General features: G+C 50.1%; 2 protein-coding genes across 4 annotated transcripts; one reads left to right on the top strand and one right to left on the bottom strand.

The window, feature by feature from the left end:
• Positions 1-1,923: 1,923 nt before the first annotated feature.
• LOC149854565 (tyrosine-protein phosphatase non-receptor type 11-like) lies at positions 1,924-79,330 on the top strand. 2 transcript variants are annotated; one of them, XM_090024270.1, is made up of 16 exons: positions 1,924-2,011; positions 46,482-46,604; positions 63,023-63,217; positions 66,217-66,409; positions 66,574-66,693; positions 67,365-67,478; positions 67,805-67,901; positions 68,457-68,536; positions 69,364-69,519; positions 71,533-71,664; positions 72,438-72,592; positions 73,060-73,127; positions 73,925-74,076; positions 74,526-74,626; positions 76,911-77,031; positions 77,783-79,330. In XM_090024270.1, the coding sequence occupies exons 1-15, from the start codon at positions 1,998-2,000 to the stop codon at positions 76,993-76,995; spliced, it is 1,785 nt and encodes a 594-aa protein (XP_089880396.1). In that variant the 5' UTR covers positions 1,924-1,997; the 3' UTR covers positions 76,996-77,031; positions 77,783-79,330. The 2 variants fall into 2 exon arrangements, with proteins under 2 accessions (XP_089880396.1, XP_089880397.1); XM_090024271.1 differs by lacking the exon at positions 1,924-2,011 and adding an exon at positions 23,430-23,607.
• Positions 79,331-80,716: 1,386 nt separating this feature from the next.
• RNF223 (ring finger protein 223) lies at positions 80,717-86,568 on the bottom strand. 2 transcript variants are annotated; one of them, XM_090023856.1, is made up of 3 exons: positions 86,401-86,568; positions 83,274-83,375; positions 80,717-82,873 (listed from the first exon to the last, which is right to left on the bottom strand). In XM_090023856.1, the coding sequence occupies exons 2-3, from the start codon at positions 83,323-83,325 to the stop codon at positions 82,053-82,055; spliced, it is 873 nt and encodes a 290-aa protein (XP_089879982.1). In that variant the 5' UTR covers positions 83,326-83,375; positions 86,401-86,568; the 3' UTR covers positions 80,717-82,052. The 2 variants fall into 2 exon arrangements, with proteins under 2 accessions (XP_089879982.1, XP_089879983.1); XM_090023857.1 differs by lacking the exon at positions 83,274-83,375.
• Positions 86,569-114,410: the final 27,842 nt, after the last annotated feature.

Genomic DNA, 114,410 nt, shown 5'->3' with positions numbered 1-114,410 from the left:
CCAGGTTTTCTCTGGGCTCACAAGATCTTGCAAGCAGCCCCAGTGAAGTCAGGAGTGAGCCCAGAGGCAACTGTGAGGACATGTCGGGTGTCCTACGGGCAGAGGGAACAGGGTTATAAGAAGAGCCATGGGTATCCTGTGTGTATAGCTGAGCGGGCAGGGTTTGTCTCCCACCCTGAGTAGCAGATCAGCTCATTATCCTCGTGCCTGCTCCGTGATGCCTCAAGACAAGGAGGACAATTGGATGGAAATCAATGGACGCAGCCCCTTCTAGTGAAGCTCGTCACCTCCTCATTTTATTCATGGGACGTGTGGCTGGCCAAGAGGCTCGTTTTCTGCACACTTGGTGCTGACATCCCACGGTGACCTGACACCAGGTTAGGCACTGATTTCACAGTGTCGCCTGAATATCTGACATGGGCTCTGCCTGAGGGAGTGTATTTACTTGCAAGTGCGGTACGGGGCAAGCCTCCGCCTCTGGAAAGCACCCAGCACCCATTGGGAGGAGGGCAGAGCATTTCCTGCTGAGCATGGGGGGTTATAGATGTACATGGATGTGTGTCTACACACACACACACACACTCTTCCAAATATGTATTCACACATTTATACATCCGTATATCCATATATATCAATATTAATGTATATACACACACATCTGCGTGTGTGTGTATGTGTATCCATACATATATATATCCACATATACATATATTCATATGTGTGTATATATATTTGATATCCATACACGTATATATCCACTCAAATATATATCCATATGTGCACAAGTGTGTATGTATACACACACACGTTTTATTTATATAGCTAGATAAATAGATCCATCTATATACACACATACATACACACACATCTATGTATATATATTTACGTACACATATTGCACACAAACACATATATATATATCTCTGTGTGTGCTTGAGTATGTATGTATATATACATACACACGTTATAGGTAGATAGATATACGCGCACACACACACATATATATACACACCTTATAGGTAGATAGATATATACACACACACACTATACACACACGTTATAGGTGGATAGATAGACACACACACACATATATACACACACACGTTATAGGTAGATAGATATATACACACACACACTACACACACACACACTCATATACACACACACGTTATAGATAGATAGATATACACACATACACACACACACACGTTATAGGTAGATAGATATACACACATACACACTACACACACACACACACACATATATATATATACACACACACGTTATAGGTAGATAGATATATACACACACACACTATACACACACGTTATAGGTGGATAGACACACACACACACACATATATACACACACACACGTTATAGGTAGATAGATATATACACACACACACTCATATACACACACACGTTATAGGTAGATAGATATATACACATACACACACACGTTATAGGTAGATAGATATACACACATACACACTACACACACACACACATATATATACACACACACACGTTATAGGTAGATAGATGTACACACACACACACACACATATACATACACATGTTATAGGTAGGTAGATACACACCCCCACCTTCCTACGCTCCCTAAGCCCCGCCCCCCCCAGGGGCCCCGTCCCTTTAAAAGCGCCCGCACCCCTCCCGCTCCGTTGCCGGGCGGGGCCAGTTGCCGGGCGCGGAGGGGGCGGGGATTCCCCGCGCTGTGACGGGGGGGGTTTCCCCGGCAGACACGTGGGTTCGGGCTCCAGCTGGCGGAGCCGGGCCCGACCGCTAAGGCTCGACCAATGCGCGGCCCGGAGGAGCCGGTGGGGGCGCGCCCTGCCCACACATGGCAAGCGTGGGCGGGGCCTAGCCGCCGGGGGCTCCACCCCCTCGGCCAGCCTGGGCAGCGCAGCACCCCTGCCCCGGGCTGCGGCAAAGCTCCCGCCGCGCCCGCTGCTGCGCCCGCCCGCCCGCCCGGCCATGACGTCCCGCAGGTGAGCGCTGCCTGCCCCGGCCCCTGCCCCTGCCCCGGCCCCGGCCCCCGCGTGCGCCCGCCGGCTCGGGGCGATCGCGGCTTCCAGCTCGCCCTGCCCGCCGCCCGGGCGGGGATGGAGGAAGCGGGAAGTGCCGAGCTGCGTGTCGCTGTCAGCCCCCGGGTGGGAAGGCGGCAGAAAACGAAGTTATTGTTCGGCGCTCAGGCTCGGAGCTGTGCTGGGGCAGAGGGCTGGTCTGTTTCCTCTCTTCAGGCTTTGATCCTGAATTGTTGTTGGGGGGGGGGGGGTTCCTGTCCGGACAAGAACAGAAGCGGGCAGGGGAGAGCGGAGTCCGGGGCGTGTGCCGCGCTCTCCCTCGGCCAAAGCTGCTGAAGCGAGGGGGCTTCCAAACGCACCAAACCCGGTGTGAGCGCCCGTCTGCCGCGCTTCCCCGCTCCTTCCGCCTCGCCCTCGCTTCAGAGGCGCACAGCTGCTCGGGGCTGGAAGGGACCTGACGGATCATCGGGTCCGGCCCCTGCGGCTAAAGCCCGGTCCAAAGGCCCGTGCCCACGAACGAATATCGGGGGGCTTGGCGGCTGCTCCAGAACTAAGGCCGCACTATGATTTTTCTTCTAAGGCTCAGCGTAGGATAAATGAGCAGCCGGGATGCGGCGCGTTGCGCGCGGAGTTGTCACAGTCCGCGGTACTTTCCTCCTTCCTGAAATGTAAGCGGCAGCCAGACACCGCATGACTTCCTGAAAGATTTTGGCCTGAAATTCAGGCCAGCCCAATGCCGGTCCCCAACTTCAGCCCTCACTCTGCCAGTCCGGTCCAGGCAGGCGCCCCGCTCGCTTCACGGCAGCTGGGCCCTTTAGCTTATGTCACCCAGGCTTGAAAGGGGACCAAAATTGGCCTCTCATTCCTCTGTGCCGGAGACTTTTCAAGCTTGCTTGAACCGGCTTTATGTGCCAAATACGCACGCCGAGATGGCGAAGGATTTCCTCTGGAGCAGACGGCGAGCCTTTGAAACCCGAACACCTGCCCAGGTTGCCTGTAGGCCCACAAAGATGCCTCTAAAACCCTCAAGTGGCTGCTTCCTCTGCTACTCGTTCTTGTTTGTCAGCAAGCTTCCTGTCCGGGATTCCTCTGAAAGCCACTTGAAAACCTTTCCTAGGACAGGGACTGTCTGTGTCCTGTGTTTTTGTACCGAGCCTTTCACAGCGCGGCCACATGAACGGGGGCTCTTACTCCCTACCTGCCTAGAAATAGCGTCTCAGGGCTCGGGCGACTGCTGAAACAATCTGTATTCCCTCAGCTCCCGGTATTTCTTGTGTAATATTCAAGTGCTCATTCCCAGCATGGCCTCTTAACTCAGGGCATTTCAATACAGAAGGGTTGAAGTCTGTTGCTAGGAAGTGGCGGAGAGGGAGGTGCAGAAAGTTTATGATCCAGAGTGTAACGGGGGGGGGGGAGAAAAAGAATGAAGGACGCGAAATCGGGACTCGTGATAGAGGTGATCTCTTTTATTAGACTAACTAGGCTTTTTGCAACAACAACAAAAGTCTTTCTTGGAAAGCTTTTCAGGCACCAGCTTCCTTCTTCAGGCACAGGGGGAAGAGATTGTAAAAGTTCTCCTAGGTGGAAATGAAAGTTCGTGTTTCGTAGCAGAGTTCAAGGTCTCCTGTTTGGAACAGCTCGTTGGAAGGAAGGCCGTGGCAATTAAGTGTCCCGTTTGGTTACTGGGATAAAGGCTGCAGCCGTGTTGGTCTAGAAAACAAAAGCAGTCAGTGTGGTAGAGGTGGTATCTTGCATTAGACCAACGAGGCTGGTTGGTTACTGGGCACATCTGCTGACAGTGCAGCAGGGTCCGGACTCGTGGCTTGGATCATTTGATGGAGCATCTGATCCATCGTCTGTGGATCCCGCTGGCCGGGTCTGTGGCGGGCACTCTTCTCCGTGCCTGATCCGTGAAGGGCGTAGTTCTGTTGCATCCTCCGGCTCTGAAGTGCACGGCGTGCAGAGATTGTCCCGCATGTTCGGCTCTGGTTGAATCCTGCTGGAGCAGCTCAGACGGTGGCTGTCCCAGCTGCTTAGGCGCGCTGGGTGGTTCGCGACACGTGCACAAATGCATGGGCAGGAGGGACAAGAGCAGCCCGAAGATTTCTGCCTCTCCTGCACCCCCAGCATTGTAACTGCTCTCTTCTTCGTTAGCATTTCTGGCTTGCATGGCAGCCCATGGAAGTAATTCTTTGAATTCAAAGTATGGCCCTGCAGAGCGTTCCCAAGCAAAGGCAAGGCGGAGGCAGGTGCTGCTGGGCTGTAGGGGCTGCTGCGAGGGGGCACGGTGGGGGCCAGGGTTGGCTCCTTAGTGAAGCGATGCTCTGATGGCTTCTGCCCAGGCTGAGATACAGTTGTGTTTGCTGATATTCCTCTTCAAGTGCCACCACTGTGGCTATATATACCCTCTGCATCAAAATGATTGTGATGAGGATGAGCGCCAGCTGCGGCCTTTGCGAGCGAACACGGTCATGGGTATAACCACGGGGGTCATTGTTTTGTGTGCGAGGGCTGGGCATCACCTGAAGGCTTTCCTCTCTGCCTCGAACACGCCAAATCCCCTGACTTTAACTTCAACGGGCACATGCACAGTGGAGCAGTGCCCTGCTTGAAGCTCTGAGCTCACCGCATTGTGCTGCTGTTGCTTTCAGCGTAGGGGGAATATCCTGCGTTCGCCGAAGCTGCTTTCAGAAGCAGAGAGGAGAACTGCCAGAGCCGTTTGCATCACTGCTGCAGGAAGAGGTTTCAGTGCCAGGCCCGGCATAGGCTATTTTCAGCCATTTCCACCTCGGTGCTTGAGATAGAAATCCTCGGTGTGGGGTAGGCCATGCAACTTGGATGGCACAAGATGTGAGCTGACACTTCACTGTCTTTCTTACGTAGGGCAAATCTGCCTCTTAGTACTAAAGCAGGCCAGCCGAGAAGCCAGTCAGCCCCCCACCTTGGGTTATTAATGCTCACGTGGAGCACAAACAAGACAGCAAGTGCTTTGCCCTGAGGAGTTGGCAGCTGCAAATTGAGCATATCACATAAGAGAAGCTACAGGGGGCTGAGCTGATTCTTCAGAGAACCTTGTTACACAAGTTCAAGGCCAGATCCTACTTGTGCAGTCCTCACGGTCCTGTTGGTCTCAGTGGGCGTGTCTACACATGATGCTTTAATGTGCATTAACCTAAGTTAATGTGCATTAAGGGCACACCATCTACATTAATGCACATTAAACAATGGCAAATTTAGGTGTGGATAATTAGACATGCAGACACATTAAAGCACATTAATGCTGTGTGTGTCAATTGACTTGAGACTAACTTTAGTCCCAAGTCAGTCCAAACATAGCGTTAATGCGTTTCAACTCCTGCACATGTAGACGCCTGCCTAAACCTGCTTAATGAGTGTTAAGTTAATGCGCATTAAATTTAGGCCTGCTTAAATGCATGTGTAGACACACCCAGTGAGACTGTGATCGTGGCCTAAGGCAAAAAGGTTCCATCTTGTTGGTTGAATGATCCTCAAGCATGAGATGGACACCGAGCTGTGGCACGTGACACAATTCCTGTGCTTGCTATTACGTGTATGTGTGGGGATCTGTAATCAGTAGGGAAATCTCTTGTGTTAAGGTCTGTATTATCCTGGGAAGACACCTCCACGTGTTAAATCCACTCTCCACCTCCTTTTTAAAGGGAAAGGCAGGGAGGGGAGAGGCAAATTATTATATTATTAATAAATTAACAATAAATAATAAATATAAGTAATATTATAATATAGTAATTATTATATTCTGTTATTATTATAATAGCATATCATGACCATTTATTATCGTGCATAGGATTTATATTTTTACTTAATCAAATAAAAGCATTCCCACTGCACACCTTCCCCCTGGGGAGAGGAGAGATGCTCAGCAGGTGACAGATGCTCACAGCCTTGCTCTCTGCTCTTCAGGAAGGCCTGCTGTGTTGCAGTGCTCCTGGCTGAATCAGGGGTCTGGACAGAGCACTGAGCATATGTCTGACCTGGGTGGGACTCACAGCTCCGTTGCAGGGGGAAAACATGGGTATCTGCTATCTGACATCCTTACTGTCCACGGGGTGCGAGCGCTGGAAAAGCCCCCTCCCCCCGCAAGACCAGGCGGAGCACGGTTCTGCTGGAACAGCCTGGCTGGCTTGCCGAGAGGGCAGGAGTCTAAGAATAACTCTCCCGGTCGGGCGAGATTAAAGGTCTCTTGCTGCGGTGCAGAGCTCCGCAGATCAATCCTGCATCCCAGCCCCTGACAGATCACCCCCAGACCCCCAGAGTGCTTTGTGGTCTGCTTCTGGAAAGGAGATGCCTGGCACCTGCTGCTCAGCATTTTGCTGGCTCCTACAGGACCTAGTAAATTCTCTTATGTGCTGGGCAAGGCTTTTACTGCCATCAGCCATTCCCCAAGGCTGTGTGAGGGAGGAAGAAAGCAAGGTCTGGTGGAAATTAGTCTTGGAACAAATACAACCGAGCCCGTTTCGGATGTTGTTTCTGTTGATGAAATCTCCAGCAAGGAGGAATTAGGCTGACATGAGCTCTGAACTGGGCCTTGGTGGGTGGCTTTGAACTGGAGGACTCGGCCCCACTGTTGATTGCAGATGACTCAGGGCTGCGCTCCTGGTTGTTCTTGTACCTCTGGGAAGGCAGATCCAAGTAGGGTAGCACGACTTGGAGCTTTTTGGGGTCTTCCAAATCCAGACCTAATCTGCAGTTTAAGCCTTTGTCCAGGGAAAAAAAGTAGGGTAGCCTCCTCCTGTGTGTGTGTAGCTATTGAACCTTTCCTTTTCCACCCTGAGGGCATGTTATTGCTAAAACTGTGCTGTCAACTCAAAGCCTTTAATGGCTTCTGCATGCATTATACAGTGGCAGCAATTGCGTGCAATCAACACCATGCATTCGTCCTTCTAATATCGCTGTCTCTAAGGGGTCTGTGCAGATGTGGCTTCACGTCTAGCTTTGGGGATCCTGGCTGGCTCCTCCCCAGCAAATGCAAAATAAAACAGCAGCATTTATTCCAACATTATACTGTGAACTTATCTTCTGCCAGAGGGAGCGAGTTAAACTTACAGCCTGGCAAACTTTGGGAAGTAGTTCCCAACAACTTAGGGGTGAATGATTTGTGCTCAGTTGGGAAGTTCCCTTTCATTATTTCAGCAAGGCCAAGTGTTCATCCCACGTTAGCCCGTGACAATGGAGAAGTGGAGGGCTGTGCTTCTAACCCCTCCTTGTACCCGCCAACTTGGAGGCAGTTACAGAGTTAATGACTTCAGTTCTTCTTACAACTCCTGGACAAATATTGCTGATCAAATCCGGTGAACCTCTTCATGCTAAATATGGAAAGGGACCTTCAAAGCGAGCAGGTATTTTTAAAGAGATGTGGGATGGGATTTTGAGAGACTCCTGTTTGAATTGGAAACATAATCTGGTCTGAAAATCTCTCTCTGAGTTTGTCTTTGCTTGTGCATTGTTGGTATTGAGGATTTTAGGGGACTTGTTCTGGTCATAGACTATATAAATTCCCCAAACAAGGACCACCTTCCCCCTCCTCAACACACTGATCTTCTGCATATCCAGCTGCCAGCAGTGATGCAGGAGGCTTAGCTTGAAGCCGAGTTTCTCACCCCATTGGTCACGACCCAAAAGTGGGTCATGAGGGTGTACAACAGGGTCTTCAACAAACTTTAAAAATGGGTTCTCCTTTGAAAGACAAAAACGTAGGAAACTGTGGGTTTCTGGTTGCAGGCACAGTTTCAGTCTGCGAGGAGCTGCTTGGGGGCCCCCCGTGCCTAAGCCTCCCTGCCCCATACACTGGGGGCAGTGGGTTGGGATTGGCCATCCATGTTCACAAATGGGTCCTGGTACAAAAAAGGTTGAGAACCGCTGGCCGAAAGGACTTCATAGGGACTGGCCTTTAACAGTGTGGATGGATCACTCCATTTTTGTGGCTGGACTAGCTTCGTGCCTCCAGTACCGAAGGGCCAAGGTCAAACATCAAACAAATGTTTTCAATTCAAATAAAAATAAAGGAGAATGTGTTGGCCTCTTACTGGAGCTTGCTCTGGCCAGAACTACGTAGTACGGACACTGCCGGCTCTGGAAAAGCTCAAGGAGAAAGCTCTCGCACCTTGGGGAAACCTCAGAAGGAACAGGCAAGAGGTGTAATCGAGTCGAGAATCTCACTCTGGAGCATGCCGAGTTTCTGCCTTTATTGGGGACTGAACAGAAACCCTGGGTGCAAACAACACGGCACTTTTGGGGTCTTCCAAATCCAGACCTAGTCTGCAGCGCAAGCCTTTGTCCAGAGAAAAGAAGTGACCCTTTCATTTTGAGGTGAAAGTTAGGTCCAGTTCTTAGCTTATCCAAGACTTGTCATCCATCGGCGTACTAGCAAGGGTCCTTTTAAGGCTACTTTTCATCTATTTTTGAAGGGGACTCCAATATTACTTCAGCTCCCCAGTGTAAGGTGGGGATAGGTTTACTTAAGCCAGTAGATCTGTTTGGACCCCTTCCTCCGTGTCCCTTCCACAAGGTGGTACATTAAAGCGCACAACATGTTGGGAGGCAGCTTTATTGTGGTCCGAGCTGTTCAAACAGCAAAACGGATCCGTTGCACATGCCTCGAGTTTTCCTCGTGAAACTTCCTTACTGGCTTGTTAACCATGACACAACATTGTTTTAACAGGAAACATCATGCCCCTCAAAACCCCTCCCTCCTAAGTATGATGGAACCGGCGTCCTGGGCTCCCCAGTTCCCTTTCCAGAGAGCACACACGTTTCCTGTACTGAATCTAGCTGTAAATATTAACCTTAGGTATTTGCAGTATCTGCTTGCTTTGGCAGCTGGGGGTAATTTCTGGACTAGCTAAAAGGAAGAAACAAAAAGGGAAAACTTAATGTGTTTGGCCTCTCTGATACTCATTAACAGTATTGCGGACCGAACTTGGGAAAGTGTTCACTGCAACCCATATGACATGGAAAGTCCCTGCAGTCTGGGAATGACTGATCCCCCATGGTGCTTGTCTCTCTGTGCTCCCACTCCAGGACCGGATGGTGCAAGAGGCGAATAGTTTGGTAAAAGGTCAGAGGTCAGCCCTATTTTCCTTTTTGCAGGCAGGGGCTTCAACACCACGTCATCTTTGGAACTGAATTAAGCTGAGCTGCACAAAGGTATCCTTAGCATGCAGTAAAAATGGACATGTGGGGGGGGGGGGGTGGGGGACAGTGCAAAAGAGGCACTGCTTTTGAAACAGCATCCTAGCTTGTTTCGTAGTGGCTTCCTTGAGCAGGCCCTGGGAGAGCTTCCCAGTGAAAGGCTGTACCGCTGCTCCATGAAAACCCAGAGCTGGAGTGAGGGTTGCTCCAAGCTCTCCGAAGCCTAAGCCGACCAGGCTCTTACAGGTGAGCGGTGAAGGGTTTGAATGAAAGTCAGTGGAAGGAAAGGAATAGCTGCCTGGAGAGGACGGCGGATCCGGCTTGCCAGCTTCTCTGCTCAAGTGTGGTGGTTTCGCCTCTGGGGCTGTGCGAGCTGCTCCTGCCCCTGTGCAACTGCTCCAGACAGGAGGTTGGTATCTGGAGGTCCCTTCCAGCTCTACTTCGCTCTGATTTCTGTGACCTGGCAGAGCTGCATCCCGTTTCGTGGGCTGGCAGGTGAATGTCTCGCTTGCAGTGCCACCAGAAGAGCTGTGGGTGCAAAGAAGAAGTCGGTAGTCCCCATCCGTCCATCCCCTGGCACATCCCAAGCTGCGTTCGCTTCCCTTTGCAGCCCAGGAAGACCCCAGCTCCCCTCCTCCTCCCAGCGAGATGAACATAGTCTCATTTCTAGGACCCGTTCTTCAAGCGCTGCAGAGGAAGTCCACTGGATGTTGCTTTTTGGCCTCTAAGGAAGCAGCAGAGGTGCTGAGAGAGGGACAGAAAGATCCAAACCTCCCCCACGAAATGACAAAAAATGCCGAGAGCGGCAGGTATGCAACCTGTCCTCCCTGCCTGGGTCTGTGACGGAGCTGCCCTCCGGCTAGCGAACCCAAGTTGAGGACACGGCTCCGGGAGCTGCCGGCCATCGTGTGTTGTGATGTGGAGCGTGCAGGGGTCTCTCCCACCCGCCCGGTGTTTAGCAGCCTGCTTCTTCCTCTCCTAAGAAGGGTTGGGGTGGTGGGGACTGGTACCCCGCAAAGCAGAGAGCATTAGTAGAGCATTAGGGCCGGCATCAGCGGCCAGCGGCGTCCCCGAGACTTGCAGCGTGACCTCGGCAGGTCTCTTTTCTCCTGGTGTGGGTTGAAATGGTGTTGGCATTTCCCTCCCTCGCATATAGATGGGGACTGAGCATCACAGAAACACCGGAGGGAAACCCTCTGCTCGTTTGGCCTTCTCCAAGCTGCAACGAGGCCCTCAAAATGGACCTAAACAGATGTCCTACGTTCATTTGGCCCAACTCTTCCTGATGGCTCACAAAACATTTTCGTTGCGCTTGGTCTGACACCAAGACTCCTTCCCTGCCCTGAGGGACTGGCAGCCTAAATAATAGCTACCTGGGATCTAAAAATAGGTCCCCACCCTCCCGGAGGAGTAGGGAGAAGTGCTGGACTGTCCCAGGCATGAATCAGAAATCTGCATCCTCCTTCCAGGGGTTGAACAGGGTCCTGGAGCTGCCGTGGCTCCGGCTGCCTTGGGGCGGGGAAGGGCAGAGGAACCGCGCTCCTGCAGCTCAATTGTGTGTTTCAGGAAACGTGCGTAGGACGGGACCCGAGCAGATCACGGTGCCGGGCTGTTTGCAGGCTTCCTGCATGCGTCTGAAGGGAAGAAGGAAATTCGTCTTCTTAAACCAAGCTGGAAATCAGGAACTGGGCGTTTCCTGTATATATGCAATCCTCCACCCCGCAGCAGCTCAGACTGCTGCTTGTGTCAGCAGTCATCCCCTCTGCTCACAGGGACCGAAGGACATATATGGAAGAGATGTCCACTTATGGTCTCCCCCTGCTTTTCCTCATCTCATTTCCAGTCTGGTGAAAAAAGCAAAGAAATCTGCCCAAACAGTTAAGCTGTTTCACAGATCCGCTGGGTGGGTCTTGGGGGTGTACAGAGCTAGTTCTGTCCTTGCTAGAGACAAGACAAGACACCGCCCCCCCCCGGCGTGGATGGCAGGAACCAGAGAAAATGTTAGCAAGCTGGATGCTACAGTAAAAAGGACTTTGGGAGGGAGTGTGGGGGGAGGCTCAGCGATTTGCTTAATATTACTGGCAAAACTCAGGATTTTGCTGCAAGGGAGAATCAGGCCTGATATGTAGAGAATTTTCCCGGGTCGCAGCTGACAGCTTTTGGTCATTCTTTGACCATTCCCTTGCTTAAGGGGCAGCAAAAATGTGCCAGTTCTTGTACCATTCTGAAATCAGGGTCTGCACCAACCTGATTTCAAACTTCAGATTTTGCACCGACCTCTCGCTTTCCAGTGTTGCAGCAGATGCAAAACCCCCCAAATGTTGCCTCTTTCTTGCCCTCCCCCCCTACCTACTGCAAGGCCCAGTCTCTTTTCTATCCTGTGGTGCAGCCACAAGTGCAGCAGGTGAGATGGGCAGCTGGGAGACCGTATCAGCCACGGCCCAGTCTGTGGGGAGTAGAGCTTCTTCAGCTGATTCATCTCCTTCAAAACTGATGGAAGAGCCAAGGGCAGATTTAATCTGCAGTCTTGCTTTGCTGTTTGTGGGGTTCCTGTCCATAAATGGGGGCACCGGAGAAATACCCATATCCCCTCTCCCCACCGTCTTTTATTATTTTATGCACTACAGTGATCATCAGGCAACTTGCATTTGCGTGCTATCTGTTCTCTCTCACTTCCACTGTTTCTCTAACATTTCAAGGACTGCATGGTGGAAGGAATCAGATCCCACTGAGACTTTTAGCACCTAAGTTCCTCCCTGGTCTACCTTGCATCATTTGCTTCATGGCTCCCCACCTCTTGGCCCCAGGTTTGTGTTGCAAAACAAGAGCCAGGTGACGTGTCTCTGCTTCTCTGACCTGGTAGTAGTCATTAGCCTGCACCCTGGGTAGGAGAATCTCCTTGGCCACCCCCCACCATAGTTTCACCTGTCTTGTGATGGGACCAGCAGACAGCCTGATAAATGGAGCGACTGGGAGAGGTCACTTGGTTCAACAGTCGCCCCTGGCAGCTGCGCCGTGTCCTCAGTTGAAATGCTGTGTTGCAACTCCTGCCAGGCGAGTGCTGCCGGGTGAATCACAACAGCAATCCCTGCCATTTCCCCAGCTTCAGCCCTGTTGTGGCAGGGAGGGATTACGCCAATCTCCCTTTGTTGCAGCATTTCTCGATGGCGAAAGCCGCCCCGGGGAGGGCGGGGAGGTCCAGTGGTGTTTTCTAGCCCGGCTGTCAGGGTCCTGATATAACTATGCTGGGAGGCCCCATCTCAGAGTAAGCATCTGCTCCAAAGTTTCCTGTGTGGGAGGTGCTGGCTGGGGTTCAGTTCCCCATCCTGCTGCTCATGCGTTTCCTCCTCCCCAAGGACAAAAAAAAAGAAAAGCCCTGAAGCACATGCCCATGTGACTGCTGGCTGACTTGGAGAGGACGGTCGTGTGCCCGTGAGATCCAGGCTTTGGGGAAGGAAGTGTGTCGAACCCGCAAACAGTCTCAACGTGTCTGGGTGGAAGGAGGCAGGGGCGGCAGCCCTTGAGCTGCCCCAGGATCTTGGTCTTTTAATGCTTCCCGGGCATTGGGGCACGTCCCTTTCACAGGTTTCGAGGTGGCAGGGCCAGGACCCTGTTTCTCCTACTCCGCATTACAGAGGGTAGGACCGACGTGCCCTACTTGTGGTCGTGATGCCATTCAGTAGAGAGCAGTAGCTAGCCCTCAGCTGGAGGGCAACGAGTTGCATTTAGCCCAGTGCCCCAAAGTGGCCATGGAAAGACCTGCCAGCCCAGATGCACGTTGAATTGGTCATCATTTCCCATGATGGGGGTGGTGGGAGGTAATGCCCAGCTTGCCTCTTCCTGAAATGGGTGGGTACCGTCACTTTTGCTTTCCTGTCTATATACCCCACGCCTGTCTGATGTGGCCCGCGTCTTGTCCAAGCAGCGGGCAGCCAGGCGGGGGGTTTTCAAGTCTCCACTCCCACCTGCCCCCGGGGGTTATCGTGTCACGGGGGCATCTCGGATTGTGGGCCCGGCTGATTTCAGGCACGGGAGCGGGTGAGGAGGAGACCGGTGAGCTTGCCTGCCTTTCTCGCTCTGGGACCCTGCAGCAGCGGGTGCGGCTCCGCTATCTCGCTGGGCTAGGCTGCGTGCTCTCCCTCTTTTCCACCCAGATAATCCCTCAGCAGCAATCTTCCGGAGTGACTTTGCTCTAGCTGGGGGAGATAAGGGATGGCTTTGATTACAGCGGTTTGCAGGAAAGCCCCTTTTAATCCCACCCTTTTTCTTTGACCCAGTTAGACAAGAGCCTGCTCTGGCAGCCCACGTAACAAGAGACGGAGATGGTTGTTCACCCTCAGCCTGTTGCTATTCTGCAGCTATTAAAACCGGACTGGCGTGACTCAAATTAGCTTGCCTGCTAAGCTCATGCGGGCTTTACATAAGTCTGCACTTAAAAAAAAATTCAGGCTCCCTATAGCCAGCACCGGATCAAGCTAGATAGATATTTAAGTGGAGGGGGGAAAAAAAGATGTCTCCTACCCCCTCCCTTCCAGAAGCTGTGTTCAGTGGCTGCTAAACAAGTAACCTGCCTCGCTGCTAAAATAAAGTATGTGCATAGGGGAGCAGCTGCCTAGAAGCCGTGGCCTGAACTTCTCCATCATCAGCAGGGTGGAGGGAGACGTGTCCTTCCACTGCAGCATGGCACGGCCCGGGAAAGTGCCTGATCCCATATGCAGTGGAGCAGTCTGGGGTGACCTGCTCTCGGTCTCTCTTGTTGAAGCTGACCCCGCATTGGACATTTATTTTATCCCAAAACTGAGAGCTCTCTAGCTTTGCACTCAGCTCACCAGGGAAATGGCCACGCAGCTCCCAATTCCCCACTCTACTGAGTTTTGAAATATGCTTTACAAAGCGGCACAGCTCCAACGGGAGAGCCCGAGGGGAGACCTGCTGCAGAATACGTCAATGCGGCTAATGATTTCCATGGGCGTTATGCTAATCAAAGGGTCAGGGTGCTTTTCGGGACCAGAAACAGTTTGTAGCATCGGGGTCTTTTGGCCAAGAGCCCGGTTCTGTGTCTTCTCCCCAGAGCTCTGAGCTGAGATGGCATCGCTTCCTTTTGAAATATTGCCGGAGCAATGATGGCTTGCCTCTGTGCCCCACAGCTGGCATGAAAAGCTATGCAAAAAATCAAGACAATGCTGCCTTGTGAGCGGACTGAGACGTGGGCTCATTCGGGATATTCGTCAAATGGCGGAGGAAAGGGGCAGACAAGAGCGTTCCTGGACCGGTCCTGTCCTCGGGCTTTTATCACTTCTCGGAGGGGGTGAAAGAACCAAGAAAATATATTTAATTTCAAAACAAAACACAAATCCTCCCCACCCCACTGCCGAGCAGGGCCCATGCCATGTAGGCACGAGCTGTTTCTGTCCTGGTCCCTTCCCCCACTGCCCCAAAATGTTTCCCTCAAGTTCTTCCCTAAGAAGTATAACCAGCCGCCGGCGACTGATTAAATCCTAAATTTAGCTGTGGCATTTTTTTTTTCTCTCTCCACTCCTTCATGTTACGTCTAGGTAAAAAATAACCCTGGCATCTCTTCAAAGGGGACACGGGCCTGTTATGGGCTATATTTTGCCTTGTCACCCTGCCCGGGTCCAAAATAAGCCTGTCGTTTAATTAGCTTGTAGTGTTATATAATCCTGAAAGTCAAACTCGGGCCCGGCAGAAGTGCACGTGACCGTGTGGTCTCTGGACAGCGGTGTGTCAGGGGACAGGGCAGTCGGAGGGTGGGCTGTCCTCGGCTCCCGTTGTGTTTCATGCCAAGGGGGAGGGAGCTTGGGACGAAGCGAATGTGCCACTGCCTAGTGCCACCTGTCCGGTCCCTGGATGCGGGTACTGCTGCATCCTTCAGCCGTAATCTGCCCTCCTCCCCTCTCTTTCAGACTTTGAAGCGTGGCTGTGAGACGAGGGGCTGTTTCGGAGCAGCTCCTCCATGCCTTCTGCCTCCTTTCCTTGCATGCACTGACTTTCCCTGAGCAATGCAAACGTTTCCTCCTGTTTCGCTGGGTGGCCCTGCAGGACAGTGGGCAGGATTTCCTTCTCTCTTCCACACAGTCCCCAAAACAGGCACTTCGAGTCCCGCCTGTGAGCAAATAGCTTAGTCTGATTATTTCAGAGCGCTGGCTGAGCTCACTGGGTGCATGGAGATCACCTCTTGCTCACCAGTTGGAGCCAGGTGAGGACAGGCGCTGAAGTATTGCCCCCCCGGTGGGACTGTAAGCTGCTCAGTCACTACACATGCTGCTTTTTCATGTTTCAAATCCCTCCCGGATGCCTGAGATTCCCTATCTTTAAAGAAGGCTCCCCATGGGGCTCCTACACGGCTGCCCCAGCTGCAGCTCCTCGGATGCTTGTCTTCACGACCGCCCCGTTCATTTGATGTAGAAGAAGTCCTTTAGCATGCGAGCTATGCCGTCAGCGCCGCGTTCCTGTTCTGCCCAGAGCGACGTGATGCTCTGGCTGTGCCGTCGCCTGCCCGCCGACCGCTGCGGTGTTTTGATAAAGAGGAGAGCAGGTTTGTTTCGGTCTTTTCTTTTTCCTTGCCAGGAGGAATAAGCAGCTCTTGCTGAAGAAGCTTTGTATGACTTCATGACGGAAGGAAAAATGCAGGACTGACAACCCAAGAGAGAAAGTACTTCGCGTGGTCCACAGAATAGGACAGTCCTGTTGCTCCCAGCTGACTAAACAGTGCTGGCCCAAAGGGGCTACCATTGCATGGCGAGAAGTCAGTTGATCTCCATAGTCCAAGCCAGCCCCGTGGCCTGCACGATGAAGTCGAGTCTCCGGTTGCCCATTTGGCGAAGTGCTCATCCCTCACCCAGGCCCCTTGGAGGAGCACAAAAAAGCCTTAGAGTGGCCCTCGGTATCCGCCAAGACATAATCAACTCTCTTAGGCAAGTGTCTCTCTGTCTCAAAGGTTTGGCAGCAGCCAGTAGGACCTGATCACGTTAATGGTGATGGAGAAGGACCAGGAAGACCGAGAGCCTCCAAGATGGAGAAGGTGGAAGGGGATAATGTAAATGGTAGGAATCACCATGTCAACAAGGCTCAGAGACAGGCGACAGCTCTGCAAGCATATGTCTTGTAAGGCCTCCTTCGGCAACCTCTAGCGTAGGGGTGGCCAACCCATGGCACTCTTGATCCCCTTTCCGGAGGACGCGTTGACCTCCATCTTCCTCTTAGAAACCCTGAGCGTGAGTGAAGTTCTGCCAGGTCTCTGCCCGGGCTCACTAGAAAGCAAGCGGCCAGCATTTTGCACGCGTCAAAAGCTGCTGCCTTATGTCTCTTCGATACAGAGGAGCTCCGTATGGACACTTCAACCAAGTTTACAACTTTCTAACCACCAGATGGAGCAAAGGAACTTTAAAATGATGGCTCCCCAGCATTTTGGCCACAGGCCTCCCAAGAGAGGCCAATTCTCAGCCACCACACATGAGTCTGAGCCATGCGTGCGTCAGCTCAACCTCAGTTCCTGTAAGACACTGTGTCGCTCCTCCCATCTCTCTCCTGTCCCGCCGAGGTTCAGTGCTCCTAATTTCTCTTTGCGAGCTGGGTGCTGAGGGGCAGTGCTGAAGGGGGCGGCAGACTGGGTGCAGTCGGGTGGGCAGTAGACATGCCTATTGTGGGTTTCCCATATGCACATCAGTAAGTCACTGCTGTTCCTGCCTGAGCCTTGTTGCATGTCTTTGGCCAAAAGTTTGCTCTGACTGGGGCACGTGATGATTTTGGAGGGATAAGGAATGACACCCTTGTTAATTAAGCTGAGCCAGCCAATGTCCTTTCACTCATGCCCCGGGACGCTGTCATCCCAGCTCTGCTGAACAGGAGGGTAGAGCGCCTGTTGCCATTACAGCTAAAAGCAGCAAAGCTCTTAGCACTCCTGTACTATCTGAGTCATGTTCAGAAGAAATAGGCCAGACCCTAGTGTTTCCAGGCGTGTTTGGAAACCCCTTGCACCGGCAGAACTGGGCTGGACATGTGATGAGAATAGCTTTTTAGGTTTTTTTAATGGTATTGTAGTCATTCTGGTCTCGTTGATAGCCAGGGAATGCAGAGAATTAAATAAGGCGATGCAGGAGACAAACACATTTCACAGATCGCGAAGGTTTTCTGTATGTGCCATGTGGGGTCTGGCTATTGACACTTTTAAACCAGCCCTTCTTTGCTTCAGTTTGAAACAACCTGGGAAGTGCACCCAGGGCAGGTGAATGGGGTTAGGCAAGGATAAAAGGTGGTGCTGGTGCTCTGATCCTGTTGTGCTGGCCTAAAAGAGCAGGTCTCTTGCTATTTGGAAATGTTTTGCAGCTGGAGCTGAATAATCTCTGGTATAAAGAGGGGCAGGCACCTGGGAAGAAACAAAAGCAGCCGGTTTCCTAGCAGTGCCACTGCCTGCCTCTTTGGTTCACTCCGTCCCTTGTGTCGCGGGGCGTTTCGACTGCTCCCCACTCACTTGGACCGAAATAATACAGGGCCCTTTTGATTCGGTGCATCCAGATCCGTGCGAATGACCTTAGTCCAGGTTTGCCTGAAAACCGGTCCTGACACAGGCTGTGTGAGCAGCCCGGGGGAAGTTTGGCTCACGTAGTGGGCTCTGCGGGACTGTCCTTGCTGTCCTTCCTCTTTCCATGGGCTGGGCTGGGAGTACAGAAGTTCAGTTTGGATAGCGCTCCTATCTCTCAGGGAGACACACAGCAGTTTCCTCTGCTCCTCCCCAGGCAGCTTAAGCAAATATTTACAACAGAAGAAAGTTTGCGCCTTGGTTGCTGCAGGCTTGCTTGGCTCGAGTTGGAAGGTTTCTGGCATGTGCCACAGGAGGAAGAACATTTTCCACGCCAAGCCGTACAGAACCTTTCCTCTACCTTTTATGTGTGCATGTGGTTTTGGCTGGCTTGCATTACTTTTCTGCAAGCCGCAGCCTCGGATTTTGCAATTCATCTAAAGGAATTAAATGCCTACATCCTATGGAAAGTCTATAGCAAATGGGTGGTGAAAGTCCTTTGACAAAATCTCACCTTTAAAAAGTAAATGTGTGATGATTACATCTTGCAAGAGCTATTCTGTAATTAGGTTTGGAGCAAAGTTTCTAACCCACCCCCTTTATTGGTTTACCCACTAAAATCCACAGACAAAAGGCTTTTTGCCTACAAATCGATAGGGTCAATCCAGGACAGAAGTAGATACTTTCCCCCCCCCCACTAAAAACAGTTTGAATTCAACAGGGTGGAGGGATCCTGAATTATAAGCTGCTCATAAAAGTTTGAAAAGTCTTTAGACACGTCTTTACCTGCTTCACAATGTGTAGAAACAAAGAAAGGGAGAGGACTTAAATTTTCTCGACTCCTCTAGCTGGGACTGAATTGCTTACAAGTGAAAGTTGGAAAACCGTTCAGGGTTCAAATGGGAATATCGGACTAGCACATTGCCTCCTGCGAGATTAAAATACAACTGAGGTTTTCCTTTTAGGAAGGTCTCTAGCTCCTTGTTTTGTACAGATAAAATTGGTACTAGTTTGTCTATCAGAGGACCAGCCCAAGTCTGCGGAAGAAACCTGTCCAGGGTCTGGGAGCCATTATATAAACCTCACCACTTTTTCCATCTTTCCCCACCCCCCCGGCCTTTGTATATAAAGTCCTGGAGCATAACATACATATAGCATTACAGAAAACTCCTATGTATCTTGCCCCTGGGGACTGGATGGGGGAGAGAAGAGGACACTAACACATGCCAGGTGCTTGTTCTCTTGAAGGATTTAGCACGGAAAAGCACTCATACCTTGTGCGGATGGATGCAATATGGGACCCAGACAAGCATGAAACACAATAGCTTTGCTGCTGAAACAGCAGCTAAACTTTCATGAGTGATTTTATCAGCCAGACTGCTTTATAAACAAAGATGCCTTAAGAAATGGTGGCAGCACGGCTGGATGTTTCCTCCGGGATTTGTTAGACAAGAGAACTTGAAATAATTAAAATGGCTGGATTTCTCTGTTGAATGGGGAGCGGGTGGCAGACACTTTCTCACTCTGCTGGTCTCTCACGTACTCTGAAAACTTCACCAGCTCCCTCCTACGGGACTCCTGCTTGCTGCATGAGGGAGCTGCCAGAAAGCACAAGACCAAGAAGAGGGACGCAGAGAGGGTTCATGGTAGGTCCTAGAAGACGTCACACTGGGTCTAGGAGACGCATGCCAAAGGGATGCATCCTCTGCAATGCAGGGTACCTGGGAGGCCAGTGCATCTGTGGGTGCACAGCAAGGGTTGTTTGGATGACTTTCATAATTAAAAATATTTAGGTTGTACATTTAGATGATAATTGAGGACTTGCTGGCTTAATCCAGGCTGTTTTTGCTGTGTGTGTATGGTGCTTGTGAATGCATGAGTTCATAGAGATCAGGGAGTAGGAAAATGCAGTGCGCTTTTCAGACCAAGGTGTAACCTACTTTTTCCCCTTCTAGTATCACCACAGCTATAATATCTTTTAGATCTACTATCTCTGACCATTAATTGGTAGCTGTGTTCAGGTTCGCCCACACACAGAGCACAAAGCCGAGAGGACAAGTGCTTGAGTGTTAAGTAGGAAATGAATGTGTATTTTAAAGCACTGGGTTGCACGGAAATGGGAGTAAACAAAGGAAAGTTCTGTGTGGGGCATCAAGTTGCTGATGCTGTTCATCACTGGAGACCCTATTTAGCGACTGCCGTGGCAGATGTGGCCTGCTCTGTTTTACTGTACTCAGCTTTGAAAGCATGCTGGAGAAGGAAGATGGGGTATGTTTTGCTTTCTATATCTAAAGTCTTAGCTTGGTGGTGGCCTGCCTGCTGTTAGTTTGGAGGCTGCAGTGCCCATCTTGGTAGAAAACCTTAATCTCGCATCTATGTCCTCAGAGTACAAGTGAAGCTAAAATGGGAGCACCCAGTAGCATCCTACAGAGAAGAACTAGCTCTAGTCTCTGAAGAGGAGAGTGCCCCTTTCTTTGTACACACCAATATCTGGGGAAGCAGGACCTTAAAGCTATGCACGTATATATATGCATGCTCTTCTTGAAGCAGCTGGTCCTGGCTGCTCTCAGAAGCCACGCACTGGACTACATGGTCACAAATTTGATTCAGCCTGTGGTCCTACTGTAGCATTGCCAACTCTTTGTGGTTCATATCAAACCCCAGATATCTTGTGACATATTTCACAGCTCCAGTGCCTGGACTCCAGTGATGCCATGAGAATCTCAGCTCCTGTGTCTACAATAGACATTTCTTATCAGTGAAAGAGAATATCTTGAACATGTGTTTCTGAAATGCTAATAGACCAATATAAAGCCCCTATTTTGCCCCCAATCTTGTGATTTTATGTTAAGCCAATTTCATGATTTTTTTTCTGGTGGGGACCTCAGTCATGGGCTTGGAACTGTTGAGGCTGATCTTTTGCTAATGGATCCTCTACGGAGGTATCAGCGACATGAGACAAGAAGCCCGAAGGTCTCATTAGAAGTTGGCTGAGAGTGCATGCCAGCAACTGGTCGTTTTGAACTACAAATAATATCGGGGGGTCTCTACGATCATTCCCGCAGCCCAAGCAACAAATAACCACAGTGCAAGGCTGATGCGTCACTCATGGCCTACAGAAAACCTGGTGGCTTCAGAGGGGCTTCACTGGAGCATGGATCACTGCAGACTTTGTGTCCTTTCTGCACAATTTAGAGTTTAAAAATGACTCATTTGAGCTGCTTGGTGAATGCAAGGGCTTGTCTCAAGGGTGGGGGGGAGATACTGCAAAACAAGCTAGGGTGTGAATTTAAAGTGCTATAGCCAGTCTATACTAGGTCCCCATGTGGATGCTCTTATTTTGCACTGAGCGCCTTTGTGTGGTTTGGGCTTAGTCAAAGTGGATGATGCTAAACCACACAAAGGTACTACTAGAGCATGCGTGCACCAGGGGGCTGTGCACAATAGTTTTTGTGCCAAATACCTTTTCTGGACTCTTTTCTGTAGGCAAAGCATGGAGGGAAAATTGGGACAGCCAGCTGCCAAGAAAGGGCCCTAACTCATAAGGAGTAACAGGCCCCAGTCTGATTTTACTTACAAGGGTGTGAATTGAGGGGAGCTCCACGGGGTTAATTATTACACCAGTTTAGCAGGAGAATGGCATCCATTGTTCATGACTGGGCAGCAAAGCCATTTTGGAGACAGCAAATTGGCACATAACTGCCCAGAGCCCCTAGCTTGGAGGGGAGGGGAGACAGGCACTAGACTTAGGTCATATCTGCAGAGTAGCTGTGCAAGTTATCCTGCATGCAGCTGGGGGGGGAGGGCCTATGCTTTAGTCCCTGCATGGGGCCCCCCGAAGGGACATTGGCTCTGCCAAACAGACATAGTGCCTGGGTGTGGAATAGATAAGCTGCGTGCATGCAAGTCTGCAGCGATGGGGAGCAGGGACTGCACATCTGGCGGTACAAATTCCCAGTGTTTCCTGACCTGTTCTGCGCCCTTGCACCACCGCGCTAGTGCTGCACACCCAGAGAGTCCCGAACTTCTCACGCGGACACTTTGGAAAGGCTGCAGGTCTTGCCTGACTCCCGAATGTGCTGAATGCAGGCTTCCATGATGCGCTGCCAGGAAGAAATAGAGCTGCTTGAGAGCTCTTTGTTGCTGAATGAGGAGGTGATGAGGCTCAGGAGGTTGCAAAGGCAGGTGGCGTTTGGGGTTTAGGCGCATGGTAGATATTGCCTAACACGGACATCTCCTGGCAGCCGGCCGAATTGGAAAGCTCCCAGACTGTGGTCGCTGAGCTGGTCACCCTGGCAAACGCGTCTTCTTGCTGGGCTTGCCAACTGTTTGGTCAGGTTCCCTGAGGGGGCTAAATAGGAGTCACCACCTCCCTCTCTGCTTTGGCTGGCTTGTGTCCTGCTCGCCCGGTCCACGTTGGACAAGCCTTGCGGGCACCCAGGTTACAGCTCTGCCAAATGCCCTGAGAAGAAGTGCGTGCCTGGGCTATGGCAGGAGATGTTTTAAATCTGTCTGGTGGCAGAAAGGGTGAAGTAACCTGCCTGGTGGCATCTAAATCGCTTACAGAGTGGACCCTGGCCATGTTGACCCTTTCAGGCAAGTCCTGTATAGTTTAGCAGAGATGGACCTGTTGGGCTTTTGTATAGCAGTTGCTCTGTCCATGGTAGACCCGGGGCCCAGCGTGCAGAGGCTATAGAAACATGGACTGAGACAGGAACGTGGACTAGCAGGGACAGTCCTCTTCCTGACAAGCTTTCAGTATAAAGCTAGACCAGACCAAGGGACAGTTTATTACAGGTGGAGGGACTGGCTGAGTCACAGTGGACCTAAAAGGGCCAGATTTGTAGAGGAAACAATGGAAGGAAGCCCACCGGCTGTGCTCATATATCTATCTTAAACAGTGACATCAGGAGACATGCCTGAGGTCACAAAGGGAGTCTGTGGCATAGGCAGGAACTGACCGCAGGTTTTCAGAACAATTTCACTACAGGACCCTATATCCTTTGGCCTCCCTTCCCCAAAAATGACTGGAGCCCCTCGAACAGAGTCTCCATTACGTTCTGCGTGCCCTTTTCCCAGGATGGAGAGGATACAGTAAGACATTTCACCAGGCTCCAGAAAGTCCCTAGACTGTGTTTGACCCAGAGACCACTCTTTCCATGTCCTTCAGCCAGACCAGTGATTCTCAACCAGGGTGCTGCGGCAAGGTTGGCACCGTTAGGTGTGCACACACAATCCGCAAGGTGACCCCAAATGGAAATCCCATTAGTGTTAAAAGCATTCTGACCTGTTGTGGGCTTTGTGAGTTCCTTGCAGCAGAAAAATTGCTCTATTTTTTTTTTTTCATAGTCAAAAAAAGAGTGAAAACTAAGAGCGGGCCGTTTTTGAGAGGGCGCTTGAGCCGAACAAGGTTGAGAACCACTGAACTCGACAGACGAATGTCATGTGCCGTGTGTGGCATTTTTATCCCCTCCCCGTCCCCCTTCTAAACATTGAATTCACAGCTGCTGGCTCTGCACCGATAAGAGAGTGAGATGACTTCCTTTTTTCTCTCCACCCCCACTCCCTTCCAGAATAAGCTGGGCTGTGTATTTTGGTAAATAGCCACAGCAGTCACTCCTTCACGCAAAACTTTCCGGGCTCCGCCACCTGGGGCAAACCTTGTCAAGGATGCTGGCAACAGAAGCGCATCTAGCTGGCAGCCAACCCTCCTCTAAAGCCTAGCCTGAGCCAGCCCCATCTCCTGTATCCTGCGAGCCTTCCTCCTTTCTGAACTGCCCTGTGGTTTCTGTGGACTAACGACTCTCTTCATATTTTACCGGGGTTGACAAGCCTTGACCGCTATGGTGAGGTAGGAGAACTGCATCTAATTTTCTGTTCTTAAATGGAGAAGATAGTTTTGAGTCAGAGCAAAGGAAAAAAGAGTAGCGCATACAAAGCCTGGGTTGTTTAGGTCTTAAAAAACTTCCACCTACAAGCATGGATCATGTCTTCCTATAGACATGGACAGCGCCTAGCTCACCGTGGGCACTGCTGCCCCACAAATAATAGTGTCCATGAGGTGCGTGTTCTTGTCTTTCTGGAGGCAGAAGTCTTCTTCAGTGGAAAAGTTTTGTGCCGACACTGTTTTACTAACACGATCAGTGCTGCACATAGCATTAGAGAAGTGGCCCCTGCCCGGAGGCACTTGCTGTGTGTGTGATGTATGGTGCCATAGTTCATATTACTTCGCAGCGATCTTACATTTATTGCTACTTGGCTTCGATCTCCCAGCTGCGTCTGTGCATGTGCATGGTTGTGCGAGTGAGAGAGAACTGCGCCGCGTCTGGGGGGGGCGGACCGGGCAAGAATTGGAGTGCCACAACTGAGCCTGCTAAAAGCAACCGGCTCGTTGCAAAATTCAGCCACGCAGACACAGTCCTTTGCTTCAGAACAAGACATCGAACGTGCTGAGGTTTTCCTCCAGACCTGCTGGCCTCCCCAGGAGTGTGGGCAGGGACATAACTCACTTTAAAGCTCCAGACTGGGAAAATAGCCGGAGCCCCTTGTGCAAGCGAGTTACAGTCCATGCCACCCAGCTAATGCTCAAAGGTTTTCTCTCTCATTAACATGTCTTGCCATCCTGTGAAAATCACTTGGCTCTGGCTCCTGGCTTCCCTCCTGGATCCTTGCCTCTGCCCTTGCTTTGTTCTGCTCCATCAGATCATGGAAAAGGGGCAAAACGCATGATTTTCAGCTCTGCGAGGGCACTTGTCACTCAGGCAACAGCTGAGCGGCTTTCATAACTGGCTGGCAATATATTTGTAATGTCCCAACTGTCTGCCAGGTGGGCCCGCAATTTAATTACCACTTTCTTAATGGGAACAAGAACATCTGTAATATACAAGGTAGTAAATCTCCCTAAATTGATGGAGATTAAATGAAGCCTCTTCTATTAGTCTCCGAGGGGCTCTTTGTTGTGTAGTTCCCGCCCAAGCTTGAGGTTAAAATGCAGCCCCCATTAGATATACGAGGTTTGCTTTGTGCTGCGTGGGTAGTGCTATACTAGGAGGGGAATGCCGATCAGAATTCAGGCTTTCTTCGACCAGTAATTCTGGGGGGGGGGGAAAAAATTGCACACAGGAGGAAGCTAGCTGCTAAGTCATTCCCTTGATTTTTCAAATGGGAGCTGATATGTCCAAAGCCATCTAAGACATGGGTCAGCAACCTACGGGCCATGGAAGAGGGAGGCAGTGAGGAGCATCACCCCTGCCACCCCACAGCTGGGATGGGGGCATGCGGTGGCAGTCAGGTCCTAGTGCCGGCCTGGTCTTGGGCTTGCGTTGGGTCCTGGCAACTCACCAGCACTGATGATTGCTGGGTTAGGACACTTAGATATGCTCTCATTCATTTTAAATGAAGGCAGGTCTAAATGCTCCAGCTGTGGTGATTCTACTGCTAACGCAGGTGGAGAGGAATACAACAGCGTCTCTCATGCTTTGACCAGGCTAAAGCAGATCCTCTTTTCCACTGAGAAAGGACTTGGTGGAGGATCATGCAAAGCTCATGCCCTTTTCCTGTGAGTTGCCTTGTGCTAAGTTTCTTTTCCCATGTCCGGATGTGATTTTTCTTTGATGGCTCATCTTAACTGGCTTTATGAAACTATGAAACTATGAAACTATTGCCTAGTTAAAGCCCGCCCTTGAGGCCAGCAAGAGGTGTCCCTAGCATCATGGCCACCACAACCTCTCCAGTACAGGAGTGTGTATTTTAAGAGCAGGCTTCACTGTGATCTCACACAGGGCAGTAAAACCTTTATTCTCATAGTTTCTGTCTCAGACACAGGCATAACCTGAGAGCAGGTGCAAGACAAGTGCAGAAGTGGGTTCTTTGATGCCTTTTTCTACTTGCAAATAAATCTATAAATAGACATGGGCCTCATCCTCCATTTAGGCACTTATCTGTTTGTCTTGTCTATCAGCTGGACTGTACCTATGCTATGGTGGTATATTAGATGATACAGCAACACGAGACAGCCAAGTGTTGTAGATGGAGGCACTGACCCACAGTGTCTCGCTCAGCTACATACAAAGTATGAACGTGAGCATGGGACGCAGGCGTTTGAGTACTACCTTGACCACTGGGCCAGCCTTCCCCTTGTAACCAGCTTATAATCCCTCCAGCACTCTGGGGACACAGCAGTGGGCAAGAGCCCAAAGATACCGTGAGATGCGTAAGATGGGATTGAATCTATGCATCAGCACAAAAAAAGGGAGGTTTTAAATAGAGGCATATTTGGAGCAAGCTGCCTGGCATTTATAACAACTTAATAAGGCGGAGTGTCATATTTTTTATAGGGGAGATCAAACCCACCCGGAGCTCTTTGGGGTGCATGCCATAAAACCCCGGAAAGATTTGCTTGTGCGGCTGTCCGACACTGGTGTTGCTCCTGGAAACTACCCGCAGTTGTCTGGATGGCTCATGCCTGTGGGCCAGCAGTTGTGTGCACGCAGCATGTGAGGATCTGAATGGTCCTTTCCACAGGGCCAGGGGAAATGGCTCAGGTAGCAGTGAGTGCTCCAGCTGTGCCTCATCCCTCACTCGATATCATTCACCCACCGACTTCAGCGCCGCTCCAAGCTCTCCACAGGCCCCTTTTTCAGAGCGAGGTGATAATAGTATGAAAGGCACCCAGCTGAGTCCTCTGTTTCTCTCTGGAAGGAGCAGAACAGGTGGTGCCTCACTGATGTTGCTCTGCAGTGACCCAAATGAGACATCCCCGGGGGAAAAGAATAATCTCGGTCTTCATGGTCTGTCGGCCAGTCCCCTCAGGGAAGACCCCGCATGCTTACCAATTCACGCCACGCCACGTGGAGGATTGCCCTATGGGAGCTGTGCTCTTGTTTGCTGCTTTTCCTCTTCCCCCTCCACCTGAAAACATACTTTCTGCTGAATCTGAGTCCTCAAGATCCTTCCCCTGTTGCATGGTATCAGACTTGCTACACCTGTGCCAGCTGAAGACTAAGGGCCAGATTCCTGGCTGGTGCAGATGACTTCAGCAGACTGATGCCAGTTGCTGCCAGCTGAAAAGTTGGCTCTAAATTTCTACCCTCAGATGGCCTTTAAATGAGGAGGAACCACACTGGGGCGAGGCACAGGTGGGGTGTTTCAGACAAGCAGGCTAGCTGGCTGACCCCGAGGTTGTAGGACTTTACCAAATTCAAGGTGAACCTCTTATTTCTTCACACCCACGTGGACTGCAAGTATCCAGCTGCTGTGACCTAGTGTGGCCCAAACCACCAGAGTCCAGGCTTGCATTCAGGCTCAAGCTTTCCACTTTTAGGAGCCACTCTGGTGTGCTCATGAGTGCCTAGCTGAGCTGCTGAACCCAGTTTCAGGTGGCAATTTGCTTAATCAAATGTGCCTGTCAGTGGAAACACCGAATCTATTTTTAGTGTTTCAGATGGGGGGTGAAACTTCAGTGAGAGCTTTACATGAAGCCACGACTTTTTGCACACCAGGTCTCACACGCCAGGACATGAAGGCACTTTCCTCCAGATGCTTGTCTGAATGAACGCATGCTGATTGAGGACAGGGCAATGGGAAATGTGTGTGATGGTATACTGAAGTCCCACATTTGAGCTCCTTCTTTGGATCTGAGATGCTTCTGCAATGGTGCTGTTTAGAGAAAATGTGACTTATTTTCCTCCATCCTTTCCCCTATTGTAATGCAGTCACTGGTTTGAATTTGCTCCCCCTACCAGACGCATCCATTGTCCTCTGGCAATGGAAACAGAAGTCCCAAAGGCGAGTCGGAGGCCTCCCCAGTAGCAGCGGCTGCACTTGGGGAGATGACATCAATAGAAAGGAGAGCAAAAGCTTGCCAAGCTGCTGCAAGATGCTGCACACGCACCGCCTTACCCCCAAAACACACCCAATGGAAGCTGGTGACATCTGAAACCAAGTGGTCAAGATTAACACCTCCAGGTGTGTCCACAACCAATTTCCTGTTAACAGATAACAATCATATGGAGGTCTGATTCAAAATAGTGTAGTCAAAGCTCACCCTCCGGTGCCAGGAGGCTGGAGCGAGAGCTCGAAAGGAACATTTGCCAGCAAACCCTGTGCCTGCCAGAGTCGCATGCATCCCCTGCAAGAGCTGCTGGTGGGAAGCTAGCGAGAAACGCACCCTGATCTTTCCATTGTGTGTTTGGACATAGTGGGTCTCAGCGTTTCCCCCACATAGTGACCGTGACAATTGCGTTTCTGGTACAAATTGATCCGACGGTGAGAAGCACGTGTCAACGTAGGCAGAAGGCGCTACGATGGGAGCCCTTTAGTGTCTCAGAGCAAAGAAGGTGGCCCTTAATATTTTATTTCAAGGATAAGACATAGCTTTGCCTGCTTTCGGAGGGCCTGACCGGTCTCCTTTTCTCTTCTGTCCTGCCCAGTCTGTCTAGAAGGAAGCAGATCCCCACACCTTGGCATTTTCAGAGTGGCAGCTGCGTGATGCCAAATAGGGCAATGCTGACCAGCTGCTGGGTTGGCCATTGTGGTCCACTTCACTGGTAGTTGGCCATGGCAACACACACATGCACATATGTCTCTTCATAGCTGCTCTGCCTGTTCCTAACAGGAAGGCTGCAGCTGGCCAGGCACGTGTTGTTAACATCACACCCGTTACTTGCCACGTTAGCAGCAGCGTCTGCTTTGCTAGCTATCTCACGGGGTCAGCAATCAAAGCTCTGCGATCCCACTGCGACTGGCCCAGCCCGAGATCCTAGTCCTGTCTTAAGTGTCTAGATTGAAGGCTCAATAAACCAGGCTTCAGGGCATTTGTCTGGAGTAGGCAGTGAGGAGGAAGGCTTAGTCCTGGCCAGAAGTGACCCTCTAGCCTCTTTTCCCCTGTGATCCTGCACTCTGTCTACAAGCCATTAGGGTTTCACAGTCTGATGGTGACTGATGTATTATCCCTCGATAACAGTGCCCCGATACAAAAAGGATGGATGCTCTTCTAACAGATGTATGTTGGATCCTGTCCATCAGGGAGGCCGTGGAAAGCCCAGCACTGGGTTATGGGGGGGATAGTCTGGGTGGGGAAGGGGCGCACTGGGGGCTGGATCAACAGCTGCCTGTGTCCAGCCAAAGGGGGGCGATGAGCATGCAGGGACATGCCAGTGCTGGTCCTCTGCTCCTCTACCTGCCAGTCTCTGTTTTCACTTCCGCCTCCTCCACATTTGTGCACACAGCTCGCCTTATTTCTGTGCACAACGCGTGCCAGCCCCGGCACATCCATGCATCTTTCAGCACCAGGCTGTTTGCTGCTTGTCCCTTTTTTTACCTGCTTCCCTTTTAGGCCGCTGCCTGGCTTCTATCTGGAGGCTGGGAGACCAAGTTGAAAGCATCTTCCCACGCATCTGTGGTGGTGGGAGGGGGTGGAGGGAAGTGCCCGTGATATGGTACTTGGTTTGGGGCATGCACGCAGGTACTAGTAGGAAAATAATTCTACCTAGTTTCCAAAGAGCAGTGTGATGCTTTTTTCTTTAGTTTTAAATAGGGTCTTGCCCACATTGGGCTTGTAAGTAGATTCGTGTTACAGGGGCTTGGGAAAACAGTGTCACCTCTGAGCCTTCTGCTTAGAAGATCCTATTTCTTCCCCTAGTGCTTCAGAAATACTGAGCTTGCCCTGTCCCAGCTCGAGTCAGTGGGGTTTAGAGCCACTCATGTTGGGGAAGCAAAGTGAGATGAGCTCTGACCCAACAAAGGATTTGAGCCTATGCTGAAATGCATGACTTTGATTAGGCTGCTTGCCTACTTGAACTCCTTGCTGACCTGGGGCATAGGCAGGAGCAGGTAAAACTGCCTTTGCTTTTCCACAACAACATGAATAAAGCACATGGGGCAAGATGCAGCAGTGGTTGCGATCCTATCCCTGACTTGGGGATTGCGGGTATCAGGGTACATAGCCAGGGGCAGCTGGGGGAAAAGGTTTGTAGAAGTCCATGGTGAACGACTTGTTCGGGGAGTTGGTTGACCACAGTGCGTATGTGACCAGTTGAATCCAGAGTTAAAACAGCAAGACGTGATAACGAAACAGGTGGGTAGAGGTGAGGAGGAAGAGCATGCTTGTCTAAAATAGGGGCCTGAATGAGTGAGCATGTCCCTGCAGTTTTGGTGTGGATTAAAATGCGAGCGGTGCAGTGGAACTACCTGCAGCCCCTTGAGGCTGCAGCCAAGATTGAGATCCCTTTCGTACTAGGTCCTGTTCAGACCTGCTGCTCCTGCTCCCAGCATCTCACCATCTCATTAAACTACACAGAATGGGAGATTGGAAGCGTTAAGACTGCCATTTTCTAGATCTAGAGGAGGAACTGAGCACGGAGGTGACAACTTGCTCAGCGAGAGAGCCAGAGACCAAACTCAGTCCTCAAGTCCCAGCTTGGGGGCCTCAACCAGAAGGTCTCTCTCGTTTCCTTCCTCCTGCCCTTGTTAATCAGGTCAGTGCAATGGGCTTCAGGCGCTTTCGTGCTCTAGCCTCTCAGCCCTTAACAGGAGAGTTGAATTAATTTCATGATATGGACACAAGAGAAACTAGACTCTTCCCCCTTCCTGTTTACCCCCATCACAAAGTCATCAGATGTCTGGAGGTCGACATAAGGGTAAAAGCAGGGACCTTCCTCCGAAAACTACATCCCAATCTGTGCTCCCAGGAGAACAGGTGGCAGCCATCCTATGCAGTGCATTGAAGTCCGAGCGCGCTTTGCCCAGGGAGGACATGTTCTTGCAGCGTCTCCCCTGCCCTCCCGCGCTTGCTTCTCCATATTCTATTTTTGATCTGATGACCTGGTTAATAATCATCATCTCGGATTTCCCCAGGGAGATAATAGGTGGCCATGTGATGGGATTCTGGCTCCTCACTTCATAGGTCATTGCCTCTTTAGGGAACGAACACAGCATGCAGTTATTTCACATGGTCACGTTCTGCTGAGTGGCAATGGAGCAGAGTCCCTTTCCAACAAGTGGGGTAGAGACCAGGACAAAGTTGGCTGTTAGGTCTCCTCTGTGCCAAACGCTTGGGTCTCCAAGCCTGGCATCCTCATCCAGCTCGAAACCTTTGTGTTCTTCTTCTGTTCAGTCTTGGTAGAAAATAGGCCTATTTTCCAGAGGTCGCTTGGCCTGCTGGCTGATGGAGCAATGAAAGGCACCAGTGCTAATCCTGCTCTGTGACCTGGGAAAGTTGCTTTACCTTTTCGCTCTTCTGCCTTGGCCGGTCTGGCAAAATCTTTGCAGCAGGAAACGTATTTTGTGATACGTCTTTCCAGCTCCTAAGCATGGAAGAAGGAGTCCAGTTCTCTCGGTGGCTTCTGGTCTTTACTCCAACGCAACTAATAATGGCTGGAACGCCTCTTTTTACAACAGCTTCTACATAGATGGACCTCATTGAATTTGGGAGTGTCTGCAGGTGGCATTATGGGGTCAGACTCGGTGATCTAGTAGGTCTCTTCTGACCATAGAAAGCTTTGAATTATATAGGAGCAGAGCCTTAAATTGTACCAGAGAATAATATAGATGTGATGAGAGCAGTTGCATGTTCCTATCCCTTTTCCTAAATGGGAACATTATTGGTAGAGTTGAGTGCTGTTTGTAGTGCTGTATTTACACAGTGTAGTAGCTACATCTCGGTAATCGCATTTGCTGTCGCCAACTGGCTTCGGCAATGGGTGAAATATTCACAGCTTAGTTTAAAGTAAACACGCGGACTGTGTTTGCATTTTGCTTCATGGTAGTATGATTGCTCCAGTTTCCAAGGGACAGGGAGGGGAAAAACCCTGCACAATCTTGCTGTGGGGGGGGGTGTTTTGTTTTGGGGGGTTTTTTTTTTTTAAACCCTTTGAAAATAACACTGTGAAAGCATGCCCCCCCAGCAGCTGGTAGGCTTGTGTCTTTCTGATGCATAGAGTTTGGTTCCCAGAACTTAATCTGGATTGCAATCTGCTTCCATAACAAACGAGGGCAAAACTGTTACAGACTTGGGTGCAGAACACCAGAAATTCTGGGGCGAAATGAAATAGTGGTGACATTTTAAATACAGGCTAGAGGCATAGAGAGCTCTTTCAGTGCCTGGGGCAGATGGTGGGGGGGTGAGGAAGTGGTGGGGAGGGGGTATTACACTGACCACCGGAGAGCAGGAGGGGGAGCGGGGTCTTACCTGCCGCGGCTCTCCTCATTTGGGCAGTAGCTGCTACTGCAGTGGCTGTTGCTGTAGGAGCCCAAGCTTGGGCTGCTGTAGCTGAGGGATAGGCATCCCTCCCCCATTTCCCAGGCACGGGGCTGTGCTTCCCAAGGCAAACCTTCCACGGTGAGGCGTCATTCTACCTCCCGTCTCCCACAGATGCTGCACTTCCCAGGGAGGGGGGTGGCTGGGTGCATGGGCAACAAGAAAGAGAGAGGCAGACTGGACACAGGCACAACTCGAGCAAAGCCCATATTAGTGAATAGGTGCAGAGCCTTGAAAGTGTGAATGGGAAATGGGCCAAATTCTTGGTTTAAAAATCAGCAGGTTACATCCACTGAGAAGCCCCTTAAGCCTATATACCTAGGGGGCTGTGGAAAAATGACCTTGCTCCTGTGTGGATATGGGGAACAGCTTCTTGGCTGCTTTCTGCCACTGCTCTTGTTTGTAGCCATTCCTCTCTCTTCCTGCTGCATCGGCTCTCAAAAGGTCACCCGTTCCCCCCTGCTGATTTTTGGAGACATCTGTTCTCAGCAAGAGGCGACTTGCTCGGGCCCAGACACGCTGGGTTCTGCTGAGCAAATGGTTCAGGAGGCGGGCCGGAGTTTGGATTTGATGGTAGGCAGCCAGGAAATCCTATTTTAAAACCTTAGTCCCTTCATCTCCTTGAATCGAGCCATTCTGCCTTAAACTTCTTTTTTTTCCCCCGTCAATGCCCCTTATCGGAGAGAACACTATTTCTGAAAATCTATATCTGAATTCCACAGCCTTCTAGTTTCAGCCAGAAACATGTGGGCGGTGAACACTTCTCTCTAAAATACGTTCTCTATGAATATACCTACAGAGAAATACTCTGCTACTGTACTTGGCTGTAGCAGAGGCTGCCAACTTCTGTACAATACAGACCTGCTTTAGAACGGTCTCTCCCTCATTTGTGCGCTTCGGACAAAGTATAGCCTGAGCCTTTGTAAACTGTAATAATAAGCAGAGATGGAGACTGGTTATGATTAGTGCAGAAAAGAAAGGCTTGATTTTTGCCGGTCCCCTTTTGTGGCCAACTTGGATCCTGCTACACATTCCAATTAAAGCCAGATGCAAACCAGTTTTCGAGTTCTTAGACATTTTCAAGCACTAACTTTGTAGCTGGTCAGCTCTTTTTCTAGCTTGAGAGTCATTTTTGTGGTGTGATAATTACTTTGCACATGTGGCCAGTCATAATTTATTGTGCGGTTAGCCAGTTAATTGTATGTAATAATCTATGTAACGGGCAGCGGGGGCCTTACAGTTCTGTTGAAGTGGGTGTAGTGCAGTAATAGCTCTGCACAGGTGTACATAGCTGTACAAGATGCAGTGTGGGAGGCAAAATGAGCTCAAGATGTTCCCGGAGCACGTGGGGAACTATCGTCCCATCTGAAGCTCACTGGAGGACAGTAGAAAGAAGTGCATTGATGTTAGTGGATTTGAACTTTAAAGGTCAGTTGCAATGGTCCAATTTCAGGTGGCAAAATTTGCAGGGGAGAAACACTCCAACACTAAATTGCATGGAGTGGGGAAAGAACAGGCTATAAGGACTGAGCCTGGTAAGTAAGGCGCACATCTTGAAAGATAAAGTCAATTGCTAGGGACTGAAAGAAAAAAAGCTGTGCAAATGGAGTTCTTACAGCTGCAACGTTTGAGCCTTGGCCAAAGCGTTCGGAGCAGGAGATCCTCTAGCGTTGCTTTTGGGAAATTAGGAGCACATTCAGGCATCCAAGTGAAGAAAAACAGCAGAGGCTGGGAAGAGGCTAGGGATACGGGAGGATACCGCAGCCTGATTTCTAGTGAAAAATGTCTAAGTAAAGAGAGTGTAGAACTATCTGGGGCAAAGATTTTAAAAAAACCCAGAAATTTATTACATTCAGTCAAGTTCGAGAGATCTCATGTAGCCTGAGCAGTGGTTTGCAGCTTCACTAACCATGAGGCTGCAGTGGGGTGATGCCTGTCTGAGTGATTCCTATATCACATCTTCGATGGTGCTACAGGGCCAGCGAACAAAGACCAAATGACTTGACCCACCTTGATCAGTATTGCCTGGTCCCCCCTCCCCTGCCCAGTTCCTACAGGCCTGACATACAAAAGTTGCTTACGAAGCCTGATGACTTCAAAGAGAATAACTATAGCGTGCTGGACGGGGGAACGTGGGATTTGGAACCAGGACTCTTGGGTTTTCTTTTTCTTGCTCTGCCACCGACTCGCTGTCGCTCTGAGCAAGACCCTTGCTGACTTAAGCTAGGAGGATAAGCTTTGTGTCACCCGATTTTTAAGCGTCCACATTTGCAGCAGGGTCAACCCAGAGTTGATCTTCCATTGGCTGGTGGGGGAGACCAAATTTAACCCAGTCAGTCCTTCCTTACAGGCAGTTCAGTCTTCCACATGGTATCTCTTGAAGCCCTTCTCTGTCCAGCCACTGCTGCCTCTACTTATATCTGGATGCATCTTCATGTGTGCCTGACTGTACGCTTGTTACCGCACAGTCATTTAGTATGGTACCAAAATGACTGTGCAGTAACAGTCATGGCTGCACAGACCTGGCACCACACAGGTCATTGCCCACCCTACTGTGCAGTACCAGTGGCGTCACGGTTCGTGCCCACCGGTGCTACGTTGCCATAGTGTCTTGTGTAGATGCACCCTCCATGTGGGAGTTGTTTTGTCTGGCACATTGCCCTCGGTTTGACATTTCTTTTTTAGCGGCATTTTTGACGGTACCCTGGGAGAGCACCTGTAGAGAGAAAGCAAGAGGCTGGTTTCTTTTCTAGCTGACATACAGGGGTTTTGAAAGAGTCCTGGCACCGTGTTTACAACTTTGCCCACCCAATACCAGCTGAGCCAAATGTGTTGGGGGTAGCTGAGGAATATGGCTGCCTTGCTTTACACACCCCATTTCACCCCTTATTTTTCAAAGGGCCTAAAGGAATAGACTTTCCTGGGCCCTTTGAAAATCCTAGCTGCAATTTTTTTTGTCTGGATTATGGAACAGGGCTGACAAGAGGTGGGCAAGGACAGCACTTAAAGGAACTGACCCACTGCTGGCACCAGGTCATCGGGACACACTGTCGAGGTACCAGGGTGACCAGCGTGATGCAGAGAGACCAGAAGGCTGCACCTAGCAAAAGGTGACGTTTCCCTCTGGAAGCACAAAAGGAGAGCGCATTGCTCAGCAGCTAGAGTACTGGGTCATAGGAGACCCTGGACCAGGGGTTGGCAACATTTTAGGACAGAGTGCCAGAAACACCCGCACGCTCAGCTTGTAAGAAGTTGGTGTGCCAGGAGCGGGTGGCAGGGGAGCTGCGAGGGGCCCAATCCTTGTTGTGGCAGCGCAGCCCTGGCCCCTTCCTTGCCGTCCACCCCAAGGCGCACATGCCAAGCAAAATGCCTTCGCGTGCCACACTCTGGCACCTGTGCCCGGGGTTGCCTACCCCTGCCCTAGACTGACCCTTGACAAGTCACTTCACCTTCCTGGGTCTCCGTTGCCCTCTCCCACCTTCTCCAGGATGAAGCTGGCATTACTGGCCCCATTGCAAAGCACTTTGAGGGCTACTGGTGAGCCATAGGCAGGTGCTTTCCTGAAGCAGATGGTCAGTGGGCCGCACTCAAGGCAAGCAAGGAAACGTGGTTTAGATGTTAACTGGAATCGTGTAACATTTAACAGTCCTGAGTCTTGTTTTGTAATACAGGGGTTTTTTTTTAAACCTGGCTTATCCCACTCATCCAATTGGCCGCTTCATGGGAAGCCACTCTCAATCCATGACATACGGAGGATCTAAGCAGGGTTTAATTCAGCTGTCTTGACCATATATAGCTGAGAAAAGGAGGGAGGAGAGCACTCACAATGAGATGTCTTGCCTGGGAGTGACTCATGGTCCAACTCTGATCAGTATTTCTCAGGGGGGAGTCCCTCTCTAGACACACACACACATGCTAGAAGCAGTTAACTTCAACCTGAATGGAAAGTAGCTGAACAAGATTAACAGACCTTGTCACTGGGTATCAATGGAAAGTCTGCTGCTGGCGGGGGTGTGTGTGTGGGGGGGGGGGTAGTCAGCCAGTGGAAAGATGTACACGCGCAGGTGCTGATAGCAGCACTAGGTAGAATAGCAGTTGTGATGTGAAATGGTTATACAGCATCATATCAAGTTCCCAGGGGCAGCTACTGCAGGGGAAGATGCAAGAATTTCTTTAAATGGGTATACCTAGTATAGCAACTCAGTTTGATCCTCATTAACAAGAGGCTGGATCTTGCCGCCTTTTATAAACCCTTAATGTTTTATTTTTAAATACAAACACTCCTCTTCTGGGTCTTGTTCTGTTCCTGGCCTCAGTGGCCTCCTGGGACTGAGGATTCAGGGGCAGCCTGTACATTGTGTAAGAAGCCTGGCCGGACTTGGAGAACAAGTGTAATCAGAGACCGAGAAGGGCATTAAGAGGAGCCCTGGTGCAGTGCAAATAAATAACGAATCCTGTTAGTTGCTGTGTAGGACACTTTACTTGGAGGGAACTTGCAACGTCGTCTGCCTTTTTCTAACACGGCTTATAAAGCCACATGGAAAAAGGGAATTGAGCCTTCAAGTCGGAGCCACAGGAACGAGGTTCAAGGGTCCTGGGTGCCATCCCAGGCTATTCTGACTCCCACCAAAGCACTTCAGCTCTGGACCTCAATTTGCCTCTCTCCACAATAGAAGAGGGGTTTTCCACCACTCTTTGTCCTTTGAAATGCATGCCATAAAATGCTGGATCCTTGTACCCCACGGATTCCAGCGTTTAAGAACTACATTTGGACGGTGAATTTGCAACAGGGAATTGCAAAGCCAAATAAATAAAAACATTAGCCTTTCTTGCAGGTTAGGCCTCAGAAGACAGACATGCTGGGATCTGTATGAGCCTATATGCCTTTACATACATCAGCCCCTTTCTGCCGCCTGTTGAAGGACTCAGAGACTGACCGCGGGGCTGTATAAGGTTGTCACATGTGCTAAACACCTGGACTGCCACACCATACATTTTCCTGCTCCGTCTAGCACTCATAGGAGCAGTAAGCTGGCGATGTTGGGATCTCTCTTTGCGTGCCGTCCATTCTGCTCTGTGCAAAGGTAGATGGCACAGGTTAAAAAGGCTAGTGTGTCCTGTCACTGCCAGCAAATAGGCCAGGAGCAGGGTGTCTGCAAAGAGGCTCTGCCCATTGTAAGACATTTTTAAAAGCTGTTTCTCCGAGCTCCAGTCCTACCAAGATAAAAGCGCATGCTGTGAATAGCTCTGTTGACTTCAATGCAGAATGGGGTCTTCAATACTGAATTTCTTGCTTCTTCATATACCCCTTAGAGAAACAGCCTACCTCAGAGTAAGCACCTGTGCTTGTGCAAACAGGCCAGGTTTTTACTTCGCAAAAATGCTGCATTTGCTTTGGGACGGGTCTCCTTTGTGCTGGTGAGGACACTTCGGTACAACAGCTGGGAGTTTTAAAGGAGCCTGAGGAAGTGAGGCACCTAAATCCTATTAGAATTAAACCGAAGATAGGATACGTGTGCTGTCCAGCCTCACGGAAAGGACCATTGTACATACATGGGAGCTGACCTCCCTTGTGAAAAACTCCTATTAAATATAGAGAGATTAAATAAACAGGGCTGTATAGAAACGGCTGTTTATAGGAGCCCCGTGGATTATAACCCCGAACTGTATCTTTGCAGCACAGCTCTGCGCGCCGGCATAAAAATTTAATAGAAATGTTACTTTTATGCATTTCTTTATGCAAAAGAAAAAAAAAGTCTTATTGGATAGTAAATGCTATGCAATGGAATAGTTAGCTGTCTTGATGCTAATTGCTTTGGGGAAATGAAAATATTTACCCGTATGTAAAATTAACTAGTTTTGCTGGGCATATTTATTTCACACAATCCCTGAAGGCTAAGCTTGATGTTATTATTCTCCTGATGGGATTTTAATTGAACCAGGCTGGAAAGAACAAAAGATGCTGACTTGTCTTTATCAGGCCTAGGAAACCTTCTATGCAGGCACATGTATATAGAATAGCTGATTATCATATTAATACATAAACACTAGTAGTATACCTGCAGCACTTGCTATACAGCAAAAAAAAACAAACAAACCAAACCTCTGGCTGCTAAATATGCCTCTAATATCATAAAACAAATGGGTGACTTCTCATGACTGTCTTTATTGGAGGCCCATCTTCTATGCAGAGGCTAGGCAGTGACAGTCCTGGAGTTTTGTGTTTCCTGCCTTTCCCGACTGTGCTCTTGATGCTGCACGCTTTCCCCTTGCAACTCAGCAGCTTTCGCAGGCAAGGAAGTTACTGGCAACGTGTGATCGGGCAGGCGTCTGTGGGTATGAGTGTCATCGTTTTCCCATCGAGAGCTGACTTGTAGGCTGTGCTGACCGAAGATCAATTGTGCTCTTACACAAGGGAGGGAGAAAAATCTACTAATAGAGGAAGTTAACAGTGAGGCAGTGTCTGCTTCTTTGCAAATTTTAAGAGATGTGGGGTGCCCCTAGATCCCATTCATGGTCCACAGAGGGTACTTAGGCCTTTCTGGGGGTCTTGAGCATCTCACAGTAAGCAGCCCCATCAGGCTGGCTTTCCTTCTGGATCTCCCACCTAGGGCTGCCAACCTCCTGGATGGGGTCTACTAGAATCGGCATCCATCTCCCAGTGACTATTGAAATAGTTCAGGAGATGGATATTGTGAATGGGTTGAATAGTGCAATGAATGACATTGTGTCATGGTGGGGGGAAAAAAAAATCTCCTGGAATAGCTTCAGTCAGAGTTGGCAACCCTGGTCCTGGCCAGTGTGGGGTATGAGGGCACACATCGCCTGCAGCGACTGTTCTGGTGCTATATGCACAGCCCCTGGCACGCTCCGGCTCTCAAAACCAAGGCAAGAGACAGCCCTTTGCTGGCTCTGAATTTCACACGTTCACGTGGAAATGAAAATATGGGGAGAGGAGGATTTAAAATTCCCTTCTCGCGGAAAACCAGCCTCTTTGGGGATTCCAGCTCTCACTCCCGCGCCCAACCCAAATTTCAATAAAATCCTGCATTCTCGGGAGTGACTTGCAGGAGCCCTACACGGCCTCCAAACCTCTGCAAGGCCAGAAAGGCTTGATACGTTTTCACACGTTGCAGGGCTCAACATCAAAACGTCTCTCTCACGTGTTTCAGGTAGGGCGCACAGTTCGTCCTTGGCGGTGGACGTGCATAGCGGCGGGGCCTTTGGGGACTCGGCCTCTGAGCTTTAAGAAACATCAGCACGGGTGGAAGGAGTCCGTGCGACAGTTATCAATCGTTTGCTTTGCAACTGGGATTGCCAGGCAGTTTCCTTCCCGTTCCCTTTCCAGATGCCTCCTGCTCCCCCACCTTGGCTTCGCGGCAGACCTTGCCCGTTGCTATCCCCGCTTTGTTGGGTGTAAATGACTTGGTTCTCATCTTCCTTACTTCAGTAGCATCCAGCCTCAGTATGGGGTGAGCTCCAAGCTTTAAAAAAAAAAATCAATTTGCACCTTTACAGGTAACTGTGAAACCTTACGCTCATAAAATTCCTTGTGCAGAGGAACCAAGTACCAGGCCTACATCCCACGTGAGCCCCTGGTATAGGGCTGAAACAGGGCGCAGGCTTATGGGGACTTCTGCGTACAGGTGTGACGTTACCTGGGATCGGACTGGCACCGTGCTTTTTCTCCTCCATCCCTTACCATTAAAGGCAGTTTTTAGCTTGCAATCTCGGCTCCCATACACGCAGCCTAACAGACCAAGGATTCATTGAAGATTGAGCATGTGTGTGTACGTGGCAGAGTACCCCCCACGCCAACACATTCGGTTGACCTGTTTCCCTTTTGAGAAAGGTGTACATTTCTCTCTCTCTCTTTTTTCTCCCTCTTTTTTCCCTGCAAGCCCAGGTTTTAAACGTTGTGCTGTCCTTTTGCTAGGGTTGGTGGAAAAAATCCTACCCTCGGCATCTCAGGATGAGGGGAAAAATGCTTTCTGAGCTGTGGGGAAAAGGTAAAACTGGGAAGGCCGTCATCTGGGGTACTCCACTGTCACCTTCTCCCCCAGGACACTTCACCGGGTCTCTTGACGGTGGGAAACTTCAGATATTTAGTGCTGGCAAAAGCAGAGGCAACTCCAGAGACGTCAGTGGGACTACACTGATTTAAGAGACTTTTAATGGGGAGCAGAAGCTCCGTATGGCCTCATACATGGGGGTGGAGGAGGTGTGAGGTTGGAAAGCTAGGCCTTCTGGCTAAGGGCCTCAGCCTCCTTCAAGGTCATGGGAGGCCCCCTCTTTATTTTTAATTCTTTGCTCACGTCGGTCCAAAAAAATAAATCCTGATTTTAACAAAAATCGGGCAAAAAATGATCTACATTTTGGGGCTTTTTTTGAATTAAAAAAAAAAAATGCTGTTTTTCATCCGTCCCTGCTCCTCCACCGCCCCCGCCGACATGCGAGCCAGTTTACATTGTTCAGCACAACATCTCTTCCGTGCTCGAGGGAGGGAAATGGGGGTTTTGCAGCGTTTTGTTGACATTTGGTTTCGTTTTCCAAAGCTTGGGTTGAAAGTGTTGGCAGCTGCTGGGCCAGCGGCGGCAACAGCTAACCTCACCCAACCACTTTTCCTCCCGGGTGGCTGATCCGTATCCACACCAGTTCCTGGGGCCCTCGTGTAGACGAGGACGAGCTGCTGTTTGTAACTGAACTAACTGCGGTTCCGAGGACGTACCGTTTCCCTCTGCTCGCGATGAGGTCCGAGCCAAGGACGGGATCACCTCTGCCACCCCCCCCAGCGGGAAGGGCTCGTTTTCAGTACCATAATGCAGCTAATGGACCGGCCTTATTTGAGCGAACGCTGTTTTTAATGTGATACCGAGGTCTTTTTTTTTATTCTACTGTCCAGTTGGCAGGCGGCAGCCTCCTCTGGGCCACGCTCGGGCATAGGCTGCTACGTGCCTTGCAGCTGCCGCGGGCTGGGCTTAAATGAGGAGCATAGGAAGGGAAAAAGGCTGTTTAAAAGGGGAGCCTAGGTGTTTGTCCGTGCAGAAGAGCAAGCAAAAAGGCTGACGCGGCCGGAGGAGCTCAGCGAGGTTGCCTCGAGGGGAAAGTGGTTGTGCCTATATCATATTCATTGCTTCGCGTCCACAAGGCTGTTAGTCATCCCAGGTTTTCACAAAGGCCTTTCTGGCATTCTTGTGGTTATCAGGCCTTTATTTCTCATTTTGAATAGGCTGAGGGCTGGGGTATTACTCAGCCTGGCTTTCAGCTGAAACAGAGACGGTCTCTCGCCACGTTTGCTCAGTGGCGCTGTGCCGGTTCCCATCCAGTCTGAATCACGCAGCCTGTCCTCCCCTCCAGAAAGGGACCAAGCAACATCCTTTGGTGGACCGCCCGCGTCTGGCGCGTGTGCTGTCTTCTTGTTTCCCGGCTTTACGCATTTCCTCGAGTAGCTCCTGAGAGGCACCTGAGGCTTGAAGGGCGGATATATAAAACTTTTTTTTTTTAATTTAAATTCTATTTCGTTTTTAAGTGAACCGTGGAGGAAATCTTCATTTCCTCATAGAAAAATCAAGTCCTGCCTCAAGTAGATTTCCGCTTCGCATAAACGCCTTTAAATTGGCTAGATCTCTCTCTTGGTTTGTTTGTGCAAATTAATTCTCCTGGGCTAAGTTTCACAGAACGAGGGAACGATTTAATAATTGCACCAACGCACCACTTTCAAATGAAACACACCGTTTACACAAGGGCGCTCCTGCAATGGTTAGAGGAGCAATGGTCTCGTATTGTTCTTGCCTTTCCAAAATATGGCAAGACTGTTTATAAAACCTGTGCGTGTTCGTGTGCACGCGTGAGTGTCTTCCAGAGGGCTGAATCAAAACCTGAGGTTCAAATATACCACAGAGTGTTTTTTATTCCTCACATCCAAATCTGCATAGCCCATGCATCACATTTAGGGCTGTTTTATACTACTTGTTAGTAGCACAGCATTACTGGTTGGGGGTGTGAATTTTTTTTTTTCTCTTCGACAAACTTATGCCAGTAAAAGCCCCAGAGTACAATACAGCAATAGTAATATAAAGATCCCGTATGATGACGTGGCTTGTTTTAAATTCAGGAAACAAAAAAGCAGCAAAAGCACTTCCAGACTGATTATAATTCAAGTGAAGGTTGCTACTTTAAGCATGAGTGTATGGTTAAAGCAGCCACACTTTCCAAAATAGAAAACGTCTTGCCATACACAAAATATAGGCATCTTCTGTGGTACTCACAAATAAAGAAGCCGGGGTTGGTTTGGGTTTTTTTGTCGATAATTTTGTTTTTGAAACTGAACTAATATAGAGGGAAAAAAATACCATGGGACTTGACCTTTGGTGCAAAACAGTCATGGCTAGCTTTGGCCTTAGTCACTGTAACTTTTCAAGAAGAGAAATAATTTGTGGAATGGATGGAAAGCGCAGTCAAAAAGGGCGTTGCTTCTGAGCAGGGCCAAAGTTACTCCAGAAGTCGCTTCCGGTTTGGGGGCATTGGCCCTCTTGTACCAAGTCCGACCATGAAACTAGATGGGATGGGGCTTGATGGCTGTGGCTTCATTTGTTTGAGCTCTGTGAAAGATTTGGGCTGGAGCATGTGCTTGGAGCTCAATGGGCAAGTCCTTAGGTTTCTGCACAGCTGCTCCAATAGTGTACGGCTGAGGGCCCGCCTGGCAAAAGCTCTCTGTTCAGGAAATGGAGCTACCGATCGGAGATAAACTCCCTCTTGAAGTCATGCTTTTCATGCTGCGAACCTGCCTTCAGTTCCTCGGCTCAGAAGCAGGGCTTATCCCAAGGCTATTCTCAGCAAATCGCCCCTCCTGCACACAAGTCTTTAGAAGATGAAACGAGCCGAGAGGTTCTTTTTTCCCCGTCTCCCCGTGCCGGGGTGGGGGAGTTGTAGCTTGTGAACTGTGGGAGAAACCTGCTAATGCTTGGAAGAGATTTTTTTTCTACTGCCAAATTTAGAAATTGGCCTTTCCTGCCTTCTCTGTTTATGAGGACCACCTAGGTTTTCCCCTCGGCTCGGCGTATGTGTGCTTCATGTTAGCTAAACAACAGGCGCACCGGCGGTGCATGCCTGCATTGATTGAATCTGGTCCAAGCAGCAGGAGCGACCACAAAAAGGAGCTTTGGTGGCATCTTGCTACAGCTGAGCATAACCGAAGAGCAAAGGGGACATGCTTGAAACTCCATCCTTCTTGTTACCCCTTACGGGGGCAGCTCCCATTGTGGAGTGAACTACCCCAAAATTGTTGGTGATGCCCTTGGAGAAGCTCCTATGTTCCTTTGGAGGTCTGCCCCAAACCTAAGGCAGAGCTGCTAAGCAAAGGTTGAGGCACGAATGAGTGAAAATGGACCTGTCCTTTAGCTACTTTCTTCCAAAGTCCTCGTAACAGTCATGAGGTCCCACACCCAATCCATCATATACTGAGTCATTAACAGTGTGACAAGCCCTCTTCCCACCATGTTCTCAGGCCAAGCACCAGAGCATTTAAGTGCAAAGCCCCCCAGTGCCTTTGCCATTAAGAACAACCTTAAAGCCACCCTGGCTTCCAGCACTGAAAAATGCAGTTGCAGCTAAAATGCTGCATCCAGAAATTATTATTAAAGGTTAGCGAAGGGCTATATAGACTTGTATTGTGTGTGCATGTGCATTTTAAGTGATACAGGCATATGTCCTCGATGCAGAATATGCCACACAATGCATCAATTCTGGGACCTGGATTTAACCCAGCCAAGTTTGAGAGGAGGTTCCTGCAGGAGGGGTATATCAGGCCCACTGTAAGGATTTGGAGACCTGAGTAACCTGCCATATGTTTGCCTAGATAGAAAATTAAAAAAAAAAAAAAAAAAAGCCATACAGCTTCACCCCGTCTTTATTGCTGTTATGGTCTCCGTTAAAACATTACCCATGACATTTAGCAACTGTGCCTTGTCCCCAAGCTCCATTAAACTCCATTAGAGCCGTTCTTTCCTCTGGCTGCAGCAATTTTACAGAGCACTTTAAGTACACGGCTCCCACACTCTATCATAGCGGTATAATCACCAAAGGGGTGTCACTCCGTGGTCTCAGAAGTCGGAGGCTCTACAACGTGCAGCTCCTCGTCTCCAGGCGACCTCCCCGTGCTATTCTCAAGGCGCGCTCTTTTGGCTTAGACACAGGGAAACGTTCATCATTGGAGCATTTCACCGAGAAGGGAAAAAGATCCCTGACCGAGAAGCAAAACACCACCTTTCTCAGTCTTGTCTATTTAAATCTGTGAGGTGCATGTGCACATGCACATAACACACCAGCCTAAGGCCAAGTCAGTCCGGTCCCTCAATTTCTCCCCGCTTCTGCAAAACAGAGACAATTTACTACTTCCCGGAAGGCTTGGGTAGTTCATCTCCATTATAAAACACCTCTGCGCAGGGAGCTAGCCTGGAGTATCCCAAGACCCGCTTTTCATTTGGAGACCCTGATTTCACTTTGATTTGAAAATGTGGCGCTGCCTTTTGGACTCACTTTGTCTAGCGTGGTGTTATGGCCGGTTCCACACCAACGACATCTCGTACAAAGCCATTCTTTATCTTTGCAAGGGGACCCTAAGTGACTGCAATTTTATCTTTTGTGGTCTCCATTGCCTCGCTGGATACAGCTTTGCATTGTTATGCAGTTGGCTGGAGCTTAGGAGAGGTGCAGCGAATGCTGTTCCAGTAGCTGACTTGCTTGAGGGTTTCTTTTGAATAGGATTTAAAGGTGTGGCGTGAGGCAGCCTTGGTTAGCATGGCCCAGCTAGCAGCCTCTAATAAACCTCTAGATTTCCTAAAGTGACTTGTGATGTTGCTTCTACTTTTTTAGCCTCGCAACTCAAGACCTCTTAAAGGGGCCCACATTTCAGAGGGCAGATGCGATTTCCAGTAAAACAAGTTCTTGTGCTATGCCAAGTTGCAACCCCTACAAATCAGTCGGGCCTGGAAAATCATGGCCTTTAACCCTATACGCATGCATTGGGTACTGCTCTGGGGAAGCACCGGTATCTTGTGATTGCATTGAGACCTTTTGATAATGACTGATACCACAAGGACTAGGGCGAGAGGGTGGTGTGATGACACTTAGAAGCCAGAGATTGCATGAAAATATGCTGAATCATGAGGAAATATTTTCCTCTTGGTATATGGGGAAATGTCTCTCCTATGCCCTTCCACAAGCACTTCCTGTAAAGTACAGAAGCTACCGTCAGGAGCCCCGAGAAGCACGGTTTCCCTTTTCTGTTTTGTCGCTTTCTCTGTTTTCCCCAGAAATCCACCTGCTGGAGAGGCTCTGCTTTAGACATGAGTCTAAGCATATTTTTAAGCATCGCTTGTGGGATGGCTCCCATTCCCACCAGGGAAGGAACAGGGGTGCCCCAAGATCTATAAAGGCTTCTTCACCAGAGCACAGAGAGGGACCTTGCAGTGCATACTTGCCGATGGGTTGCCCTTTAAAAATCCCCGTCTACCCCACTGGCCCAGTAAGCTGCTGGCCAGGCCCCATGCCCCCCCTGCTCTGGCAGCAGACTCCAGGTAACAAGGCTGGCCTCCTCTCTCCAGCCATTAGAGCTCTGGCTGCAGAATGGGCATGGGGAAAGCAGACGGCCCCGTCCTTGCCTTCTTGCTGGGGTGCTTTGACAATCAGACGGCGCAAGAAGATTTGTGCTTTTGCTATTTTGGTTTCTTTTTGCTGCTTTTCCATCCCAAGAGACGCCCACACCAGCCCTTAAATGAATACCACAAGCACAGACGCATCTGGTATTGGGCCAAATTGATTTAAGGTGGCAGACTGTTCCCAGGGATAATGTTAGCTTGATGGGTGACTGCTTGCCTAGGGTCCCCCCCGTGATAAATCTGTCATGGCTGGAGCCTGAGCATTACTTTTTCCCAGACATTTATGCTTCCTGAGGAAAAGAAGACGTCCTGTTTCCCTAGAGCCGAGAACTTACAGGAACGTGGGCTGATGGGGAAAAAGAATAATTGTCGCTGGGCAAGTGGCACTGACAGGTCATTGAAATCCAGGTGCTGCTGATGGTGTATAATTGCATAGAGCAAGATCGTGTGCATCTGTCTATGTGTTTGTAGAGAGGGAACATCTCCCCCTCTCCTGCATCTCCAGTCATGGAAGCCCTTTGACTCGTGTCCTTTAGCTTCCCACTGATTATGCAGAGAGATAAGGAAGTGTGTCAATCTCCAACTTCCGCCCACGTCGTTCTGCAACACTCCTGACACACAGCCTCTCAAGTAGCATGCGATACTTTCTGTTCTTCCCTTTTGAGGCTGTTGTGAGGGAGGTGGTGGTGGGAATTGCAGTGGTAGGATTCTGCCTAAATGGATGGGTAAAGGCCACAGAGGGATAGGTCTCAGTCTGCAATGAGAGAGCACATTGCATGCTCCTTTTCACACTCCATGTTTTTGTTGCAGGTGGTTTCATCCCAACATCAATGGACTAGAGGCAGAGAAGCTGCTTCTGACCAGGGGAGTCCATGGGAGCTTTCTGGCCCGGCCCAGTAAGAGCAATCCAGGTGACTTCACACTCTCCGTCAGGTAAGGGATGAGCTGCATAGTTTCATAGTTTCATAGTAGCTAGAGTCGGAAGGGACCTAGGTAGATCATTTAGTCCGACCCCCTGCCTTAGCAGGAAAGAGCACCGGGGTCAGATGACCCCGGCAAGGTGCTCATCTAACTTCCTTTTAAAAATCCCCAGGCTAGGAGCCTGCACCACTTCCCCTGGAAGCTGGTTCCAGGCCCTAGCCACCCTGACTGTGAAGTAGCGCCTCCTAATATCTAATCTAAACTTACCCTCCGCCAGCTTGTGACCGTTATTCCTGGTCACTCCTGGCAGCGCACGGGGGAACAGGGACTCCCCCAATACCTGCTGATCCCCCCTGACCAGTTTGTAGCAGGCCACAAGGTCCCCCTTAGCCTTCTCTTGTGGAGGCTAAACAGGTTCAGGTCCCGTAGCCTATCCTCATAAGGCCTGCCCTGCTGACCCCTGATCATACGAGTGGCCCTCCTCTGAACTCTTTCCATATTGTCCACGTCCCTCTTGAAGTGCGGCGCCCAGAACTGGACGCAGTACTCCAGCTGCGGCCTGACCAGTGCCGCATAGAGGGGGAGGATCACCTCCCTGGACCTGCTCGAGATGCATCTGTGGATGCATGACAGGGTACGATTGGCCTTCTTGACTGCCTCCCCACACTGTCGGCCCATGTTCATCGTGGAGTCAATGACGACTCCAAGATCCTTTTCCGTCTCCGTGCTGGCAAGAGGGGAGTTCCCCAACCTGTAAGTGTGGTGCCGGTTCTTCCTCCCCATGTGCAACACCTTGCACTTATCAGTGTTAAACCCCATCCTATTCTCATCCGCCCACCGTTGCAACCTGTCAAGGTCAGCTTGTAGCCTATTGCACCCTTCTAGTGCACCCACATCCCCCCACATCTTAGTGTCATCAGCAAACTTGAACAGGGTGCTTTCTACCCCCTCATCCAAGTCACTGATGAAGATATTGAACAGTGCGGGCCCGAGGACCAAGCCCTGCAGAACCCCACTGCCCACGTCCTTCCAGGTCGAGAAGAACCCATCCACTACCACCCTCTGGGTGCGGCCCTCCAACCAGTTGGCGACCCATTTGACCGTGTGGGCATCGACACCACAGTCTCCCAGCTTTTTGATGAGGACAGGGTGAGAGACAGTGTCGAAAGCCTTCCGGAAGTCCAAAAAGACTACATCCACAGCAACCCCTGCGTCTAATGATTTGGTGACCTGATCGTAAAAGGCCACCAGGTTGGTCTGACAAGACCTGCCACTGATAAACCCATGTTGGTTGCCCCTGAGCATGCATTCCCCCGCAAGGCCCTCCTGGATGTGTGCCAGGATAATTTTTTCAAAGAGCTTACCCGGGATTGAGGTCAGACTAACTGGCCTGTAATTTCCCGGGTCCTCTTTTTTTCCCTTTTTGAAGATAGGGACCACATTGGCCCTCTTCCAGTCCTCCGGCACCTCGCCAGAGCACCACGAGTGCTCATAGAGCCGCGCCAGGGGTCCCGCAATGACCTCGGCCAGTTCCTGCAGAACCCTAGGGTGAAGATCGTCCGGACCAGCGGACTTGAACACGTCCAGCCTCTCCAGAAGTACCCTAACTAACTCCTCGCTAACCCTTGGCCCAGGCGTGTCTCTCTCGGGGCCCGAGGGGGGCCCAGCAGGGAGGTGGCTGAACTGGTCCCTACTTAGGAAGACAGAGGCAAAGAAATCGTTAAATATGTTAGCTTTGTCATCTGGCGTGATGACTAAGTTGCCCATCGTGTCCTGCAGGGGCCCCACATTACCCGGGACCCTCTTTTTACCCCCTATGTATTTGAAGAAGGACTTCTTATTGTCCTTAATCCGGGAAGCTAGTCCTATCTCCAACTCTGCCTTGGCCCTCCTGACTGCCCCCCTACATCCTCGGGCGACTATAACATAGTCCTTCTTGGCGATGACCCCATCTCTCCATTGGGTATATGCCTCCCTTTTAGCAAGGAGACATTCCCGGATGCTCTTAGTGAGCCATGGGGGTTTATGTGCCCTCCTGCTCCCTTTGACCCTTGTTGGGATTACCTCCCTTTGGGCATGGAGGATCGTCTCCTTAAGGAGCAACCACTCACCTTCGACATCTGATTCCCTTCCCCTCTGGGTCCTCAGCGCTTCCCCAACGATCCTCCTTAGCTTGTTGAAGTCAGCCCTCCTAAAGTCTAGGGCTGTTGCCTTGCTGCAGCCCTTTGCCACCTTACGCTGGATGGTGAATTCCAGCAAGCGATGATCACTGTCTCCCAGGTGGCCCATCACCCGCAGCCCCCTCACCAGGTCATCACCCGTGGCCAGCACTAGGTCCAACAAGGCGTCTCCCCTGGTGGGACGGCGAGGTTTGTATAATAGAGAACAGAGGTTGCAAGTGAGCACTCTTGCAAGCCCTTGGTCTAAGCACACAATCCCTGATGCACAGATGCACACAAACTTGGGGGCTGTAGATGACTAGATCCAAAGGTTACTGGGAGTCTTGTAGTCTTTGAGTTGGGCCCTCTGCGTGCACGATCCCCAGTGTGGGGATCTATGCTGATGGTGCACACACCTAGCCTGGACATCTGCAAGGTTATCAAGCCCCAATTGCATATGCTTCAGTATGTAAATGCCAGAGGCGGCAGGTAAGCATGGAGCCCAAATGTCTAAACTGGTTCACACGCTGGCAGGACTTTATCATGCTAGGATAATAGACCGGGCTTTGAAATAAGACCATAATAATATGGCGATGTCTGCTTTGCATGGAAGTGACAAATCCAAAGGCAACCTCCATTCAGTAATTTGATTGCCTACCTATTATATGGGGTAGGGGCTGCCTCTACCTTAAAGGTGGCCACATCTCAGTACAGCTACACCTGCAGAACCTGTGAAGTGCTTTGCAGTCCTCTGGGATCAAAGCCATTAAAGATGCCCCATTAGGATGGCCAGTTTTCAAACAGGGTCTTCCAGGAAACAACAGATCAGATTCTCCCTTGTGTAGCTGCACTGAATCAAGAGAGAGCACAGAGATGCAAAGAATAAATTTGACCTACTGAGCTCGTGAAGTGGAAGGGCAAGGCAGCATGTTCTGCGTGGGAGTTTTCCCTCTTATGGTGGCATACGCTCCTGGCGCCTTATAGACACGCAACCCAATGTCTCTGCCCCCAGGCATTTTTAATACAAGGCCTTTCGAAGGTTGTTATTGCAGTTAGATGAGGCTGGTTTCTCTGTAATAACTGTTTATTTGAGGAGCTGTAATCCATTTGCAAGGTATTACCCAAGGCCCTTTGTTTAGAGCAACCTCATGCAACTAGGTCTAGGTTGAAATTTTTCTGAGTATTATTACGTTACAGGGTGTGAGCATGTGAAGGACAGAATTCGACTTCCCTTCTCACCTCTCCCCCCGACGCCCTGACTTTTGGTAGCAGTTTGCAGGCCATAGCATCATGCTGGAACATTTCCAGTGAGAATTTTCTCCTTTGCTGCAGACCTAACCCCTCCGAAAACCCTCTGTTTGCTTTTACACTTCACTGTTTCCCCTATGAGGGCTCCAGCATATCTACAAAGGTTAATGAGTTTCCTAGCCAGATCAAAACAGGTGGGTGGTGGGGGGTCTCTCTTTGCATTTGCTTTGAGGGGTAAAAAAACATGCAGCACTTGTTACCTCTGACTTCTTTAACTGCACAAAAACGCGGTGCAAAGGGGAGGTGCGGGGGGGCCGACTTGGAAAGGAAAAAAGCTAAATTTTCCTGTGTATTTGCTAGGTAGGGAGTTTCAGGATCCGACTTGAACGACTCACTAATAATTTTTGCCATCAGAAGCTGTTGCGAGTTAACGAGAGAGACAGGAAGTGTTGTCTAATTAGAATGGAAAATATAGTTAGTCACACATGGCTGCCTTGAGCAAGCCGATGATAGGGACAGCATAAATGTAAAGCTGGGGTTTGTAGTTGTGCCTGCTCAGTGCCTCTTTTTCTCGTAATTTTGTGACTCAGTTTGTTGTCTGCTTTTCAAGCGAGGCACTAACTGGCTTTACTTACAGTCAGACTTGGGATACAAGCAGGCGGCGAGCACATCTGTACACACAATGCAATGCTGTGTAGCAATACCCACACCAGGGTGGGGACTGGAAGCAGAACAGCCATGTTAATTTAACCCAGAGAAGCAGGATAAATTATAGCCCAGGAGGAGTATCATGCTAACGCAGGTATACTGTTGTACTCCTGCCGTGTGCTGTGTGGCCAGATACTCGCTTCTCCAGGGCTCCTGTACACAGCTCTGCCCACCGCCTCCATCCTTATCTCCTGTACAGCAGCTGCTGCAATAGAACAGTTATATCCTCAGCGGCTTGCCCCAAAATAGCCACGGCTGGCCCAGTCTGCCTTGATCCTTTACAGAGACAGCCGTACCCCTCGCTGGCTTGTAGAGGTGTGTGTGTGGGCAGAGGGATGGACAGATGGTTTGGGATTTCAGTCTTCCAGGACCGCTTTCCTTTGGAGGAAGACCCTGGGCTTGAAGATATGTTGCATGCATGAGGAGCAGGTGCTTTTTCACTGTTTGGTCTAGGAAAAAGGGACCGTCACTCTGCTTGCAGAGTGCCTCACATCCCAGGCTCCCATCCCAGATGATGGGGCCAACTCTGCGCCCCACTCCAGTATAAAAGTATTTAATAATAACAGTACTGCCTGTGGGGGTAAGTCCACCCCCATGCCCCTCGCCCATAGCCGGACCTGTCACTGAGAGGTGCCCGTTAAGCACACGGCTCATGGTTCTTGCCTCGACATCTTTGTATTTTAGATCTGTACCACCACAACCCACTGACACTTTTGTTTTTTCATTCACTGGAAAGTCTGACCCAGGCTCTAGCACAAAGCACTAACTTCTAAGCAAGCAAAAGACATGACTGTATTTCCAGGAAAGTGACTCTAAGATTGTGCGTTCTATTTAAAACAAGGCCTCGTGCTGGAGGGAGCAGAATCTTAAGACGTGGAAACAAATATTTTTTTTTTCCTATTATTTTACCTTTGCTCCCTTCTATTGTTTTTCTTGCTGCCTCCCAGCACTAGCTGACAGCAGGCAAAAATTGCTAAGAGTTGCCTAGTAAGCTTGACGTGTGACACAACACAAATTCTCTCTCAACTTCCCTGCTTCTGGAAAGCAGATGCCGAACCTGCACCCCACTCCGTGGCCCATTGACAACGATGACACCCAAATGGGCAGCAATGGGCTTTTGAAGCGGATGCCCCGGAGCGTAACCGCGTGGAAAGGGTGCCTTTCCGTCGTGTGAAATGAATCCCAGCCCATTGTGCGCACGTATGCACGCGTGCTCACTCCATCACCCCTGGCTGGATTGCATCCTGGCAAGTGACCTTTCTGCCAGGCGCCGAAGAGCTCCGTGCTGCTTCAAAAACAAGCATTTTGCAGAGGAAACGCCTAACCCATCCTTTAAAGAACAAAGTGGAGTCAAAATGTCAGGAACAGAAAGCACCTTTTGGGAAAGCAACCCACAGCCTCTCCCCCCTGCCTTTGGCTTCTCCCAGAATAGCTGGAAAGATGGGATGTGGGCTGAAGAGGAAAGCATTAGACGTAGCTCTGACCAACTGGACCACACACCAAGTGACCCATGTGTTGGTGGATCTCCAAATAAGTCCCCTGAGAGATGCTAGGAGCTGTTTTGCAGAGTCTAAAGATGCTGCTTCTGTGTGCAAACCCCTTGTCCCTCCCCACCCCACATGTTTTAAATGAGTTGGCCTTTACCATTGGGCTGTACAGAGTTCACTTTGGAGTTGGTCTCAAGAGGAAAGGATAGGCTGTGCGGAGGAGAGATGATATTATTGTGAGAAATGAAGCAATGCCTTTTTTTTTTTCTACTTGCATTTACTTGGCAGCTCCTGCCACTTCTGAGCGAGTCAAGTGACTCCTTTCCAAATCAGTAAACACTTTCATACTCCATCTCCAATCTTCCACAGTTCCTTCCTTTCCTCCTTCCCCTCTGCCCCCTCTTCATGGTTTCACAGCTGGTCGGAACAACATTTTGCCCCTCCTGGGATCTCGCAAGCCCGTTTCATTCGGCTGTCAAAGCAGTTGGAGTTTTCTCGAGAGCGATGTTTCCGAGCGGGGTTCGTGCTTCAGTATTAGAGGCCTTATTTAGACGCATCGATTGTTCCCATCTCATCCTATGTGCCCTTTATTAAGATCCGCGTATTAATGCATTACATCAGCTCGCTAACAATTTGGGGCAGAAAGGAAATGGGCCTGGCAGCATCAGCTGAAGAAGCGATGCTGTAACGAAGGGAGAGAGAAAAGCCCCCCACAACTCATGAGCTATCCCCATTCTGGTTCTCTACGGTGCTGAGCACAACAGGGTCCTGCTCTCCATCAGGGGATATAGGTTTTGCCAGAGTAACGAGGGCTGCCAAGGGGTCAGTTAGTACCGAAAACTGCTTGATCAGGAACTGGCTCACGTGCAACTTCTGGTTCTCTTCCCAGGGAATTGGCAATCTTTTGTTTTATTTAAAGAAGACATACACCATCCAGTAGAAATGAAGGTGCCTGGGACCTATTGTTACCTGGACTTTAATGGGCTGGGAAAACTGAGTGCGTCTAGAAGGACAAGGCTGGAAAACGTTCTGGGTGGCAGGATGGTGACAGTGGAGATAACGAAGTCAGCCATCGCCTCGGTGATGCACGCCGCATTCATTTGCATATTGCAGTTTGATAGGAACCAGTTCCAAAAATATTGCAAAGTTCACCCCATTTTCTCTCTAGGCTTAGTCACAACTCGCTTTTTTTGTTGGTCTTTTTCAGTCTGCTCAAAGGACGTGAGGCTAGTTGCATTATTGATCCGCAGCTCGGTTAGTGGTTCTTAACAGAGCCGACCTCTAATAAAGAGGATGCTGTGATGACAAGAAAGGTTAATTGGAAGAAGCGGGCTAGACAGAGGCAAGAAGTGGGTACTCTGCTGTGTTAGGCCTTCTCTGATACCACGTAGGAGCTGGAGTGCGTGTCTGCTCTGTGCTTACGGCTTTGTGAAGCATCCAAATATTTAGACTCACCTCCGAGAGTAGCGAGCATCCGCTTCCAGATCCAGCCTCTTCTGTGTAAATAATTTGAAGTAGGGGAAACTATATGTTGAAAGTTTCCTAAGATGCCATTGGCCTTGGGCTGTACAGTCATACAAATGCCAAAACAGTTAAAACCATCTAATAGAGCCACTATTATCTTGGTAAATGGGTCACTTTTTTTTTATGAGGCCAGATCTTATCTTAGCTGGCTGGAGGCAACACAAAATGCTTCTGAGTATTAAATCTTGTTCAAGTGGTGCTCTCTCCTATAACATTGTCTCCGTTAACACTTCTGTAGAAAGTTCTTATTGTTATCTGTACATGGGGGGTGTGGGGTGTGGGGGGTGTGTGTGTTTGTGTATGTGTGTGTGTGTGTTCACTTGGTTTGGGCTTTTCTTTCCCTTGTTTTTAGCAAAATGTTCTCTGTAAAAATACTGCCCATCTGATACTTGGGGGAAATCTAGAACCACAGGACTCCAAATTCAATATAATACCCACAGAGCAAATCACACATTACGAATCAGACCCTTCTGGATAAGATGCTGTTTGTATGAGATGTAGGTGTGCGGAGGAAAGAAATGTCTGGGAAGAGAAGTTTTGGAAAAGCTGTATTTGTTCTTGTGTTTTATTATAAGAGCACAAAAAGAGGTCGGATCTCGGGCTCAATCAGGCTGTACACGCACCGGGTAAAAGAGAGGCCCAGCGTCAGAGTTTACAGTCTGCAGACAAAGCACACATTCTCTGTTTTACAGCTTGGGAACCGAGATACAGAGTAAGTGGCTTGGCCAGGGTCACGCAGAGAGCCTGTGGCAGTGCTGGGAATAGAAACCAGGTCTCTGAGTTCCAGCCAAGTGCCTTAATCATACGAATAGTCTTCTCATCAGTGATGGGTTTCTTGCCTGACAAGAAGTACAGATCGGATCCTTGTCTTGTAAACGGCAATCATTCTCGGAGGTAACTGAACTGAAACCAAAGACATTTTTGCCACCGGAGATTGTCCTACCAGCACTTACATTGGTGACTGCTTCTTGCTGTGCAAGTTCAGCTCAAAGCTGTAGTTTACATGGAGGGAGCCGCCTTTGGGTCTAGGATGAGACAGATGCACGCTGCCCTTTCCAAATCAGATTCAGCTAATAAAGGGCAGGAAGTGAGCGTTGCTTCGGGACCAGTCGGGAGGGAGCTTGCTCTGTTTGGAAAGCTTTCATCAGAGCAGAAAGGAACATGCACAGCAGAAGCCCAGCAGGGAGACTGCTGCCAAATGATGACCTCATTAATTGTCTTGATGTCCTTGATCTCTGTGCACCTTCCCAGCTCCCTAATGCACCTCTCTGCTCATTAATGTATCTATGGAGCCTGATAATGCACTGCCGATTCCCTTAGCAGTCCCCGAGAGCGTCCTGGGTGGGGCATGTGGGATCTGGCAACGTCCAGGAACCTTTCCAGAAGTCCCTTTGCTTTTGTGCAACGTACCAGGGGAGCTCCCAAGGAGAAGGAAATGGGTCTCCTGCCGGTTGGAGCACTCCATGGTGCCCCACGAGAGGAGGAAGATGCACCGACCCCTTGTTGTGCACCGTGCCTGGGTGGTTTCAGGTGGCACCGAGCACTCGCATCTCCCCAGTCCTGGAAGTGCAAGTGTTGGGTAACTCCTTGCAAGCCACTACCCACCCTCACCCTTGAAATGGCTCCGAAGGAGCCATCTGCTTCCATGTCATGAATGCTCCTCTTGTGACTACAACACACAAGCAAGTCGTCCGGCTGTTGCATGAAACCCTTCACTGCTTTATGCAAGGAGGAGATGGTGTTCAGTCCACTGTGCAAGCCATGGTGTTTGGCGGCGCTCGCTCAGCGTGGCTGGGGGGCATCTGGGGTATGAGTTTGGGGTCTGGGCACCCATCTAAAGTAGGGGAGAGGCTTTCAAGAATGTCCCCTCAGTGCCCAGCTCTCTCAATTGCCTGAATCAATGCAATGTTGCAAATTGGCCCTGTTAAAAATCAACATAGGAACAAAAAGGTCCCCTCCTAAATGAGCCCAGTGCCAAGGCCACCTCCTCCACAGGAGAGACCGAAGGCATTTTCTAGGTAAATAAGTAGGTACAGCAGCCACACTGGCTCCGTGGACTGCCAGCCTAACTTGGGGAGGCACAAATTCAGTCTCCACATCCATTTGACTGCTGCCTTCACTGCTGAAGTGACTGCTGTGCTGCAGACACTTGTGTAATGAGGAACAGGATTGAGATAATCGCACTGGCCTCTGAGATGTCAGGTAGGGGTTGACTTCTGGTCATCTTGCACCCTAACCCACTGGGATAAAGGCACTGAAGCCCTTCCCTGAACCATGCAACTCCTCTATCCATGCCGTTGGACGTGCCTCTCAAAATGCAAGAGTGCCATTTAGCCACCTCCAACTTGACTTGAGGGCAGAGCAGCTTTTTGCAGAGCATCCAGAAACCAAAGGCTCAACCAAGTTTCTCAAATACGTGGGAGGCTCTTCCTGTTTTGCATAGACACCATTTTGGTGACTTTTGCAGTTTTGGCAAGTGGGGTCACACACTGTGAGATAAGTGCTAGCCTGTCTCTGCAGTTGACTCTGCCAGGAGAAACATTTGACCAGAAAAGATTCTGAGTTGCAGAGCCAGCCGCCGCTCAGGCTGCGACTTGTAAACTCGTTCTTCTGCCTTCGGCGCCAAAAGCGGCTCTGTTTCAGCATCCTCCTGCTCTTTGCTGTTCAATACTTTGCGCTGCAGAGAAGAATGAGCTGGAAGTCCATGCACCCGAGGATTCAAGGAACTTAAGCTCTTCAGAAAAGCGGGAGATTCAGAGACGGTCTCGAAGCCAGCTTGGGAACTTAATGAGAGCGATCTACAGGAGCTGATAGCTCTGTTCTCAAGAGCCAGTCTACACACACCGTGGAGATCATATCTCCCGTGGTACTCAGGGAAATCTAAAAGTTGAACATAAATACCTAGTGTTCTCAGTCATCCAAAAATAGGTGCATGCGGGTCATTTTGGGGCAAGTGGAATCAGGCTGAGCTCTTATATATCCAAACAATGCTGGCTATACAGCATCCAAGTTACCCAGGAGGTCTCTGCATCCCCGTGGCTCTGAGCGCTGCATTCGGCGGGTGGGTCATGAAGCTGCCGTGACAGGGAGGATGGCCTTGTGGTGAGCACTGGGTGGGTATCAGGAGACACCTGCCCAAACCCTGACTTTTTGCCATGCTCATTTCTTACGTGACCTTTCGCAGCTCATTAAATCTCAATACACCACTATTCCCTGGCTGTAAAATGGAGGAGGAGGGCAGAGGGGGGGGGTCTGAACACAAAATCTCTCTTGCCTTTTATTCGTCTTGCTATGGAAGTTGTAAACTCATCAGGTCAGGGACAGTCTTCACATTTGTGCGGTGCCTAGCATAGCCCAGCCCTTATCTCTGCAGAAGCTTTCAGGCATCATCGTCCTATAATGAAAGGAGTGTCATGCGGCGTGCGGCAGGCGTCTCCTGGCTCCGCGGCGGATGCTGACTGATGGCTGACTCCATCTGCATGTGCTTGAGCAGTGTCCAGGCGATTCGGCCACCAGGGACAATGCCAGAGTCAGATGCAGCTGCAACTCCGTACACGTCTGGGTCGTGCGCCGTCTCCTATCCAGCGAGGCACCGGGCAGGGAGGTTCAAATCCACCCAAATTCTGCTCCCCAGCTTGGAGCTGCGGAGCAAGGCTCTTAAACAAAAGCATCACTCAATATCCTTCATGATAGGCGTGACCTCGAGGGCTGCTGGGATAAATAGCCCCGATTGTCCATTTTCCCTTTTCATCCATGAAGCCCCAGCAGCCTTCGGATGTGGGGGGAGGATTTCAGTCAACTGAGGCTTTGTAGGTTTTTAAATGGGGCTGGGGCATGGGGGGAGCTGCCAATGAAGGGATCTTTTCAGAGCCCAGGCAAATGGAGAAGACGCGGTTTCCAGCTGGTGCCCTTCTGCCCAGAACAAAGGGTCCTCACGTCCCGCCGCTGGCACGGAGCAGCTGGAGAGCTTCATCAACCAACTGCAATGGGGACAGCCATGCCGCTGGCCTACTTAAGACAAAAAGGCTATGGTTGCTTCTACACGGCAAGGCTGTAGCACTGGGAAGAGCAGCCTAGCCATCTCCTTTCAGTGCCGTTACAAATGCACAGGCTTTCTTTGCACAGCCGTGGATAAGGGCCAATGCCACCCTTATCCACGTTGCCCCCTTCACAGGAGGGAACAGTTTTCTGCGTGGGGTCATGCTCACTGTGTCTGATGAGGGCTCAGAGCCCCCAGAAGTCAGGGAGAGACCACTGAAAGACTTTCCACCTCTCTTGAAAATCCAGGTGTCAGCTGTGCGGCTATCTGGAAACCAGGTCCTGAGCTCTCTTGAAACACCTGGCCCTATTCCCACAGCCACAACAGTGCACCTAAACATCTGAACTTGCATTTGAAGGGTCTTCCCTGCTGGAAGGAGAGGGCTTGCCATCTGAGCCTGGGCCTGCATCAGAGTTTCGTCGCTAGCTTCTCTTCTCTCGATGCCTCCAGGTCTGAGCCACCTCCAGCCCCGTTTACAGTACAGCCCGAATAGGACTCAGAGGGCTAGTATCACGGCAGATTTAGCAGCTGTATAAATGGGTGTGACCTTGTTCCAGCCAGGACTTAAAAGTTTCTGTCTTTGTAGCCTATTAGTGGCAAGCAGAAAGTTCAATCCAGTCCACATTATCCCCATCAGCTGAGCTGGAGGACAACTATGCTCATTATCCAGATACATATTTTGCATCTCAGGATTGCTTAGCTTCAAAAATCAGGGAACACACAGAGTATGTGGCACAACTATGGATGCCACTTGTCCCTCCTCGTACCAAAATAGCTGGCTCCACAGTAACATAGGACATTGAATTAGGGGGGTTCAGAAACATCCTACACACCATAAGCTAGGACAGAAGGAAGCACGCAGGACAGTCTGTGCTGGGGCATCATGGAGTTCCTTTATGCCCCATTGGCAAAGCTCTTCAGTGATGCAGCATCTCTTCTGCACAGCCACAGGTTGATTAAATCTCTACCTGTGGTGATTAGAGAGACCCAAACACATGTGGATGTGGCAGAGTCCGTGACAGCGGTGACACCGAACGCAGCCCCGGTTCTGGGTAGCCGACAGTGTCCCAAAAGGCACAGTGAGTTGCCTTCCCTGCGCAGTCCCAGAGATGCACGCTGCTCTCAGACTCACTGGGCGTCCCGTGCTCTGCACCTAGAGTGCCAGCAGCCCTCCTCCTCAAGGACGTGGTTCCTCCTATTGCTGGAGCAGAAATGCAATACTGAAAATCCACCCTATGCATCAAATTGTCTTAGCCATGGCCTAATTCTGCATAGAGGACTTTGCCACCAGCTCAACTGGAGCAGGGCTAGCGAGCTAATAGCAATGCACCCCCCCCTTTTTTTTTTTCCTTTTTTTTTTAAATAAAATTTCATTTAAGGGCCAAATCAGTACCAATTTTGACCGAGGAGAGCCCAGTCATTCAACTCTTGTGGCATCACCACCAGCAAGTATCCCCCCTCCCAGACTTCAGCCTGGGGCTTCAGATGCTCCCAAATCCATGGCAGGCACCCAGCGTGCAAGGCCTACGCCTGGAAGCCTTGGAGTTCAGATGCCTCCCTAGTTTCACTTGCCCCTAGCCAAAAGGGCAAAGACACAAGCTAGAGGGAAAGCCTGAAAGCAATCCCCCATTGCCATAATTTGTGTAGCCAAGATCCTTGCATTCGGAGGTATTGGTAGACCCTCGAAGGGGTCAACCTACCCGCAGTGCAAAGGACAGGCCTTCACCGTCTAACAGCACTTGTGTCATTTAAGGCCAAGAAGATAACATCTCCCCTGCCAGGTACGCACCTTTTTGGGGGGGGTTTGTGTGGAAATATACATATACACATACACACACACGCACAGAAAAAGAGAGAGAGAGAGAAAAATCTCTAGATAGCTCTCTCTAGATAGATAGACAGACGGATCAATCTCGAGATAGATAGATAGATATAGATCAGGAGCAGGAAAAATGCAGCCCGTGGGCTGGATGCGGCCTGCCAGGCCATTCTGTCCAGCCAGTGGGGCCCCTAAAATATTTAGGGAATTAATATTTATCTGCCCCTGGCTGCCTGTTGTGTCCCTCGATGGCTTGCCAAAACTCAGTAAGCGGCCCTCCGCCCCAAATATTTGCCTGCCCCTGCTATACACACACACACACACACACACACACACACACACAGAGCATCTAGCATAAACTTCTCATCACATGCTTTTTTTTTTTTTTAAATAAATTTTGCATGTTCCAAGCCAAATCAGCAAAATCAAGTCCAAATCTGTGAGTCAGTCCAGCACCATAAGTGGCCCTACAAACAGCAAACATCCTCCACCCCCACCTGGGGTTTCAGATATTTCCAAAGCCTTTTGGCAGGCATCCTACATGCAGGCCGAAGCCCGGCGGCTTGGGGTTCGGACGCCCCCAAGTTTTGCCCGCACTCAGCCATACGGCCGCAGGAGCAAGCTAGGGAGGAGCCTCCCAATCCTTAAAGCGCATCACATTTCTGTCTCGGGCAAGGCAGAATGCAAGCAGCCAGCTCTCGCTACCTGGAGTAAATGAGCCCAGTGCTACATTCATTGTGAGCTTACAGCAGTTTACCCGAGGCAGAGGTCTGGCCCCACAGCGGGGAGGCTGACATACGGTGGAGGAGGCGGAGTTGAAGGGGAACGCGTGGGTGCTGCCGTGTTCCTGGGAGCTGGGATTTTGCTGCGGGTCGCTGAGGGATCAGAAACAGTGACAGCGCTTCGAACGCCTCTGCTGCTGCTGCTTCAAAAGCTTTGCTGATGCTAAATAATTGGCGGGTGCAGCTCTGTGCTCAGAAGGGGCTTGCTCTGCAGAAGCATGCCTGAAGGAGAAGAGATGCTCTCTTGCAAAAGCCATTTGTTTTGACCTCCACTTTTATTCCCTTTCTCTTGCTCGGAACAATTAAATCCAATGTCCCCATTTAATACGTGCTGCTGCTGTGATGTCACTAGCCTCCCTTTTGACCTCATGGTCTTGGGATGCCCAAGTGATTGGGCTGCCAGTGCTTCAGTGATGAAGAGGCAGGAGCACAGATGAAGGGATAAATTCTAGGGTGTAAAAAGGTTGACAGGCCAGGCGTGGACAGTGAGCTGGGGTAAGCCCATGTGGCTTCATCGGTGCTGGCTCCATTTCGCTGGTGGGGCATCCCATGCATGCTTGCCGAGGTTCATAGCAACGCAGACCGATGTTTTGCTTGCATCCCGTACTGAACTCTACAGCTGGCTGGAGAGGAATATCTGATAAGTGCTTTCTCCTTCCCTGGGAACCACTACCTGCTACTCCAAGGGCCAGTCTAGAGTGAAGCGGGGCTAAATATTAGGTGCAGACAGAAGTGATCATTTTTGCTTGATTTAGCCACTGGAAAGTGTTCTACAGCCGTGACCAAACACACGCATGCACATTGCATGAGGGTTCAGATGAAGATGCTCCAAAACAGAGCGCCTTCATTACCATCTGCCTGCAGGCGCTGGGAGCAGCAGTGGGCTGGCACAGCTCTGCCCTGCTCCTGGTGCCGCCTTCAGACTGGGAAGGGAGTTTAGTCTGGGGTTTTATCAGCTGGCACTGGAGGGTGAGGTGGGTGGGTTGGAGCCCCCTCCAAGGTTGGGGGGCTCCAATCCAGCTGTCCCACCCTCCAGAGTTAGCTAAAAAAAACCTAGACCAAACTCCCTCTGTTCCCTCCCCCCACTCCCATTTGGAAGACAGAACTGGGGCTGGAAGAGGAGGGGAAAGCAGCTGCAGCCCTGCGCCCACTCCACATTGCAGCTGAGTCCCCCAATACCATGAACCCAACAGCAGTTTCTGTTAGGTCCAGGGGATCGCTGCAACTCATAGTGCTTCCTGCAAAGCGCTATGAATTACACTGGGGAGCTGTACTTCTGTCTGCACCTATAATGAAACCAGATTGTCAAAAGTGCAAACCTGAGCTCAGGCTGGTGCAAGTTTGAATCACTTTGGGTATAGACCTGTGGTATAAGCCCATGCGCCCACACTCGCACTGTTTTGGGAGTAGCTTATGGGAGGCAACCCTGCCACTGGCTTCAATGAGCTTCGTGCCTGGGTTGCATTGCACATTGCAGCCTGTCCCATCTGAGGCCAGTGGCTCTTCCGCCATCCCTCATAGCTCCCCAGGCTGCTCCATCTCGCTGTAGTGGTTGCTTTGGCAACAAATGGAGTGGGCTGGGAGCCACACCATGCTGGTGAGCTTCTCTTTCTCTACTGGATTTTTAAAATCTTTCCAGCCCAGCTCGTCCATCAAGCGATGGGCTTCCAGCCACTGCGCCTGAGCTCAGCAGGGAGGCTGCTAAGTGCATTTAAAATGCAATTAGCCTGCCTCTCAGAAAGGTTAGCGAGGGCTTCTGAAGGAGCAGGCTGGGTTTTATGAGGGCTGAGGGGCTCTTGGAACAAGCTGATAACACACACATGCATGCACGCACACTTATGAGGCCCAGGAGCAGAGCAAAAGCCATTAACTCTTTCGGTGCTGTAAATCAAGAGGAGGGCAAGGGGCAGGGTATGTTTGGATCTGCCAGTGTTGCTGGGGGTATGAATCTGGGCAACACACCTCTTTTCTCGTGCCTTTGTTTCCCCCATCTGCAAAACAGAGGTAGTTATCATCACAATGACCTACATCAGTGATTCTCAACCAGGGTGCCTTGAGATCCTTTCAAGGGTGTCGCGGTGTCAGTGCTGTTAGGTGTACAAACACGATTCACGAGACAAACCCAGAGTTTTCAAAGAGGGATCCATACTGCTAAAAACATCCAGACCCGTTGCTGTCTTTCCGAGTTCTTCTGCAACAGAAGAGTCACTCTTTTATTTTGCTCTAGTCAAAAAAAACAAGAGAAAATTAGGAGCTGGCATTTGCTGAGGGGTGCTTCAAGTCCATCAAGGAGTGCCTTGAGTCTGTTGAGGGGTGCCTCAAGAGTGAAAAAGTTGAGACCCTCTGAGCTAGCCTGTCGCACAATTCAACTAGGTGCTGCCCAGGGCAGAAGAACGGAGGGGGCTGCATATCTAGATCTCGCTGGCGATCAAGGGTTTCTGACTAGCCAGCAGAATTAGCTGCGAGTGCAAAGGAGAAGGCAGTAAAATGTTTTTGGGAGGTGAAAGGGCTGGGTCTGTGGAAAGTGCCCACCAGGAGCTAAGCGTCCTTATTGTTGCTTGTATTAGGTCTGAATTGTGGCAGGGTGGTGGGGCATTGAAGTCTCCAGGTCCTGAGCTTTGATGCTTACAGTGTTTTACCCTCTTCCTTCACCCCCCACGCCAGGCGGAACGACGAGGTGACGCACATTAAGATCCAAAATACCGGCGACTACTACGACCTGTATGGAGGGGAGAAGTTTGCCACGCTCGCGGAGCTGGTGCAGTACTACACGGAGCAGCAAGGGCTGCTGCGGGAGAAGAACAGCAACGTCATCGAGCTCAAGTACCCTCTGAACTGCCAGGACCCCACCTCGGAGAGGTGAGCTCATAGCCTCACATCTACACGATCCCACGCAGGCGCTTGCAAGGGCAGATCTCCATCCGTTGCCCTGTCGAGGCTTGCTCAGTGCCTGGGGTCAGACTTGTGCCAGGTTTGAGACAAAGCCTGAAGTCGGGCACGTGTGGGTCACACAACTCGTTATTGGCATCTGACTGTCCCTCCCCTGTCCCAGCCAGCCTGGTTTCTTTCCTGCGTAGCAACATCGGAGGGTGCGGGGTCCCCTGCCACCTGCTTGCAAGGGTGCTGAGCTCCAAATTAGCAGCCGCCCATAGCGAGGATCTCTTTAACCGACTGGAGTAATTTTAACTCATCTCCTATGGCCTCCAGTTGCTTCCCCAAGTCCCTGCTGGTGACTCTCCCACCCCTGGGGCCTTGCGGTCAGATTTCTACCTCCTGGACTTCCCCAGCATCACATGCCCGCAGGAAGCTGACAAGCCTGGACTGGAAAGGCGAAGGCATGGGCAGGCAGGCAGAGATGCCCCGGAAGGATCCTAGTGACTCTAACTTTAGCAGCTACAGTCAGTCGGTGCTGCAGTCTCACTTCCTGAAATGGAGCAGAGCTGCTCCCTCCACCCGATCATGTGAGCCGCCCCAGCCCAGGGGCAGGGAAGTCCCTTCAGCTCATGTGCTAGGAAGGTTTATTTGCATATTCCAGCTTGCAGTGTGAAAAGCATCAGTAGTTCATGCCAGCCAAAACCCTGGAAAAGTGGAACCACCCCGCCCATTGATTTCCACTCTGGCTGGGAAAGGTTTCTGCTCCGTGCCAGCGCCTAATCAAATCGGTCATCCCTGTGGTGTTAGGAAAGCGGGGGGGCCAGAGCTCAGCATACGGGGGGCAGGGCTGTGTGCGGGGAGCTTAGCCAGGGGTCAGGATTGAGGGACAGCATCACGGGGGCATGGAGCGTGTCTTGGACCGGACGAGCGGCATGAAGACTCTAGCAGACACTGGTAGGAGGGACGCAGAGCAGTGCCGAGGGCGACGTGAAGTACCCAGCCCGCTCTCCCCGAGCACCGTCGTTCCATCACTTCCCCTGGTAACAAAATCCATGCAGACACGCAGCCCGGATCCCATCTGCAGCGCGCACGAAGCCATTTGCTTTTCAAGCATCTCCCAGGGCAGGCCGCCTAGAAGACGTGGCCTCGCACGCCGCCCCTCTGCAAACTCCGTCCTCTGGGACAGAGCAGCCGAGACATGACGTGATGCTGTTGCATCGTCCCAGGAAGATTATTTTGAGCTCTCTGAATTCCTGGCAGCTTGGCTTGCAGGCCAGGAGGCAGCCTTGTCCAAGAGGGGCCCACAAGGCATTCGCCCAAAACTGCTAACCTAGCACAAGGAGGAAATGCCCCAGATAGAGGGGAAGCTACTCTCAGTGTTGATACAGCAGACTGGAGGGGCCTCGTTGCCCTGGCTGTGATATGGACACCAGCCCTGGTGGGTCTACAGTCTAACAGGTGCTGGGTACCAGTCACAATCAAGCTATGGCAGCATGGAGCTCGGCTTGGGTTGCAGAGCCCACCTCTCTTACAGGCTGGATCGGCCACCCGGAGGTCTGCAGCTGTGCAATGTGACTGCCAGTTCCTGAGCCGGCCCCAGGAAAGCTAGTCCAGGTGTCTCGCTGACTGCCGGGCAGACATACCTCCAGGCTGGGAGGCTGTACGCTCTCTTTCCCACTTCCCAGACGGACACCCGATGCGGAGGAAGATGAAGCGAGTGGGTCCGGGGCACACGGGGCGTTCCAGCCCGCTCTCTTAATCCCCAGGCCAGAACATCAACTCCGGAGGCCATCCGTCCTCTTTGCAATGCCGTTGTCCCAGCTGCCCGCTCTCAAAGCTCGAGTTCACGTGCAGTAACTAAAGCTGTAGTCCAGGAACAAAGGCAGCAGAGCTCAGTGGCTGTGATGGAGAAGTAGCAGCTGGGAGGAACTGAGTTACTTCTCAGCGACACTTCTCATTTACTAGGTAACCTAACAGGCACCTGGGTATAGAGCCGGAGGTTCCACAGATGAAAGTGCCATTTCGGCACCATCTCTCCTTTAATTAAATCTTGCCTACCCGCAGCCCGGAGCATATTGCAGCTGCCATCTACTGGAGACGGCGCGGAACAGCGAGAAGCTCACACCGGCCCTCCAGGCACCGGATTGATTGCAGCGTCTCAAAGCCGACGGGGCTTAGCTGTCATTCCCAACTCTCAGCGCAGCGGGAACCAGAAGCCACAGCAGTTATTTGCGCCCGTCGGATCCAGAGGGGTGTTTCCTGGGCCGGACAGAGCAGCGGGGCTGGCGCCGCGCAGGCTCGCACACCTCCGTACAGCGCAAGCAATGCACCGCGCTCCTGCCCTCCTTCCTCCAGGTGTGCGCTTTCCCTGGCTGCGGACTGCTAGCTCGGCACTTGGCTTTAAATACAGAGCTTCCCTAATGAGTTCTGCCGAAATGATTTCACCTGCAACTTAAGTGGAGTCTGATTCCCAAGGTGGGGGATGGACTAGGCTATTGAAGTGCTGTGTGTTTTGAGGCTGCGACTGCTATTTCACCTTAGCCCAGAGGAACAAAGCAAGCCCTAACATCTGATGAAGCACTGATGGAGAAATGCAACTGGGGCATTGCTCCCCCAAATGTGTAGTGAGGATGGGACTCTGCAGACCACGTCCCGTGACTGCCAAGGACATGCAGGCGGTTCAGGTCTACAAATGTGGCCTCCTCACTTTGCCCAAGAGGCTTGTTTCTGGGTTTGGGCAGAGTGGGTGACACCTCTTAACTCTTCTCATCTCCGTTCTCCCTGCTCCAGGTCTCATGTTTGACTGGCAGAAGCTGGGTGAGATTTTGGCCTGGTTTCCAGCGAGCAGAGGAAATGTTTTAGTAGCAACTGAGTCACCATTGCACCATAGAGGGGAGGGGAAATCAGACGCTTGGCTGTCCTCTGAGGGCTGCTGCGTCTGCGAACCTGCCCCCACCACCCTGACCTCCCTCCCTGTTCTCTAGGTGGTACCACGGACACCTGACGGGCAAGGAGGCAGAGAAGCTCTTGACTGAGAAAGGCAAGCCAGGGAGCTTTCTGGTACGGGAAAGCCAGAGCAAACCAGGAGACTTTGTCTTATCGGTGCTGACCAACGAAGAGAAGATGGAGACGGGCGACCGGAAGCCTCGAGTGACTCACGTGATGATCCGCTACCAGGTGGGAAACCCCAGGCTTCCTCTTAAGAAGGGGAAAACCAGGTGCTCCTTGCTTGCCCCATCCAGCTCCCATGAGAGCCGGGTGGGGAGAGCCTAGCCCACTTCAAGAGGAGCTGAATCAGCCCCAGGGTGATCCCCCTGACCATCACCCGCTTCCTCCCACAGCTGGATGGGAAGTACGACGTCGGAGGAGGCGAGAGGTTCGACACGCTCACGGACCTGGTGGAGCACTACAAGAAAAACCCCATGGTGGAGAAATCCGGAGCTGTGGTTCATCTGAAACAGGTGCCCAGCCCGGCACGCCACAGGCTCGGCGCGCACGAACCACCTCTATCTGCAGCTTGCTGTATGAACAAGCATTGCCCCAGCGATTGCTGCGCAGACGCAGCATAGCTTCGTGTCTCTCTCACCTGGCCTATAGGCATTTCTTGACCTAGCCCAGTGGTTCCCAACCTTTTTAGGCACCCCTTGTTAGACTCAAAGCACCTGTCCATAGCTTTTGTGAATTGAGCAGCACCCTATGTCAAAAACTTACTTATTAATTACAATGCTGACAGCCTTGCAGAGGGGCCGGGCAGTGGGAGCAGGGGAGCGGTCAGGCAGGGAGAACCTGAACCTGCCCTTGTCTGCTTATCTCCTCGTTTCCTCCAGCACCCTTCAAAGCATGTCCCGGCACCTTGGCTGAGAATCACTGACCTAACCTGGGCTTATTTCTTTAAACCTGCAATAGCACAGTCTCCAGTGTTAAGATCCAGTAATCAAGGATTTAGTTCCAGTAGCCATTACCCCATCCAAAGGCAGCCAAGCCAGCATGGTAACTGCAGGGTCAATCCAAAGCTTTAAGGACGGAGGATCTTGCTTTAAAACATGGGGACCCTCGTGGGAGAGGCAGGCATTTCCGCCTCCCTCCCTGCTTTGACACGCCTTCCCCCGCTCTGCACCCTCTTGCCTTTCAGCCGTTTAACGCCACGCGCATCAATGCGGCCAACATCGAAAACAGAGTGAAGGAGCTGAACAAAATGGCAGATCACAGCGAGAAGGCCAAGCAAGGGTTTTGGGAGGAGTTTGAGGTACCGGAGCTCGTCTCCTCTCCCCGTCCATGAAGCAGGGCTCTTGCTTGCTCTTGCAGCCTACCCTAGTTTTTTCCCCACCCAAGGGTTTTCCCTCCCAATTCCCCTCCTCTCCGCTGAGGTTTGAAGTGTCCTGCCACTGGAACTTCTTCCACTGTGAAGGCTGTTTGAGCAACCCATTGGGGCCCTAACTTATCCTGTATATCCTGAGGCTGTGTCTCAGGGAGCTCCCTCCTGGTACCTTCTCCCTCCCCCTTCCCTTGGTGGCATGTGGGGGCACCGGTGTTTCCATGTCACTGCCCATTCGTGTGTCCCCTTCTCCCCAGATGCTGCAGCAGCAGGAGTGCAAGCTCCTGTACCCCAGGAAGGAAGGACAGCGCCTGGAGAACAAAGCCAAGAACCGCTACAAGAACATCCTGCCCTGTAAGGAGACGCTGGCTGTCATTTCTCTGTCCTCCACAACTTTCCAGGGCTCGATTCACCTTCAGTGGCCGGGACTGTGCTGTGGTGCTGGGAGAGGCTCGAACCTACGGGATGTTCCCCAGTGAATCATCTGCTTAGGAATTGGGCAAAAGCCGTATTGAATTTGGGAGCGGGGAGGAAATTGCATGAAACCAGAGCTAAAGCACCCTACACAGGAGACCTGGATCTGTCCATCTCAGGTTATAGGATGCTGCTCCTCACCGTGGTGTCTTGGCCTAAATTATGGGGTTTGTGGCATATCCCAGGCCGGGTGGAAGAGCCTCCTGTTGAGCATCACTAGAGAGGTGGGAAGTTTCGGCCTCGGCATCCCCCAAGCAGAAAGTAGCCCAAGCCCTAAAATATGCAGCTGGTCATGTGCTGACCTGCTCAGCAGAGCTCTCATGCCCAGTGCTGGGAGCCCCTGCAGGTGAATGCCCGTGTCCCGACGTGGAGCAGTCATGTTCATGTGCATATGGCTGGGGCGACCCCTTCAACGTGGTATCTCTTCTCATCCAGTTGATACCACGCGGGTGGCACTCCGAGAGGTGGATGAGAGTGTGCCAGGGTCTGACTACATCAACGCCAACTACATCAAGGTGAGTGTGGAGGACGAAAGGGGTGGTGTCTTAGGATTAAGTGGGGCTCCCTCAGCCTGCAGCAGCTGTGCCTGTGGCAGGTGGGGAGACATCACGTGGGGAAATGGTGCCTTCAGAATAGGACCTGCAGCACTTTGTCCCATTGCTCAGAGGAGACACAGTGGCCATGGCGCAGTCACTCTAGGAGACGGCCACGGGGAGGAGTAGGGTGACTGACGGGGGGAGCAGGAGCACTTGGCTCGGTTTTAAATTGCTGGCACTCAGGCTGCTCGATGGCTGGGCTGCTTCTAGCAGTCGCCCTGTCCTGCCTGACCCCACACAGCTCTTCCAGCGAAATCCCTCCTCCCCGAGCCGATTGCATTGAGCAGGCTCGCTCTTTCCAGAGGCTGCCTGCAAGATCAAACTCATTGTCACCTGTGAGCTGAAACTAATATGAAGCCTAGTGGAGCCACTCAGGCATGTACGCACCCAGCCTTTGCAGAGCGATGCGATCGCTCGCTTTCTGCTCTGGTTCAACCAGACCCCTCTAGACAGCCTCGTAGTCTTAGCTTGCTGGAGAGCAAACTGCAACCAGACCCACCACAGACCTGCTAGGGAGGGAGTCACGTTTGAGACTAAGCATCAGGTATTCGGAGGGTGAATGATTCCAGATTGCTGTGTAGAAGGCGTTCTGCAGCATCAGGGGGCAGAAGCCTTTGGAAGGGCTTGAACCCTTCAGGTTGCTGCCTCCTTTGGGACCCCCGCTCCTGTCTGCCCAAGAACTGCTATAGCGAAGCCCCGAGCAGTCAGCAGTCATACCCGTATTTTCATCGCTGCCCTCTCCATAGAGCATTCTCGAAGACGGAAGGAACTCGGAGCACTGCAAGGTGTACATCGCCACCCAGGGCTGCCTGCAGACCACAGTGAACGACTTCTGGGCCATGGTGTACCAGGAGAATACCCACGTCATTGTCATGACGACTAAGGAAGTGGAGCGAGGCAGGGTGAGTGTCACCAGCTCGTTAGCCGGAGGTGCTGTTCTCATACATGAAACCACGGGCCCCACAAGCGCTTTCCCATTACTCTCCTTCACCAGACCCTTCGGGGTGATGCACAGACTTGGCACCTTGTGACGGGGACCGGATAGTGGTGCAGTGCGAGCAAAGCACGAGCTAAGGGCTGCGGAAGGCAGGTGTGGAGCTGCTGGGAAAGATAAACCCTCGCACTGCACAGCAGACACCCACACCTCCATCAAGGCACCTCTATCTTGTCCTTGGGGTGCAGCACGCACCCCAAACTTACCCAGCCCGTGCCTGTCTGGAGCCCTAAGCAGCTGCAGCCAATTGTGACAAATTCTGCTTGGGGAGAAGACTCAGATTTCAGCCTTGGCATGAACCCAGTGCTCTCAAATTTAAAGGGCTCTGCATCAGCCCACTGCCCTAGACCCTGAACTTGGTCGGCATCTCCTACACTCTTGCATCGCTGCTGTCAAAGCAAATACAGGGATCGTTTCCTCATAGGCATTCAGCCTCTCTCAGAGGTCGCCTGCAGTGGCAGGTAACAAAGCCCTGTTGCTGTAAATGATCTGGTCTAATTACTATTGGCTTTTTGGGAGCCTGAGCAATCACTAAGAACTTGAAGGGCAAACAGTGCAAAGGTTGTTAACTTGCCTGCGTTGCCCTGTATGGCAGCTGCATCTACTTGCCCATAATACTGCTGAAATATCACAGTTCTCCCTTGTGCAATTGAACTCCACCAGGGAAGCCGAATTCTTTTGCTTTGTAGGGAAGAGAATTCCCTAGGATCGAGAAGGCGGGATGCTGCTCCAGCCTCGACCAAGGAAAAACACTCCAATATCATTTTTGCCAGCACCAATGCATTGAGAGAGGCACTGGCCTCTCTCCCTACCTGCTTTGCATGTCATTGTCTCTCCATTGCACTGCTCGTGAAAGAAGCATGATGTTCTGCTCTTCCCAGCCAATGCCATACCATAAATATTTATGGCCAGCCCTCATGATCCAGGCACTGTACAGATGGGAAAGAGAAGGGAAACTTTGCATTTCATCCAACAAACCCAGAGAGCATGTGTAGGGTGGTGGGTTGCAGGCAGCTGGATGAGGGATGAGCTATGGTTATACAACCTGGCTGAGATTCACCTACATACATTTCCATAATGCAGACAAAGGTGGAGGGATAAAGTAATATGGTAGATTACCAAAAGAGCTATTTAGCAGATTGCTGCCACTGATGAGAGGTGACCGAGGTCTAGTTTGCACTAGCAGTGCTCCATCTGGATGTGGTCTCTCTCTCTCTCTATACCATGTTTCTACACTGGGATGAAGGCCTTGTGCGGGAGCCCTGCTAGGAGCCAGCAGTTCCACCCAGATAATGCTCTGGATTATTTACCCTCCTGCAAAGGCATGGCCGTTCCCACTGGACTTTGGCCGATGAGACTTTCTACTGAAGAGATTAGGGTGATGCTTAAAGCTGGGGAAGCGGGAGCAGAACGCCTGGGTTCACTTTCTCACTCTGCTACTGTATGACTTTGGGCAGCTTTCAACCTCCTTTTCGACGTGGCAAATACTTACCAACTGAGATGCAGAGTCATAGTCTGAAACCCATGCAGGTTTCATGTGGCTGAGTGGTGCATCCCCACACCGGGATCCTCACCGGAGCCAAGAGACCCGCAGAGTAAAGTGCCGTTCTTCCCCAGCACGGGCTTCCATTATTCTCTGTTCAGATGCACAGAAGTGGAAATACAACCCCACCCCGCGTGCTGCTTAGTTTCTTGTTAGCGGAAGCCGAGCTGCCTGCACTCCATGACTGAGAGGAGGGATCTGAGCACGTCCAGAAGGACGAGGGCTCTTTCATTCAGGCCTCGCTACCCACAACCTGCTTGGGGGTGCTGTGTTAGAAGTGGTGTCCTTAACACTCAGCAGTACAGCCGGGTGTCATTGGGTTTCCAGCCACCTCACCAGTCCTGAATAATGACCCCAGTTCCTTTGTGTCCCCCCCAGAATAAATGCTACCGTTACTGGCCGGACAAGAACTGCACCAAAGAGTACGGCCACATCTGTGTGCAAAATGTGAGCGAACGTGAAGCCCAAGGCTACTACCTCCGGGAGCTGGAGATCTCACGGACAGACAGGGTGAGATGCCTCAGGGCCATCCTACTTGCCAGGCTGGCAGGGACCACTGCTGGGCTTGCCTTGGGTAGAGCATGGGAGGGAGCCACCTTGTCCCCTTGGGGCTGTGTGCTGCTAGTATATAAATATTTCATCTTATTTTATGGAATCACCCCAATGATGACAGCTCTGGCATTAATTGGCTTTTTAGAGCCTGCTGGGCACTGGCTCACTGCAGGCTTCCAGAGCTGCTGCCATGGTGGGGAACACTTCTCACGATTTGGCTTTGCATAGAGTCCTGGTGAAGTCACGAGCATCGGGAGCATTTAACATTGGGAGGAACAGCCTCCTTGAACCCAGCCTTGCATGCATCGGTGCCTTCTCGTTTGCCTGCTTTGCTGTGTAAAAGGACACAACATGTCCCTAAGCCAAACTCTGGCCTCAGATCAGCGGGCATCAGCCAGCTGGGAAGGTCTAACTGGCAGCCTGTGTGGTGGGGCATGGTGTCCCAGTGAGAATATAGGTACAGAAAGGAAAATTATGGACAGCATAGGACACATGGCTCTGGGGAAACCACAGAAAACTGAGCAGAATGGGGGCTCTGCAGCAGAGAAATGAAGATGTTTGCTTTCCATCTGAATAGAGAGTGGGTTTCCAGACTCTTTTGGGGGGGATAGAGGACAGGTAAGTCCCCTATAAGACCATCCAGACAGAAGAATTGCTGAAAGGAGCCCAGGTGCCTTCAGTGTGAGCCTGTAGCATGCAGTGAGTTCTCACCAAGGCTCTCCTCCCTGCAGCATGAACATCCCCGCCTGGTCAAGCATTACCAATACTTCAGCTGGCCGGACCACGGCGTGCCCAATGAGCCAGGGGGGGTTCTCAGCTTTCTGGACCAAGTGAACCGAGCACAGCGAAGCATTCCAGACACCGGCCCGATCATCGTGCACTGCAGGTACGTGCCCGAGAGCCTTGGCTTCCTCTTGTTTCTCCCCAGTCAAGATGGGGCTGGTGGTTGTTGCACATATGAGCAGCTTGTGGTCAGTGGAGGTAAACTACATTAAGCTGCTTCTTCAGGCCTTGCAATAAGCTTCCTGCTTCCCGGAGCATAGTGCTAAATATGTAACCCTCCTATATGACTTTAATGGATGGGCAAACTGAGGCCTAGCACGAGTATTAGAGCTAGGTCCAGCACTCAGGAGCTCCTGGCTCCTAGTTGAATGCTCAGATGAGCCTATGATGCCTCTCTAAAGGGCTCTGCTTTGGAAAACTCTTGTTTTTATGGCGGGTGTTACAGATGTCAGCCTTGATGAGCCAGGTGTGCAGGTGGAGGGCACACATGGCCCTGGCTCATCATCTCAGGGTGAGGGACATATTCTGAATCTTCCCACACTGACCTCTCTCCCTCTTCCCCTGACCCAGTGCTGGAATAGGACGCACGGGCACCATCATCGTGATTGATATTCTGGTGGACATTATTCACAGACAAGGTATGAATAAGGATCTACTCCATGGCTGTTGGTATTCCTTTGCCCCAGTTGGCCCAGTAAAAAAAAGCAGACAGTCTAACTCATTCCTTCCAGGGATGCAAAGATCCTGAAGGTCTCCAGCTCAGTGAGTCCAGACTGCCCTTGGGCTTTGGTCTAAGAGTAGCCAAGTAGCAGATGGGGTGAGGGAGATACCTTCCCATACTGGAAGGTCCTCCTCTGCTAGAGGAGGCAGAGCTCTGCATCCCTGGAGGAAGAAATCTCCCCCTCGCCAGACAAGGACATGGGCAAGGAACAAGCTGTGGATGAAGCACAGGGCAGCACCCCAGCCCCACCAAAGTATTTGGGTTTTGGGGATTCAGTGGGGCCAGGACTCCAACCCGAGCATCTCCTTTAGGACCTGCTCCCTTTGTGCATACAATACAGATGAACCCTGCAGGGCTCTATAGAAAGTAAAGTCACCTTTGGAAAGTCATGGGGAATCATCTGCTTTCTATAGAGTTTGACCCATCTGCTGAAATGCTCAACCCAGGAGAGAGTTCTCCATCAGGTCCTCAGGATAGAGCCATATCCCTATGGCGGGGGAGTTGCGTGACATGGTTGTGACAAGGGGCTGGACTCAGCAGCCCAGTGCTTGTCCTGCGTTCCTAGACGAGGGGATCTACATTACCCGTAACAGCTCATCCTCATGTCATGTGTTCCACAAAATCATCCCGCACAGGAAGGCCTGGGTTTGGCAACAGAGCGGGGCTGTTCCCATCACCCCCTCTGAAATCTCACTCCATTTCTGATCCTTGCAGGGTTGGACTGCGACATAGACATCCCCAAGACCATCCAGATGGTGCGCCGGCAGCGCTCCGGCATGGTGCAGACTGAGGCGCAGTACAAATTCGTTTACATGGCAGTGCAGCAGTACATTGAGGCAGAGCAGAAGAGGCTAGAAGAGGAGCAGGTGGGTCCCGTGAAAGAGCAGCCATGCTGGGGGTACCCAGGGAACTGTATTAATAGCAAGGCCTGTCCTGAACTCAGCTCCTCAGTTGGAACGGCCAGCGTGAATGGAGACCCCTGGAAGTCACAGGGAGGATCCGAGCCCCGGCACTGAATGCATCGAGGGCAAATCCAGAATGAAACTCACTCTGCGTCAAGCGTGTGATTGGGTCTCCTGCCATAAATCCTGACTGACTGTGGATCTGAGCAGGCTGGTTGGGCTGCTCTTTGTTCAGTGGCAGAGCAGTTGAAATGTCCGCGTTTCATGGCATGCCGATTTTCACTTTTCCATGAAATGCAACTTCTCTACTAGGTCTGGTGTTTGCAGTGGGCCAGCCAGCGTCTCAAAACATACTCTGGCTCCCTGTAGCCACCCTTCCTGCATGCCCACCTAACTTGTCTTCTCTCTTGCAGAGGAGTAAGGCAAAAGAGCGAGACTACTTGAATATTGGATATTCACCAATGGAAAAAGGCAGAGCCAAGGCGCAGCCCCCCTCACCCCGAGCCCAGTCTGCGTAAGTTGTGCATGTGTGTGCGTGTTAGGAGGTATCAATAGGATTGCCATTCTGTGCTGATGAGGCCTCAGCTGCAGTGGCGTGTCCAGTTGTTAAGCGCTTAATTTTAAGGGTGATGCAGAGAGATTGGAGAGTGAAGATGAATAAGGGGCTGGTGCATGAGGAAAGTTGCTAAGAACTAAGTTGGCTTCGTTGGGAGAACAGGAGCGTGGCGGGGGGGAGGCGGAAGGGGAGGTCCTGACCACAGGTCTCGGATATGCCAACGGCTGTCATGAGAAAGAGGACGTTCTCCTTTGGACAAGACACAAGGCAATGGGTTTAGAGTTGCAGCAAAGCAGATGCAAAATCAAATCTCAGGGAAAACTCCCCGACTGTCAGAGCAGCAGGACAATGAAGTAACCCCCCTGGGAAAGTTGCGGGATCTTCTTCATGGGAGTCTGTCAGGAAGAGGCAGGGTGGGCCTGTGTGTGGGATGGTTCAGGAGCAGCCAACCCTGCATCGGTGCAAGGGGTTGGAGTATAATGATCCTTGAGGTCCCTTCCAACCCTGTGGTTCTCCAACAGGGAGCACAATGACCATAGCCCTGGTCGTTGCCAGTTTTCACCCCGCTGGCTCTTCCCGCAGCTGAATGCTCCTCTTAGAGAGCTTAGAAAGAGGAGAACGATCAGTACTTACACAGGTGCATTAGGCAAATACGGTCATGTCCTGCCCTGCTGATGTGTTCTGTTTTTGCAGTACACAGGGGAGCAGCCAGCCTACGAGTATTTAATCAACTGCTTTTTCTTTTGCCTTGCCAAGGAGATCCGTCTTGAGCCAGGCAAACCAGGAGAATAACAGTACTATCATGTAGAGGGGGCATGCAGTGAGATACGGGGTTAACAGGAACATGGAGGGTGAGGGCAGGAAGAGAGAGTGACGGGGTGAAGTTTGGGGGTGTGAGAGGGTGGGGGAGCACATGGATATAGGATATCAGAGGCCTTTAGCTGCAAAGGTTCCTGAAGCACCTTGATAAGATTGTAAAATCGCACTTGGCTAGGGTTCGGCAGCGGCAGAGGGCTGGCTGCTCCCATGGAGAGGTGCTAGTCCACCTGTAGCACGGATGCCAACTCACTTGGGCACCAGCCCAAGTCTCATCTGAGCTGGGAACGAACTAAACTAATTTCTCACACATGCTCATACCTATCACTCGTGCGGCCAACAACTGCAACCAGACAGTGGCACTAAGAAAGCTGGCGCCTGTCAGCACATACCCAGTGCATGAGCGGAGGTCGTGAATGCACAGGCCATGATGTGCTCCCGGCATCAGGACAGCCCCAAACCCTCCTTTCAAAATCACTCCCACGGATTGGGAAAAAAAGAGCTGAATTGGAGAATTTGAGTCCGTCTCCAGCAACACGTCCGGGACGGGGGCTCTGCAGGATGCGCTAGAGGGCAGCAGATGGTAGGAGAGGCCACTTTACCACCCTAATTGCAAGGAATGAATGGGTGATGTTTCCAGAGCTGTTCCCCTTCATTAAATTACTAAGGAAGTGGTCAGACCCTGCCCTGAAGTGACTTTGCCCAGTCTGGATTCTTCACTAGCTTCAGAAACTTTCCAAGTCACTGATTGGAGCCTACTCTTCTCTGGTCTCTAAATGTGACAAATTCTGGAGGTTTTGATTCCAGTTATTGGCTTCTGTTGAGCTTGGAACTGGCAGTGAATCTCAGGACGAGAGCATGTGTGCTGGGAAGAAGCCAAAGAAAAAGAGTGGCTAGCTGCTGAGCATTGCACAGTTTCATGAATTCTGGGCTGGATTTCAGGGAAGTTCAGGGTTGTCTGGATGTGGGATTTTTTTTTTTTTAATTTTTTTCGATTGGCTAGTTCCCGAATGCCAGGATTGATTTGTCAAAATCTGAATTGGATCCAGGTTTCTATCCAGCTCCTTGCTCCAGAAAGCCCAAGGTTGTGTCTCAGCTCTAGCTCTTAGGCATATAGGAAGTGCCAGACGTGTTCTTACCCACAGCACTTACGGTTCGTATGCAGGCAAAAGCTCAGGTCTTGGATGGATGCTGAGGGCTCAATCTGCCTGAGGTACAGCTGGTGTGAAATGCAAAAGCATGTGGTGCTCATGGAGGAGGAGGCAGGTAGTTGTAGGCCTTGCATTCAGAAAGGTTACAAGGGGAAGGCAGAGGAATTTGCTCAAGTGACCCCCTTTCCCATTGCCCCGCCGCCAGCAGCCATCTCTTTGGAAAGGACCCAGAGTTAGCAGCACCACTCACAGCAAGGGCTCATATCTCTTCACAGGGTTGACGACGACCCGGGCACGGTCTATGAGAACCTGAACATCAAGAGCCCAAGGGTTTCAGGAATGAGCAACACAGGGCGATAAAGGGACTGGAAGGAAAGCTGGATGGAGGCCATGCAGGTATGGATGCTTCCCTTTGGTTCGTAGTGCAGCTAGCAACCAACCGAACCCCCCCGGAGGGTGGTGGTGGAGGAGGGATCCTCTTGATTCCAGTCCAAGTTCAGCATCTTATGTGAAGCACGTGTAGCTCTGTCTGTGGCCCCCCTGTCTACACTGGGAAAAGCAGCCATGATCTTCTGTTTAACATGCCCTGAAAACACTGCAGCTCTTTGGCTGCTCTTAGCTCTGATGGTAAGAGGAGGAACAAGGAGTGACGCTCTCAAGTTGCAGCACGGGAAGTTGGAGTTAGATATTCAGAAGAATTTTCTCATTAGGAAGGTAGTAAAACACTGAAACAGGTGATCCAGAGAGGTAGTTGAATCTCCATCCTTGGAGGTTTTTAAGACCCAGCTAGACAAAGCTTTGGCTGGGTTGATCTAGTTGGGGCTGGTCCTGCTTTGAGCAGGGGGTTGGACTACACGTGACCTCCTGAGGGCCCTCCCAACCCTCATTTTCTATGATTGTAGGGGAGGAGGGAGGGAAAAAAATTTTCTCTCTAAACAAGACAATTATTTTTGGGAACTGCGTAATAATACCACCAACATTGGAAGCCTGGGTGGTTTTAAGATCACGGCCCAATCTCTTGGCGTGAACCCCTAGCAAGGACAGCCTACTTGTGTGGGAAGTTCCTCATCCGTGCCTGCTACAAGCGCGTGTCACTATTACACATCTCTTGACACCTGGTTTTTCCTCCTCTCATTTTGGGCCTCAGGATTTACGATGTTTACGTCCACACTTCCCCGGTTCTGCCGCTGCAGACGTCTCCTTCCTGCCTTAGCCTTGGCCTCTCTCACGTACCTTGGTTTCAGTGGGGCGCGCCAGCCCCAGCTCCCCCGGCCACCGAAGAAGGTGAAGCAAACACCTTAGGAACGTGCCTCGACCTAACTTATTCCCGAGAAAGACCTTCTCAGCTTCCTGAAAAGCATTTAGGCTGATATTTATGCGCAGGTGCCTCCGGATAGGTCCGTAGGGCGTGAAAGCTCTGTTTCCATTTTTGTTTTTTTTATTTAAGATTTTTTTTTTTAAACCAAGAAAAAAATTGTTTTGTAAAAACTGAAGATGACTCCTTTTTTTAGGAGCTTTCCCTGGGCTTGCCTGTGAAGGGTATATTCAGCAAGGTTGTTGCTATACCTCCAGGCTTCAGCAGATCCGTCCTCTCTAAGCCAGAAGTGCTTGCCTAGGTGAAGTTCATCATGAGGGACAGGGCACCCAGCCTGGACCCAGGAACAGTCTACGTAACAGTTGTACTAGATCTCCCCCACCACCATTTGGCTGTTTCCGTCCTGTGCAGCTCTGCCAAAGCCCCGGGAGCAATCCATGCTACCGCTGCGTGCTGACGGGATGGCCTAGGGTATGGACTTTTGCGTGTGTCGAGAGAGCATCTAGCGGCTGCACAGCACCTGGATAGGCTGCAAGACAGACAAGTGGTGAGGCATGATTAGACCTTTAGTCTTCAATTATGCCAGCATGTACCACTTGAGCTAAATGAAATCCTCCCTTACTGGTGGTAGAAGTAGTCAGGAGTCATGCATTTGTATGCTCAGCCATCACTCAAGGGCAATGCCTTACCCCTACACGCCCATCCACAGGCTGTTCAACTGAGCCCCAGGCTCGGAGCCGGGCGCTTGCGATTCCCACTCCCACTGCCTCACAGTATGACCCGTCTCTGCTTCCCCTCCCCTATAGCTACGTGCCGAGGCAAACGCTGTGTATACCAAATAGGTTTGCTCCAGGGACGGCTTAGTATTTGTACAGAATAGTGAAGGAGGAGGGAAAAAAAAAAAAGGAGAAAAGCGCTCTCAGTTTGGAGTATTAGTATTCCAGCTCCATCAAATGCATCTCAGTTTTGACTGGCGCCACTTCCTGCTCTCCGAGACCTGGGATTGCAAGCCGCTCTACCAAAGAACCTCCTTTCTGCAAGACTGCTTGCGACGGGAAAATGCTCTGCAAGGAGCCTGGGGTCTGCCTGCCAGCGTCCAAGCCTGGAGACCTTGCATGCAGCAGATTTTAATGGGGGGGTGGGAAAAGAAAAAAAAGGTTTTCCTTGTCTCTGAAAACAAGTAGACTTGCTGCCCCTTTTATCTGGTCCGGGGCAAGAGGGCTCCCTGTGGGAGCTCTGCCCCCCACAGACCTGCAGGGGCTGAACAAAGAGCGCAGTGACATCTCGCTGGGCTGTTTTTACCGACTGGCATTTCCAGTCATGTGTTGCAGGGACAGGAAAACTGTTTATTTTTATTGCACTTTTAAATAAATGTTGAGTATTATAAAAAAGGCGTTTTTCCTTTTATTGATGTTTTTAAACGAATTTAAGTGCACACAGGAGCAACCGAGACCTGGAAAGCAAGGTACGGTGCAGGGAGGTGCCATGAACCTGCTGGCTCTAATAAAGGGCTCTTTATTATGCTCCGAGTCATCTCGCTGTCAAGGCCCAGATAAGACTTGGTTACATGTGAACTAGGGTGGCCATCATAGAGGACAGTCCCGTTGTCTATTGATACAAAACCGGACACCTCAAAGAGAAAAATAGGGATATAAAAGCATCGGGGTTCATATCAATAGAGGGCAGAGTAGCAGAAAACCCAAATGTCCTTTATGATGGCCACCCTAATGTGAACTAGCAGCTTCAATACAGGAGCTCATCTCAGCAAGACCTTTGACCCACGTTTCATGGCCAGCTGGGAAGTAGGTATCGATAAAGGGCAGCCTGAAACTGGGGTACCATATCACTTCCACCTGGGGTTGACCTCCGGAAACTTGCTTTGTGGCAGAACTAAAACTTGTCCTCTTGGCTGTCTTTTACCTCGCACAAGTCAGTCGCCTGCAAACAGCTTTTGCACCACGAAGGAAGGCTTTTCAGCAGTGAACTTGCAGGGAACTGGACAGGGCAATGGGAGAAAACTTCTCCCCCAAGCCAAATGATCTTGGCAGCAGCTGTGTTCGAAGACCCAGAGCCTCCTGGCATCAGTCCCGGGGCTGGTACAGGTAAGGCCACCATTTGACAACTTCATATTCACCGAGCTGCAAATGGAGCCCATGAGAGAACAAAACCCTCCTGAAATGCTGCCTGGCAAACCATGCCCTAAATCTCGTTACAGGCCATCTTCATACCTCAGTCGGGGGGAAAGATTGGTGACTGGGAGGTCTGGCAGCCCCCTCGCCTCCCCCCATGCAGGAAGAGACAAAGCAAAGAGCAGTTTCTCCATCCCCTCCGTGCAGGTGGATGCAGCCCTGAGCTCACCGGGACACAGGTTCTGGGGCCACTGAAGACGGGCAGGTGCAAAAGTAGGCTTGCGGCCGAGTGCAAATATTTACAGATTACTTTTATTTGCCTCCTTTCGCTGGAAGCAAAGATACCGCCGTTCCCCAGGCTGTCCTCACGTAGATACTCAAAAACAGACGTCACATTTGGGTCAGTTTTAATTGATCCAGTCAAAACCTGGGAGTGACGGAGCTTGCCCAGATCTGTTTTCACCCTCGGAAATCCAACTCAAATCTGCTCGGGGCAGAGTTTTTTTTTTAAACATAAGCACTTATAAACAGCACTTAGGAGAAAGAAATGTTGTGGAGGAAGTACTACTGACACCATCATTATATAAAACAGATTTATTGCATACAAATCTGGTACTTGCATATGATGCTGTCTGCCTGGTGAGTAACACATATCACGAGGTGCAAAGCATTACTGTTTATGAAGAACGTTGTGGCTAAGCAACACTGAAAGAAGCCGCTGCATCAAATAAATATACATATAGTGTCAGCAACTGGCCCGTGTCTTAATACTGATGCCATTTAAAACCAAGCTATACAAAGAAACTTTTTTTTTTTTTTAAAGAAAAGCAAAAAAGTAATCTCTCACATTTTTACCATCTTAGCCATGGTTTCAAATGGTGTAAAATGTGTTTAAGTTAAACAGTTAACACTGAAATTTGAAGGGGGTTTTGCACGTCAGAAAATGCAGAGTTCTTCCTGTCAAATGCAAAGCCTCCACTCTATAAAAATATGCCTAAACCAATTTTTACCCCTCAACTCAACACTGAATTTGCTTTCATTAAAAATAAATGGGGGAGAAGATTCTTCCAAAAATAATCTTCTTTTGAGAAATCCCACGCTGATACATAAAGATTGGATTCAAGTGGAACAGTCTGGGGTGAGGACGGGTGGAAAAAAAATAAAAATTAAAAATCACCATTGTCTTTTTCACAACTTCAGAGCAATCTTACAACCTATCAGCAGAACAGGACTCAGTTCAAAGAAGGAAAGTGAAAAGTAAAAAGAAATCAGAGGTTTGACTATCAAGAGGAAAAGGCAGTGAAGTGACACCTCCAACAATATAACGCTAACAGAAATACAATTGAAATGTTTAATAAAGCGCAGAGTATAAAATTAAATATTCTCCCTGACATATGTACATTCTTGCCAAGCTCTTTTCAAGTGCTGATACTCGGTCTGCCAACACGTTCTCCTTTCATCCAGCAAGCCTCTTCAGAGTCATTCGCTTTCAAGAAAATACCCTTTTTTGTCACTTCCAGTCCATTGACGAGTTGAAAGGGAAGGAGCTCAGCTCCCTGCCAGCTCTGCCTATATTCTCCGGAGACGCAGCACGAGACACGTGCACCTCTCTTGCGTTGCTGCTTGCTGCCTAGATATATGCCCTTGCCCCATCAAACCTTGAACACGTTTTCAAGGCTCAAGCACATCAAGGAAGAATTTAGGCAGTGGGGTTGTACGTGTTGCCCCTTACACAGCACTTCATTTCCAAATGCTTTGGCAGAGGTGTGCAGCAGTACCGGGGTGGAAGAACTGCGCGTTTAGCCGAGGCTCCAAGTGCACGGGCAGAGCAGGTGCGTAGGGAGAGACCTGAGCTGTTGCGGTCGATACGCAGACCGCTGTTAGAAAAGCACAGGCCTTGAAGTGACATTTGGGTTGGAGGTGCTTTGACAGTGCTGCGTGGAGGAAGCTGCCCTTAAAGGCTGGTGGGTTCATTAATGGAGGGGCGCCTCGGTCCCAGGCACTGGCGTGGTCGTGTATGTCAACGGTGGGATGTTTGGCCTGGCGAACGTAACAGTCCTAGTGAAGCAGCGGAGGTTCCCGGTTTTCAGAGCGCATTGAACCGGCCACAGGATGATGCACAGCAGAATGATGACCAAGGCTGAGAGGAGGACGACACGCTTCCAGTCGTCACACACGTCGCAGCGGGACAGCCTCCCCATGAAGCCCTCATCCGGCGTCTGAGGGACCTCGGGCTTGCTCATGGCAACGTCGAGGGAGATGCACGCGTTGGGGTCTTCTGGGTCGTCTTGGGACGACTGCCGGTAGCAGAGCTTGGTGCCCTCCATCCAAACCACTTTCTCGTGCTGGAGGTCCGGGGGCAGGGTGGCCAACAGGTCCTTGCTTGTCTGGAGGGCCGGAGGGCCCTCGCGGGGGATGTTGGTCAGCTGCCGGCAGAAGGGACAAGGCAGCTGGTCCTCGACTTGGCTCGGAGGAAGTGCCGTGGCCAAACGGGCCACGCACTCCAGGCAGAAGACATGGGAGCACTGGAGCATCTTGGGGGTCTTGAAGATGTTGTCGTAGGTGTTGAAGCAGATAGAGCACTCGATGGGCGAGGTAGGCTTGGGGGAGGCCAGCTTCGGGGACCCAGGCTTGTCAGTGGGGGACCTGAGCTTCCTCTTGCCTTCTGTGGGCGAGGTGATGACGATAGGGCTGAGCGGGATGGGGATCTCGCTCGGCGATGCGGGGACGGGGCTGGTAGGCGACTCGGGCACGTCCGTGTGCCACATCTGAGAGAAACACGACATGACCGAATCTGGGGGAGCAAGCACAAAGAGCCCTGTGAGACCCCAGAGGAGGGAAACAAAGGAAGTGCATGTGCAAATCCTCTCCTAAATGCCACGGCACTTTCCCCAGGCCCCGCAAAAGACAGACAAGCATCAAGCAGATGTGGTTAGTAGGCCCAGAGCTATGGCTGCAAATGCTAGGAGGAGTGAAATCCGGGTTGTTAAGTATGAAAGGGTGGAGGCACAATCCCAAGCCTACAGTCCTCCTGGAGGGGAAGAAGTTGTCTTTTCCAGAAAGTTGCAAGGTTGCCCACAGAGATCCAGTGCCTGGCCAAATCCTGTTCACCACAGCCGCCATGGTATGCATTCATAGCTACGGATTCCCCAGACAGCGACTCTGAGGAGAAAAAGAGCCAAAAAAAAACCTACCCCAACTGTTGCTTCCCAAAACCTGAGAAGGCAGAAGAGCAGAAGACTCCATGAAGTCACCTAGCGACCTCCTATTAATCTGGGAGGCACCCGTACAAAAGCCTAAGGGATAGATAAAGGTGTTCAGTAGTTGAGGAGGCCGGGACTACAACCTGTCTTTGAAATGCATGGACAGCAATGGTTTAGTTGTGGATTGCAACGCCGTATAGGGCCTAACAGGTAGGCGTGAAGCCACCTGCTTCTCCCAGAGCCTGCACGGTGCACCTTGGCCATCTGCTGTAGGGTCCCAAGGGCCTTCAGCGGCCCAGCCAAGTCAATAGGAGCCCAGAGCAGCCTTGCAAAGTCAAGTTGGTCCTCTACTCCCTCCACTCCAACAGCCTGACACCGTCTTCCTTATAACCATGACAGGGCAAAAAGAAATAGTTTCCTGGAGAAATTCCCTTGGGGAGGAAGAGGGAGCAGCAACGAGAATTTTCTGTTCAGCTATTTCCTCCTCGCCCTGAGGCTTTCCCAGAGGAAAGCCTTTTCTGCCTTGTCCTCAGGAGGAACCAGGGTGCCAGCTTACCCACAGAGCTGCACGAGACTGCGGTGGCTTTATGCTTCACCCTGCCCCGTCTGTGCCCGCGGACTAGCAAATTCACTCCCATTTCCCAGGTGGACCCTGGTGTACATGTGGCTTGCTGTTCAGGACTACAACTGCAGGGTCATGTATTTCAAAATAAAAACTCAAATGCTAATAATTGTACCCCGTGACAATAGGACAGCAACACGGAGCAGCCAAACATTGGTCCTGTGACGCTCGGGTGTTTAAATGGAGACTTCCCTAGTCAAAAGACATGCTGCATGCCAAGGAAAACATTCATTTTGGGCAAGTCACCGAACTGGCTGAGCCTGATCCTCTGCTTGTTCGGCTGTTAAAGCAGGGGCATTCAAAGCACAGCCTTAATTATACAAGTCAGCCCAGAGCTGCCTCATCAGCCCCAGGCAAGGATCAGCTCATCTGAAGCTGTTAATTTTTGAATGCCAAAGAGCCTGAGTTTTCCTCCCGGAAGCGTGTGCCCATCTCTCATACTCCTACGTTCTGGAAATAAAACTGCCCTTTTACAACCCATTTGGCTGAGGCTGTGACTAATTTTAGGGGCCCAGATGATGCTCACATGGGCCAAAACCTGGGCACTTTCTGGTGTCAATGAGACCAGAATTTGGCCCCTACTTTAAAGCCCCCTCTCCCTCCCTTAGGACAGGTTAATTTGGTACATTTTTGACTCTACGAGTCATCCTGTGGCCTAAGATAACATCTGATGAGTAGGCTTCTCCACAAATCCTGGCATCACTACATTCTGCACAAAACCTGAAGCGTGCCTGGCTCCTAGTTTTATTTTCAGTAAGTTTGTGCATTTGGGTCTGAGCTGGAGCCCTGATTTTGAAGGAAAAAATACACAAAATGTGCTTATTTTGCAAAACTCCATCCAATGAACACAGCCATTTCAGCTGCGCTTCACTGTCAGAGTTCGGGGCACTCTTCAACACACACAGTCCCGGGGCAGAAGGACTGAGAGACCTCCCCACGTATCAATATTAGAGGAAAGTGTTTGCTTTGGCGTCTGAGAAATCTCGGTGAGCTCTGAGTGACCTGTTACAGCCTGAAGCCTAGAAAGTCTTATAAAAAAAAAAAAAAAAGACATATTAGGGTTTTCTAAAAGTAACTTTAGCCTCAATAACAACCCTGATGCTCTTGAGTGGTAATAAAATGGCCCAAACCCAGCACAAATCTGCAACTACTTCTGCTACTACTTTTATAAAGACATGTTTATTTTACCTGCATCAAAGGCATTTGGGCTGCCTTTTAGGAAAAGTCCATAACCATATTTAAAAAAACAACCCAGTGCATCCAGAAACTAGCATTGCTTTGTCGTGGAACCGCATTGTAAATTTAAGCTCTTGAAGATATTGAGATTTATAATCTGTTACCAGTCAGTTACCCCAAAGGACACTAATAAAAACCAGTGCGTTTAAAGCTGAAAATGCCAAATCAACCCAAGGGATTCGGACACCCCCATTTGCTTGGTAGCTCCAATCAAAGCTGTATTCAGAATTCACCAAATGGATTTCTTCCCTGTAATATTTGGAAGTCCTCTTAAAATCTATTCCCGCTGGCTCCTTGTTGGAAACGGGAAAAAAACTCACATGCATTATTCCTATAACTTGCTCTGGTTTTCCCTAAATTTTAAAGAGAGTCAGTAGTGACGGTGTCTGTGCGCGTGCCTGAAAGAAGGATGCTCTTTCACAGGCATCCATCCCTCTGTTAGCATCTACCCCTTTGCATCAGAAGTCAGCTGGATAAGACATGCCTGTGATGCGAGATGGCCAGAAAGGATGCTGATTCTCATGGGGAAAGCCATAGAGGACAGACTAGGATTCTGGACGGCAGTCAAGAGATCTGAAGGCGATTTCTTACTGTACTATTGACTTGCTACATATGTTCTTGAGCAAGTCACCTCTCTTTCCCTCTGGCTTTAAGTGTTAAAGTCTGCAGGGCAAGGACAGTCGGTTATATGTCTGTACAGCACCTTGCACGGGGATTTGGATTTCTACCAGGGTTTCACAGGGTGCTGCTACACAAATGATAGGGATTCAGAACCCAATTAATTCAATACTGCAGAGCACACAAATGGAGCCCAATAGAAAGCCCCCAGGATAGAAGTGCTTGGTTATTTTGCAGTGCCACAGGGGCTCATGTACCATGTTTAAATAGAGGGATCAATCTTCAGCTCGTATAAACTCAGCATTCAATCCCATTTAAAAAAGGAGACTCTATTTCCCGCAACTCAGAAACTGGCTCAGAATGGCTTTTTTCATCATTTCCCAGAAATCTTTTGCGCCTTAGTAAATCACCTGTAAAAAGGGGAGAAACTCAAAACTACTTGCCTAGTTGAGACTGCGGGGGGAAAAAAAAAAACGGCTGAAGTGATCCAACGACTAAGAAAGTCCCCATAAAACTACAACAAAAAAACCACAGCCCCCCATTTATGCTCTACAATACGATTCCCTAGCAATGCTCAACTCGCAACAACTGATGCACACAGTTATGAGATGTAGAAAAGGGTTTTTTAAAGTCTATAATTACCTGTACAGGGTGCAGTTTTAGCAGAAGACAAGCATATTCAGAGTCTTGTCCTCTCTCCTTGAAGAGTCTCCTCCACTGAGGACAGACCTTTTTATTTGTAAGCCGTCAGTATTTGAGTTTCCTGGTAGTTTCTTGACAAGGGTCCAGGTAAGGGAAGGTTGAGTGATCTCTGGCAGTTCCCTGTGTCTGTGTATGAGTGGCCCTGCCTCTGTTACTCAGGTGTCTTTTATACCTTCCTGTCTGGAGGTGACTTACCTGCAGTCACCCAATTATCTTTGAATCACTCCATTGGCTGCAGGAGCATTTCAATGAGAGGCAGGTTTCTCTGTTGACAAACAGGGCAGGTTGGAATGTTTCTGCCGCGTTACAGAAACACACTTTTTTTTATTGTTCGTGGTATATTCTTATTTATAGACCTGGACAAGAGGAAACACCTATTTTCCCCACTCTATCCAAACCCGTAGGAGATTGTCCGTTTTCTAGTAAATGGTTAGCATCTTGTCCAGTTCAGTCTAGTTTTAAATAGCTCCTGGTAACTGCACATAGGTTTACAACTTGGCCACCTTTTCAGAGGACAGCAAATCAGATTGGGGGGGGGGGCGGAAAAACCCTTGGGCAGATCTTCAGAAGGGGAATTGGTCTCTGAATTTTCCATTGAGGAAAAAGTATTTGAAATAACTTGGGGTCAGTATAAGAAAATGGGATTGTCTCCTGGCTTTGAGCCAGAGAATGTGATTCTTTAGCACTCACCCTCCCCCTTCCAGGGTGAAAATGGGAGTTTGTTTAAATGCCCAAACCCCATAGACTCAGAAGAAAGATAAGCCTGTCACGGGACCAGCCTGCAAAAAAACTAGCTGCCTGCTAGAGAGCTGTTCAAAGTAACCCTGTGCAAAGAGTCTCATGCTCTGCAGGGCCTGTAGCAAGTGCTACTGCGCTATTCAGTCTGTGCAGGGCCGTGATCATTTTGTGGGACAGCAGAAGCCCAAATCTTATTAACTTTCCGTGAGAGTTGGGCACCTACCTGGCTTGTGCCTCAGACAGTCCCTCTCTCTTCTCCCTTCTCTTTTACATTTTAGGGCATTGTCATTTAGGGAGGTTTCCAGAGCAAGAGACATGTTACGGGTTAGGATTGTGACTGGGGTTAAACCTGAGAGTGGCCTGGTTTGTCCATAGTCCTTTCTGACCTGGCCCATGAGACTGCTTCTCAGCCTAAGCTATCCTTGTGATCATGTTTGGAAATGGAGACAAAAATCTGTGAAATCCTACATTGCTTTTCGCCGGCTGGAGGTTTGGCCCTCTTTGCAAGGAGTGAAGTTACCCATCACAGTGTAATTGGTGCCTTCCAGCCCAGCCCCAGCCACTGAAAACCGTGTAGGTGCTGCTGGCATTTCACAATTTTGTTTTGTTGATGTGCGGTTCCCCCGTCCTCCCCAGCGTGACCAGCATGTGTGGAAGCAGTTGAATCCAAGCCAGCGGCTGACTGCCGGGGGGGGACAGAGTCTGTCTCATCCGTGCCTGACGCACTAGCTAGGCAACGTGCTGAGTATGCTCAGACCGATCAGCACACGGAGACAACCTGATCGGGCCTTGGGCTTCAAAAAATGAGTGGGAGGCTCTGTCTCTGTCTGTCCTTTTTATCCCGGACTTCCCTTCAAAATGGGAAAATAACGCAGTTGTCACGATCAGGCATTGATTTAGGTGGAAAGCTCAGAGGGTCATTACGAGCCTCCCAATATAGGGATGTATTAATTATGTTGGACCCGAGAGGCTGATCAGTGGTGCCCAAGTTTAAATAGATATAGGGTGCGTCTGCACAAGGTGCTTACTGTGCATTGGTCTAATAACCCTGCGCAGGAGCGCGTCATGGCAAAAACCTGTGCTCGTAGCCTACTGCGCAGTGTTATTAGGCAGTAAGCAATCACTAAATAACCATGCACCGGTGCTACCGCGCAGTAACTGTAGGTGCTTCACATTTAGTTAGTGTTTTATTAAGGAAGTAGCAAACGAAATGTGCAGTACCAAAGGTGCATTAATGAACGTGTAGAAGCGCCCACAGTTACATAACTGCAGTAGTCCCTTGAACTGTGAGTTGCATTGAGATCCTCAAGTAAAAGGCACAAGGACAGCATAGCAGTTAACTCCAAAAGCTTAGCTAAGAAAATTAATAAGAGGGCAACTCGGCGTGGGCCACATGCATGTATGAAGAGCAGTGTGGCAACATTTGCTCCAAGATGACTTTTGCTATAGTGCACGGTCCAGGAAAGGCAGTGCTATTGTTCAAACTCAGGTGACTCAGAAGATCTGGAAACAATCTCTTGCTTTTACCACTGACTGTGTGATCCTAAATTCCCATCTCATTCCCAACGGGCCTCCAGTGCCCCTCGGTAAATCTGGAGGCAATTGCAAATCATCCTTCCTCTCTCTGCACACTTTATCGACTTTCTCCATTTAGACTGGAAGATACATGTAGACCAGGAGGTGTTCTCCACTCAGATTGTAAGATATACATGAAGGAGGGTGGGGGCAGTCATTTTGATTTTCATAGATTTCATAGACATTAGGGCTTGCTAGAGTTGTTTGCCTTGCAATGTCATCTCTTTTTCCCATTATACTCCAGTATCTGGGAACGCTGGGGGCTCAAGTGGAAGCTTTGCAGGTTGGGTGGCGGGGGTGGGGAAACAAATGCAAGAAAAGCCAAAGTGATTCTTTCCAGCAGCAGCCAAACAACTTGATTCACAGCCCACAGCTGGTTTGGGAGCGAGGCAGTTTAACACGAATGTGCGTCTAACGTCCTTCGGGCTAAAGCAAACAAGTGTATGGCATAGCAATGATAAAACGAAAAAAAGGAACTTGGCTTAATGGCTGTAGCCGACCAGCTCCCATGGCTGAGCCAGCCAAATCTGCTTTGCTTTCTCCTTGTGACTGTGCCCTACTTCAAATCAGGCACAGCCAAACCAATAAAGTGCAGACAAGAAGTACACAGCAGGGGCCAAAGTACCTATTTTGATCTCTTCCACCCAGGCTGGCAGGTTTTTAGGGACTATGGACCTGTTAGGCTGCTTATCTTATGGTTATTTTTTGGGTACCATTTTGCAGCGTGGCTCATGACTCGTTGGTCTGCTGCCCAAGGTGACAAAAAAAAAATCTAGCTCTCTTGGATCACCCCAAAGCCTGGGCTGTCTTCATAATGCTTCCCCACCCTTATAAATGCTGCAAAAGTGCTTGGAGAAGGTGAAATAGAAACGTAAAGGTCCAGAACCCTTCAGCCCAGGCTTGTCTCTCTGATCCCAGCCTCAGAAGAGCAACGCTCCCCAAGCCCCTTGAAAGTTATCCCTCCCCCTACAAATTCTTCCCTGGCTTTCTGCTGCAGCACATTGCTTCACCCAGAAGGATCAATTCAGCAGTAAGGACAGGGGAACCGGATTCTTCCCCAACCAAGAGCACGCTCGAGCGAACCTGCTCCGTTTGTTCCGCATGGCATGGAAAGGCTGAAAGGTATTAATCGTGTCCAACCGAGGGAGATTGCCAAGATAACATTTTCCACTATGCTTCAAGGGCCTGCTCTTAAAGTCAGTGGACATATTCTCCCGTCGAGTTCAGTGGGTTTTGGCCGAGACCCAAGTCCGCATCCTGGTTCTTCAGCCTACCCAATCTCAGCTGCTAAATCAGTCTTCACGGGATGGAGCAAGCAGTGGCAAAACACAGCCAGCTTTAAGTTTGCTTGGCAAAGAATCCTTTTTCCTTGGCCCCCAGGCCGGAGTCCCTCTTTGATTGCACGGCGTGCCTCCAAGTGATGAGGCTGTACGCTGAGGGCAATTAGAGCGAGAGCCATGTAAACAAGATCATTAAATGATCTTTCCCATGCTAGCTCATGGAGCCAGCTTTGTGTGCCTGGCTTCACGTGCACATTTCTAGATAACCAGGTGCTTGGGAGGACGATTTATAAATCGCAGCGGTAGCTTGCACCTAGGGCTAGATGGGAGCATTTGAATTCCTTGGCATAAATGGGCAGGAAAGGGCTTCAGTGAATCATCAAATAAACTGGAGGAGAACTCAGTTCAGGATCCTTTTAATGTCCTTACATTTTGTCCCTCCAGCTCTTTTCACCGGAGGATCTTAAGATGCTTTATAAACACAGTGGATTAAGCCTGCCCATACCTTTGTGTAGCAGGGATGTCATCTCACTTTACAGATGAGAGCGCTGCATGGAACAGGGAAAGCCAATGCTGCCCCGACAGGTAGTGCCATAATGCACATACAAGGAAAGGATAAACATTTACATTTCCTTTAATACAGCAGAGCGCTCAATCTGAGCACTGGGAAGGATCTTAAACAAGGGTGCTAGGAAACAGGAACACTCAAGGAATTAAAGGGGAAGAAGCAGTCAAAGGATGGCAATCAGGGAGGGAGAAACCAGTCAAACGCCGTCTATTTGCATAGTTTGAGCCTTTTATGTTCTTGGTAGCAGTACTTTCGTAGTACATTAGTGTCCCGGAGTGTTGATTGATAGAAGTTAGAGATCAGCTCTTGGTGGTTTGTGGTGCAAAGTCCATAACTGTGCGCTCCTCACTTCCAGTAAACCAGCTATGAACCTCAGGTATCTTCCATCTTGGCTGCAGACCAAAACCAGCTCACATTCAAGCTCATTCACACTCTGGAGCCCAGGCTGAGCCTTACCCAGCACCATTCCTTATTTCCTGTAGTTAGTGGGTAAAGACATTGATTAGATAACGATTATCAAGCATGGATGTGACATAAAATTAAGCTGATGCTGTCATAGGCCGTGTGACTATTACTGTCACAGCTCCAGGGTTACGTGACTCAGTCATGGCTGGATTCCCAAACAACAGGAATAGCAGCTATTCTCTAAAGATGAAGTCAAGGCTTTCCCAAGCCAATCGCTGCAGAGAAGACATCATTCTGCCATCATTCCTATCCTCTTCCAGAGGTGATGAACACCTGGCCCTTGATGATGTAACTGCTATAGATTCCAGCCCTTAAAATGGGTTCTGATCTATTTTCTACATCATTGTTCAATCCATCTCAGCACGGTAGCTTACAGAGCCCATATCCATGCTGAGAATCAGTCTGGGCAAAGCGACCCATATTGGCAAAAGGTGGAAATTGCATTGGGGTGGCTGAAACAGGTGGAGCTGAAATTGCTCCCTCTACTCGTAGCAGGTGTGTGTCTTCAGATTCAGGGCATAGTAGCAGTCAGCGCCATCTGTGACAGACGTTGTTGCAGCAAGGGAGGTTTAGGCTGGATTTTAGGAAAACCTCTCACTAGGAGGGTGGTGAAGCACTGGAACAGGCTACCCAGAGAGGTGGGGGACTCCCCATCCTTGGAGGCTTTTAAGACTTAGCTAGACCAAGCCTTGGCTGGGATGACCTAGTTGGGGATGGTCCTGCTTTGAGCAGGGGGTTGGATTAGGTGCAACCTCCTGAGGTCCCTTCCTACCCAGATTTTTTATGATTCTTTGACCTCTCTCAGGGGAGTGGTGCCAAACTCTGGAACAAACTCCCAAAGAACAAGACGACCATCAGAGCTTCAGGACCTTGTACCCTATAAACACCAGGGTCAGGCCCTTTTCCCTGACCTGTCTTCTCAAACACAGTGCAGCCAGAATCATGCAAGTCTGAAGACCCAGTCCTCTCACTTCCCCCTAAATGAATCGGGGTTGGGGTGGACTAAAGTGTGTGAGGAGCACTAGCATAACAATGCAGCTGCTGCAAAAGCCATTTCTTTCACGCACACCTTTCCCCCCCAGCCCCATACTTGTTGGCACCTGGGGCAGCTGCCCCCATCACCCCACCGTAGTTGCACTACTGGCGGAGGGGAGGGCAATTTGCCAAGAGAGGTTTTTCTCGTATTTTGTTGTTGAAGGCCAAAAAGCAGCGAACATTTTCCAAGCAGCTCTCGATGAAGAATAATTCCCTTCAGGTCAATAGAATCACCTGGTGTGAAAGGAGAACTGGGGGATATCAGTAGGGTTGCCAGCTCTGGGTGAATCTAGTCCGGGAGGTCTCCAGAATGCCAACGTGCCCGTGACACCCAACCCATCCTGTCCGTGTGCTAGTGTATATCCGTTATGGATTACGGTGGGTAGACTTTTACGTCAGGAAGGCAAATGCACATTACTACTGCATTTAAAAAAACCCCACTAGACTACTGTATAAATCTGATTCCACATTTAATATTTATTTTAATGAACAATACCCTATCATTTGTCTCCCGGGTGACTCTGTACTCTTCTGGAGATTTATATCCAATTCCTGGAGATGCCAGGGCAATCCTGGAGGGTTAGCAACCCTAGGTATCAGCCCCGGGTTTAGATGGTGTGGAAGTGGGAGCAGCTCTTCTAGGCGGCATTAGACCCTAATATGGCCTACAATGGCCACTCAAGAAGAAAGAGTGGAAGTGCTACCTTGTGCGGCAACCAGGAGTTCCTGCAGTTGCTGGGGGCATCTTAGGTCTGACCCGACACCAGGTGGAGAACTTCACTAGAGGACTGGAGAGTAGGATATGTCAGTGGACTGTAGTTCCCACTTTTCTGGTATGATGATCTTTATTTACCTTTTATAACTGGTCAGAGTCAGCTGGACACGGGGCATAGCACTTGTGCAGTGCACAGGAACCGAAGTAATTACTGTGCGGAGGTATGGACAGAATGTTCTGAGTCATGAACCGTCGAGATGGCTGGCATTACTGACAGCAACAGAATAAGCCCTGCAGCAACTCCGGTCATAATTGCTCGACTATGAAAGGGACTAACAGCAGGACGAATGAGCCAGCATTGTGCTGACAATGGAAGCAAGGGCGGAGACCAAGATCAATCACTCGTTGCATTTCCAGGTGCCTTCATGGCTGTCCTTTCAGAGAGGCCATGTTCTTTCAGTGTTACTCACCCCCGTGAGCCATGTGGCAGCCACCTGAGCTTGGAAAACAAACTGGAGAGCGAGAGGGGAGAAGGATGTATTTTCAGGGATGCTCTGGATTTCTTATGTAATAAGCAACCTGCCACCCAGTGGCCAAATTCTCCTCTTCACCATCTCACACCTGCTCATACATAGCAGGAGAGTCTGGTCCCACTGATTTCATCGTTTTCATAGACTTTAGGGGCTAGAAGGGACCTCATGAGATCATTGGGTCCAGCCTCCCCGCCAGAGTCGGGAAGTCAGCTGGGATCAAGTGACCCCGGCAAGAAATATATCCACCTGCTTTTTTGAAAGAGTCCAGAGTAGGTGAAGTTTGTCAAGTCAGTGCTTTCGCTTCCCCGCCCCCCTCTCCTTTTCACGGGGGCTGGGTATTTTAAACCCAAACTGATGGAAGAACTTGTCCAAGTTTGGAACATCAAAGGTTTTCAAACCTGCACTTTAGAAAGCAGAAAAACTCCAGAATGACTTTTTTTTCCCCAAAAAAAGAATGGCCCTTTCTTACACCAATCACTGCAGAAAACGTGCTTCCCCTCAGCACTACTGCCATGCAAATATGACACGCTAAAGCAGAGGCGGGCAATTATTTCAGGCGGACGGCCACTTACTGAGTTTTGGCAAGCCATCAAGGCCCGCATGACAGGCAGCCAGGGGCAGATATATATTAATTTGCTAAATGTTTTAGGGGCCCTGCGGCCTGGATAGAATGGCCTGGCGGGCCGCATTCGGCCCACGGGCCACATTTTGCCCACCCCTGCACTAAAGGCTATGGGGGCAAGCTCAGGTTAAATGCCCTGGGCAGCAAATCATTTATGTTTTGTATCTCTGGAGTCTGATGGATGGGCGAGAACCTAGGAGGTGTTCTTGGGGTTTTTCCTGGAGGAAAAATACCCGATGCTTGATCCACCCAGGTCCTGAAATAGCATCTTCCATTGTATAAACCTATGAGATAAAGGGCTTTATTGGCATCCCCATAGCTAGGTGTAAGCATACTTTGTGCTGGGGGAAAGGAAAGTCCTATCACATCAACTCTACCTTCAGATGGCTGAAGAATTTTAACATGGGAATCTCAGGACCTTTTAGCTCATTTTTACCTGAAACATCCACTTTTGGGAGAGAAGGCAAATCTCACATAAAGGATTCAATCTGGGGCTGTCTGCAGCCATTATACATCCATTTTTCATCATCGTCTACTTTCTAATGTTTTAGTGAAGTCCAGCGCACTCTGCAAAATTGTGTGGGTGGTTGTCCGCGGGAGCCACCCTCAGCCCTGCCATTCCCTCCCACTGCGAGACCCTGGCCTGGCCATCCTCTGGAAGCACTTTTTAAAGACCTTCCTATCTGAGCAGGCATTTAGCAGGCAAGGCTAAACTAGGATATTGTTTGGGGACGGGGCGGGGAACGGAGGTGTCTGCTCTACAGGTTGTTTTAATACTCTATAGGTTTGTAGAAAGTATTTGGTGTCTCCTTTTTTCATAGTTTCACAGTATGTAGGGTCAGAAGGGACCTGAGCAAATCACCAAGTCTGACCCCCTGCCATGGGCAGGAAAGGATACTGGGGTCAAACGACCCCGGCTTTTGTTAACTTACTTATAACAGAAGGCAATAAGAGATTTTGCTCTCTTCTGTAAGCCACCCAGAGTTTTTGCTGGGAAGAACATCGTATAAATCTAATAAATAAAATGATGGCCTTTTCTAAAAGCTCTAGATACCAATGTGAAGTGGCAGTTGTGTGAAGGTGTTCAGCTAGAAGACCCTTGCAGCAAAAATCCTCCAACAAGGGACACCCACTATGCTGAAGCCTCTTCTGTTTTTTGTCCAAGTGCCGCAAGGAACTGCTCTGGGGATGTTCAGCCCATTTGGCCCTTGACAAGCCGGTGTTTGTACAGACAGGACAATGTCTGCTTTGTCCCGTTGAACAGGCTCCCCTTTCTTCTTGCATGTAAATATGCCTGTAGGTCTCTGCCGCCCGGGAAAAGCCAAGGCCTCAAACACAGATACAAACTGCAGAGTTAGAAAAGGCACCCCTGTTAGCTGCTGCCCAGCCCCCTCTCTGCTATTCTTCTAGCATCTATTTAGATGTTAAATAATACACCGCTCCCTCTTTTCTACCGAAATTTGTGCTGCACCGGCTTCAGGGAGGAAGCCTATCTACTTATGAAGGACTTGATCCCTGCAGGCCCTCTCCAGTCTTATAGACATCAGCAGGCACCTGAGGGCACTCAGGACCTCAAAAGGAGTGCTTGGAGCCTTGCATTGAGTCTTGGGGTCCCTCTGCTCAGCCAAGTCCTTGAGCACATGCAACAGCACTTTGGCGAATAAACACTTGGTGTTAGAAGACCTGGACTCTAATTTGCACCTGGTTGAGTCGCATGCGCTCTCTGCAATCTTGGTCTCTATAAAGCAGGTCTAATGCTTTGCACAGCCTTGCACAGGACTTGAGCGCCTAGGGGAATAGGGCTAAATCCTTCACACCCTGCCTGCCCTACTTCCACTGAACGCTACTGAGTGGCTAGCGCTGTTAATATGTACAATAGGCACAGCTGAAAGTGCTGCTGCCTATTAAGGGTGCCTTGCGGTCTGCATTATGAAACCCTGGAAAGAGAAGCCAGGCAGGGAACGGGACTACTATGTGGTCATATAATGGGTGTGTCACAATGCCTTTCCATGAGGTTGCAAAGAAAGCCTGCATAGGAAACCCCCATTTTTATTTTTATTTTTACATTTCCTCACCTTCGGGGGCTTGACAATATTTAGCCTTCTATTTATGAAGGGGGCCTTTCTTGGAGACATAGTGGGGTTGATATGTCTACAAAGTAAAAATCCTCCTTTCTGCCCTACAGAACCAGATTTTCAGGCCTCAGCTGGACTCTGCAGTCCTCATTAGCTCGTCTGCATTGAAATAAAAAAGTAAGTTCTTTGTTAGCTACTATATCCTTGCTACTATGAGTGAGGGCAGCATCTTTTGTCCCACAGAGAAAGCTTTCAGCAGTGAAAAGGTTCAAAATAACACTGGCCCTTCACACCATAAACTCCTTCCTTCATGGTAGGTCTCACCCACTCCACTCTTCCCTTCTCTGCGGTGATATGAGCCATAGTCCTGCTGCAGTCCTCTCCCTGCTTCCCAGAAATAAAGAAAGGAAGCCCACAAACAAGAGAGTCCTTTCATTTCTGTTCCTCCCTAGCACCCCATCACAAAAACAGCCTTCAAAGACCTAGCCCCAGGCCAACCCTCTCCCTACTAGCTTCTGACCAGTGGCAAATCACTCTCCTGCCTTCCAGCCTCACTCTTTATACATGAAGCCAAGTGCCCTCTATTTGCAGTAAGTAAGTACTAACTGGCCACAGGTGCCTTGGGTTTGCTAATTGTCCAGGACAAGCTAACCCCCTTGCACACAGCAAGCTCTGTTGACTTGTTCCAGCTGGGATGAGAATGGGCAAACAGAAAAATAGCAGCTCGTTGTAAAATTGCCTCCCTACTCACACTGAGCTCCTTTCTCTGGAGCTCTTTGTCCCCAGCTCTGGATCCCTTCCACTGCAACCCTCCTGTCTGCATCGCTCTGGGGAGAGCAATTGTGCTGTATGGGGTAAGCATATTGGACCATGCAGCATGCTCGCTCTCTCCTTCTCTCACGTGCAAGCACACGCAAGACCCTGCCTCTCTGAACACTCGGAGACGAGCCTGTTGACTTGGGCTGTGCAACTTTCCCTTGATGTAATCTGTGAGAGCCTAAAAACAGCTGGTTTTAAATCAAGGGGGGAAAAAACCCCACAATTCTCAAACTGCCTACACCCTGTTTTTATTGTCCGTGTAATACCCAGCCCTCAACCTCCAGTTATTTCTCATAGAGGGTGCCCTCATGAATTCAAGACCCAGCTGCCCTCCCCTTCCAATCCGTAGACTCTCCCCCAGCCTGACTTTTCACTATGACCCAGCTGTAGTGCGCACACATGCTCCAACACGCGTACATCCATGTGCACATGCCCCGTCTCGGCAGGTTGTCCGTATAACTTGAGAATCGCAGTTCTGGCTGGAACATGATTTTGCTGCCCCAGGGGAGATTTCCAGTCTGCCCGCTGGAAATGGTCGGTTTTGTGTTTACCTGTATAATTCAAGGGTTATAAAGAGAGAGCTCTTATCTCTTCCAACTGTTGTGGTTCAAGAGAATTCATTCAAGAACTGATGCAGTTCTATATTTTTAAGAGAGGTAAACAAAGATGAATATCTCTGACAGCCTCTTTCCTGGGATTTAGCTGTAAAACTTGTTTGCAAGCTGATTTTACCTCTTTAAAACTGATGAGCATGCTAAGCAGAGCCCGACTGACAGCTCCTGCGAGGAGCCCGGCTGTTAGCTTGGAGCGCCGATTGGTTCGACTTTGTGATGTGGGGAGCAGAGACTACAGCACGCTTGGTCTTACCCGCCGTGGGGGGGTTCACAGGGCACCCTCCATCCCAGAGGGCAGCAATGGAAATGGAGGTTTGCTTCCTCCCCCCTGCTTTCATTGCAACTGGACATAATAAGGGAGGTTAAAGGTTATGAGTTACAGCTATTTCTAGGATAACCCAAGTGATGTCAGTGGGGTTTGGACCTGACACCCTGGGCAGTCAGAAAATAATGAGCTGGTGGACCCAAATCTGTAGTTTTTTCCCCCTAAAATGATGAAGCTGGGGTTCTTTTTCCTTTGCTTGCCTCTTTCTGAGCTTTTTGCAGTACTCCACTCATGCTTTCAAACTCTTTTCTGCAGGAGCTAGACACTTTCCCCCCTCTAAATGAAAGCAGAGATGCTCACTTCATCCCTTGCCTTCAGACATGGCGTGTGAAGTCAACACCACTATCATGGGAATCAGTAACCCTGGGAGTTTTTCCAGGCAGAAAACAGACTCTGGAACCAAGGTTGTTTAAAAATGATCGGTGAATTGATTTGAAAGAACTTTAAAAAGAGGCCTGTGTCCTCAGCGTGCGCAGCCCTGCAGGGGAATCTGGCACCGTTATGGGCTCCCAAGCTGGGCTTCTCCAAATGTGTTCCTTAGAAACCTCAGCCTATGAGTTTTGGGGGTAATGGGAACCAGTCACCAAAAGGCTTCTCTCACCACTTTCCTCCCACCGCCCAGCCAGATAGATCCGCAAGCAGCAAGGATATGGATGGCTTTCTTTGAGTGACTCAACATGCCGTGATTATTGACAGGAGAGTTAGTGAAATTCCTCCGGGGAGAGTGAGAGCTATTCAAAGTTCGCCTCCCTGGACTTTGGGTCAGCTGGCAGTAAATAGCTTGGTCCCCTGTGTGCCGTGCAGTAAAAGAGCCCATCAGGATATCCCTCCTTTACAAGCCGTGTTTATTGTGCTGTTGGTAAAAGCCAGAAAAATCAGGCAGGCCCTGCAGATAATTCCCGAGGCGGTGGAGACTGCATCACACAAGAAAGAGCTGGAGATGCTCCCTGCATACGACAGCAGGGGAGCACAGTCCAGGTTACCAGGCAGTCAGATACCTGACATAACCTCTGCTGTTGTGGGCTCCGATTAGTCACGTGGGGAGGTGTTCGCCATGCAGAAGGCGTATTATAGGCAGCAACTGCTAATGCAAACCAGAGGAAAATAGGCTTCCAAGAGGTGCTCCTGTAATCCCAGGCTTAAGCAGCAGATTCCTCGTGCACTAAACCCAGCGGGCACACGAGACAGAACTGGCAGTAGGACGGTTGTTGTTGGGTGTCTGGTAGATGGCGAAGAGATGGGGCAGGATGCCCAGACCTGTGCAAGAGATCTGCTCGCAGATGGCGGAGCCCGGGGAAGAACCTGCTGCACCCGTGGGAGGATTTCAGAGAGGCAGGACAAGCTGATCTGCAGGTTTGATGCAGCACCGCTCTATGCCCCTTTCCAAAGTTGCACGCAGCAGGGTCGGGGCATGCAGATCCCAGTGTGGACTGAGTGTAACGTTGGTCCTCTGCAAGCTGGCACTGGGACATGGAACAAAGTGCTTTGTACGGGGCAGCAGGCAACTTAGAAGATACTTCACCTGCAGGTAAATTGGCACGGCTGGGGAGGAAACCAAGGGAAACGGATGCGATCCTTTCTAAAACTCCACATTAAAAACAAAGCACAGGCAGCTCATTCGATAACCAGCTGTTGCCTGTCTACCCCAATGAATTCATGTGGTATTTGGTGGGCAAGAGGATCCTGCAGGTTGGCATTTGAAGAAATGGGCTGGCTATCCTGCAAGCCCCTTAAATAATACAGTAACGTGGCTCTGTGCTGCTCCCTGGGAGTCCAAAGGATTAGCAACAGCCTGCTCCTGTGACTTGACATAAATATTGAGTTGAACACCTCAGCGGCAGGATTTTCTGAGCCGAGCCCTGGCCTTCAGCTAAATCAGCACGAGGTAACATTTACTCAAGCACCGTGCCTTCTTAACGCTGGTTTCTGACAATAACCCATTTCATAAGGGCATCAAGCTGCGTGAAGGGTTACTCTGAGCCATCGCGCTGTCTGTCTCGATGAAACTCAGTGCACGCTCCATCAAAGGGGAAAGGGCCGTGAAGCAGCTCGTGCCATTATTATGGGAGCATTCAAGTCTCGTTTGAGCTGGAGCTAATGAGTGTGCTGAGGCCAGTCCCCAGTACAAATCTGTAACAGTGCAAGCCACTGAAAGGTCAGGCCCTCGCACAGATCAGGGGCCCCAAGAGCTCACACTGCAGAGGAAACCCATGCTTAGTTTTGGGAGGGCAGCAGACTTGAGTGTGACCCCTCTGAGACAAGGCTGGGTGTTTGGCTTTGTGCTCTTATTAGTGCACACACGGTGTGCTGTGTCATTGGGTTTATCATACGCTTTAAATTTCCTCCCGGCACCCTGAGCACATTAGCGGGGATACACGCCATCTTTCGATACCGAGTTAGCCAGAATCTTTGTGCAGAGAGGAAGTGGGAAAAGGCCTTTCTTTGAACTCTCTGGGATCTGTAAGGCAGCAAAGCTCCCAAGGGCAGATCTCATGTTAGAGGCCAAATCCAGTTCAGCGGCAGAAACCCAAAGGATACAAAAGAGAACCCATTTTCTGTGGACTATGCCACCAAAACCAAAGGTGACCTCTGAGAGAACTGTTGTTGAATGGGCAATCTCCCTGTACACCAGGGCTGGGCAAAATGCGGCCCGGGGGCCGGATGCAGCTTGCTAGGTCATTCCATCCGGCCTGCAGGGCCCCTAAAAAATTTAGAAAATTAATATTTATGTGCTCCCTGGTGGCTTGTCATGCAGCCCTCGATGGCTTGCCAAAACTCAGTAAGCGGCCCTCCGCCCGAAATAATTGCCCACCCCTGCTGTACACCCACCCAGCACTGAAGAAGCAGCAAAGTTACTCAGAAAGGGTGTCAATGGTATCTCTACTTCTTTTAGCACAGATAAGCAACCCAGAAAGGTGATTTACCTCTTCGGTCATTCTTGAGCAACCCTGGTGAAACTGGATCCTCCCTAGGAAACCAGACATACTGGGTTTTGAACCAAGTCTCCTGCCTCAGCTCATCTGCAACATTATGTGCAGCTGAACACCGGGAAATGAACATCTGTACCAGAGTAACTATCTGTTGTTCATCTCCCTACTCTTGGGGTGCGTCTACACAAGATGCTTAATGCGCAGTAGCCTAATAATGCTGCACAGTAGTGTGCAGGGCCAAAACCATGCCAGTATGCTACTATGTAGTAGTATTAAGCTACTGCGCAGTAAGTGTCACAAAAAAACCCGTTTGCCAGCACTACTGCTCAGTAACTGTAGCCACTGCACATTTAGTTAGTACTTCGTTAAGCAAGTACTAAACTAAATGCGCAGTAACTACTGCACGTTAATGAATGTGTAGATGTGCCCTTGGCATCAGAATTCATTATGCCTGATGAGTCTAACTGAGGGAAAGATGTCCCAATTTTTACCTCTGACTTCACATGCTCAGAAGGGGAAAGACAGAGGGAGAGAGATAAATGAGCATCTAAAACCTGTCTGAACCCAGCTAGGTTGGCCAGAATAATATCTAGTAGAAATAAGATCCACTGGGTTCTGGGTTGGGGAGTGAGAAAATGCTTCCTCGCAGCAGGATGGAGTTTGGTCTTTCAATTTGGTTAGCTGCTCCTTTGTTCTTGTGTCCCCTGATGGGGCAAAGAGCAGATATTTGGCTCCATCCTCTGCACACTGAGTCCAGACAAGCAATTCCCCTGGTCTGCCCTGCCCTACGCTGGCAGTACAAGTGTTAAAGCTGGAGCCCCATCCCCTGTGGGGGAGCCACTGTGTTTATTACTATTCATTTCATCTCAGTCTCTGATGAAGTGAGAGAATTGCTAAGTGCCGCCGTGATAAGGCGAGCTCGCCTGCCTGCTTTACAGATAACAATGTGGGCATTGAATAAATTGCAGGCACTCACAATTAAAATAGAAAGGTTGCCGCACACTCGGGGAGCATGGCAGCACCTAGGAGAAGGATACAAACCTCTGGCCCTTTGCAGAGAGCCTTGTAAATCAGGGAAAGGGAGTCAGCATTTCTGCAGGGGTAAATTACAGGCTTGCAGGGAGCCACCTGCTGCATCACCGCCCACCGTGGGGGCCCTGTCAACACACCTCCACCTCCACCTCCACGCAGACCTGCAGCTCCCCTGTTCTAGCAGTCCAGATAATGAGCACTACTCCTCAGCTCAGGCTTAGACACAGCATCGCCAATGCACTTCATCCCGGGCCTTCAGCACAGACCACCAAATTCTTCTGGACTTTGGTCTGTCCATTAGAGCTGCATGGATGATGACTGATGCTTTCTGGAGCACCTTTCCAGGGAGGGAATGCGAGCACAGCTGTGTCACACGCACCATAACTTGCTGAGGGGAGCAGGCTGTGCAAGTGGGGGGTCACACCAGCACCTGCTGGCTGGTTGTTAGGGTTCAGCTCTGTGGTTGCAGTTCAGGCACCTTCATAGGAGCTGATATCACTCCACAAAACCTTTCAGCCCCAATGAAATGCCACTGTCAGGACATTTTCATCACTTCTGCTGTCAGGTTATGGCCCCCTCAGCCTTGCCCTGGAGTATGCAGTCCTGCACCCGGGGCTAAGTTGGGGTTAACAGTGACTTAAAAGTTGAAGTGGAGTCATCCTCTTCAGGGTCTGCTCATGGATCGCTCTGCTTCTCTGGGTAGGTAAAGAGGGGCACCCACTGCTTAGGTCACACCACAAACCATCCACCCCATGCAGAAGGGTCTCCAGAGCATACCTGGGGGAGCCACAGCAAACCATCTTCCAACCAGGCCCTTTGAGGAACTTGCAATGCAGCTAAAATACAGCCCCAGGGTCTGGACCAGGGGTAGGTGAAATGTGGCCCGCGGGCCAGATGCGGACCACCAAGCCATTCTATCCAGCCCGCGGGGCCCCTTAAAATTTTTTAAAATTAATATTTATCTGCTCCTGGCTGCCTGTTGTGTGGCCCTCGATGGCTTGGCCAAACTCAGTAAGTGGCCCTCTGCCCAAAATAATTGCCTGGCCCTGGTCTGAACTCTGGAAAAAGCTGTAGTCACACCAAGGGCTGCTGCGCCAGAGAGCTGAGGCAGGAGGATCTGGGGCCAGTGTAGAAGTAGCTAATGTCCATGAGGATGACCCCATGCATCCAGTTGACTCAACACAGCCTGTTGGCGGGGGGAGTCAGGACCAAAACCTCTGCTTTTCTCGGGTAAGGCTGTGAGTAATTGCATCTGCTCAGTGGAGTGAACTGGAAGGGGGAACTTCACAAAGTTCAACCTAAAGCCCCCAAGGGCAGATCCAGAGCGGGGTGCAGGGCTGTGGTCTCACCACCCTTTCTCTGTGCCTCGTCATGAGCTCTTGGCCCAGGGTCTGGCCTGAGTGCAGGGGGCGAGTGCTGCTGCCAGGTGCTGAATCCCACAGGGAGGAAGGATGAACAGCAGCATCTCACCCGTAGGCCCCCGAGCTGCATGAAAGCAGGGGCTCCAGGCAGACCCCACCCCAGACAGCTGGTGAGCTCAGGGCTCCCTGCTCACACAGAGATCTGGCTAGGAGCCCCAGTTGGTCAGGCAGCGAGCTCAGAGCTCACAGCATACATGTGGTACACCCTAAGTGTGTGTTTGAGGGGGCTGCACCCTGCTTTGCCCTCATCCTGGATCTGCTACCAAAAGCCCCTTCTCTTTGTGTCAGAGTTGGGGTCAATTCAGTAGATTGGAGAAGGGTGCCTGCTTTACAGTAAACGTTTAATTAAATTGGTGGTGCCATGCCCCATCATTTAAAGGGGAAAGATTCTGGCTGTTTCTGATACAGTGCGACTTGCTTTATTGTTGCCTCTATTAATTAAGCAGCAGAAGCGCTTCAAAGGGTAAAAGGCAGCGGCACGGCACAGTGCATTAAGGAGATCTGCTCACTGTGGAGCTGTGGGGAACCGGGTTGCACTTAATGGATCATCTTCCTTTGTGCATTTAAATAGCAGCATTAAAGGCAAGGCCCAGTGCTTTAACTCCTTTTGGAAGGGCCAGGCCAGGAAAGGGAGCTGTGGTGGAGGGGAAGACAGCTTACACCACGATGCTCTCCCCACGGCTAGACAGGGGGCTTTGCAGTACAATCCCATCAGCCCTGAGGTACCCAGAAGCGGAAGGGAGCATCCTAGAAGGAGTTACAAGGAGGGATGCAACTTTCCCCCCATGGAGAGGAAAGCTCTCTTCCCCGCCTTGAAGATCAGTTACAGTTTAAGCACAATTAATAAGCTGCCTTTGCAGGATTTGGGAGCTGGATTTGCATTTAAGCCCCTGCCTATCATTCTTCCTTATCCCTGCCTGTCTTTCTCAGATCCAGGGCACGCTGCAGCAGACTCCTTACCTGGGATCTCTCTACAAGAAGAGAAGAGCTGCCCGCCAGAGAAGGGCTCTCCGCAGGCCTGACCTCCGTCGTTTTCCTTACTGCTGGGATTCATTACAATAATTTTGGCCATGGACAATAGACTTTCCCCCTCTTTTCATCAGGCTTGAAACTAGCTCAGCTGCCCGGTTGCCCTCTCTGTTGGCGCATCGGCACCATTGCTGTTCCACGCTTGTATGCAGTGATGCCATCTCACGTGGTCTGGGCTGGTCCGTGGCTAAGTACACGTCCCCTGGGCACGCATAAGATGCAACGTTTTGCCTGGCAACCCCCCTGGCAGGTGTTAGGGGCCAAAGGATCTGCCCACATTTGAGCCCCAACAGGTACGTGGTAGGGGCCTTCACCCAGGAACCCCAAGGTCTAGGTTCCCCCTTACCCAGCAAGGGTGTGAGCCTGCCTTTCTTGATTTCCCAGAATAGTGCTCCCCAACCACCACTGCAGGTATAGGCATTATCCAGGCCCCTCTCCAGCCCTCTCTTTGAAGCTGGCTTCAAGGGCAGGCAAGAGAGGGAGATAGAGATATATGGGAAGAGGGAGGGAAAGAAAAGGAGGTGGGAAGAGCAAGCCAGAGGCTGGGATGGCTCAGTGAGATGGATGCTGCCCTGGAAGGGAGCAGTCCTGCGTGCTAGCTTGGACCATTGCTACGGCAGAAACTCCCCTGGTGAATGCAAGAGGCTGTGGATTAGGTTCAGGAGTTAATGCCTGACCTGGGATTACAGCACTGTGCTGGGAAACCCGAGAAAGGTAGGCTTACCTTGTGGTGGCACAGCCCTAGACGCTGGATCTCCTGCTTCCCTAACCACTCAGCTGTTGGAATTGAAACCAGGCCGGGCTCTGCCCCACATCAAGCAATTGGCTATACACTGGCTATACACCATACTCCGGTGGCCAAGGCAAGGGAGCTAACCACTGCCCTTTCCTTCCTCTCCACCACAGGTCCGTGCCTGCATGAGGGGATGCTCCTTGTACCCCAGGAGAAGACATCTGGGGTCCCAGGCCTGGGTGGTGCAGTGCAGTACACACACCAATGCTTGTAGCTTCAGGTCATGTTTAAAAACACCGGTTAGACCCAGTGATAGTTTCTATCAAACAGCTCAGCCTTCCCCAAGCACATCCATTCTTTTCATTACTATAAAGTCCCCTCCAAAGTCCTTTTTACCAGTAAGAATAAAATTCCAGCGTGAATCCCTTTACAGTTCCTCATTGCTTTGCCTTTGTGGCTCTCTGAAACCATCCAGCAAAGTTACAATGGCAGCAGATGTCAGCTCACTTTTCAGGTAGTATCAAAGCAAACCCCCCCTTTGCAATCTCTCTCTCTCCCTGTGGAAATAAATTAAAAGCTGTAATGGTGCATGTTTAAAGGATGGGGCATCAACGTGGGCTTTGAATTTCCTGGTCTGTGTCCGCGTGCGGTGCAATCTCCAGGAAGCGCGGCGCTAACAAAGAAGGGCTTAAAATTTAATTTCCCCATTTGAGGTTATTTATTTAACAAGAAGGAAGAAACAAACAAAAAAAAAAAAAAAAAAAAGATAATTCTCTAAGTGCTCCGGGTTATGAAATACCCAGTTTGGTTCAGCGCTCCCTCTAATCTGTCATGCAATTACTTCGTTAGGATCTGTGCCATTCTCCTTGGAAATTGATGAAAAATAATTAACTGTGGCTGTTCAGTTCATGCAGCTAAAAGGTGCCAGGATGACTGACAGCTCCCAGAGAATTAAAGGTCTTTCCATTTACTGAGGAGCAACAGTATAGGCAGCACCCACTGCCTTGCCAACGTACCCAAGGCTTTCCTCTAGGAGTGAGACGAAGTTGGCATCCCCCACCCCATCATGGCCACTGCCAGGGCACGAGCTGGGGCACGAGCCCAACAAGGGCATGAGCTAGGGCAATTCTAGATTTTGGGTGGTAGAAAATTCATGTTCTCCTGAGGTTCCCCATGTATGTACTGGGCAGTGATGCCCCCTGACCCGTTGCAGGCAGGTTTGTGAACTGGTGACCAGAGGTAAAAGGCTCCATGCCTTTGAGCTGTAGTGCCCAGTGCACTGATGGAGTTAGATGCAGGCCATAACTTTCGGCAGGACACACAGACCATGTTCCCAGCCAGCAGAGCACTTCCACCCACCCCTGCAGGTGGAGGCGGCCACGCTCCAGGACCTGCAGCTACTAGGGAGAAGCCAGAGCCAGAGGAATGTGCGGCAGACAGTCTGCCGTCTGCATTAGATGACTCCGTTTGGCTGATGGGCAAACCCAAGACAGCCCCACACAAGGTTTTGGAGGGACTGTTAATTAAGCTGCCTTGCCTTTATTGGATTTGAAAGGGAGGAATCCCTATGGGACAAAGGATCCACTCATGTGAATCCTGAGGTTAGGAAGCTAGTTGGGCTCTCACCCACCCCAAAGGAAGAGTTTCAGTGCAGCAGGAAAAAAAAATGAGTTCTGTCATGATACATTTTGCAAGGGTGAGTGCCATATTTTCCGACATAGAGCACACCCCGGAATAAAATATTCATCTTGTTTTTGAAAGGCAGAATGAAGGAAAAGAGATCTTTTCACGTAGGAAGCAACTGAGTCGTTGCAGCTAGGGAGCCAGCTCTGCTCGCTGTTCTGCCGTCCATGAATCCCGTGCAAAGTCACTTTTGCTTTTGCGCAGCAGAAGCTTTAGTGGCAGAAACTGTTGCTGCCGTAATTTCTCATGTATTGTGTGCACCCCAATTTCCAGCAGCTGGTTTTCAGCTAACAGGGGTGTGTCTCATGCAAGAAAATACAGCATTTTACCCTTCAGGGGAGTCCTCACGCCCCTTTTGTTCACTTTTCCAGCCTACTTTTGAGGCTGGGAATATTAAACTGGGGTATGGATGTACGCTTTTAGTTTGAGGGAAAAGATACGCCCATTCACCTGGAACGCTTGAAGTAAACTTGTTACTGTGCACAACCCAATTGGCTTCTTAAGGAGAAGGGCCCAGATTGTAATTGTCACTGGAGCCATGACCAAATATTTCAGTTTAAGTCCATTTTTTAATGCTTTGTCTTGCAAGAAATGCAGGCACTCTGGGGAGGAAATGGAAACTTTTCCAGAGCCAGTATGATCACTGGGGAAAATAGGGCTTGGACAGAGTTTAGAAACAGCAGGATGTGTCTACTTGAGATTAGAAATGAGCCTTGAGCCTTTGTATACAAAAGTAGTAATTCATGCATGAATCCAGGCGCACACACAAACAGTCCACTGGGGAGAGATTGAAAGCCAAAAGATAGTTCAGCTGAAACACTGTGCTTGAAAGAAAAGCCACAATATTTGGAAGAAGCATGATCTTTTTTTGAGCCTTAGCATCACTTCAGAGCAGAGAGTTTGACAATTGCATCGTGACCTGGTCCCGCAGCCAGCTGGATGAGCAATCTCAAGAAATAAGTCTCCAGAGCACAACTGTCAGCCAAATACGAGAGAAGCGGGCGTGGAAAAGATCCAACCTGGGGAAGAAAAAAAAGGTAAAAGCACAAAAGGAGAGCTGGTGACTTTTGCAAGAAAGGGTTTGATCAACAGATCACTGAAGTTAACGGCAAGATTCAACCTGCTTTGGAGCAGGTTGTGAGAAGCAAATGCATCCAAATACACTAGCAGGTTGGGTATCACAGGGCAAACACATCCACAGCCATCTAGAGCTACACTGAGTTTTACTTTGACTTCACCTGGTACTCTTCAGTACCTCACAGTGACTAAGGGAAGTAGACTTCTTCCCCTCTTGCTCAGACGAACACATTGCTGGAGAATTTGCTCAGCAGTACAGGGCCTAGGATACACAGATGAGCAGTGCAGGGAAGCATGAAGATGGCTCATACACACGTACATACCTTACTCATTACCAGGGAAAAACAAGGAGGAGGAGAAAGATGCCACTTAGGAAAAGCATGGCAGTGCACAAGGAAGACCTTAAAATCTCGCATGTTGAGATGCGTCTTGCACTAAATTGACTTCTTTGCACTTTATGCAAAAGCCACTATTGTCAGTGCTCCTTGCCGAAGATTTCCAGCTCACAGATTCATGCAAGAACTAGCCATAACCAGGCTCTTTATCTGAACAGCCCTTAATTAATTGGCATGTAGGGACAGGGCAAAGGAAGGAAGGGACAGCTTGGATGGTGTCCACCTACAGACAGGCACCAGAATCACAGCAGCCAACAATTACTGCTTGTCATTCTGACGGCATTTGGTTTCACAGGCTCTGACTAGAGGGACCCCCACGAGTCAGGCCTCACTTGGTGGTAGGTTATAGGTTCAGGGGCTGAGACAAGCTGCAACACATTCAGCACAGCGGACTCGTCCATTTGGCCGTCCGATTAGAGCACATTGCTAGCAATCCGTGAATGTACCGTGTCCCTGCTGTGACAGGGGCTGGACAGACAAGGCAAAGGCTGCAATTTTTTTGCTCACTGGGAGTTTTGCCCAAGTGGAGACTGCATGGCCCGGCACGATGTGTCAAGGCCTAGAAGCAGTGGGAGGTTATTGAGGTACGCTGTGTATGTGGCACCAGGCTGCTCAATGTGCGAATGCATTGCAGATTGCCTGTACTCACACCTCAGTGCTGAGATGTAAATAGCTTTCTCTTATTTCTCTCTGTTAAAATAAGTATCTCCTGTTCTGGGCCAAAAAAATCCCTCCGCAAAACACTTTCTGGCTGATTGCTCGTGTTTGGAGGAACACATGGTTGTGAAAGGTCCTCTCCTAGGCAACCATTTGCAAATTAAACTTAAAATTGGCTTTTAGAAAGTCCTCTTTGTTCACAGCCGTGGCCAAACCCCATCCTGGGCATCTCGTGGGCAGCAAAGTGGGTCATCCTGGTCCATGGTGTTCCCAAGAGGCGAAGCAAGCCCCAGCCATATTAACTAAGACAACCCTATTACACCCTGAGCCCTGTGCCACAATTTGCTCGTAAGGATTAGTTATCTATCAAATTCCCAGGAGTTAACTTCATTCCCAGGTGTACGCTTCAGTGCCTAATTCTCTTAAAGCTCTCTTCAAAAGTTCAGCCTTAAACTTTACCAGCATTAGTGATGACATTTACACTGCATACAACATTCTGCATAAAACCTAAACCCCTCAAGCCCCACCTACGTATGCAGAACTCCATATCAAACTCCTTCGGTTTTTCCAAAATCCTGGGCAGGAATCTGGAAAAGAAGGACAGCCCCTTGTCATCAGGAGACCAAGAAGCTTTAAATAGCACAGAGCATGATATTGAAATGAAACCAAGTAAGAGACATCGCAATGGAGACACTATTTAGTAATAGAGAAATTCGCTGGAGAAAGAGACCATCACATCCACCTTGCTGGAGTCATCTGATCCCATCAGTCTTTCCTGCCCGAGTGCAGGGGGGCTGGACCTGATGATCTGTAAGGTCCCTTGCAGCCCCTAACAACTATGAAACTATGAATCATGCAACCTGCGACCGGTGTCAGTACAGATTGACCAGCACCATGCGAGAGGGGCAGACTAGATGCACAGAGTAATGGATCTGGTGCGTCACGCCCGTATTACATCAAGGATGCTGTTCATCTTTGTTGCTAGAGCAACTGTGATGTTGTTACGTAACCATCATGAAATCCCGAACTCTCCTGCTCTGCCCAGTTCTTGAGTTACACATGCAGTAAGCCTCGTCATCAGATGTGCATCAGGGTTGGTAATATTTAACCTTTGTTGATTTTTCTGATGTTCTGCCAACCATCCTCACTGCCCAAATGGTGGGCTGAGCCCCTTTCCTGAGAACCGAGCTGCCTTTGGCACCCATAAAAACTTTTGTCAGCGCAATTCGTCATCGCCAGCAGCAGAGCGCCGACTCGAAGCAGATCCCGCAGGCTCGGTGCAAGAGGCAGGTTGGAATACAGCCTGCCTGTTGCTATCTGGTCCCTTGGCCCCGTGCAGTCAACACCACAATGGGACAGGGATTGTGTTCTGCCTCACTTGCCCGTAGTATAAGCTGTCACCTGCGTTGCAAGAGCAAACTCTTTGTTACTCAGGGCAACACGAGCAGAACAAAAAGCAGTGCTCTGGCTTTAGCAGCAGTGAACAAGGGGGCTTTTGACTGGTGAGATAAATGAGTTTGGAATCACAGCAGTAGAATAAATAGGGAACCATGTCACATCACTTTGCTCACTACAACTATGCTTTATTTTAAACCTGTCTAACCACTGCAGCCATAATTAAGGCTTTTGTTGAGCTCTTTTTTAGCAACAGTTGCATGAAATAAAGGCAATTCCTCCCTCTACATAGCAGATGAGATGCAAGGCAGCTGTCAGGAGAGGGAAGAGGAGATGCATACAGCATCTCTGAGGGCTGCCATGTTCTGCACGGCGCAGGGCACCGAGATGCCCGCCACATGCTCCGGTGGGTGGAGCCAGTAGATGGATATTTCACTCTCTGAAGTCAGGGGAGGTCCATGAGCATAGTGTTAGGCCTCTATTCAGGAGAGCTTTTAAATACATGCTTATAACACACTGTGCTGAACATGGTCTGAATTTGTATCTGCCCCCAAATCAAAAATTGAACAAAGCCATCAACATGAAGGAGCTTTTTTTCAGCAATCACCCAGGAGCGTGCTTTGTGGTCTGAGCAGCACCAGTACTCCCTCATGTTAGCAGTCCCTAAATAATTAAAGAAACCTGCCATTTCCCCATGGGTACATACATGCCCGTCTGGTCTAGACCAACTGGATTTCTTTGCAAGCGTCCTTTTATGAAACCACCTCCTGCTTTTGGGTGGTAAGCAGGTAAGGAGAGATGGTGGTGACTTCTACTCTTGTAATAAAAAAAAATTTACTGCAATTTATAAGCCAGTTACACGGAAAGAAATTCCACGAAGTGCAGGAGGTTTATTGGAGTTAGTGACATCAATCAAATCTTTTATGGGCACCCTGAAATGGAAAGGTTATAAAAAGATGACAGACGCTTTGAACTGACGTGGAAGCTTTATTATGGCCGTTCAGCTGGATCAGATAGTTATGAAAACTACACGGCAGATCAGAAATAAGGAAGGGGAAAGGAGATAGTGTGTTGATACCACTTTACATCCCTCCTCTAAGACAAACAGAATTGCCAGGCATATGTTGGTTTTGCAAAACAGGCAGCAGGAAACCATTTGATGCTTGGATATCACAGGTGATGGCAGAATAAAGCAGAATTGAATGAGATGGCATACATCGGTGCCTAGACTCCACACCTAGCTACCTTCTTGCTTAAAGCATTATAGCTGGGGAACTGCCATGAATGCCAAATGGAAGGAGAAGGTGAGGACAAAGATTTGGGGCTGGAGAACATTTAGTAGAACTAGCAATAGGCTTAGTTTCAACATGATTGAATCACTGTAATGCTTTGGGTCCTGGGGAAGGGCTTAAGTCTTTATCTCTGTTGTTTGCCAGGGCCTAAGTCTGCGTTTGCTCCTCATATAGTTAACAACAGTTTCCTTTAGTTTTCCCACTAATGCTCACTTCCTGCCTCTGTTGCAGGTTGCAGCGCTTCCCTGCTGCATCTTCCGGGTGTGAAACATAGTATCACCACATTACCAAGCACCTGTCAGCCAGCAAGCTCTCTTTGGACTGTTGACACAAGGTTTTACACTGTATAGTGCAAGCTGGGACATGCTAGGGGAGCAGCGAAGGAGGCCTACTGCACTTAGGAAGGCACAAGTTGGAAGTCTCACTCTGGTCTGGTGTCAGGGGCTGCCCCAAGTCAACCCAGATGGTCATTCAGGCTGGACTTCATGCCAACCATGTCACTCTCTTGGATGCTGACAGCTAGAGAACTGGCATGCTTTAACACTGCTACGTACGGCTTGAGTAAGCCTTTACCTGGTACAGTGCAAGTGCCTTATTGATAACTTAGCCATGTTGGTCTAAGGACATAGGCAGGCAAGGTTCCTTGAGTAGATGTGGTATCTTACTATCTTTTGTTAGACCAACTGAGTAGTTGCAAAAAAAGTTCTTAGAGAGCTTTTGGGTGCAGCCACTCTTCATCAAGCTTAGGGAGTCTCTGCTGGTCTCCAGCTTCTCTCCTTCCTTGGGGTCTCAGACCAGCAGAGACTCCCTAGGCCTGAAGAAGGGTGGCTGCACCCAAAAGCTCGCTAAGAACTTTTTCCCTGCTACTCAGCTGGTCTAATAAAAGATATCGCATCTACTCAAAGAACCTTGTCTGCCTTATTTATAACATACGCACTTGCCGGCTTCTCTTGCATCAATGTAGATACAGGAGAGTGAGAATGCCACTTGATTTTTCTCTTGTTAGGCTTGTATAATAGAGAGGGATGGCAGGAGTGAAGGAGCTTGGAAAGGATCTTTAAAACATTTCTCCTGGACCTTCTTCACCCCTCTCTCTCCTGCCTTTTAGCCTTCTTTTTTCTCTGTGTCCCAACATTTTCTCCCCCGTTCCAGTCCCAGCGATACTACAGAAGTCCCCAAGAGACTTGATACTGAGTCGAACTCATGGAACAAAAATTAGCATGCTTCTAAGGCATCAACCCTGCCAGTGGGGAGCATATTTATATCGTACATTTTCCAAATATATAAATATATACTATATAGCTAAGTACAGCAGGTTTCCAAACATGCTTTTATTATACACACATGAAACAAACTGTATTATATGATTCTGGTTGTGTTTTATTTGGGATCTGCCTAAGAAGCTCTCTGACTCATTATTAAATCATTAGTCACGGCTCCAGGGACAAGCTTATCAATATTTCCTAAAACACTCCTGCATCTTTATTACTCCTCTCGCTATTAACAGTTGTGTTTGCCCCTGCCCCTTGTTTCTGATCTCTACAGCATTGTGCAGATCAGAGAAGCCAGGACGAAAAGTTCAGAAGATAAACCACTGAACCATATCTGGTGTCAAGTCATTAAATCATGGAGCTATTGTGCAACTCCTTTCTGATACAACATTTTTCGCATTATATCAGCGCTGAGATGGGAGCACAGAGGCAGGAGTCATTTGTTGCAAAACTCATCTCTAAAAGCTTTCAGGTATATTTAGCTCTGATGGACACGCACGCTGTGAAGGCCACCACACGTTAGCAGGCATTATGTCATCTGCCAGCAACGCTTTGGAAATCAGAACCTGTGCTTGCAGCATTCACTTGACTATGAGTTATGCTTCAGGTTTTAATCTACTCTTCCAATTAGTTCACTTAAGAATAGACTCAAATGTGTTGAGACGCATTATTCCTAAAGGTATCGGTGCTATACAAAGCACAAAAACCTGATGCCTCCTGTCCCAAAGAAAGTGACAACCTAAAGGTAAAAGCCTTAGGAATATATTACGGGTTTGCTATTTTCATGATCATGAAGGGGGCATAAATGGTATCCTTGGAGACTAAGGGTCTGCTCCTCTCCTCCAGCATTTGCAGTGGTTTAGATCCATTATGTTATTTCCCAGTTATACAGAGAGGTAGAGTTAACCTTGCTCATCTGAAGTCAGGCAGAAGGCAAGGTAGATGATATGTACCTTATAGACTGAGATACAGAGTTCACAAAAGCTTATACTCTTTTTTTTTTTTTATCTAGTTCATCTAGACTATAAGGTGCATATTTACTCTGGATTTCCCATTTATAACAGCATAAGACTGTCTCCCCCACTGCTCTTGGTCTCCGTATGGTCAGAGACTTGCAAGATAAGCCGTACGAGGAAAGGCTGAGGGACTTGAGACTCTTCAGCCTAAAAAAGAAAAGGCTGAGAGGGGACTTGGTAGCAGCTTACCACTACATCAGGGGAATACCTCAAGGGCTCGGCAAACAACTGTTCACCAAGGCATCCTTGGGGAAAACCAGGAGTAATGGCCACAAATTCCTGAAAGGCCATTTTCAGCTTAACATTAGGAAAAACTTCTTCACAGTCAGTGTCCAGACTGGAATAAATTCCCCCCAGTGGTGGTGCAATCATCTACCCTGGAAATCTTCGAGAGGAGCCCGGATGGCCACCTCACTGGGGTCACCTGTCTTTCCTGCTTAGTGCGGGGGGCTGGACCTGACGATCTTGCAAGGTCCCTTCCAGCCCCTTACAATCTATGAATACAGCAGCTGCTCCCCCAAGCTCTCAGTCCAGACCCACAGGGTCCACCTCTCCTGATAAAAGCACATCTTGCATTCATTCTTTGGCCGCCCTGACAAGGGTGCCAACCCAGGTGCCAGTCACGACCAGCCCTGGCAGCGAGTTGCGACACAGG

This window comes from Crocodylus siamensis, chromosome 12 (genome assembly GCF_052110815.1).
Source record: "Crocodylus siamensis isolate JL-2025a chromosome 12, ASM5211081v1, whole genome shotgun sequence".
Lineage (NCBI taxonomy): Eukaryota > Metazoa > Chordata > Crocodylia > Crocodylidae > Crocodylus > Crocodylus siamensis.
Note: the sequence above shows the minus strand (reverse complement) of the source record. Positions and strands in the feature narration are given on the sequence as shown.

Excerpts from the sequence above, each read along its gene's own strand:
- LOC149854565 (XM_090024270.1), top strand. Across the intron at positions 66,694-67,364 it reads CTGTGGTTCATCTGAAACAG|CCGTTTAACGCCACGCGCAT; the intron begins GTGCCCAGCCCG and ends CTTGCCTTTCAG. Across the intron at positions 68,537-69,363 it reads TCAACGCCAACTACATCAAG|AGCATTCTCGAAGACGGAAG; the intron begins GTGAGTGTGGAG and ends CCCTCTCCATAG.
- RNF223 (XM_090023856.1), bottom strand. The coding sequence starts at position 83,325 with ATGGAGTCTTCTGCTCTTCTGCCTTCTCAGGTTTTGGGAAGCAACAGT. Across the intron at positions 82,874-83,273 it reads TTTGGGAAGCAACAGTTGGG|ATTCGGTCATGTCGTGTTTC; the intron begins GTAGGTTTTTTT and ends TTGCTCCCCCAG.